Genomic DNA, 140,065 nt, shown 5'->3' on the forward strand with positions numbered 1-140,065 from the left:
AGTGATTTAAATGGTTTATTCAAAGCTGTTGCCATAAAGCACAAGGAAAGGAGAGCTTGAAAATTGGCTTCCTGAGCTTGTCCCTGTGAATTTAGATGAAATAACTAAAGGGGGAGGAGGGTGTTGGTGCCTCACTTGGCATTGTGCCTGCCTAACAAATGGTGCAATGCTTCTGAGTGGAGAAAACGTCCTGTGAATCAAGATTTGAGATGCATACTGGCACCGGGCTGAATTGGAGCAGCAGCGTTGGAGGAACTGCCTTGCTGACGCTATCAGCAGTTGCAGCAGGTGGTGGTGTTTGCCAAGATGTGGCAGCACTGGGAAGGCAGCAAGTGGGCAGCTGTTGGGGAGGGATGTGGGAAGTGAGTTTGTCACATGCCCCCTGTGAAATGGGATGCTTTCAGCTGTTTCTGAAGACAGAAGTAGAAAAACTTTGTGGTTTTTCTATTCTTAACTCCTACTGTTGCATGGAAACTAAAATGAGGAAACGAAGCAGATGGTCCTGGACTTCAGCCTTGCTTTTATTTTGTTAAGGAGGACAGTAAAACCTCAAAGCTCTATAGTTTCTGCTGCCATCCAGGCAACTTACTCTCTGAGCATTGTCAAATCAGTGGCAGATGTGATGTGGAACTTTGAAAGGAAGCAAAGTGTAGGTCAGATCCTATTGCCTGCAGCCACCTGGTCTGTCTAGTAGACATTTGCCTTGCCTTATTCCATTACTTTTCCAGAACTGGAAAACACTGCTGGGCATGACACTGAGGCCCTGTGAGTCTGCATCACAAATGGTGAGTCTTGCTTCAGTCCCTTTCCCTGGAGTATCTTGTCAGTAGTGCAAGTCCTGCCTGAGACTTGTAATGGGCCTTGTGACACACTAACATAAAGCTCACATTCCAATTCTTGTGAGGAGGGGGAGATGTCCTTATCAATCTTATTAATGTCCTGCTTTGGGCTTTACTTGCACTCCAGGTTCTTCAGGCTGGTACCTGCTGAGATACTGCTCTGCTGTTGTGTATCTGTAATACTTTGCACTCAAAGGTCTTTTGCTACAGATGTAGAGGGGGTTTTGGTGGTTTTATTGGTGGAGCACTGAAGTTGTGTCTGCTACTGTACCCAAGGCCAGTGGCAATGAGTCTTTCGTGCTGGCTTTAGCCTAGGCCGGGCTTTAGCTCTATGTTCCAGCAGTAGGTGGTTTGGCTGTGCTGCCCTGTTTGGGTGAGTGCCAGCATGGCCAAGTGTAAAGATACTGCAGTATCTCAACAGAACTGTGTCTCTTGCTTTCTAGCTGTACTGGTCCATCTGCTCTTCACATGTGCTTTCACTGGTCTCCATAATCACCTCCATCAGCCCCACGAAGTCACCTTCAGCTAAAGAGATGCCAGAGTCATTGGGGGATGGACTCTCAGCTCGTCTTGTCTCTTTTGTAGGGGGAGCATTAGTGCTTCCATTTCCAGTGTCTCTTGTGTTCCTGGAAACCTCTGCTGGATGCTGGTCTGGAGCACTGGCTGCATCTTCTAAACTTAGGCTGCGAGCATCAGGACCCATATTCCCCGTGTGGGACCTCTGCAGCACTGGGGATGTTACAGGAGTGAATGAGAAGCAGAAAGAGGTGCTGCCTCCAGGGGTTTTGTTACTGGGGGTATGAAAATGCTCAGAATTGGGAGTAGGTGATGCTGTGCTCTCCAAGGATAGCCAGGGAGGGTGGGAGGCTTTCAAGCTCTTGAGGCTCTTGAAGCTACCCTGCTTCTCATAGTCTGGGGACTCTGCCAAGAAGGGGAACTTAGGGCTGGCCGATGCTGTGGACTGAGCTCCTGGGCTTCCTGTGGTGGTACCTTCTTTGCCTTTACCGTAAGAGTTGCTCTGTTCTTCTGCTGTTACAAGAAGTGAGTCAGAACCTTTGCTCCGGTCTGTTGGCCAAATAAATGTTTCCTTTGCACCCGAGCCAATGGAGCTTTGGCTCTTATACACATCACTGACTCTGGAAGGGGAGGTACTGACAACATCCCTAAGAGAAGTCGAGCATGCAGCAATGCTGGAGAGTGCAGGAGGCTTTTTGCGGCCTTGGCGTCTAGAAGGGAAAATCATAGGGATAGAGCTGATGGGTGTCTGTGGAGCACTGTAGAAACCAGGTCTCTCGTAGAATGGGGTTGACACGAAGGCATCAAACTCTCTTAGTTTTCCATCTTCGGTGTCCCACTGTTCCTGTGAGCTGGAGTCTCCCCTTGGCTGATTGATGCCGCAAGGGCTTCCAGCCTTGCCCATGTCTTGGTATGTGTAATGGGAGAAAGGGGATGTGGGTTCTCTCCTACGCAGCAGGTTCATCCGGGAAGAGGACCTGGAGAAGCTGGGTGACTGCACGCCGAGAAGGCGGCCCAGGTGCCCCAGTAATGGTGTGGAGTGGTTGGCCTCCTCATTCTCTTTAATTTGCTCCAGGGGCTGGAACTCCATCTCTTCTTTCTGCATGCTGGGGAGAGGCAGAGCAGGCTGTTAAGTTGCCACAAAAAGAGGTGGGGTTTGGGGAGAAGCTGCATGCTGCTGCCAGTGGCAAGCATCTCTTTCCTGTGCTGCCACTAGATATGTGTCAGGCCCCCCACAGTAGGGATGCTCATGGTAGAGGAGAGTGTGGAAAAGAGGTCAGAGACATCCTTGTAAGTGGAGGATGTTGGCTATTGTCTTTGGACAAGCCCTAAAGTCTCTTAGGGTGGAATTTCACAGACTATGGAGGAAAACACTATTGCATGCTCTTACTCCTCTGCACAAGATCTGCTCTAAGGTGTAGATGTGGAATGTTCTGACACCCTGTGGCTGTGCTCACCTGATATCAAAAGTTGAGCCAAGGAATGATGGGCGCTTGTACTCAGCAGTGGCTGCAGTGTAGGGGGGCTGGGGATCAGGCTCATTCCAGTATAGGTCCTTCTCCAGAATGGGTAAATCCTGGTGCATCTCGTCCACGGCCATAAGGGAGACCTGCAGGGGACAGCATAAGTGTCATATGGGGTAAGCAGCATTACACATACAATCATGGAATGATTTGTGTTGGAAGGGGCCTTAAAGCTCACCCAGTTCCAACCCCTGCCACAGGCAGGGACACCTTCCACTAGAACAGTTTGCTCCAAGCCCCTGTGTCCAACCTGGCCTTGAACACTGCCAGGGATGGGGCAGCCACAGCTTCTCTGGGCACCCTGTGCCAGCACCTCAGCACCCTCACAGGGAAAAGCTTTTGCCTAAGAGCTCATCTCAATCTCCCCTCGGGCAGGTTAAAGCCATTCGCCTTGGCCTGTCCCTACAGGCCCTTGTCCAAAGTCCCTCTCCATGTTTCCTGTAGCCCCTTTAGGCACTGAGAGCTGCTCTAAGGTCTCCCCTTAAGGAGCCTTCTCTTCTCCTGCTGAGAGGGAACACCTTCTGAGCTGAGCTGTCCCCCTTCACCCTCATATTTGCTGTGAAGCTTTACACTCTCCTGCTCTTTTTGACATCTCCGTTTGTAAATCCTAGGCCCCTTCTTAACATGCAGCCACCTCAGGAAAGCACAAGGGCCCTGCTTCTCCACCCATTGCAGGCATGGGAAGTGGATGATGAAGGTGTTGCAGAACTTTGCACTGACAGGGCTTGCTGAAGCCTTAGGTGCACTCCTGTCTTGGTGTTCCTCTGCAGGTGAGGCTCATCAGAGGACCCTGCCTTCACTTTACCTGCAGGTTCCTGTCGATGAGCCAGTTGGTTTCAAAGTCATCATCATCCTCTCCAAAAGGGTTGATGAGCTGCTCAGCCACCTGCGTGTGGAGAGAACATAGCAAAGGTCACTATGGTCATCCCTGCCCCTTTCCCCACTGAAAGAAGGCCTGTTGGGCAGAGTCAAGCATGGTATCCCTTGAACAGAGCAATGCTGTTCCTCCCAAAAGGGATGGGTTAAAGCAGAAGGCTGGGTCAGATTCCAGCTCCAGATGTATTTTCTTGTACTTACCTTTAACCAGCCAGCATAGAAGAAGAACTGCAGAAATGTGAAGACAGGCACAAAGAGATCTAGTTCATGGCCAGGGTATGCTTTTTCTGGATCCAGGAACTGCCGCCCGATCAGACAAGCCAGGAAGAAGCTGTAAACAGCCACGGTCACCACCTGGGAAAGATGCCAGAGGAGCTTGAATTCCCAACCTTTCTCTTCAGTTCCACCCCACACATCTCCAAACAGCAACAAGCTGCTGCTGGATCTGTAGCCTTTTGAAAGCCTTGGATTCAGTTATCATAGCATCAGAGTGGTTTGGGTTGGAGGGGACCTTAAAGAGCATCTGCTTATGACAGGCTTCTCCTCTGCTTTCTGCAGGAAGATGCATTTTGACTTTAAATATGCTCTTTGCCCTTTAGCTGTTACGTTGCTATGTAATATGAAATACACGTATGTAACATGAAACACACTGTATTTCATTCCACGCTGTCCCTGGAATGACATCTGCGTAGGCATCACAGAAAGAAAGCAAGTGACATCGTGGATGGAAAGAGCTGAAACGACTGACACATGGCTGCCTGGTTGTTCTGCTGCCAAGGTAAGGGGTGCTGTGAGCTATTTTCATTCCTCTCCTTCCCTCTCTGGAAAGCTATCACGAGCCCCTCATGGCTCAGCCAGTGCTGTCAGGGCTGCTGCTCCTTCCTTCCTGGCCATAATGCTGGACCCTTTGTGTATTCACTTGCCTGCTTGCCCAGATTTCACTGAGCTTTGTGCTTTTCTCTGCAATCACGGGACTGGAAACTTCCCCTTTTCAGATTAAAAGCAGCTGAGGCTCTTGCATGGTCTCTACATGCAATGAGAAAGAGGGCTCAAAACAAAACCACCCAGCATCACAAGACTCTTGAGCTAGCCACAGAGTTCCTTGCAGGGCTGTTTGTGATGGGCAGGATAGAGAGTGCTTGGAATGACAGTGTGGATGAGCACCCATAAAAAGAATGGGTTGTGTACTGCAAAGATGTACTATGATACTGCTTTTTTGCTCCTAATGTGCAGAACAAAGGGCTGTGCAGGAATAGTTTCCCAGCGAGTTCTCTATTAGCCTTCAGCGTCACATAAGTGGAAGCTGTTACCATTTCACTGTGCAGTGCATTAGTGCTATCTGAGCAGCTGGATAGTATCTGACAAAGGAGCCAAAACGTCTGTCTAGGTTGGCATCCAGGGAGCTATTAGACACCTGAGAACACGCACGCAGCGCTCACACATGTGGCACGACTCCATCAGAGCTGCCCTGCCTGCTTGGAGCAGCTTTGCTTGGCAGATGCATCTCAGCTCTGCTGAGTGGGAAGAAACTGATTCAGGGATGTGATCCCTACAGTCTGGTGCAGGGAATGGGTCTGTGTGTATCTGTGGTCTCACATGTGTTCTGGCACACATCATGGTTAGGTACTCCTGGACAGTGGGTTGTTTTAAGTTAGGGAAATAAGGGTTGGGTGTGCGTTGCTGAGGTACATATGTGAGAGCACCAATGTGTGTAGGTGATGGTCCATGTGTGGGTGAGGTATGGGTGTAAATGGGGCATGGGGCAGTGTGTGCAAGCAGGCAGTGGAGCAATGATATGTGATACAGTTTAGTGATGGTCTTGGCAGTCCTGGGGTAATGGCTGGATGTGATGACCTTAAAGGTCTTTTCCAACCTGTTTGATTCTATGATTCTACAATAGGTGTGGGGATCCCTTCTCACCTGAGTGTAGACCAAGGGGATGCTGATCCAGTCATACCCATAGAGTCGCCCGCACTGGCTGCGCAAGGTGTTGAGCTCCTGCAGTGGGGAAAAGGAAGAGCCTGTCAGTATAGCTTTGCATCTGAGCATCTCCAGCCTCACTGCCCTTCATTGCTCCAGCCCATTCCCTCCTGCTGACACCTACTCTGGAAGGTGGGGCTCAGCCTCACCACAGCAGAGCACCAGGAGGGTCTCAGACTTGCCCTGGAGGAATTCGTAGCAGAGATTACCTCCTCCCAAAATGAGCAGCCAACAGGTTAGGCAAAGAATAACTCATGAGCATCCATTTCTCTTTCCTGACTGTACAGTGAGTCTGATTAAATAGCCTAGAGGGAGACATCTCACTCCAGGTAATGGAAAGAATGTGACCTTCTCTGCACATGAATACCAGGCAGGATGAGCTGCTCTGGACTCTTTTTCTCTGCAGCTGCACAGGGATGGTTGCCAGGTCTTGTGGAGCATGCCCTGATTGCCAGGACTATCGAAGAGTTTTCAATAGTGGAGTTTTCAATAGTGAAGTTTTCCAAACAGACCTTGGTTGTTGGGGATGTTTTGACCTCTCCTGGTCTCTCCCAGATACATGTTTCCTTGTGGCTTTCCATCTGTATCCTAGAGACCTCCAGTGTAATATCCCTAGCGGCAGGCTTGGCTCACTGTCCTACCTCACCATTCCTATTCCTTGCCTGACTCCGGAAGTCCCTGTAGTTCCTCACAGAGGCCCAGGCGAGGATCCCAGATAGCTGCCTGTTGGCTGGCACTCACATTCAGGATGCCTTGGAGCAGCACACTGTCCCGGATCCTCCCCTCGTTCCTTGCCTTCACAGCCAGGTTGGAGAACCACACACACGGGATCCAAAACTTGTTGTGTGGGGAATTCAAGCTCTCAAACTTCTTGTGCTCTTCTGGTGTCATGAGGCCTGGGTGGAAAAGAGTAGATGGGAAAAGGATGGCTGTGAAGGGCAGAAAGGAACTGATCTGGTCTGAAACGAAAACATCTAAATCTCAGGTGGTCACCTTGGCCCTCCTTAAAAATAACAAGGGAATACTCAAGCACTCAGCTTTTGGGAGACACATCAAGAGGATGAGTCTTATTAAAACATTGAGTTGTAGAAGTGTGAGGGGCAGGCTTAATCTCATTTAATTTCAAAAGTCTACAGCACATCTGACCAGGTCACAGTCAGCAGGGGGTAAAGTACTGCTGAGGGTGCAATTGCTTGGTGTACATAAATGTTTGTTGAGAATGGGGTAACTTGTGTCCTAAAAGTGCCTGTTTCTCTCTCTGGATTGCAAAGGGAAAACAGCTGAGTAGGGTTCTAATTGACATCTCCCTTTGGGGAGGGAAATGTCATATCTTGAGAAGCATCTTCAGAGAGGATTCAGGGAGCCCAGCACTCGAGGTCTGAGGCTCCAATTCCCACCTGCCCAGTGGAAATCTGTTGCCCTGAGGGAGGACAGACATTCCACTTGGTAAGGTCTGCTTGTGCTCTGCTATAGATCTGTGCACAGGGTCATTTACTACAGAGAACTCTTCCCACTTCCAGAGCAGGGTGAGCAGCTCCTGGTGAAGTTGCTGCACCATGTTATCCTAATCTGACCAGCCGGGGCTACCCTGTGACCTGCAGCATATCTACATTGACAAACAGGATCTTGGCACTCTCCTTTCATATAAAAGCTTGGGTAGAGACACTTCCTATTTCAAACAAACCTTCCAGACACTCTTAGGAACATGCTGTGAAATAGGGAAACATCAACCATTGATGATTTCAGTAGAGCAGAGTGAGCATTACTGCAGACATCAGCTCAGCACAGTGCAGCATTATCCCACCTCCAGTCTGGAGGTCATGAAGCCGTTTCCAAGGCTCTTTGCCCCCAAACCAGCACCAAGGTGATGCTGTGTGGTACAGAAGGCAGTACCAGCACTGACCTGCCCTCACGACGTGCTCCATGCTGGGGAAGCGCTTGTAGACAGCAGTGCTGACTGAGCGCAGGATCAGGACACTGCACAGGTTGCTGTAGCGCATGAGGGTGCGACGCAGGAGCCGCCCGTACTCATCCTCCCCATCCACATTGCAGGAAACCAAGTTCATGATCCTGTCAGGCCATGGGATGCTCTCATACTGAGCCCACCAGCGGGACACCACCAGAGCCACGTAGAAACCTAGAGGTGAGCTGAGCACATTAGCTGTCCTGAAGGGGTGGGAGATGTCAATGCTTGTGTATAGGACGTCTGGTTCTGCTCATACAGGGATGGATGCAGGCATGATGGTGGTGGAACACTGGCACAGGTTACCCAAAGAAGCTGTGGCTGCCCCATCCCTGGCTGTGTTCAGCACCAAGTTGTATGGGGCTTGGAGCAACCTGCTCTAGTGGAAGATGCCCCTGCCTGTGGCAGGGGGTTAGAACTGGATGAGCTTTAAGGTCCTTTCTAACCCAAACCATTCTATGATTCTGTGCAATTCAGATCTCCATGCTGAAGTTAGAGTCTGGATTTCATGGTTTATTTGGTGCTACTTGGTGCCTGCCCTCCTGGCAGAGCCTGGAGGATGTCAGCACATCTGGCCAGTGCAAGCTGTGTACTGGGAGTATACCTCATAGCTGTGACATGAAATGATGCTTGGGGAGGTTTGCAAAGGCAAAGGGAGAGATCTGCTGAGTGAATCTTGCCTGCCTGCAGAGCTATAGCAAACCAGGGAGAAGAAATGCTGCCTCTTTCCCCTCCCTGTGTGTTCCCAGACAGAGCTCCTTACCCAGCACAAAGGACACAGGGATTAGCTCAGCATAGCTGTTGCAGTAGAGCGCCAGCTTCTCAAACATCAGCCTTTGGCTCTCATTCAGGATTAGCCTAAAAGGAAGAAACAGAAGCATCAGCCTCAAAGAAGAGTCTGTGCCTTGTTGGGTCTGCTGAGGTATAGGAGTCTGGCAAAGGAAGCCAGGGATGTGTAGTCAGAACACTGCCATGACATGAGGATGCTGTGAGTGAATGCTGCTCATGAGCCCACCTCCCAGAATACCCTGCTGACCAGTCCAAAGGAGCCAAAATGGTCACTGACAGAGAGAGTAAGTGATGCAAGTTGATGCCAGGGACTACCACTGTTTTCGTACTCAGTGCTGTATGGTACCAAGGGTTTGACGCAGAGCTTGGATGTGCACTGCAGTTCACTTAATACCCCACAAAATGTGAGCCCAAGCTCTGCTCTTACGTGAGTTGCTGCCTCTTTCTTAGATCCACTTCCCTGCTTCTGTGCTGCATCTGTGGTCAGCACAGAGCCAGCACAAAGCTCCCTCTTTCCTCACCAGATTTTCTTTTACAAGGGCCTGTAGGGACAGGCCAAGGGGAATGGCTTGAACCTGCCAGAGGGAAGACTGAGATGAGCTCTTAGGCAGAAGCTCTTCCCTGTGAGGGTGCTGAGGCGCTGGCACAGGGTGCCCAGAGAAGCTGTGGCTGCCCCATCCCTGGCAGTGTTCAAGGCCAGGTTTGACACAGGGGCTTGGAGCAAGCTGCTCCAGTGGAAGGTGTCCCTGCCCATGGCAGGGGTTGGAACTGGATGAGCTTTAAGGTCCCTTCCAACACAACCCAGGCTGGGATTCTATGAAAATCAGAGTGGCCACAGTTGCCTCATTACAGATCTGTGGTCCCAGGGCTGATGTCAGCTCTCAGAAATGTACCCAAGGCATTGCCTGTTGTGTAACAAGGGAAATTCTTGCCTAAAGCTCCTGGCTGTGGGCCATCTCCAGGACCAGTTCAGTCATGGTCTCCACTGATCTACACATTCTCATTCTATAGGTAACCATTAAATGCACCTCTTAATCCCAGAGAAGAGAAACTGTGTTACTTCCCAGGACAGGAAAAAGAAGATTTATCAGCTGCTAAGCAGCATTGAAGCCATGAGGAAGGACCTTTCCTCTTGTACACAGAGGTTGGTGAGTGGCTGGCCAGCTCTTCTTCAGCAGGATCACTATCCCAACCCTGCACTGCTCAGTTGTCCTGCTCCAGGACAAGCTGAGAATAAGGGACTGTGTTAGTGTTAATGTACAAGGATGCTTACCTGTAGATAAGACTGATGGTGAAGTAGAGAGAGATGAAGATAAGGAACTCTGAATAGAGCAGTTTGTAGATACTTCCTTTCCATTGGAGCAGGAGCTGTGAGAAGGTCCCTAGGCGGGCGTCAGCCACACGGTTGGTGTATGTCACTGTCATCACAGATCCTAGTGGACACAGAGTGAGCAGATGATGAAGCTGCCAGCAAGCTTGCATAAAGGGAGGAGACAGGGACACTGGCAAGCAAGCCAGATGGAAGAAAGGAAGAAACAAGTTAGGATCAAAAGACAGGTAAGATAGTCAGTGACATAGGGAACCAGGAGGAAATTTATGGTATGTAATGGATTTGATGAGCTTGCCATCATTTTCCCTGTCTTTGAGCTGCATGTGAGCTGGATATAGTGAAGGAGAATACACTTTCTTGTGGAGCTTGGTTCCTAGTGTTTGATGGTCAGCATTCAAGTAGGGGTGGGAGGTTGAAGGGGACAAAGCCCAAATGTAACTCCCTCCCACAGATCCCACTCCCACAGTTGTTTAGGATTAATTCTCAGCATCACAAACTCCAAAGTTTCTTACCCCATTTATTTATTTTTCTTATAGTATTTGCTTCAAATACGTTGTTTCTGTAACTCTACTTGCTGGGGAAAAAATTACCCCAGAAAAACACCGAATTAAAGCAAAAAATCCATAAAGGAGAGATTTCTTGGTACTGCTCCAGATAAATGTACCCCTGGAGATCTGATAGGTTTTGTAGTTCTTGCCCAACAAGTATAGCTGCTAAATATAGGCTGAGGACCATACCTGGACTATGCTGGTCCCATTCCCACAGGCAGAACAGCTCTCCCTGTTAGAGAGCGGACAGATGGAGTTTGGCCACAGATTCCAGGAACTCCACTCCCCCTTTCCTTCAGCTGTCCTTTGCGCAGTAAATCACAGTGGATGAAAAAAAGTGTTCAGACTTGTGAAATGCTTCCCAATCCCCATTGCAGCATCCCCATTTCACTTCTAGTTTAACCTTAGATAAACAGAATAGAGTCATAGAATCAACTAGGCTGGAAAACAGCTTTAAGATCAAGTCCAACCATTACACCAAGAGAGTAACCAAATAATTCTTTATCAGCAATTAATAATCAGACCAGTTAATATAAATCACCAGTTTAATCCATGCCAGGCAGGGAGGTGAATGATCCCTTGGTTTAGAAAATTATCCAGTGTGAGACTATTGGTATTTCTGCATCTTAATAGGTTACCAGGATGTTACATAGACATTGCTATTTAACAGAGGCAATAATGTTAATAGTTATGGGGCCTGAATGGTGGAGACAAAGAAGCAATACAAGGGACAAACCAGACCTTACTGCTCTGTAGGAACAGTTGAAGGCATGTAAGTTTGTGTCCTTGCTCCTTGTTTAAGCATCTTAGTGAAAGACCTACACTTAGCAGGGGGAAAACTCAGGTGCCAGTGAGTTGGTGCTGTGAAATAAACCAGCAAAACCTATATCAAATAGCATCTTTGTCCTGGCTTTGGCTTTTTGGTGCTGTTCCTCCTTTGGGATTCCCTGTCTTAACTCCCCCCAAGTCCCATCTCATGGTTATATCGGAAGAGTAGAGCTGGTACCTGCCCTGCCCTGTTTCCATACGTATTTCTGGCCAGTGCATGGGACTTAGACCTAGAGATTGCACATATGTATATGCTTAAAGAAAGCTGGCTCTTCATCAACACTTTGGGTCTTGGAAGTGCTCAGGGAGACTCTTCATTGCGTAAGTCAAATACAGATTCACTTTTTACCAAACATGGAAAACTTCAGCGCCTGTCCATGTAAATAATGGATGTCACTCACCTCTCTGCCGTTCTGCTCCAGTATGGGATATGGGGCTTTTCCCAGTGCTTTTTCCTTCTGCTCTGAATGGTTAAGGCACTTCCCTGCCTGCCTGCCTCTGTGGGACTGCCCTGGAATGCCACTGCCACACTCAAAGCACCATTTGGGGTTGAGGTACGTGATGGGATGTGACTCACTGCAGTACCAGCACTGCCACACCAGCAAGCTACAGGGAGGAAGAACCATCAAGAGCCATCTCCTGTGTGGTACCAGTGCCCCAGGGAGCTGCTGCCTGCCACTGCCTGATCTGTCTGGACTAACCACTGCTCCTGAAGGTCAACTGACACTAATTAGACTATGGGAATCCTTCAACAACAAGCCTACATCAGGTGCGTTACCCATCACATAAGACGGCAAATAGATATGAGCAGAGATGGGGAACAAGCAGATGAAGTGAGAGGAGGTCATGGACAGGCAGAAGGATAGATCTCGAAGGAATCTACCTGCTCTCGGAAGGACAAGATACTCACAGTCATAGGCTCCTGAGCTGCACCGGAGGCTGTGGAGGTTTGGTCCCAAACATGTCCTCGCTGGGTCCTTTGTGGCCCACACCACATCCCACCTCCTCATGCCCCTTGGCTCATGGAGGGGGATTGAACCTGACAGACACGGTGTGTTAAGGAGCCTGAAACCCACTTGGGAGCTGCAGCCGGTCACTTGATGCCGTAATCCTTCCTCGTTACAAAAGAGACTCTGTTGTCTTTTGCCCTGTTCCTTTCTAATCTTCTGAGTAAGCTCTGAGTGTTTATAGAGGCGGCAGGAGCAGGGGGAGGCAGGGCTGGCTGCTCCGAGCCGCTGCTGCTAACTCCTGGCACAGCCATGGGGGCTGCCAAAAGAGAGGCATTTTCCCTCTAATTCTTTCCTGTTTGGTCCCTTTCCCCATGCCACAACCTTACAGGAGCCCCAGGAGATTAAGAAGGGATGGAATTTTCCACAAAGGCCATAAAATGTGTGGCTCTTGGGGGCTGCACAGCTCTCTCTTCCTTAGGGAAGCTCCTAGCTCCTTAGGTCCGTGAAACTCCTGGTCCATACTCTGCCTGGCTGCCAGTGGATGTTTCTCTGTAGCTCCTCACTGTCCCTGGATGAGTTTGCCATCTCTTCCAGCTGTGGCTTGGATGCTGGGGCCTTCCACCCTGCCACTGGCTCCCTGAGACTCTTCCCATGTGTTCACTTGGTTTTCCACTTGCTTTTCCAGCAGTGCTGGGGAGATGTCACTGCTCTTTCCTGCATGCCATCCTGGAAAACACTGCTCCTTGCCTTTGTCTTTAAGCATCCACCAAGCCAGGGAACTCCTTGCCTCTGTCTCTATCAGGTCTCAGTCCCTTTTCTCCTTCCAAGTCGCTGCTCTGAGCCTGAATCATGGAATGGTTTGTGTTGGAAGGGGCCTTAAAGCTCGCCTAGTTCCAACCCCTGCCATGGGCAGGGACCCCTTCCACTGGAGCAGTTTGCTCCAAGCCCCTGCGTCCAACCTGGCCTTGAGCACTGCCAGGGATGGGGCAGCCACAGCTTCTCTGGGCACCCTGTGCCAGCACCTCAGCACCCTCATAGGTAAAAGCCTCTCAGAGCTCATCTAAACCTGTTAGCTTAAGGTAAGCCGTGGCCCTGTCTCACCACCCAGACCTAACTTCATAAGCGTGGTCCTGACCCCCATCCCTTAGCCAGCTGTGGGACACTGTGGAGAGGGAGCTCAGGTCTGATCCATGCAGGTAAGACTCAGGCTCCTTTGAGAGGCTCTGTGGGCTTTAATCACATCTCTTTCCAGCAAGCAGGCAGCGAAGTCTCCAATGAAATTAGATGACGAGCTAGGTCTTGTAATAGCCAGCTTTCCCTTGTGCTAGTCTACATGCCTGTATCTTTGATGCTTGCTTCGCATCAGCAGCAGAGATCAGTTTGTTCAAACCATAGGTTTCTCCTCTCTGTGTGGCTGAGTGTAGAAAAGGGGAGGGTCTTGTTTCACTGCCTGGCATCTGTCTAATGTGGGTTTTCTGGTGCTGTCCTTGGAATTGCTGTCAGTGGTGGGGGAGATCTTTGTTTAAAATGTGGGACTCAGTTTTAGAGCGAGAGGAGGTCACAGCAGTGACATCCAGTTTTAACTCTGATGTAGTCTCTGGTATGTTGGCCTTCCTCTAGTCCTGATTCCTTTCTGACAAAAGGACCTATGGAGATCTGAATTCTGCTAGTCTCTGGGTAGAAGCTGCTCTGTATTGCATCCCATGATATGCAGAAGGACATGGGCACATATCTGGTGGGAGTAAGCTATCACATCTGGCCATGCAACTGGGAGGTTGCCACACTATGTGTTAGGAGAATGGGTATAACTGCAAGGGGGAAGGATGGCCCTAGAGCACTTGGCCTTATCAAGATCCTTCCTGCAGGAAACCCCTTCATCCCTGGATGTGCTGCAGCTCCCTGGCCTTGGAGTCCCCTGCCACAGGTGACTTGCTCTGGGTGGATAGGATCGCAAAGCAGAAAGGGCAGCATGATGGTTATATAGCATGAGATCCAGACCCAGTATGAGAAGCATCAGCACCTCATGAGAGAGCTCAGTGCCTGAGCCCTCATCTCTACACATAGCAGGGGAAAAAAACGGTCCAGGTGAGACATTTGCTGTTGGGAACAGTTTGGGTGTTCCTGAGGACTCCAATATGAACCAACGAAACCTCATGTCTTGCTCTTTATGGCAGGATGTGCTGGCATCTGGGGACTCTGCTGCCCTCCTCTGAGAGCAGCTCAGCTGGCAGTTTGTGTGGTTCAGAACTGCCCTGAGGACAACATGAAGTATTTGTGGAATTTAATAAAAAGTGAACAACTGAGGGGCTTGGATCTCTTTTCACATCCTCTGTGGCCTCAGTCCTTGAGGAAGATGCTGGTCTGAAAGCCTGCCTTGTGCAGAAGCAGGGGAGGAAGCAAGGAGGTGCTGACATCCCTCCTTAGACTCACAGCCCTGGAACTATTCTCATTTTCTCCATTTTCCAGATGAGCAGGGACGCTGGCACCAGTGGCGTCTTTCAAACTGACATTCCACCCTGGAATCTGGTGTAATTTAAAAGAAAAGTGGGAAATATCTGAGGAGGGGCTGTTTGCCACAGACAGGATTTACTGAGCTTTGAGCTGGCCATGAATGTTTGAAGAGGATGCAGTGTAGTCATTTCTTTCTTCAAGCACTATGTACTGTTCTGACACGAGGAGGGGATAACTTGCTGCTCTAGTGGAAGAAGCCACGTCCCTTCCAGCCTCACTGCTTTTTACAAGTGTCTTTGGGGTATTTTTCCAGCTCTGTGGCTAATCTACAGCCGTCTGGTAGCACTGGGCTCCTTGCTCCTGTGAGGCGGAGTTGGCATAATCATGTATAAGCAGCCATGTGGGATGGCACAGACCAAGCTGTGGGATGCCTGGAAATCCTGGACAAACCACTCAGTACACAGACAGCCTGACTGTACCTCATAGCCTTTTATTTGCCATCACTCCTTGACACATCTAGGTATGTCTTTGCCCAGGAGAGATCAGTATATGAGCATGACACCCCTCTAGTGCTCTGAAGTTTCGGTGCCAAGCTCTGTATCTCCCTGCAAATCCAAGTCAGGGACCAATCAGGGGCCTGAAGGGTGATAAATCTCTCCCTTTACCTCTAACGTTGCATAGTTCAGTTTGTAAGACATGAAAAGAAGGAAGGAATGCTTAGCAAGGTCCCCCTTTTCTTGCCTTAGCCACTGTGGTGGGTATTAGGTTGCAGTTGTGTTGGTCCTGGGTGTTACTTCTAGGGACTGCCTGCTACCTCCTTGCTGATGCTGTGGAAAAGATACAGGACTGAGAAGTTTCTGGCTGGCTAAATCAGCCAGCAGAAGGGAAGACCCTCCTAAAGAGTGGAGGGGCAGTCCTCCTTTTGCTTTGAGCTTCCCAGCTGCTCTTCTTCCTTTTCCATCTGGTGTCTTTTCCCCTGGGTTCAGGCTGAGCCCTTCCTTCAAAGGATGCTGCTGAGCATGAGATTGCTCTTTGTTAGCTCTGTGCAGCTGAGGAGCAGCAGTGGGTCTGCTCAGGGCCATGATGTGGCTGCCCTTAGCAGCATCTGAGGAATACAGGACCCCTCTGCCCTGCTCTTCTGGCTTTGTTACAAGCTGAGCATTCTGCTTTTTCCATCTTTTCTTTCCACCCTGTTTCCTGGAACAGGGGCTGCACATTGCTGGGGGATCAAGGCAGATCCATGAAATCGGAGATCTTAGACCCAGAGATCCCAGAGGACCTTTGCTGAAGCCCTTCCAGGCAGTGGAGCAAACACGCTGCACAGCTGAGGCAGGCAAGAGGGAGGGGAGAGAGTGGGTGGATGAAGCCTGGAGCTTTAGGCCATTTGTTTTCATTCCCATTTTCATGGCAATAACATCCGGACTGGGTTTGCTGGGTCAGGGGTGTAGCCCTGTTTTCCAAGTCTGAGATAATCCCTGTTTCTCTTTCCCTTCCCATCCTGGGTCTGGTTTTCCCTTTATTCCTCCCTTTTTTTGTTAATTTTATGTAGTAGAATCTGAATCCATAAGCAGACAAGGCAGCCCTGAGGAAGCCTGAACACTCTCCCGTGACTGGGAAGCATATGTGTTGGGCAGGGTGTCCTAGCCAAGAGCTGCTTCTGCTCCTCAGGGTGGTCTCTCACCTTGTTTGAACCAAACTCTGGACTTTAAGTCTTGCTTTTCATTTATGACTCATTCAGAGGAAGATGTGGGCACTCTGGGAGACAATATGAAGGATCAGGATGATGTGGAGGCAGAGAGGTTGCTGTCCACAGGAGGCAATTAGGACACCAGAAACAGAGCCCACCAAATGGGAGTCTCTGCTTTGCTTTGAGGGTTCCCTGATTGCTCAGGCCATGTGTCTGCCTCCACATTGCCTGTGCTGAGAGGAATAATGTGGGGGGATTCCAGCAGTGATAGGGGTCTATCACTGCTCATGGTGCTAGAGGAGATGCAGAGCTGGGTCTGAGGACCCAGTGGGGTGCCACAAGCATATCCCTGCATCTGAGAAACCCAGAGGAAGGACTTGGGGGGATACTTTTCTGCATGGAAAAGCTGTGGAGAATAAAGGACTGGACCAGACCTGACTCTTAAGAAGACACAGAAAGCATTAACAAGATCCTTCTTTGGCTGGAGGAGATGGGCGGATGAGGAATGAAAAGTGAAGAGTCAGGGAGGTGGGTAGCTTGGCTAGGTCGATGGTGGATCTGCAGGAGGGATGTGAGAGGAGTGGGGGGTGAGTGGGTACAAGTGATGGAGTGAAGATAATGGAAATGGGGAAGGTATGGGGGGGGGAAAGGATGGCTAAAAATGCCTGTGGAAGTGGGGAGGTACTATGTCAGGGCTTTCACAACAGGTATGTGCCATGCTGGGAGACTTGCAGGAGGCAAAGTGGATTTCATGAGACTTTACTACACACAGCAATTTGTTCAGCTTCCATTAAATGTAACTGGAAAATGATGTGGGTACATCCATGGTGTGAGATGAGGGTGCTGGGTTAGAGCTTCCAACTGCACTGAGACTTGAAGGTTGTCTGGTGGCTTGTTATCTCTTGGAAGCAGAGGTGAGAGATGGGTCTGTGTCTCACCAGTTGCTGGAATGGACACTTTGGGATGCTTTGCAACACAGCCAGCCTTGTGCAGAGAGCATGGAGAAGGCAGCAGCTTTTCCTGCCTCCAGGCAGCTTGCATGATAACCCTCAGCTCAGGTTCTGCTCTGCAGGGGCCAGCCCATTCATCTGGTTATGGAGAACTCTCCTGTCTGTTCAGGCTTCCTCAGGAGCTCTGCCTGTCCTTTTGGGCTGGGAGTGAGGGGGAGCAGATCTGCTTTCACCTTTTGACAAGTTATTTTTGCCAGTAGCTGGGATTCAGCATCTCCAGCACATCCCCTCTTCATGCTTCCCATCTGCACTATCACTTCTGGTTCTTCCTGCCTTTGTTGGATCCTGGAAGCAGTTCTACCTTTCAAATCTGAGGACCGTCCGTCCCTGCCAGCCAGGCCTTGGGAGTTAATCATTACAAAGATTAATTACTTCTGGTGCTGTCTTGCAAAGCTGAAGATCTTTCCCCTCCTCCCAAAAGTTCCCTGAAGATAACAAAGGTTACAGCCATTGACACAAACCTCTGAAACATTTCGTTCAGAGCATGGGGTTGGCCTCTGTTGCCACCATGGATTGTGACCACAAGGCACGGCAGGGCTGTAGATGACATGGACACCCAGGAGAAGCTGGGACAGGGAATTGCTCCTCGTGTCATATCTACAGTGGTTGTCTGGAATAGATACAAGGACCTCCATGTCTAACTTGCCTGCCTTTGGCAGTGAGGCAGAGGATGGAGTAGCTGATACCAGGCTGGGAGCTGCCCCTGTGTGTGAAGGCTTGGAGGAGATACCTGGAGGAAAGCCCAAGGCAATGGCAAGGTAGGACACAATGGGAAACATGGGGAAGGACCAGTCAAACATATTCCATGTGTGGCTTGTATGGGACCAGTTTTTGGTCCCATATTGCAGTGAATCCAGAGGTGGCTGTGGGATCCACTGTGGGACTGGGGTAAGAGCAGGAGTGTTTTGCCTGGTTTGTTCCCAGCAGGCAGACATGCCCTGGAGCATGTGCTGGGGAGGTGGGAACCACTCAGTGCTGCAAGGGGCAGTTGTCTTTCTGCCTGTAGGTAATGCCCTAGGTGAACTACCTAGAGCTGCAGCTCCTCTTGATTTCAGCAACAGGCTGTAGAATGGATCAGTCATTTCCAAATGCCCCAGGAATCACCTGGAGCTGAGCCTTTTTGTCCCTCTGTGCTAGCGGAGCAGGGCAAGTGAGGAAAAAGATTTTGGGATGAGTGTGCCCTGGGCAATGAGGCTCCTCCATGCACAGCTGGTGATGCAGGGGGTAAAATGGGTGGGCAGGGAACGGTGTGCTCCCACTGCTTTGCAGAAAGCATGTAAATCAGTGCAGACACATGACTGCTCTCGTCTGCTGGGAGAGCTGCCCTGCTCCCTCAGCCTCCTGGAAGGACGAGCCACCTAAAAATCAGAGCTGCAGTATCCAGTGTTCAAAGCTCAGTAACAAGGAGACTGAGTTGTCTCATTCACACCAGGTTATGGGAAGCCCAGTGCTTTCCATGAATGGGGACTTTAAAAATCCTGGTCCAGTCCTGCTGCTGTCCATCACTAACAAGCCTTTATCCTCTTGGCCAGGTTTCTCCCATCCTTTCACCTTCCTGTGTATTATCACTTCTTTACAACACAGATTCCCTCACTGCGTTGGGTTTGAGGGGCAGTGATGCTGGTAGCACCTCTGGGATAACATAGTTAAGAAGTGGGGGTGAAGTTGCACAAAGCAATTGCAATGGGAGAGGAGAGTATGTGAGAGAAACAACTCTGCAGGCATCAAGGTCAGAGTAGAAGGAGGGAAGGGGGTGCTCCAGGTGCCAGAGCAGAGATTCCCCTGCAGCCTATGGTGCAGACCATGGTGAGGTGGGCCATGGAGGTTCACAGGGAAGCAGATCATGGAGGACTCTCCATGGGGATGGAGGTGGATGTCCAAAGAAGGCTGTGACCCTGTGGGAAGCCCACACTGGAGCAGGTTTGCTGGCAGGACTTGTGAGGTGGTGAAGAACTGTGGGTGCTTGGCACCTGTGGGAAGGATTCATGTTGGAGCAGTCCACGGAAAACTGTCTCCTGTGGAAGGGACCCAATGTTTTAACAGTGGAAGAGTATGAGGAGTGCTCCCCCGAGGAGGAAGAAGCAGCAGAAGCAGAGAGTGTGATGGACTGACCGCAACCCTCATCCCCTTGTGCTGCTCTGGAGGAGAAGGCAGAGAAAATCAGGAGTGAAGTTGAACCTGGGAAGAAGGGAAAGATGGGGGAAAGGTCTTTTAGGATTCAGTTTTTATTTCCCATTACTGTTCTCTGATTTGATTGGTAATAAATTAAGCTCCCTTCCCAAAGCTGAGGCTGTATTGCCCATGACAGTAACCGCTGAGTGTTCTTGTCCTTGACCCAACAGCCTTTCATTATGCTTCTTACCCTTGTCCTGCCACCCACTGAGCCCATTGAGCTGTTTCAGCAGGAGCGAGAGGGCACGCTCCGTGATGGGGAGGGATGAAGTGTGCCAGGGAGGGATGGTGTGTTCATGGGAGCTGGCTCAGTCTGAACCGCTGGCTGAGCACACACCTCCATCCACTTGCATACAGCTGCTTCAGCATCGCAACGAGGGTGTCTCTCTGTAGTGACAGCACAAGGAGTAATGGGTTAAAACTGAAACAGGGGAGATTTAGGTTGGATATAAAGAAGCTCTTCTCTGTGAGGGTGCTGAGGCGCCGGCACAGGGTGCCCAGAGAAGCTGTGGCTGCCCCATCCCTGGCAGTGTTCAAGGCCAGGCTGGACACAGGGGCTTGGAGCAAGCTGCTCCAGTGGAAGGGGTCCCTGCCTGTCTGTGGCAGGGGTTGGAGCCGGGCGAGCTTTAAGCCCCCTTCCAACCCGAACCATCCCACCCCTCCACGTCCCCTCCCGGCCCCCCCCCCCCGCTCCTCCCTCCTGGGCTCGCCGGGCAGCACTGCGCAGGCGCAGCTCGATCCCGGTTCCCCCCCTCCCGGGAGCGCGTCCTTCAGGCGGTGCTTGAGCGCCGGGGCCGGCTCCGGGCATGGGGGGGCCGGCGGCGGCAGCAGCTCCTCCGCCCTGAGCGGCAGGGGCGGTGGCGGGACCCAGCATGCGGTGAGGGTAGGTCCGGAGCCGGGTTGCGAGCGGAGGGTGGAGGGGCGGCCGTTAGCGGTGGAGCCTGAGGGGAGGCGGTTGGGCGCTGCGGGCCTGCGGTGTGTGGTAGCCGGGCCTACGGCCCCCCGAGCGGGGTAAGGGGGGAGCCGGTGGTTCCGCGGGGCCGGGCTGGCCTGCGCGCGGCTGTTGGGACTGGGGTGTCTGAGGGTCCCCTCGGGCTTCCATTGGGTTTGCTGTGGTGGTTGCTAGCGCTTCATGTGCTTGCAGCCCTAAACCTGACGGCTTCTCCCGTCTCGGGGCTCTGCAGCTGTGGAAGTCAAGAAGGGAGACTGGCTGCCCCATTCCTCGCAGTGTTCGAGGCCAGGCTGGACAGAGCAGCCTGCTCTAGTGGAAGGTGTCCCTGCCCGTGGCAGGGGGTTGGGACTGGATGAGCTTTGAGGTCCCTCCCCACAATAACCAGTCTGGGATTCTGTGACAGAATAAGGACATATCGTATCCATCAGCAGCCCTCAGGTGGAAGGACGCAGTGGGTGATTGCTGAGGCAGATATAAGAAATAGAAGTTATGTGTTAAGGTAAAATAAAATGCTACCATATGCTTTTCCTAAAGCTCCTGAGAGGCCCCTTACCGAGCTCTTAGTGGGGTGGTGAGAGATGCTGGTGCAGGGTGGCAGCAATCAGGGGTCTGTCCCATCTGGATGGAGCACTCAGGGCCTCTTTGCAATCTGGAGGGCAAGAGTTTAACCTGGAGAGACTCACGGGGCTGTTTGTAAGGGAAATAACCCTGTCGGATCAGCATTGCAGGAACATGTGGGGCCCACTGGAAAAAGTGCAGATCCTGCACATTTTTTTGCTTTTTTCTACAGAAACCAACTTTAGAAGGTTGTTGGGATTGTTTTAGGATTTTTTTTTTTTTTTGCATTTTGCATTTTTTGCATTCAAGTTTGCATTTCTTGTGTCGATGTGGGACATTTAGGATATAATACATTTTTCCATGAAAGACAGCCGATAGAGCAGCAGTAGCAAGAGTATGCCTGTACACGGTGGTCCCTTGGTCTCTGGAGGTTTGTAATTCAAAGCCCCAGCTGGGTACTGGAGATGGGGCTTGGCTGGGCAGGAGCCAGCATAGCCAAGGCGCTTGTGGGGATTCTGTTGGCAGAGAATGCACTATTCCATCATAGAAATGATTTTTCAGGATAGGTTTTTAGGTCCCTTGGCATTACAGAGTGTGGGTGGGACTGTTTCATTCCTCAGTATTCTCCAGTTTTCTTCCACAGTGCATGGAAATACACTGGAATACCTGTCTCCCAAGACAAACAACTTTTATCTGAGAACTTGAGAGTCATAATGAAACAACGGGTTTTTTTTTCTTCCTGTTATGTATGAGTTAGTTTGGCTGTCTTAGTGTTTAGTGGAGTGTTGAAATGTCCCTTTTTCTTGCTGCTTGGTTTTGCATCTGGCTTTTCCTCCATGCTCTGATTGTTGCTTCCTTTGATCACAGAAGCTGGAGGTGCTGGGACTGGCTGGGTCCCTTCTGGTGTGTTCCCTTCTAATGCAGGAGTACCTGGAGGGATGTGTTCTCTGCAGCTTGCTCTGAATAATCTCAAAAGTCCACAGCAGTGAGAGCTTCCACTGTGCCACCTGAGAGATGGTTTAAGTGTTGAACAGGCCTCTCTGCTTGCCATGCTTCCCATGCCCCATGGCAGATCCACTTCATGAATTGGTCTCATTAAATCTCCATGTTCCTGTAGTGTGTTTCAGTCCTTCCTTTGGGTCATTCTTTTACTTATTCCCTCCCGTTTCCTAGTGTTTGGAGCCTTTGGAGACCTCCTCATCCTGTTAGCGATGTCACTGTTTAGGTAAGTAATGCGTGTTAATTAATCTTGACCTTTCTAAGCCATTTCATTTCTTCTGTGCAGTTCTACTTTTCCTCTGATTAACCAGATGTGCCAACAGAACAGCCTATCTGGATGGAGCAGGCACTGCATGCCCTGGACACCATGTAGTTCTCACTTCTGTGCTCTCTTGCACCTCAGACTGTAAATGCCTGCCCAGTTTGGGAGTTCCCGTTGGTCATGGCTTGCTCAGTCAGCCTTATCCCTCCATGTTTGTGCATATCACTTTTTATCAAGCAGTGCCAGCATGCTGAGTAGCTCAAGGTGAACTTTGCTTGGAGGAGCTGTCTGTTCTTTTTCCTCTGGCCAAAAGCAATTTTATTTTCTTGCCTTTTCCCCAATACACCCTTTCATGTTATCTTCCAAAGTTAGTAGTATCACCAGGATGAGCCTCCTTTTCCGGATCTTCACAATGAATGTTCAGTGAAACCAGGTGAGGTCAATGGGACATTAGTTAGTTTCTGTCCTCTCCTATGTTCTTAACATTGCTGCATGACCATCCTTCTGGTGCACCAGTTGGCATTACACTGCAGCAGGGATCTTGTGCTCTTTGTCTTCCAAGGGGTCAAATAGTGTTCCATGTGTGCTTTTCTGCATGCTTTCCTGTGGCACCTGCTGCTTTTTCTTTCCTTCTTTGGAAGATGACTGTGGACAGCTTGCTTATGGACAGCTTTGGGAAATAAGAAAGGGAAATAAGGGAAAACAAGGCCCTTCTGAGCTTCCCATGGCCAAGCAGATAAGCCCAGTGTGGGGCTGGAGTCAGAGTGAGGAGGAAGAGGGAGACCTGGCTGGAGTACAAGAGGTAGGGCAAGTTTAGGAGAGGAAAACAGATTGGGAAGAGGGGCAAGTGAACCTAACTGAAGGAAGGTGATAGCTTCTCTGCAAGAGAAGGTAGTGGAGAAGAAGCGGTAGCCAGAAGGAGTGTGCAGCAGGAGGGGTTGGTGCTGTACATGGAAGAGGATAGCACCACAGGTCAGCTAAGGCTTGTGACCCAGAGATAACCAGCAGCAGGTTAATCTGTAGTGCAGTGTGTGGGTCAAGCTGAGTGGCTGGACATGATAGAAAGCTTCCATGTGTGCAAGACTTGATTGCTGACTTCAAATGACAAGGGGCTGCATGAGGACATTTCGGTGCATGAAGAAGGGGTGATGCACATGCTTTAGACAACACTAAGATTGCAGTGCCCTGTCATGCAGGAAATAAAGCCTATATTTTCTTCTCATAAGACTCCATCAACTACAAAGCCTACTAAATTCATCAAGCTTCTTCCAGAGTCTGTTAGTCTGACAGTTGGCAAAGTCCTACTGAGCACTGGGGAAAAAGGTGTCCTGAGTGACTCTTCTGGTTTCTTCTTTCTAGGACATTTCTACTTGCCAGCCACTGAAACTAAAAAAACAGGGCTTCATCTCAGCTCAGTCTCAATGGAAATACACTGGTTTAGAGAGCTCTGTGGAGGACTCTGATGTTAAACCAATGGTTAAAAATAGATCCTTCGGCAAAACAGGGGCAGGAGGGAGAAGGTCGGTTTGTAGTGGGGGGGATTAAGATCTGTACATTGATAGGGAATGGGAGAGTTGTACTCACTTTTCCTTAATACTCCGCTTCAGAGTGTCTCTGAACTTAGGTCTACTGAGTGTATACTGGCATCCTAAACAAGCCAGCTGCAGAGGGTTGCTCTCCAAAGCAGGTGAGAATGGGATTCCTGGAGCAGCTGTCTTTACTTCTGCTTTATCCGGAGTTAATAGTATCTGAGACATGCTGGTTGAGAAGGATTATGCCAGGAGTTACTAATAGCATTGTGTTGCCTGCTAAGTTTTGTGCATGCAGTATGACTTGTGAGGGAGTATTCACTGTTGAGAAACCAGCCCTCTTAAAAGGAGTGCAGGCTGGGCATCTCAAACTAGATTTGGTGTGTTTCTTGAAGATCCCAGGCTAGGAATGGAGGTTGCCCCCAAAGTCTTTATTTTAGGTCATTTCTTCTGTTGCCAGGCAGGAAGCAATCCATGCCAAAAGGGTAAAAAACTGGTGCAGCTGCTGCTGCCTTCTTCATCCACCATCACCTTCCCTGCCTCACCTGAGTGCCTGTGAGAGGCTGGAGGTGTGGAGACTGATGTTGAGTGTTAGAGGATGGCTATGAATCACCCCCATATAAAGTTTCACTGTGTTGGTAACCCACAGCCAAGCTAATTTTGAGGAAGACAGCCAGAAGCAACCAGCTATTGGACACTGGAAACCCCTAATGCCGTCCAAAGGGAACAAGGAGGAGCCAGAGACTGGATGCCAGGATGCTGGAGGTGTGGATGAGACCCAGTCCACTGAGCAGCTCAACGTGTCACGTCTACGCAGCTCTTCAGTGGAAATCCGTGAAAAAGGGTCTGAATTCCTGAAGGAAGAGCTGCACAAAGCACAAAAGGTAAGGCCCAGAGTTTGTGAGAATACTGAGGATGATGGCATAGATTTGAGCGGTGGGGATGTTCCTAGAGGTGATGCTGAGGGGAACAGGGTCTGAATGTGGCTGTGCCACAGTCTGGAGCAGGCAGAAAAGGACAGAGATTATGCTGAGGTGGCCATAAAGTGCTTTGGAGCAAGGTCATGAGTTGCATGACCCAAAGCCTCTGTGCCAACATCCATATTTCCTCCTGGAAATCTGCTGCAGAAAGCAGTTAGAGGCAGGTAGTCCTTACTATGGAGCTTCTCTGCTTATGGCAAATAAGCAATTCCAGCCTGAAAAGCCAGCTAGAACTTGGGGAGGGACACAGAGTGGGGTACACAGGAGTCTTAGACCAGGGATCCATGCTGTGGTGGAAGGAAAGGTTATGATTGACAAGTAGGGGCAGGCAGGCACAGCACTGCTGGGGCCTGCTATGAGCTCATGTGTCTCTCTCCATTTCCTCAACAGGAGCTGAAGCTGAAGGACAAAGAATGTGAGAGGTTATCAAAAGTCAGAGAACAACTGGAGCAGGAACTAGAGGAGTTAACAGCTAGCCTATTTGAGGTCCCACCCTCTTCCTTTTCCCATAATTTCTTAAACTAAGCTTCTATCTAACTCCTTTAAGACAGGCTTTCCCTGAACTTCCAGCCATCTCCTCCCACAGCTTCCTCCTTTCTCCTGTTTTTCTTTTCCCACTTGAAGAAGTGGAGCTGGCAGTGCTGCGGGCACAGCCTCAGAGCAGGTGCTTGTAACTTCTCCTGGGGAGTATTTACATGCATTTCTTTCCCCTTCTAGCAGCTGTGGGGTGGCATAAAGAGCACATTAGTTATGGGTCTCCATCTGGTAGCAAAACCAGATGTGGGGATGGTTATAGCTGGAGCTAAGCATAGCTCTCTGCCCCTCTCCTGTGTGTGCTCTGAGTCTGGACAGCAGCTGCTGTGTAATAGAGATGATTCCCTGGCTCGTGTCAGCCCTTGCTTGGGGTGGGAACAAGCTGAATGTCCTCATATACTCTGCTCCAGTGATTGTTCAGAAGGCCTGTTGGTTGGGTATTTCTTGTAACATGATTCTTACCAAGCTCTTTCCTGGCAAGATCCCATTTACCAGCAGCTCTAATGTCTGCATTTGACTGAGCAGCAGGGAAAAAGCCAGAGCCCGTCTGTACCTTTGAAACATAGGCTGGTGCTGAGTGTGAGGGCCAGGAGAGCATCCCCTTCCTGGAGGTTTGGTTTCCTGGGCTCAGGGTGAGCATAGAAGTAATGTAGCTGAGGGCTGTTCACTTCCTTTGGTGGCCTTGGACAGCAGGGAGGCTCCAGCTGGGATTCACACCACTCCCCTCATCCTGTGAGAGATGCTTTTAAGCTGCCACTGCCATTTGGTCTCCACCTGAGCTACAGCTTCTACTGTATTGCAGCCATGCCCAGAGCAGTCAGGGGCTGGCCTGTCTGCAAGGGAAATGGGAGCAAAGTGCAGTAACAAGCAAGAGCAGCGACCTCACCAGTGAGGAGCCAAGATGTGGAGCCTCAAGTCTGGATCAGGATTAGTGCCACAGACAGAAACCAAGGTCATAAAACAGTCCAGTGATCAGCCAGCAAGTCTGCTATGACTGCAGTGACAGCACAGGCCTGAGGTTGAGTCAGGAAGCCAAGCTGAGTCAAGTTCAGAGGTGTTGGACTGGGTGCAGACCCAACTGCTCCACAGCAGTGATGTAGCATAGGTGGGTGCTAATGTTAAAGCCTCAGCTTTAAAGCAGTTCCCAAGGGCAAGGAGGGGCAGGCACTTGTTTCTCCCTTCCTTCATAGCACCTCATCTTGGTGAAAGAGATGACCTTGGATTTGGCCAGCTAAACTCTTTAGTTAAGTCAGCTATGCACTCCAGACTGGCACTCAGAGCTTTCTCTGCAAAATTCTAGGAGAAGGCTCTTCACAGATAGCAGAGTAAAACCCTTGTATGTGGCAGTGATGTCTGTTCCCCTGCTTGCTTGCCCTGAGCATGTGATACAGCAGAGCTTTGGCCTGGCCTGGTGGCTTTGAGCTGGGGCTGCAACAAGCTGACTCAAATTCTCTCTGGTCCAGGAAGCACACAAGATGGTGAGGGAAGCGAACACTAAACAGGCGGCATCAGAGAAACAGCTGAGGGAGGCACGGGGGAAGGTAAGAATTCCACTCCATGTCTTGATCTCTGTGCTAGGTTGGCACCATCCCTGCCCAGCCTGGCCATGATGATGTTTGGCTGGAGGAGAGTAAAGTCTCTCTGGGATGCTTCATTTGCTCTGTTCCCTCTCCAGCAGCTCATTGAGGGGGCTAGAGGCATCATTGCAGCCTGCCGCTGATCCAGCTCCCCTTTGAGAGATGGATCAGGGGACTGTAGCTGGATCCCTGTAGCTTTAGTGTTTGGTGGGGTGCAGCAAGCTCAAGCTCAGGAGGTGCTGAAGGTGCTGACTCTTGTCTTGTTTCCTCAGATTGACATGCTGCAGGCAGAGGTAACAGCTCTGAAGACATTGGTCATCACATCAACACCTTCCTCTCCAAACCGGGAGCTGCACCCTCAGCTCCAGAGCCCTTCTAAAGCTGGCTTCAGGAAGGGCCATGGGCGAAACAAAAGCACCAGCAGTGCAATGGTCTCAGCTGCCAGCCAGAATGTGACTCCAGAGCCTGTCAGCCGTGAGTGCAAAGAGGTGGGTGAGGGCCATTCACTGCACTGGCCTTGGAGGCACTGTTGTCACTGTGCACAGGGAGCTGTGTGGCTTTTGCCTTGGGCTTCCTGGAGAGCTCTGTGGTTTCAGTGTTGGGAGAAGCTTGTGCAGTAATGTGGCTTGTTCCCTAAATTTGTGCTGAGGCAAGCTCTGGAGGGTTTCCATTTGTGGGGATTTCCTCTTCTGAGAAGCATGTTGAAGGCTGCGTCAGGACAACTGCTGGAGGAAGCAGCCAGGAGATCCCTGGAGGGCATGGATGCTTTCAGGAGTTACCAGTACTGAGAGTGGATGTGTCAGGAGTTGCTGGGCAGAAGACAGTTGCTTGCTGCACCTTGGCAGTTGAGTCCACTGCCTGTTCTGGTGTGATTTGCTGTTGTTTCTTCTGTCTGCCTATTTTGGATTGGACACCAGGACACCTCCATCAACTTTTAGTCTCTGTCACTTGCTCTTTCCTTGGGCATTTCACTGTTCTTACTCTTCTTTGCAGAGCATAGTGGAATTATATTCAGTTCCTTCCTCAGTGGAAGGAACTGGGCAGGGAAGTATACAGAGCATTTGTGAATATCTTTCAAACAAACCCTATTTAATTCCCTTTGGTGATCCTTTAATAGTCCCCCACCTGCTGTGACCATAGGTGTAAGTAATGCTTCTTCCTGCTAGCAGGACCTTTCCACCTGGGAACTTTCCACTAGCCAGATGTATTCACAGCTGTCCTGGGGAGCAAGAAATAAAATGAATGAGAAGGTGGTGGGGGAATATATCTCCCTAGTGACTTTTTGGATGCTGCAGCCTGAAAAATTGTTGAGGGAACACAAAGGCACCCAGTCACTTGGTTTGCATGAGAGCATATGCAGAATGGCCACTTGTGAAATGAATACTCTCACCAGACAGGACTGTGCTGGCAGCACTGGTTAACGTCTGCTTTTGGCAGTGGATTCAGTGAATGTGCCTTGTCAGCTTCTGCACAGTGCTCTTGGTAGAGTTTGGCTGAAATGCTTCAGACAACATTTGCTATAGCCATTGTCCTGAGACAGCAAAAGCCATGAGAAATGAAGATCCTTTAACTATTCACAGGCAGAGAGGAGCAAAGGTTATATGAGAAAGAAAGCCAAAGGAAAATGAGTTTGATAACTGTGAAGGCCTGGTTTCTAGTGGTCAGACATGGAACAGTCCAGGTATGCTGGAAGCTGCAGTCAAATGCAGTCAGTTAGAAGCTGCTTTGAGGGATGGGATGAAAAAGGTTTTAATATTTTTAAGGACCTGTGAGCTCTCCCAGTGCTACCCATTTCTCCAGTCAGAACAGATTTGGGCCTGTCATTTGTGTAGGCAACTTCCACATGGTGCAGATAGCCTGAGCTTTAAAATGCCAGTTCCAAAGTGACTACTAATTTTATGTATGCAGGATGGGGTGCATGTTTTTTTTTTTTTGGTTACCTTGTTAATTTCTGTCTCTCAAACTCCTTAATGGCTTATGTGAGAGGCGATAAAAGGGAACCTGACATTCAGAGAGTTGCTGCTCTGTGGAAAGCACATGCTGTATCTTAAACTGAGCCTAAAAATGTCAGAATTTGTTCTGGTTTTGCACCTCAAGCTGAAGACAAAAGGTGAGGCTTGTGACCCTGTGATTTCTTAAGCAGTGTGCTTAGTTCCCTGGAAGGGAGGACTTGAGCCTTTCTTTGTATCTTCTGGTTTGTCTCATGTTTGTTACTTCCCTTTCTTGCCTGTCTCTCTAAACCTTTCCCTTCACTGTCTGTCTCTTCCTCTGCCCTCGAAGTCTGGGTTACCTGCTCTCCTCTCTCTGCTCCTCTGTTTCATCCCCGGGAAGGCAATCCACATCACCTATGAACCAAGCTGGCAGGCCTTGGGGGCAGATGCTTCCTCGTCCTTGCAGCAGGTAACCTTTCTGGTCAGCACTGGCGATGGGTGGGATGCATCTACCTCTCAAACTTCCAGCCTTTCAGTTCCAGCTTCCTTTTATGCTAACCTCCATATTTTGTTTTCTTTTTGTTTTTCTCCATTTGTTTTTCCATCTTGTGGCTCTGAAGCTGTCTCCTGGTGCCAGGTGAGCAGTGTCCATAGCATAGAATGAATGTGCTAGAACCCAGACCTGTTTTCAGCTTTCTTCACTCATGTTCTTCATGTTGCTCAGCAGGGTTTCTTTAGTTTTGTTTTTCCTTTCACCAGCTTTAACAGGATTTGCTGGCCTTTTAAGGAGAAGCCCTGTCAGTCAGGTTGGTGGTTTGGCTGCTGATCCATCTGGGATTTAAATGCCAGGTCCCAGAGACTCTCTCCATCCGGAGAGAGATGGAGGAAACAACTTTCATGCTGGCACAGGGGATGGGAGCAAGCTCTGTCCTGGATCTCATGTCACTGAGCAGTGATAATGTTTGCAAGCCCAAGGCAATGAGCAGATATTAGAATGAGGAAAGCTGTTCCTGTTCTTTGAGTTCCCTTTGAGAGAGCTCTTTTCCTACACTCAGCTTGCCTCTGCAAGCCTGTATGACTTCCCAGTGTTCCCATTACTTCTGCAACTCCACAAACACCAGAGTTCTGGGCTTGAAGTGGTCTTTAAAGGGCTGGCATAGCCTGTGAGCTCAGTCTTGGGCTCACTGAATGTAGTCCTGCTGATGGCTGTTTATTCAGAGCTTTTTCCAATTCATCCTTTTCTGTAGCAATCCTTCCATTACAGAAGGGTTCTGCCTCCTGAGTCCTGGGTGCCACTATGCTTTGTCATTCAGTTGCTCTCATCATTCCTGCCATGGGCTGAGTGAGCACTTGGTCTGTTTGCTGGTTGTGTTGTGCCTTTCTTGTAGCAGAGGTGCTGCCTCATCCTGGAGAAAGATGGGATAGAGAGGTGCCTGCAGGTTCCTGGCAGAATAAGCCCACTATGGCTGTGTCAGTCTGGCACAGAACTCCTGATGGGTGGGAGATGAAATATGGTTGGAGTAAACCAGCTTCCCCTTAGACACTTCTGTGGTGTCTGACCCTTTCTAGCTGCCAAAGCAGATGCTTTGTAGTTAGGTTACCTGCATAGTAAAAGAAACCTTTTGATATTGTATCTCTCCACTCACTTTCCCTCTTCCCACTCCTCTTGGACACTTGCTGCAGGTCGACTCCATTTTATTTGCTGAGTTCCAGGCCTGGAAGGAATCTCCAACCTTGGATAAATCCTGCTCCTTCTTGGACAGAATTTATCGGGAAGATGTAGGACCTTGTCTGGACTTTACTAAGCAGGAGGTGAGTGCTGGAAAAGGAGGACAAAAACCGCACAGCATCGAAGTTACACCTTTATGCAGGTGACCTTTGCACATTCCTATCTGCTTTCTCTTTGTCACAGCTGTCGGAGCTGGTGCGAGTGGCTGTGGAGCAGAATACACTCACCATTGAGCCAGTTGCTTCTCAGACACTGCCTGCGGTGAAGGTGTCAGCAGAAGAGTGTGGTGGCCCAAAGTAAGGAACTGTGTTTATGCTCTCTTGTCCTCTCTGCTACTCGTCTCTTTGTACCATCTAGTGGAGTTTGGCCAGGCCTTGCTCATTCAGTTGAGCTGAACAGTTCAAAGGGCTCAGCTGAGTGTTCTAGCCTATGACCAGTGGTAGTTCAGCTCCATGAGAATGGGAATTAGCTCAGTTGATGTACTGTAGATGACTGTTTTGGGAGATAACCTAGTGATGTGTTAATGCCTTTCGCTTGGGAGAGGTTTGGATTTTTTCCCCTTAAGGTAGCAACTTGTTTAATGTTCCCTAAAGGTGTGTTTGTGCATAACTTAGGGTGAAAGAATTAAGTCAGAGCCACAGAGTGCTGAGGCACTGGCAAAGGGTGCCCAGGGAAGCTGTGGCTGCCCCATCCCTGGCAGTGTTCAAGGCCAGGTTGGACACAGGGGCTTGGAGCAACCTGCTCTAGTGGAAGGTGTCCCTGCCTGTGGCAGGGGTTGGAACTGGATGAGCTGTAAGGTCCCTTCCAACACAAACCAGTCTGGGATTCTACGATTATCTCATGTTCTTGCATCCTGTGAGGTTCGAACTCACCTTGTGCTCTTGACCTTGCTGGTGCACCAGGTGGGTTTGAGTCTAGGTCGGAAGATAATCTCCTCTTGCTGGATATCATCTTTCCCACCTTACCATCAGAACTGGGGCTATGGCTGCTTCAGAGCTTGTGTGACTGTATCTGATATGATAGACAACTTGAGATTTACTCAAAGAGGGGGAGCTTTAGCAGATACGATATGATATTCCGTATGAAGATAGGTGATTTTATTCAGCTACTGAAGTTAAGTTCAGTCAGGGCTCTCTCTCTTTGTTCTTCCCTCCCTTACCTTCAAGCATGTTCTAAGCTAAGGTGTTTCTGTAGCAGTAAATGCTGCATGCAGGTTTCCTACTACTCTCCTCTGCATTTTCTGTCATCTCTAGGCAAACCGTTCCATGAGTATGTGTCAGGCCTGTTCCAAGAACAACCCATCCTGTGTTTGTCCTTATTGGTTTCCTTTGATTTCTTTTTTTATGTCTTCACAGTGGGTTCCGGTCACAAATTGTAACGTAAGTGAAGTATTTATTTTTCAGTGAGTGATCAAAGATCTCTAATCCATTAACAAGTTACTAATGTAGTGCCATTTAGAAGCTTTGAGGCTGGAGCTGAACTAAGCTAACTTTTTAACCCTGTTTAATTTCCACCTAGACACGGGCCAGTAAGGAATCTTGCTATTGGCAATAAATGCCCAAAAGGAATTTCTTCCCCTTTGTTTCCCAGTTGCAAAACACTGATTTTTATGGCAATTTGGACATGCTGTGGACCAGCATGAAGATGATCCAGGGGGCTGGGGCACCTTCCATATGAAGACAGGCTGAGAACATTGGGGCTGTTCAGCCCGGAGAAGAGAAGCTGCGTGGAGACCTCAGAACAGCTTCCAGTGTCTGAAGGGGGCTACAAGGATGCTGGAGAAGGACTCTTCGTCAGGGACTGTAGTGATAGGACAAGGGGTAACGGGTTCAAACTGAAACAGGGGAAGTTCAGGTTGGATATAAGGAAGAAGTTCATTAGTGTGAGGGTGGCTTACAGCCCATGCTTCCACTCTTAGCTAAATATTTGCCGCGCTAGCAGCGGAAAGCAAGCACAGAGATGTGCTCGGAAGCTCTCTGAAACATCTGTCCCTGTGTTTTGTCCTCTTCCATGGCCCACAGAGCAATTTTTTGCAGCTGGAGAGTGATGTCCCACTTCTGGTAGGACCACTAAGTCTCTGAGGAGCATGGTGATGACTGCAGCAGAGTGTTCTGCTTTAGTGCTTTAAGTAGTGATGAAGGAAGGGCAACTGGCTGGTGCTGGGAACCATTTGACTTTAAGAGAATGAAATGGCAGGAAAATAGAGGTGTGCTGCAACCTTGGTGATTACATCTCTTGGTGGTCTCCCTGGGAGCTGAGTGGTCTTGAAAAGACTTTTGTTTGCTGTCTGAAATATCCTTACAGTTGTGAAGCCAAGCTTCTTCCCCGTCTGTGCAAGAAGGGATTGCTTGTTCATAGGAACTACAAGCCTCAGTGAAAGTCTCCATGAAGTCAGTAGAAAGTCACTTTATGTGGCTTCAACTAGAGCAGGTTCAAATCAGGCCCAAGTTAGTAAAGAGGAGTCTGGCGTGCAAGTCTGTAGCTTGTTTTGAGCAATTTCTGCTCAAATGCTGGATTTACCTGTTTTGGGACTAGGTTTGGTCCTCCGCCAGCATGTTTGTGCCCCGTCAGGAAAGCTGAAGCACCTGAGTGGAACTCCTTCAGCAAAAGCCTTGCCTGGAACACAGAGATGTGCAGAGACTGGAGGACACTTGTTATACTCTGCTCCAGCTTCATCTCTTTAATGTTTTCTGTGGTTTTGTCTTGGGCTGTCTGCCAGGGAAAGGATACAGCCTTTGTTTGGGTGTGGAATGATTCATGATTCCAGATATTTAGCCTAAGGCCTCCTAAACTTGCCATTTATGGAATCTTTCTAGGAGCCAAAGGCTTGTATCAACCATGGGATTTTATTTCTTCAGTTGGCTGACACAGATCTGGCTTCTGAGTTCCCACTTCCTCCTCTTGTGGATAGTCTTGAGGCTGTTGAATTGCTTTGCAGTGGATTGGTGAAGGCTGAAGTGTTTCTTCCTTTGCTTGCAGGAAATGTGCTCTGAGTGGCCTCCCCAGGACCTGCAAGCACCGCATCATGCTGGGGGATTCTGGGAATTACTACTACATTTCACCATCCTGCAGGGCCAGGGTAAGTCCTTCACATTCCCAGTGTGCCTGCCCAGTGTTCCAAGCCTTGACATGGGAGATGCTCTTGAGGGTCAGCCCTCAAACTGACAGAGACGTGTGGAACTTGAGTTTGTTCCTGAAGTTGAGGTGGCTCTTGATGTATGACAAGGATGCAGGTCTCCAGCCCTGCCTCACGCTCTGGTGCTCTGCCTTATGTTCCTTCAGGCAACCTATTTTCAGTGTGTTCACTTTCCATGGTTTGATTCAGTACAGGGCTTTGATTGTTTTGCTTTATTATTATGTTTTAATTCTCCTTTATAAAACACAGTAATCTTTTGCTCTTTAAATGCTGGCCCTTGTTACTGTTCCGGTACAGATCAGTGACTCAGATAGTTGGGAGAACAAGCTGTCCTTTCTTTGGAGGGTAGGGAGAAGATGAATGGTTTTTTAATATTATCGTTGAGGCTCTGATTCAATGGTGCATTTTGGAAGTTTATTCTTTCCTCAGTTACATATCAGAGATCCTGCAATGTGATTATTTCTGAGTCAAAAAGTTGGGTTTGTGCATGGACTTAAGTTGAATGATTTTTGTCACTTGCACTAAAGTGACTAGCAGTCATAGAATCATAAAATCATGGAATGGTTTGGATTGGAAAGGGTCTTAAAGCTCATCCAGTTCCAACTCACTGCCATGGTCAGGAACACCTTCCGCTAGAGCAGGTTGCTCCAATCCCATCTTACCTGGCCTTGAACACTTAAGGGATGGGACATCCACAGTTTCCTTGGGCAGCCTGTACCAGTGCCTCCCATAAAGTGTCACTAATGTCCTTACCTCCCTGCACAAACCTTTAGCTCCAAAAATTTTCCTTCAGTCAGATAAGTCCTCTCTGAAGGAAGGTCATGGACTTTGCTGCCACATTTAGTGGTTACTGATGTTTTACATCAGTAGTAGTTTGGAGTTCTTCCACAGTGTGTCTCGTGGATAGTGTAATATCTTGGCATGGGGTTGCAGATGCCCAGAATTTTGATTTTTGGTTTGTTTAAAACCAGCTCTCTTCCTATCTCTTGCCATCTGGTGGTACGTAGTACTATTTTTCAGGTGCTCAAAACTAAGAGCTCTCCTGCTATAGCTGACTCTTCTTTCCTTCCTCTCCCTTCTCTTCCTCAGATCACAGCAGTGTGCAACTTCTTCACATACATTCGCTATATCCAGCAGGGCTTGGTGAGGCAAGATGGTAAGAAGGAATAGTAGCTGGCTATGGTGGGGATGCCCTCTGTGGGCCATTGGGAAGAATTGAGTCCTATTATTAAGTGGTCCTGTTCAGTGTGACAGGAACTGGGGCCACTTGGGGTACCCTGAACTGTATTTGGAAATGGTTAAATGATAAAAGCATGAGTGAGAATAGATTCACCTATTCATCGCTCATCAACTTGTTGGAAACTTTGGCCTGGGGTGGAGCTGGTGGGGGGTGACCTGATGGGCCTGTGCTGCTGGGTGTTTGCTTCCCTCACTCTGGGGATGAGCCTGCCTGGGCTGCACTGTGAGCACAGTATAACATGAGCTGGTGTCCAGCTGTGCATTGCTTACTGATGTTTGGTGTTGATTTTTCCTTCTCTTCCCCACACCCTTTTTGCTTTGCAGTGGAGCTGATGTACTGGGAGGTCACGCGGCTCCGGAGGGAGATGTCTCTGGCCAAACTTGGGTTTTATCCCAGTGAGATGTAAGCAGAAGCCTAAGCATGAAAGAAAACTGGTCCTTTATGAACAGCTTGTCAAACGTAGTCTGTCAAACAGATGAATGCAGTGCCTCTCCTGCAATGGGCCTTACTTGCTCCCCGCCTTTCTCTGCATGAAGCTGATCAAGGAGCAAGAAGCACAAGTTCCACCTTCAGCTGTCCCACATCTCCAACTGTGAGCAGACTGCAGCTGCCATTCTACCCTCTCAGAGCTGGGCTGGGCCTGGCTGCTCTGGGGTGGCTGCCTATAGACTGTCCTCTATGGAGTCTCCTATATGCAGTGTATATCCATATGTTTGTTTTAAACTTTTGTTTTTATATGCAAGCTGCTTTGGCATAACCCGAGGCCAGCCCTGGGCAAGGCAAGAGTCCTGGACCTTCTTTGTAAGCAAGTCTTTCAGGACAGATGCTGGCTGTCTGTCCATCTGATCCACTCATTCTTTGGGGTGGAGGGTGCTGTGCTCAGCCATACACTTAGGTCCTGCTGACCACTTACTCCCCTAATGGCCTTGTAAATGCCAGCAGCACACAATAATCTTAGGGAGAGCCATGAACAGCCTGTTTCCAAGTACTTCCTGGCTCCTTTTAAAGGGGCTTGCGAGAGAAGCTTTCTGCCAACTGAGTCACAAAGAGGGATTTGTTTCTGGTTTTAGCTTGCGATTTGGCATGGGGTGATCCAGGTTCGGGAACAGACAGAGCAGGGGTCAGAGCTGTGCACCTGAGGCCTTCAGCAGAAGAAAGTGAGCTGGGAAAGCCATAACTCTCAGCTTGGCTGCAGTCGGTGCAGGATGTTTTCTCCTGCTCTGAAAATCTGCTGCAGTTGCCACAGGCTGATGCAGACCTTGACGTGTTGGTGTCAGTCCTTGGTGCAGAAGTACCCATGTGGTGCTCTTAGAAACCTCACTCACAAAGATGTCTTTGAGGTGTTCCGTTCTGAAGGAGCTTTGGGCAGTGTTGTTCCCACTGTTTAGATAAAACCTGTGGTCCCAGTCTGGGTTCTTCATGTCTCCAGAAGTAGCATGCCCAGGCTGGGCAGTCCTGAGGCCTCCCTTGTATGGAATTATACCTAGACATGCATGTCCACTGAAAAACCCATCTCCTGGGCTCCCATCCCCAATGAGGAAATCTGAGACATCTTTGTGTGCACGTGAGGGATGTGGCTGTGGTTCTTGTGTACCTCAAAATGTTTTGGGAGGGATGTCATTAAAGCTGTTGGAGGCCCGCTACAGCTTGAGCTCAGACCCAGGCTTGTCTGTACAGGGATGTGCTAAAGCCATGACAATATTTTGTAGCCAACTTAGCCTTTTTTTGTCAGTGACTCTGGAATCTGCTCAGCTACCACCTACCCTGGAGTTTTCGTCTCATGTGGCATTTCCGCAGTCTTGACTGTCCCTCTGCCATCATCATAACTCTCATCTTAGCAAGTTGGTGTCCAGAACCACATCACCATCCTCAGCTCCAGTCAGTTTCATCCTCTCCTGAGAGATGCTACAGTAGGAACTCTGTATCGTCAGTGGAAAAAAACTGAGCTGCCATGTTTCTGTTCAGTAGAGGGAGGAATACATAGGGAAGGTGAAAGTTCTGGTTTGGAATCTAATACAAGGACAGCTTCACAGCAGAGCTGAGAAAACCTTCCTGTAGAAGACCCCCATAAGCACAAGCTTTGCTGTCGCTGAGCACACTCCAGGATGTTGCTGGGTTGTTCCTTGGCTGGCTATACTGGCATATGGTTTTGCTTGCCAAGGTTTAGTAGCCATGTGAAACTTGAGTTGACATTCCCAGAGCTGGGAGGACACATTACTGACAATACATGAGTATAGAATCCACCTCCTTCAGCTCGGAAAGGGCTGACCTCCAAGACTGAGTTGTGAACATCTCAGTTCTGCTTTTGCTTCCCATAGCTGAGTGCCCTGACTCATGCCGCTCACCTTAGCTAGATGAGTGCATACATCTGCTACTCTTCACCAAAGGAGTACATTTATAATGTGGAGTAAAAGCCTGGAGAATACATCTTTGGGTAAGAGTCTGGCTGGGTCTTGAGCTAGTGTAAGCCTGCATCTTTTGGTGGTGTCTGCAGACCTGTAGCACTTTTAACATCAGCTTTTCCAGAGGAGAAAATAGAAGTATCCTTCCCCAGCTGCAGATTCCAGCTCAGGTAAATCCTATCCCTGGCAGTTTTCTCCTTGTATCTGCTCCCCCTGGTCGGATCTCTACATGTCCTGTGCCATTCGCTGCTGCATTGTACAACAGACGTGGCTGCATTGCAGAACTGGGAATGAGATGATATTTCTGTGTAGGTGTTTTGGTTTGAGGGCTATTCCCCCTGCCTCGGTGTCACTTTGTAAAGCACTTTGAGATGAAAGGAGTTGAAGAAAAGCATTGTATAAGGTTGTCTTCCATTTGAAACAAATCAGAGCAATTTGTAGATTAATACGAAGTCACTCCGTTAACAGCGGGATGGTTGCACCCTGCTCTTTATTACAGGAAAATAAACTTTTGCTATTAACCTCTTTAAAAGTCTGGTTGTAGTTCTAGGGTTGGGTTGGGTTGGTTGGGGCACCTGTGTTTGGTAGCCGAGAGAAGAATCAGGTTTGCTGGCGTTGTGCTCTGTGGTTCTCCTCATTTGATGGGACTGGGGTTTTAATGCTTCTCTTCATCAGTTTGCCCCTTTGGTAGCTGGTTGCTCCCTGACTTCACCCAGGGTCTGACTGTTTTGGTAGTGAGCAGAGTTCTTCCATGGGTATTTCTACGTAGAATCATGGAATTGTGCAGGTTCGAAGCGACCTTAAAGCTCATCCAGCTCCAACCCCCTACCATGAGCAGGGACACCTTCCACTAGAGCAGCTTGCTCCAAGCCCATGTGTCCAACCTGGCCTTGAGCACTGCCAGGTATGGGGCAGCCAAGTCATCCAGACATGAAGGAGGAAACCAACTGGTGATTGCAGAGCAGGGACAGCTCTGGTGGTGTCTGCCCATCCCGCCTGTGAGCAGAGCAGAGCCACCAGGAGGCCCTGAGCACCTGGGATGGATGAGGAGCTTCAGGGAGGAGGTGGTAGCCACCAGGACCAGCAGCTGATAGGATGTGGTTATTAGAAGGACTGTCCTGCCAAACTCAGAGCTGTGTCTGCACATCCCTTCCCTGATGGGTCTAGAATGGGCTGTTGCCTGTGCTCCGGTAACTGTAAAGTTGCTCTGTGCTTTCTGACTCCTGCGCTGGACTGTGTTAAGCAGCTGGGTTGTGAATTGGGAGCTGTGTCCAGAAATGGATGTATTATATATTATTATTGGTTTTATTTTTACTTTTTTTCTTTATAGATTTTATTTTGTTTTTATTTTATTTTAATCCTACAGAGTCCATTAACAAGTAATACAAGAATCTCCAGGATAAATTCCCTCACTACTCTGATGAGGAAGAACTGAGGAAAGCTACGTAACTCCACCTTTGGTAATCATGAATGGATACAGGGGGACCTCTGATGCTTCAAATAGCTGTTGCTAGAGAAACATCGTTCACTGATGGTAGCATAGATGTTTACGGTGTTTAAGAAATGATTCATTTGAGGGTGCTGAGGCACTGGCACAGGGTGTCCAGAGAAGCTGTGGCTGCCCCGTCTCTGGCAGTGTTCAAGGCCAGGTTGGACGGGGCTTGGAGCAACCTGCTCTAGTGGAAGATGTCCCTGCCCGTGGCAGGGGGTTGGAGCTGGGCGAGCTTTTAGCTCCCTTTCAGCACAAACCCGTCTGGGATTCTCTGATCCTTTACGAAGGAGAGCAGCCTCTCTGGTTTGGTCCTAACCCTGTGCAGCGTGGCCAGACAGCCACAAGAGGGCGCAGGCAGACCAGGCTGTCCTTCCTCCCTATCCACCCTGCAAGAATGGAGCATCTTCATGGCCCTGCTTCGCTTCTGCTCCTCCTTCTGTGGAGGCATCAGACCCACTGACCTGTGTTCTGCAGCCTCTTAATATGTGTATTTCTACAGCCTGCCACTACTGCTGGCAATCGAAACTGGTCTTAGACGGGTGCTGTTCTCCTTAGGTAACTGGAGAATGTGTCTGTGATGTGGAAAGAAAGGATTTGGATTTCTTTAATGGATTTTTGGATAAGACAGAGGAACATTAAAAAGCAATGGCCAGGTAAGAGACTGTGAATTGTTTTGCTCCCTGGGTCTTCAGGTGTAATGTCCTCACTGGAGTCAGTCGGGATTGCTGTAGGGAAACTTTCCTGTGGCTGGGAGCTGAACCATGAGGTTGGCCCCTAAGCTTCTATGGTCTAAGCAGGCATCAGCCTGTCCCATATCCCTACCTGCCCACCTCTTCCACCAGAGCCTCCCTGCTGTTTTACCTCTCAGAAATAAATCATGGTCCACTTGCCAGACCCTCTCCATGTTCATTGAACAGAGCCTTTGGGTCCTTCTGTATGTGCTGCTGTACAAACAGCTTTCTTCCTTGTGCCTGTTTCCCTCACAGTGTAGGGCCTGCCAGCCTGTCCTGGGCCAAAAAGAGCTTCAAAGAGTTTCAAACAACATTGTAATGTGTTTGACTTGCTTGGAACACAATGAGCAAAACCTTTTGAGAAGATTTTCTTCCCTTTCTCTCTCCTTCCTATATCCTTTTCTCTACCGTAAAGTCTAAAGGTGATTTTACATCATGTCTGGAGTTCTGTGCCCATAAACCAGCCATTGTGCAATCCCCCTTGCGTTCTCAGGCTCTGAAAGCATAAAAGCCTCTGTATATGACCTTGACCTCCTTTTGGAGCTGATAAGGGAAAGGGCAAATGAGAGCAGAGTGCCTGTTTGCCCTGGAGATGCCCTAGTAACTGCTAACTGTAAGACCAGGCAAGGCTGTGCTGTCTAGGACAGTGGTCCTCAGTCATCCCTGTGACAAATCATGCAGAGAGGCTTGGCCAACTTGAGAAACGATGATTTGCAGTAGTACTATAGATGCACCAGGACAAATGTACATATAGCTTGATAGTATATCCATTGTGCCACCAGCATCTTCATGAGCAGCTTCTTCTGCTTGTTAGTATTGTCAGTAACCAAATTTGCAGGATGTGAGGCATTTTGGCTTGGCACCAAAACAGAAATAGCCTGTCAGTTACAGCAAAAGGAACAGAGATCTTCCTGTGGCTATTTCCTGCACCAGTTTTAGTGTAGATTATCCTGATGGGTGCCAGTTCAGCTGCCTGTCTTGGAGCTTCAATTCTCCTATCCATTAAACTGGGAGATGATTAGTTTCCACCATGAGATGGATATCTGGGGCCCACCACTTCTATCTTGAGCTCTAGTAGGACTGAAAAGGTGTGTGTGTACTTGATATATTTGTTTTACCTGTATGTGGGGCTCTGAGCATTTGTGAGTGTATTCATAGCTGGGACAATAAGGGTCTGGAGGTCCAGGATGAGGCGTGTTAACCTGGACTGCAAAGGAGTTTGCATTTGGAAGATAAAAGGGACATTTTATGTCTCTGATGGAGGTTAGTATTGTGCACAATGAGGTGCTTTTAGATACTTAGATGTTAATACACACTTAATATAGAATCTAGGAGAGTTTTGAAAGCAAGAAGAGAGAAACCAGCATAAGGGACATAGAGATTCGGTTGCTCATGGCAATTCATGGGTCTGCTGGTCCTGTCCTTTACCCTGCCCTCAAAGTTACTCCAGGTTTGCACAGGGCTGTAAATCAGGCTGTCGTTGCACAGTCGGTCAGGCTGTTCCCACATGCACAGAGAGATGGATGTTTCCAGGAATCAAGAAGTGGAACATTTCTGTTTGCTTCAGGTGCAGTCAGGGAGAAGGTAAAACGTGAGCAGATGGCTTCAAAAGAATCAGCTATTTCAAAGGTTTCATGATAACTAATAACCTTCCTTTATGGTGAATCAACGAAACCAGGGAGGATTACTGCAGCTCTGTGTCAGCTATGGGGAAATTCCATTCATTTTGGACATTCAGGGAACGTGGCCCTACCAGGAAGAAGTCAATGTCCTGGCACAACTGTAAACGTGCACATGGCACTGAGGGCTGGTCAGCCCTGCCAAGGCAGACATTCCTTATAGGAGCAATCCCTGTGGTACCACCAGTGCTGGAAGCCAAGAGGTCAGTTTTGCTATTTATCATGTCAATATGTCCATGTTTGTGCAAGGGTTATGGGGCTAAGATGGAAGGTTGACCTTAGCCAACCTGTTAAGGCAGATGGACTTTGTGCTGGTTTGCATAACATCTGCAGGACTGTCAGAAGCCAGAACAAGTCCCCAGTGGGGGTAATTCCTATTTGTGAGAGAGAAATTGGATAGCAAGATGCCTTCCTGCATGCTCTGTGGGTGGAATTGAATCCAGTTCAGCAGTGTTAGGGGAGAAGCTGCTGCCCAAGCTTTCCATTTAGTTCCAGATGTCCCTGCTCATTGCAGGGGGGTTGGACTAGAAAGTCCCTTCCAACCCAAACTATTCCATGATTCAAGAAAGAAATCCCTGAGCAATTATACCCTTATACACGCATCCCTCAAGCATATTTTTACTCCAACAGTGATTTTTTTGTCTGGGATCTTCTAACCCCTTCTTGGATTCTTTCTGTGTCTTCATACAGGCAGGCTGTTATCTGTTCTTACCACATTGAGATGTAGCTTCTGCTGATGGCTGTAGCTTTCTTAGATTCTGGTTTGTGCTTCTTGTGCACAAGCTTATCACCAGAGCACGGGACACTAAAGTCTTAGACCTAGGAGAAACATGACTTAGCAACAACTGAAACATCAGTGTGTTAACAACATTCTTCTCCCACTGAAGACAAACCACAGCACTGCAGCAGCTTATAGGAAAATTACTATGAAAACTAACTCTATTCCAGCCAAAAGCATGTCTGAGTGAAAGTCAGCTTAGGGCCTAAGGCTTCAGTAGATTTAGCTGCTTATTCCAAGCAAGTAAAGCTGAGCAAACAGTACATTATACTGTAACTCTAAGTGACTCAAACTATTTAAACCTACTTATTTAAGCTGAATAACAAATATCTCTCAACAAACAGTGAAATAGAATCATTTAAGTTAGAAAAGACTTTCAAGAACACCAAGTCCAGCTATAAACCTAACATTGCCAAGGCCACCTCTAAGCCATGTCCCTAAGTGCCACATCTACATGTCTTTTACAGACCTCCAGGATTGTGACTCCACCACTTCCCAGGGCAGCCTGTTCCAGTGCTTGATAACCAATGCTACAGCTACTGTTTGGCCTAGCCTCTGCTGCTGGGGTGACTAGGTCAAGCAGAAGGTTCCAGTGTGCCATTACTGACTTTGTGGTGAGGTTGACAGGGCTCAGTGGACAGTGAGGTCCCATACAGAAGGGCTGATATATGCCACAGGGACACGTGGTAAAGCAGCTGCAAAGCCTGTGCACTGTGGAGCTTGGAAAGCAGAAAAGGATCTTCAGCATCCTCTTCACTGCAAGTGTACAAAGAGATCAACCCCTCCTTACTTATCGAGTAACAGTATATTCTATGTGTGAAATTATTCCTCTTGTAGGTGAAGATATGGGACTGAGCTGCACAGGAAATGCTGATTCTTTGATATGTATCTGGTTCCTGAAGTTACTTGTAGGATGGAAGTGGTTCACAGCAATTTGTGCAGGAGTAGTAGTAAGCCCTAAAACAGATTTTTAGGTGTGACTCTTTCAGAGGAGGGAGCTGTGAAAAGAAAGCTGAAATAGAGCTGGAGGTGGTCCCTAGAAAGCTTGGCAGTGAGAACTCAAGCACTTGTTCCTGTGTTCCTTAGAGAGCTTTCAATGATCTCCATGTGGGCACACAGAACCTCATGAGCTTTTTAACTCAATGTACAGCACCAGAGACTTTGTTAATCTTTCCTATTTATGCTTCCACTTGAGTTCTGGGCCTGCAGGTTTTCCTCTGGCAGATGTAGACATGGTATTTACTTAAGGACAGCTCTTTGCCCTTAATTCCCCTGGCTCACTGTGCTAATTCTGCTCTGTTAATCACCTTAGTGGCCATTTAAGGTGCTTCATGCCAACAGACACGTAAGTTAGTCACGGTTGAAAGACACCTTTGCTCTTTCTGCATCAGAATTGCAGCTGGGGCTGGAAGAGGTGAATTGTCCATTGCTTTTGATGACCTTACCCTTTGTCAGGCCACCTCCTAAATGTCAGTGGGTGAAGATGATAAGGAATGAGGCATTAATCCAACTTTCAATGAAACTGATGATGGTGCAGTGAGCTTGACACATGTTTCAGGGGCAATTGCAGCAGAACCCACTGGTCCCAGAAGCGGATAACAGGAGTGCTTTTGGACAGGTGAAGTGTTGGGACTACCCAAAAATCTTGACAGCTCTGGCTTACATAGAACGGTTTGGGTTGGAAAGGACCTTAAGATCATCCAGTTCCAACCCCCTGCCATGGGTAGGGACACCTCACAACTAGACCATGTCACCCAAGGCTCTGTCCAGTCTGGCCTTGAACACTGCCAGGGATGGAGCATTTACAGAAGCTTTGGGCAACCGGTTCCACTGCCTCATCACCCTCACAGTAAAGAACTTCTTCATTAAGTTAGCATCAAGCCTAAAGACTCTTCTACACTAGGAAAACTAACAGAAAGGACATGATGACCAAATCTGTTCAATAACACTGGAATGATATACATGGGCCTGAGAGAAGACATGATGTTTACTGGTTAGGTTGTCTTTCCAGCCCACCTGTTCTTCTGACCAGACCATTGTATATCCATGGGTTTAGTGATACTTCACTCCTGGTTTGCAAAGGGATTTCTGATGTGACAACTAATTTATATGTATCAGACACTACTACGAGCTCTTTAAACCCTCAGTGTCTCTGTGAAGTCATGGAAGTTTCCCTGTGGCTCAAAGTCCTCTGGTTGTTTTGGCTTGGGTTAGTGCTGCTGGGTCCATGACTGAGCGATGAGATAAAGCTTCCCTCCTTGCAGCAGATGGTTCTTTCATTTCACATGCGATGCAAACATCACAGGGTGTTTGCACAGAGGGAAGAAAACTCCAGAGGTAATTGAGTCCTGCTCGTCGCTGGGTTACACTCGTGTTAGTTAGGTCAGGCTAGTCAATGCTTTATCCAATTGAGGTTTAAAAACCTAGGAGTAATGTTGATGTTGCCAGAGGCACTGTCACTACCTTCTCTTCATTATGCTGATTTTAAAGGCCTGGCTTTACACATTGAAAATGCACACATATCTTCAACCCTCTTTCTGCAGCATGTGCACTACCATGCTGTGATTTATCTTAGCACATCTGTGGGAACCTTTCTGAGGTGCGTTTACAAAATATTTAATAGATACCTTAAAACTGTCCTTTTCTGTTTAGAGATGGTTCCAGAAACACTGAAGAAAGGAAATTGCTTCTTAATCTCTATCCATTTGTATGGATATTTATGTGTGATTCATTTGTGCATCACGGAGCAGACTGATGCAGCGTCTCTTTGCATCTTATTTATGGATAGAGACAGAAATGTTCATAGAGCCATAGAATGGTTTGGCTTGGAAGAGTCCTTTAAAGATCATCTAGTTCCTGACTTGCCCAAGGTAAGAGACAGAATCTCATTCAAGCCCATACATTTTGTTATGAGGCAAATTACTGATTTTTTGCAGAGATGTGGAAGAAGTCATGGAGCTGGAATGCTGCAATGAACATTGGAGCTCTAAAGTCATCTTTTCCCTCTAGTGATGTTGGATTGCATTTCAGTTACATACCTTTACCAAATCAGATGTTTAATTATAGCATGTTGTGAGCTTCAGCGTTTGTATCGTCTCTCTCTCATCAGGAGACAAAAATGAGCAAGGGATTGGGATTGGGAGCAGCACCTTTATTTCTGTTCACATTTTATTCCCCCTCCCCAGATGATAGTGAAGAATAGGCTTTGCTGCTTAGGTTCATTTAGGATCATGAGTATGTCCTAAAGGTCTGTTGGCTTAAAGGGTGATCATATCAACTCAGAGTGATTTATCTGGAGACGCTTATAGGACCAGCCAGAAGAAACCACCTGAGATGCTGTTGGTTTCTCCAGCTGAAAAATGAACAGCATTTTCTGCAGATTCAAAAAACAAATTTTCAGGTTCATCAGGCATCTTCATGCAAGGACTATTATTTTTATATATACAGTTTTCCTATACTAATCCTAATGGTATTATCAGTATAACTACTCTGCTAAGCACGTTCTGGTCTCAGCTGACACTTTTACATCTCCATGAGTAGTGTCTCCCCAGATCACTCGCAGATCTCTTCACCAGAGGTGCTTTCCTGATCTGGGATGATATTTGGCACAGAAAGGACCTGAAACAATTTCAGAAGCTGCTATAGAAGACTTCTGTCAGAAGGGTGATGAAATGGCACAGACAAGGGCAGACATGAAACCCATGGAGGCTCTCAGTGAAGTAGGGTGATTTGGACTGGACCCAAAGACTATCAAGCATTCTTTCTAATTAGAACCATGCACGTTGGCTTTGGCTTTGTGCTGGTTGCTACAGAAATAAGGTGAGGGGGGGGAATCACAGAAGAGAAAGTGCAGTCTGGTTCCTATGTTTTATATAAAGCAGGTCACTGCTTAATGCAACGAAGCTGAAGATGAAGTGAATCAAATGAATGAGACAAGTCAAGTAGCCTCACCCATTTCAACTGGGCTGTGTGCAATCACAAGCAATTACTGAGATTCATCTTCTCATTGTCATTTACTAATCCAGCACCTGGCCAGTAAGTTGCATAGCTGTCTAATTATGCTAAAGAACTGATGCTTCAGGCAAGGGTGGTTTTTCCATGGGAGGGTCCTTCTCATTGACATTTTCCACTCATTTCCTGAGAGCCTTGAACTTCTTTGGCTTGTTTGAGTAGCCTGTGCTTGACATTCAAGCATCAGTTGTTAGCAGTGGGTGGAAGAGCTCTGTTACAAAACCCAGGGTATTTAGGAAAACAGTCATCATTTGCAGTAGTGGAGCTCAGTTGCAACCAGGCAACTTCCAGAGAGGTTAGAAAGCGTCCTGAACACTGGATGCCTTCATCTTTTGGTGGCTTGAAGGTAGCCCAACGCTATAAAACCCCACTTTCCTCCAAACTGACTGGCTAATTCTGATCAAGAAAAGCAGCAGAAGTTATTGTAAGCTCCTTGCAAGTATTTCTCCAACAAAACTGGGCCTCCCACCAGATAGCTGGAGCTGGGAACACGTGCTGTCTAATTCTGCAGCATGACGGATGGTTTGTCTCCCTGGGGTGCTAGGAAAGGCATTTTGATAGAGAGAAAAGCATTTTGATAGAGAGAAAAGCTGTAGTCCAGGACTTGTTCAGCAGCTAAAGAAGGCTTTGAGTCTAATGCCTGTTTGCCTTCTCTCACAGAGACTAGAAAAAGCATTAACTGAAGGTAAAAAGTATGAACATATTAATCTTATGGTTTGATTTTTTTATAGCTGTCAACACATAGCCCTTATTACCATGAAAGTCAATTTGTCATCAATAACCCATAATCCATTTGCACCATGTTATTGCAGGAAACAACCTTAGCTTTGCATGCATGTCACAAGTTGGCCTGCATATCATAGAATAGGATCTCAGATACAAGGCTTGTCTGCATTTCTTCTTGCTGGTCACAGCTGGGTGTTTGCGGTTTGCTTTCGCTGGAATGCATTTTAGGAGCTGTTTCCCTTGCCAACAGGCTTTCCGTCCCTGTTCCCATTGCCAGTAGTTCATTTCACTGCTCAGAGCCAGTAGTCCTAACCCTAGTTCTTAGCAAAGGGCTGAATGTTCCTCTGTGAGCTGGAGTGGCTTTATCAAGAGAACTCTGAACAAAACGCACTGTTTGATAATGAACTGCTCACAATCAGGTTTTTGTTTGTTAATATAATCGATATGCCATAGCAATAATCATTGTGCTGACACTTTGCATTATATTTGTAGGGAAAAGAGAAATAGATGGTGAATATATTGAAGCTGCTCTCGTGGATCAGTGAACTTTTGGATTATTATCACTGCATTTTCCCACAAACTCACATCAAAATGGATTTATGCCTATTTCGCAAGACCTCACTTGGAGTACTTTGTACAGTTCTGGTGTCATCAACATAAGAAGGACATGGAACTGTTGGAGCAAGTCCAGAGGAGGCCATGAGGATGATCAGGGGACTGGAGCACCTCCCGTATGAAGACAGGCTGAGGAAGTTGAAGCTGTTCAACATGGAGAAGCTGCATGGAGACCTCGGAGCAGCTTCTAGTATCTGAAGGGGGTTACAAGGATGCTGGAGAGGGACTCTTCATCAGGGACTGTAGTAATAGAACAAGGGGTAACGGGTTCAAACTAAACCCAGGACACAGGGGAAGTTCAGGTTAGATATAAAGAAGAAGTTCTTTATTGTGAGGGTGGTGAGACACTGGAATGGGTTGCCCAAGGAAGCTGTGAATGCTCCATCCCTGGCAGTGTTCAAGGCCAGGTTGGGCAGAGCCTTGGGTGACATGGGCTAGTGGACGGTGTCCCTGCCCATGCCAGGGGGGTTGGAACTGGGTGATCTTTAAGGTCCTTTCTAACCCAAACCATTCTATGATTCTATTATTCTATATCTTTATTGAGGATTGCAGAAGACTGGTTTTAGATTAAACCTTTTATATGAATCAGATTATCAGTGCACTGCCATTGCTCAAAGAAACAAGGTGAATTTAGGCATTTCATGGACCAGTCCATAATCCATGGAGAAAAGATTCCTTTGTTGAAAAGATAAATCCCCTACACTGCAACCTCAGTGGCATAGTTATGCTCAGACTCAGTAGAATCCTCACTCTGAATCAAGAACTAAATGAGTTTATCCTGTAGCTCTCATTGGAGTAATGGTTTTCACGTTGCTTTGAGTCAGTGTTTAGGAAATAAAGCCCACATCTGTCCTAATTCTGTCAGCAAATGAAATGTGAAAATTATGACTTCTGTACACAAAAGAGACCTTTTCATAATCATCTCCTCTTCCCTGTCTCATTTATCAGCAAAAGGTTGAGCAGCATCATAAACTTCATAATCTTTGAAATTGAAATCTTTCTTACCACCTTTCTGAATGGGCTCTGTAATGTCCTTCTCTTCTTTCCCCTCTCTTCTTCCCATCTCTTCTTTCCCCCTTCTTGTCTTCCTTTTGATAATGGTATAGTAAGAATCCCATAAAACATTCTTCATGTGTCTTGTTTGACATTCCTGGCTGAGCTCCAGGCTTTGATGGTGACTCCCTCCAGCTGAATCACTGGATTCTTGTCCTGGGGATGGTGGGGCTTCTAAAAACACACACTTTCAGTAGAAAGTGGCTGCAGGTTGTCAACCAGCTGATGTATCTGGGGGTCATGGAGGATCTTAACATCTTCTTTCCTGGATTCAGACCTTACTATGCTTGAACGGTGAAATTTCCATGATGCTGGAAGTGTTGTGCTGTGTTTCTTTCCACCCCTGTGTTTAATAGACAGTGCTAGGGTTGCTGTGGGGAAATGATTCACCTCCTGGCTTGCTTTTGAATTCTGGAATTCCATATTATTCCCTTTATACTATTTATACCACTGTTTTCAAGCAGATGATGACTCTGTGTCTGGAAATGTGAATGGAATATTTGCTTTACAAGAGGCTCACACCTTCACCCATGCCCTACCACGTAGAAACTGCAGGAGAGAGGGACAGTATAAGCAGGATGCACTACGGAAATGTTTCTCTATTGTATTTGGGGAATTCAGACTGATTTTTGAAGCTGCCCAATAAATATATATGATATTAGAGCACAAATACTGAGCTAAAAACTGAGTTTGCAGGAAGGGAGCTCTGTGACAATGTATTCTTACACTATCTAGGTAAAAACTGCATGCGTGATCGCCGTGAACATGTTTCTTATCACATTGGTGCCACATACTACTTATGCTGTGAAACATACAGTTTCCCAAGACAACTGGAATTGGTCCATTGCAGGGTAAGTAAAACAGATGGGCTTCTTAAATCAATATTGCTCATGGATGAAGGCTTCTTTATAGATCTTGCCAATCGTAAATCTCTATTTTTTAGGCCATTAACTAGCTTAAAATAGAGTCGGAACTGATCAGCTCAATGCCTGGCATATAAGTATTTAATATAAGAATATTTGGTGCATTTTATGTTGATTTCATGCCTTAGATTCTTTGCTATATATCCATTTCTTTTCTTACATTCCTAGCATCCGTGTGCTAATTTCAAGGGAGGGAAGTAATTGAAAAGGCTTCATTTCAATTAGCCTGTAGAAAGTTGCTCCTTGCTCCCCTTCAAGCCATGACAACTTGGGATGCTCAGAGGTTCTGGGAAGAGTTGTACTTCCAGGGAAGGAAGCCAGATGATATATCAGGTTATAACAGCTGATTTTTGTATAACAGTTCCCTGTGTTTGTATTAGTGGAATGTATTTAGTCTGGGATCAAATGAAAGACCTCATAATGGGGTCAGATAGGGTCATTTTCTGTTGAGTTCTATGACTTCTCATCGCATGCTTTTGGTGCAGGATGAGTTTATCTATGAAGCAATTAATGTGTACTCTGGGAAACTGTAGTATTGATTTAAATGACAGATAAGCACAGCCTGGCCTTTCCCCAGCTATCATTCTGTCTCGTGACCTAGGAGAGCCTCCGTGCTTCCTACTCACAGCCTCGCTCCGTTGTTGTGTGCTCCCCCGATGATACTGTTCAAATGGGTTTATTTGCAAGAACGATCAGTCTCCCACTTGTGTTAAAGCCTTTGGGCTGACCTCTAAAGCCCTCTGGTGCTGTTGACCTAAAGCTCATTGATGCTGTTGACCTGAAGTCCATCGGTGATGTTGACCTGAAGCCCACTGATATTGTTGACCTAAAGCTGGCTGAAGCATTGGATTAAGTTGTTGGTTAGAAAACCTGCTTACCAAACCTCTGATAGAGGTAGGAATTGACAGAAAATTGAGTTTTAGACAAATTGTAAGAGGTTTCTATGGAAGGTTTCATACCAGTTTTGTTCTCAGTTGCCTCCCCAAATGGCCAGAAGACTGAGTGTGAATGGCTGAGCAGATCTTTTTATTACTGGGAAAATCTCCTTTCCTTTAGTGCTTGTTGATGCAAGATGAGGGTAAACAGTGTTATTGCTCCTGGGCTGTTTGAAGGCTGATACAGAAATCTATCTGTGCTATAAAAGTCAGTGTTATAAAAGTAGTATCATTAATTTCACCCTGTGAAGCAGAAAAAGGACTTTCCACAATCACTGACTGACAGCTCCTCAATAAAAAACCCAGTTAGGAAACCAAAGGAAACCACAATCAGCAAATCTGATCCCAAATCCTTTTCTAGAGATTGCTTCCATAGTTTCTTATAGTTCTTGGTCTGGGATCTGATTTTGAACTGATTAGTACAGCAATTATAAGACTAAAGCTGAAACTCAGACTTGAATCACTCTTTATGCCAAATTGTACCTTGACCCTTTAAGAATTCTGAATTTGATCATAGTATCTTGATCTCAGGGCAAGCCTGTATGGTGACAAACACCCCAGAGGTGTCCTAGCTAGCTTAGTTGGCTTCTCCATGCTACCTTCTAGTGGGTTTATATTGCAAAAGGTGCTCCAAAAAGAAACAGATTCTTAAAGCACTACAGTGACTGGATGTGACTGGAAAAAACACATAAATAATTTTTATGGTCACCAAATAGTTATGATTTTATTGAGCAGTAGAATATACAAGAAAAACAAATGTTCTTTTTGAGTTACTGATTTATTTCTTTTTAAGAATTAAATAATTAGGAGCTTTCCAATAAGGAATGTGGGGCTGACGTTTTAACAACTCATAGAACACATTTGAAATGTTAGGGCTTTGTTAGGAAGGCTTCCTTGGGAAAGCATCTACTAGAAGAGTCCATGGCTAGGACATTGCAGCTTGTTACAGAAAGAAAACTATGTCTTTGCCCTTAATGATGACCCAAAATTCAGCCGGTGTGATCAGTCCCTGTAGATAGGAGTGATGGTGCCTGGAGGTACGTCCTGATGAAGCTCTGCTGGTGCTCAGAGCCTCCCAAGCCCTGTTTCAGAAGCAGCTGGGATCTCAGACTCTTCAAATCCACGCTTAAAGGAAATAAATTCAGTGCAAGTCCCCTCGTTCCCATTGCGCCTCCGCCTGGAAACATGGGGCTAGATTCCTTGTTAGCTCACAAAGCTGGCACAGACTCACTGCTGAAAGTCAGGGCCATAGCTTTGATCTACCTCAGCCAGAGTGCAGGAAAGCACGTGCTCTGTGGAGGGCTGAAACCATTTATTGAAGGGCACTGTATGTGTTACCCTCATCGAGGGTGAGCTCAATGCAAGATCCAGCTCACAACAAGGTGTCTAGTGATGTTGCCAGCCTCTGGCAGCTCCTTTGAGCCTGTGCTCTGTCTTGCTTGCCTTGTCTCTAGCACAAGCTGTTATCCAGGCAGATACTGGTGATGAATGGGAGAATATGGGACACCTGATTCCTTTTTCTTCTCTCTCCAACCCCTTGATATTTTTACTCCCACTCTGTCGTGCATCCCTCCCCAGCCTGTTCCCTTCGCATATCTGCATCTCTGTACTTTTTCCCCAAACACACGCCTATTTCTGTGCTTCCCAAAGCCTCTCTCGCCTTTACTGCACTTGCTTCAGTTAATGCCTTTCTCTTCCAACTCTCTTTGACCATCCTGGTCCTCCACCTTCTGCTCCAGTCCCCACTAACAAGAAGCAACGCCAGTTCTTTCCTGCCTGTTGTTTTATTATCTGCCCTGAAAAAAGCTCTGTGTTTCCAGCTCACGGCCTCTCTCCATTTCCAAGTGCTCCTGTAGCCAAGGATTTGGTTAAATAAAACCTGGCAGGCTCCCAGCATGATTTCCAGCTTATTAGTTTGTTGTTTGTGTCTTATTACTGTGCAAATGAATGACGTTTATCAAGAGAGAAAGGGTACAAGATTTCACCTTGTTATTTTCATGGAAATTAGTCAGTTATGGTCCTCAGAGAGTTGGGCAAAACTGGACTGAAATAGCTGTGTTTAAATAATTTTGATGGCTAACTGTAACCTGTAAAGGAACCTCATGTGTGATGGATTGCTGTATATTGCCCACATTAGGGACAAAGACAAGCAAGGTCATGGAACTTTATATCCACCTAAGTCTGCAGTTTTACTGACACTTCTGGAACATCTCCTGTAAGCCTAATGTCACTTTGGTGCTACTTCAATACAACAAAGCAGATCAGCGCTCTTTGTCAGGGATCTGTTGGACTGGCTCCAGTTGAAGGATGGAGACTTGCACATCAAGGCACCTATGAAACAGCTCAAATTCCAAGATAGAGGCTGGGATATTCTGAAGGGAAGAAACTATCAAACCAGAGAGACTTTGCCTGAAAACGTAACCAGCATCTTCCATTTTCACCAGGCAAACTTTCTGCACATTGAAGTTCAATGAGTAAGAAAAAGACATGGGTAGTTACAAAGGGTTGGTGACCTGTTCTTTGCAGAACAGACCTTTTTCCCTTGCAATAGCAAAGACACTGTGTGACACTTGGAAATCAGTTCTGATCATTACATTGTACAGCTTTTATTTTTGGATTTGAGCAACTGAACATTTTTCATGGAAAAGAATTCTTCAAGAGTCTGAAAGAAGCAAATAGCTGGGGGGAAGTTAATACCAAGATCTTTCCTGTCCCCCCTTTCTTCCCTTTGGAACCTTCTGCTAAGGTCTTGGGAAAAAATGCCCATTTGAGAGCTGGTCTTTCCTTCTGCAGATACTTGCAGCATGGTTGCTCTCCGTGAAGGTTTCAAGTTCTTCCAGCCATCATCAGTAGCAGTTGCTATCTTCTATTAGGCCAGGCTGTTGTACTGGGAGTTCTTCTGGGTTTATAGCAGAAAACCAGTCCTTACAGAAGACTGGTCAGCGGCAAGCAGCAAAGCCAAGCTGCTAAAGCAGGACTCTTTACCCAGGCTGAGCTACCAGTTTCACTAGGTATAAAAAGCAGTTTCCCATGAAGAAAGGTAAGAGAAGAGGGGACAGTGCTAAGGAAGAGGCATCTGTATTAAGAAATAAGAACTGGAGGGGTGAAAAAGTAAGAACTGGAGGGGTGAAAAAGTATGAACTGTCAGAAAAATAAGCTGAATATTTAAAAGATTGCATGCTGATGCTACTGTGTGCTTGTGGTCATCCTTGCTGGAGCAGAGACAGGGAGATACATTCAAGGAGTCAGAAAGAGATGCACGTATCAAGGCAGTCTTCATGTTAGCCACAATTCCAGGCTAGCTTGTTATTGCTTGTCTGGGATATCACAGCATCCAGAAGGATGTTATTGTTTATGATATTAGAAATCAATTCTGTAATTTGCTCAAAGTCAGTTTGAGCTTCAGACACCCCAGGGAGAGTAGCTTTTCATCCTAAGCATTCCTAGTCACCTTCAGGTATTGCCAGCTTAGGGGTGGGTGAGAACACCAGAACAAGCCCTCTACAAACCTTAAGTATTACTTGTTAGCTGAAGTTGCAGTCCTGCCTATGAATTTCTCATCTATAAGAAAAGATAAAATTTCCTCATTTCCAAAGAGGACAGGGGGGAATCCATTTACTGTTTGAATTGGCTGGCTCCAGTCTTGGGAGTTGTCTCTCTTCAAGAAGCATCTTGCTGATTCTGTGGGACTCTGTTAGCATTCAAGGATTTAATAGAGAAGATCCAGTTTCAGAGCTGAGCAAAGCAATGAGGCGTGCAAACTCCTAACTTGAGTATCCCTATTGTGTGTTTTGAGTGAGCAAGGGGGCAGCTGTTGGAACTGGAGATTGCTTTTGAAACCATGGTCCTTTAGCATGAGCTAATGGGTATGTGTATTCTGTTGTATTACAGCTGAGTCTAAAGCCCTTGATTTACTTGGGATCAGGTTGCCTGTTAGAGAAGCACCTGGAAGCTGTTAAACCGTATCTCCTGATAAGCCATGAATGGGTTTTGGTAGTTAGGGGTTGGGTAGAAAACAGAGTTTTAGTGTGTTAGAGGGTTCTCCAGAAGGTTTCATACTGCCAGCACAGCCTGGCCAGTTCTGGTTTCAGAAGGGCCAGGTCAAAGGGTTGGGCAGCAGCTCCCTTTGAAGGGAGAACTCCTTTTCTTGGCTGATTGTTCCCAAGAGAGGGGTAAACAAGTGCCACTGCTGCTGGCCTCTGACAAGCAGAAACAGGCTTGGTCTGTGCCAGGCATGTGCAGGAAGGCGGAACCGTGGGGTTCTGCAGCACGCTGAACTGCTCTGGTGTGAAAAGACCATTTGTGGTTACACTGGAGACATCACCAGCAATTAGTAAGTTTTCCTCTTATGACTTACATTGGTCTTTTGTGTAATTTATTGACAGCCATAATACTATGCCAGAGCTGGTGCTCATTAAAGAGACAATGTCTCCTAAAAGAGACATTTTGCTGTTTAAGCCCCAAGATCTTCTGTGGACCCCTAGAAACAGGGCCTGGTTGTAAAAATACAGCTATATTAACCCTGCTGAGAGGTGGTTAGACATTAGTTGTGCAGGGCCAGTATCACAGCTTTTACTAAAGTGATTAGAGAAAGGAAGGAGGGAGAGAAAGGAGGAAGCTGGGCTCTGGGCAGGGCTTATGGGCATCACAGCCCACCTCAGCTCCCTGTTGTGACGGTGAGCATGGACCCTTCATAACAAAATGAAACTCTTGGCTGAGGAATTCTTATACACAAAAGTGGGAAGGAAGAAAGAGGCAGAAGCTGACTGGGGTGTCCTTGGATTGCAAATGCACACTGAAGCCTAACAACACTCATAAGAGTGTCTGAATCAGGGGCTTGTGTGATTTAGGTAGAATTAGAATGAATTTTATGAACAGAAGCTGAAGGTTGGATATTAATGCCCCTTTTTTAAATACTTCTTCTCTCCATCCTCTCCCAGCCTTCCATTTTGTGCAACACTGGCATCACATTTCCTCTTCTGAAGCACATTTTAGATCTGTCTGGATTAAACTGGTTGCCTGAGCCCGTCCCCAGTAGCAGCTGCCAAGACAGGAAACTCCCCTCCAACTGTGCACGTAGATATAGACTGAGATCTGAGAGTAAAAGACATGTGTGATTTCAACCCCATACACCCCCCATCCCTCCCTGTCACTCACACCTCCCCATTAAGATTCATGTTCATTTATGGAGGTAGGCATCCAGCCATAGATCTCCAGATTTCTTTAGGGACCTGTGGAAAGAAAATGAAGAAAGGTTTTTTTGGTGTCTGAATTTTGCCTCTGTCCTTTTTTCCCTACAAAGAACCCTGTAACTGAACTTGAATATGAGCCTATAAGACACCAAATGTCTTTCCCCAGTATAGAAAGAAGAGCCAAAGTGAGCAAGAACTTCATCTGATGCTCACTCTGCTATTCATAGTCCCTCTGGCCCTGAATAAACAGCAGAGCAGAATTGCCTGTGCTTACCATGTTGTACCTCTGAAGGTGTTTCCCTGCTTCCCTCTGGGAATTCTCATACAGAATTTCCCATCTGCATCAGCTCTGCAGGTATTATGTGACAGATCTGAGCTGATTTGTCCCCAAAAGTCATAGAATCATAGAATGGTTTGTGTTGGAAGGGACCTTAAAGCTCCTCCAGTTCCAATCGACTGCCATGGGCAGGGACACCTTGCACTAGAGCAGGTTGCTCCAAGCCCCGTCCAACCTGGCCTTGAACATTTCCACTCTGACAAAAGCCTTCAATCAGGGCAAGTAATTGCTGAGATGGTTTGTGAGAACTCTTGCAGGGATGTGGGCACTATATGGGGGGATGCTGTACATCACCCCGCTGGGTCCCAGCATTGCATCCATTGTCCTGTGCTAACTGGATGAGAAGAGCAAAGGAGGTTTTGAACCAGTTTTCAGCTCTTCTAAATGGTGGGGCCAATCAGCTTTAATGTGTGTTTGCTCAGAATGGTTTGCAAGTGGAGATCTGGACTGCAGAACACTTTCTCATGTTCCCTATCCTGAATTATTCTTTTTTGAGTAACTGAGACAGAAACATTAACATACAGTCTGCCTAGCAAGGGCTATTAGGTTAGTCTTCAGCTGTGCCTATAGGGAATAGACCGTTGCTGCCGCAGGGCTCAGATGGGAAGCAGCGTGGTCTGTAATGAAACTCATTCCCCTTTGATTCATCTCATTTTGCAGCCTGAAGATATGCTGCCAGGTCCTAAAAGCGAGAGTCACCAGGTGTCAGAAGAGCATTTACAAAGAGTCTCTATTAGATGAGGTTAGCACTTACCTAAACACTAAGTATTCGGTACTTTGATAATAGTACTTTGGCTACAGAAGCTGCTCTAGGGGACAGTTTCTTCCCCCATCACCTATTGAAGCAGATTCCCTTCTGCTGTCACCTGATGTTAGTCCACTAAGTGGAGCTCTGTCATCTCTGCTGTGGGTCAACACTGCTGTGGCTGTTCCTTGGACTAGGATCCGAAGGTCAGTAACCTCATGACACTAGATTACAGCATATTGACATGGTATTTCTGAAGATTCTATAGTGTCCTGAATTCTCTGATCTAGAAAATACAGGATGTCCATGGAACAATGAATTACAAGCTGCAGATGATACTTAAAGGACCTTACCCAACGATGTCTACAAATGCTTTTCCAAGAGGCTTCTCCTCATACTGGACTCCATACTTGGCACATAATGACTTCACCAAAGGTTTTACCTTCCAGAAATTGTGCCGTGGCATTGTTGGGAACAGGCTTGAACAGAGAAAAGAGAAAACAAACCTGAGACCGAACTCAAGGGATGGGCACCTCTGGCTGCCTCCTCATAGAGGCTAATTATTGATGCCTTCTCCTTAAGCTGTATAAGCAAACAAGAGAGGTGCAGAGAGATACCCACACTTTACAGTCCTCTGTTTTTAAGGAGGCTTCTGAAAACTGAATGCTTTGATTCTCCTGCCATGCCTCAGAACAAAGCTGTGCTTAAGAAAGACAATGAAAGACAGTTTGTGCTGGAAGGGACACTCCAAGTGCAATACAGGGGAAGCAGGAGTGAGGAAACAGCCTCAGGCTCCTGGGATCCTGCCCATTTCCTTTGGGAAATACTAGATGTTTGTAGCTGAATTGAATTCCCAATGACATCCTTTCCCACCTCTGGAATCTCATGAAGCAGAGAAGCAGGTAAAGAAGGATTTGGGATCACCTTGCCCTGTGCTGTTCAATGCCCTTTTGCATTCAATGTTGTCACTAGCAACAGACTGTCCCTGTGGCCCTGGTTTTAATCTCTCTTCTGGAACCTGGTATCCAACAGCATGTGCACTCCCACACAGATGCCAGGTGCTGTAAAACACTGAAGTGCTTTAGGGGAGAGGAAGTTGGATATTCAAATTCCAGCAGTTAGCTTAGAATTTGAGTCCATACCATTGTAACTGGTAGATGTGTACCACTGACTCTCATTTAAACCCCAAATTGAAAGCGTGAAAGCTGAAGTATTTGGTAGCAGGAAAAGATGCCATGTCTGTAGTAGAAGCAGACTATGACCCCCAGTATTCTTGGCCTCTCTTTCCTTGGCATATGTTAGCACTCCAAAGATCCTGCCCCATCCCAGATGTGTGTCTTTAGCAGACTTTCACTACCCTCATGTCCTGTCTTGTGACAACCTGGTAGTGGCCAAATGATCCTGGGTCCATACTCACTGGTGCTCAATTTGGAAATTCAGGTGCCCGGTGAACCAGTCATTGAAGAAGGACTGCTCGATATTGCAGGTGGCTGCCATCTGGGAAAGCAAGAAAGCAGCCGTGAAGAGTAGTGAAGTCTCACCCTAAAATCAGGACAAGCTCCTCTTTGCCTGTGGCAGGGGCTGATCTGGGTCTTACTGCGCTACCGAGGTGTCAGAGTGCACAAGACTGCTGCTGTGAGGTAGCTGGTTGCAGCAAAGGGAGCTTTAATTCTCTTTTCAGGGCTTACTGACAACTGCTGGGCTGACCATGGTAAAAGAGACAATATCAGGAGCCACTTTATGGACATTTGGTGACAAGTAATTTAGCAGCCCAAGTATAGACTTATAAATCTCAGCCCCTTCCCTTTGAAAATCAGATGGTTAACAACAGTACCAAGGTGGAAAACGGGAGGAAAGTACACGGACACAGAAAGCTGCTTTCCAAATCCCATCTAGTTATTACCCACTTTGCCTTAAGTACAAGGTCTGAATATTCTGGAAATCTTAACTACTCTTGCTATTAATGATGGTAAAATCAGGTAGTCTTGCTTAAAATCCTCTTTTACTCAGAGTGGCTAAGCTGTGATTTCTACATCATAACCATAGGAGATGTATGCTCCTCACCCTTCCCAAGATGCATCTTAAAACCATATCAAAGAGGCTTATCTCCCTCTATCACAAGCACATTTTATCTTTCTTTCCCCATTTCTCTTTCTTTTATAAGCTCCCTCTCATTCTCACAACCTCTTTACCTACAAATTCCGGTTGCATAAGGTGCTTAAGCAAAAGCTTAAGGTGAACATCTGAATGCACCCAAGCCTTCAGTGAATCTATTCACATGCTTAATTTAAAATAAATGTGTAGGTGCTTTCCTAAACAGCGCTTTTAGCACCCTTTTCTGTGTGTGTGTTTTAGCATATTTAGCGCAAGGGAGAGCAACTGACTTTGAAACTTGACCTTCAAGGCCCTGTTAACAACTACAAATAGTAATTATATACTAGCTAAGAAAGATGATTTCTTCTCTCAACTCAGTTATACCAAATTCCTACTGCCAGTGCCAAAGTTGCTCTCATTATCGTCTAGGTCTGAATAGGACTTGGGGCACTGTAAATAAGAGGTATCCTTTCAGCAGGGTGGATTTACCTGCCCCTGAGGCATTAAAATGAGGTAGAAAGCAGCTGGTTTTCATTTCAATCCTTATTGCTGAAATATAAACTTGAGGAATATATTGAGCTCCCCTTCAGCTTTGATTTTCGTTGGGGCTCTTCTGTTTGCTCGTATGTATCTGCTGAAATACACCACACAGGAAAGCCAGGTCATGCTTCTTGAACCTGGTACTGCCTCAAATCTAAAGTAACCTTTTGATTGTCAATTTAATTACAGAATTTTAGATTTCAATGTCTTGATCAGTATTGCAGGCTTTGAGAGAACATCTTTCTGGTATGCAACATGGACAGAGACCATACACTAGTACCTGGCGGAAAGGTAACACATAGAATCATAGAATAGTTACGGTTGGAAAGGACCTTAAGATTATCAAGTTCCAGCCCCCCTGCCTTGGGCAGGGACACCTCTCACTAAACCATGTCACCCAAGGCTTCATCCAACCTGGCCTTGAACACCGCCAGGGATGGAGCACTCACAACCTCCCTGGGCAACCCATTCCAGTGCCTCACCACCCTAACAGGAAAGAATTTCCTCCTTATATCCAATCTAAACTTCCCCTGTTTAAGTTTTAACCCATTAGTCCAGCGCAGAGCCACAAAGATGATTAAGGGAGTGGAACATCTCCCTTATGAGGAGAGGCTGAGGGAGCTGGGTCTCTTTAGCTTGGAGAAGAGGAGACTGAGGGGTGACCTCATCAATGTTTACAAATATGTAAAGGGTAGGTGTCAGGATGATGGAGCTAGGCTTTTTTCAGTGATATCCAGTGATAGGACAAGGGGCAATGGGTGTAAACTGGAGCATAGGAAGTTCCACGTTAACATCAGGAAGAACTTCTTTACTGTAAGAGTGACAGAGCACTGGAACAGGTTGCCCAGGGGGGTTGTGGAGTCACCCACACTGGAGATATTCAAGGCCCGCCTGGACAAGTTCCTGTGTGATGTACTGTAGGTTACCCTGCTCTTGCGGGGGGGTTGGACTAGATGATCTTTTAGGTCCCTTCCAACCCTTGGGATTCTGTGATTCTGTGATTACCCCTTGTCCTGTCACTACAGTCCCTGACAAAGAGTCCCTCCCCAGCATCCCTATAGGCCCCCTTCAGGTACTGGAAGGCTGCTATGAGGTCTCCACGCAGCCTTCTCTTCTCCAGGCTGAACAGCCCCAACTTCCTCAGCCTGTCTTCATACGGGAGGTGCTCCAGCCCCTGATCATCCTCGTGGCCCTCCTCTGGACTTGTTCCAGCAGTTCCATGTCCTTTTTATGTTGAGGACACCAGAACTGCACACAATGCTCCAGGTGAGGTCTCACAAGAGCAGAGTAGTGGGGCAGGATCACCTCCTTTGACCTGCTGGTCACGCTCCTTTTGATGCAGCCCAGGATACGGCTTTCTGGGCTGTGAGCGCACACTGAAGCTGGCTCATATTAAGCTTCTCGTCTGCTCTCTATATGAATCTCTAATCCATTTTGGGGTGAATCAGGGTATCCTTTCCCTTCCCAATTACCTGAGAGCTAAGCCAGTCTCTGTGCTTTTCGGAATCAATTTCCATTGGAATGTGATTCATCTGCGTGACCCACACAAACCAGTGACTCTCCAGAAACCTTCCAAACAAACAGGCAAGAAAGCAGAACAATTTATATTGCAGATGGGGATAAGAGGTAAATAGAGTGGGCTTAACAGGAAGAATTTCTCTGAGGTATTGAAGTAGATACCTCTCTTTATGTGCCAACCAGAGTGAATCGCTTCTGTGATGGGTTTCCCAGAACCTGGAATTCTCTGAACTCTCTTCATCTTTCCCATTGCTTGATGGATATACAGTCACTTCAAAATCCACCTGCCCATTGGTGTTGGCTTTCTGAGTGTTAAGGTCAGCACACTGGAGCTCCCAGCTTCCCTTTGCTTTCTCAATACCTACAGTGTTAAGTCTTAACTTTGCCCTGGCCTGGCTACCACCTTAGAGCACTTGTTTATTGCTTATGGTATATAATTGCATTTTTAGCATCTGTATAGTCTACAGAAATGCCCTTTGTTCGCTTTATCTAAAGCAGTTTCTCTATGCTGAGAATTAAATTTATGCTGACAAAGTAGTTGTCCAGAAGCATCCTTGTTCTAGTCTTTAGGCTTGTTTCTGAAAGAGCATTTGATCTGAATTTGCAATTTTGCCTCTTGTACTTTTAGCAAAAGCATAGAAGTTTGGGGAATAATGGGTCAGTTGTAAGTTTTTTAGCTTGATTTCAGACTGAAAAGGTTGGCTGGGCACTTCATGTGTGTCTTTTCAATCTCTTTTCCTTAGTTCCAGAGCGTTTTGAAACTGTGAAAACTGAAGCTACAGACATTAGACCTTGTGAAGGCAGAAGTTCTAATATTGTGAAGGGTTTTTGTACATTTGTTGTAATTTCTTTTACTCAAAAAAGGTACTTTAAATTTTGGCTCGAGAAAATGTTTTTCACTGTGATCAAATGTTTCCCTTAAAACTAGTGCTGACTGTGGGACTAAATGCTATCCCTTAGTACTAGCCAGTGTACAGGCCATGCAGTCTTCCACAATGGGAGAAGCAGTGAGCATTTCTTTTGCAGGGGAAGCACATGCAGTGCTCAGGAGGGCTCTTGAATCACCTTCCCAGTAAGCTGGGAAGAAAGTGGCCTGAGGCACTCTGGAAGGGTCCAAATTTGACCAAAGTGGAAAAAAATGCATACGTGTGTTGGGATCAGGCAGCATGTGAGAATAGGGAACAGGGAAAGAAGGGAGAATCCTGGCTGGATCATCACAAGGGAGGAGATACAGGCAGGGAAAGATGCTGAGCACCAAAACCAGCTCTGCTGCAGGGAGGTAGAACTGGGAGATGATAAGAGGAAAGTGAAGCAGTGGGAATAGCAAGATAACACACAGTGAGGTCAATGACTGCAAAGAACCTAAAATGCCTGTGGGGTACAGCAGAGCTGAGCCAGTTCATCTGGCACTGGAAGGAGGGGACAGCAGCAGGGATGCCCTTTATCTCCTACCTGACAAAAGTGAGGAGAAACAGGGATCCCAGAACGCCATAGAATGGGATGTATGTGATGAAGTAGCGTATGTAGTAGCTGATGGCCCAGGCTAGGTCCTAGGGGAAGAGAGAAGACATTAGGCATCATTTTGCCTATCTCATATAACATGTCCTTGTTGGTGATGTTAGGGACACTGGGTGACTAATGCACCAGAGTGTGATTCCTGCCCACTGGCCTCCCTCCCTACTCGAGTGTGATTTCTTACGAGCCAACCAGACCCCATGAAGATCTAAGGCACATTTCACTCACCGCCCAGAACCTGCGCTTGATCATGGTCGAGATGATTTGGATTTGGAAATACACAGGGATGAGCAGGGGTGGGAAGACTGCAAAGCAAAAGGAAAGGTTTTGGCCATCAGAGGGGTGGAAAAGTGTGTGACGTGAGTGAGCAGTGATATAGGACTGGCTCTAGGGAAACCTAGGATTTCCTAGGGTTAGGAACTGGTTCTGGTTCTGCCTTGCACTGGTGAGAGCAGTGACGTGGTTGCCTTTCTGTGAAGAAAGGAGGCTCTGCTGCACACCCATTCATCTTGACTTATCAAAGAGCAATGGCAACATGCATTTTTCCCATGGAGCTTCTCACACAGAAGTTATTTCCCAGTCTTAGCTGGGAATTGCCATGCTGGCAATGTTCAAGGTGCTTGGTTATCACTGAAGAATACACTAAACTGATTTTGGGACCTGCTCAGGGTATAGTGGTGCTGAGGATGAGTTGAGACTTTAGGAGTTGCTCTGCTAACACAATAGGGGCTGGAAAGGTCCACTGGAATTCAGGGAAAAAGGAAGAGTGCAGGGCAGATACTCACTGAGGAAAAAGTACTCATGCTGGTGATTGTAAGGCAGGTACTTCAGCTTCTTCTTGCCATACTGCAGAACACAGAGGAGAAAGCTCAGGCTTGGATTGTGACACATGAAAGAGAAGATTCTCTGCAATACTTCTTTAGTTATTGAGTGGAGAGTTTTGCCTAAATTCCCACCACCATGTGTTTTTGTATGGTTTAAATACATCAAGTTTGTAATTGTGATAGGTGTAAATCCCTTTAAAAAGTCTTTTAGCTTTATATGAATATAATTTCTATTGTATTTTTGCAGGTTCCCATTTCTTTTCAGCACCCAGTCTCCTAACCTCATCTCTATAGTGAAATATCTGCAGCTATATGTATGTGTCTGTTTTGAGCTGCAGGAGTGATCACACAAGGAGCTAATGCATGGAGAATCTGGATTTCTTTGAACCTGCATTTTTGCTTCCAGCGTAACAACTTCTCCATCAAGGAAAGTCTTATAGCACCAAGACATCAGGCACATCATTCACTCTGGTCTGGGCTCTGAAATGCTGTCTTTTTAGCATCATCTGGAAAAGGGTTATATGCAAGTATGAAGGAGCATTGGGATAGACTGATGCTGGCCTAATTTTTCATGTATTTTATAGGAAGAAGATCCAGTTTTCCTTGTCATAAATGTTCATATCCTTAGATTTTCCTGTAAGTGCTGCAACCATGGTCTGCTTTAAAACCCAGTTAGCAGGCACAAGATTTACCAATGGGCTGTAACCACACATTTAAGATTGAGATACTGATTTACATCTTCCTGATAGGGGGCTTTTTTACACCCCAGGAGAAGGCTTTCATTTTAGTCACATAGAAGAGCCCTTCTGCCTCTTGAATATTCTGTGTGCAAGACATTCTCTATACATGTCCATATACCAGTGTCTATGCCCCTACATGTTTCTGGAGTTACTTTCTCAACAGTACAAAAGCTGGCTGAGAAACCCTTTTTATGTTGTCTTTGCTGCAAATGTTTCTGTGTTTTGTGTTCTTTGGTTTGTTTGTTGTTTTTAAAACCAGAGATCTTTATTCCATTGCAAAAAAGACCATGGATGATACATGGTTTAAGTGCTTTGTGTAGGTTTTTATACAGTAGATGATAGTAAATATTTCAGCTCTAGAAGGACAGATGGAGTTAAAATCCCTTAATACAGCCTGTTACTCCATGTGCACCATGTCAGTATGTAGTTAATGTAAGAAAGAAAGAAGTTACTGCTAATGCAAGCAACATCCTCTTAACTGCATGGCAAAGGCTTTAGTGGAGAGGACCTTGTACAGATTGTTGGGGGCAGAGCAGGGTTGACTAATATTGGAAGATATTTTCTGTGGAAATGGAAGATCAGTTTTGGAATGTTGTTGATGAAGTACTGAGGAACACAATATTTTCCTCTCATGTTGGTATTTCAAGCCAACGGGATGAAGTTGTCTTTAACGGTTTTCTACTTTCTTTCCGATCCCACCTTACTGCTTTTCCCAAGCTAACCCAAAACACTTCCTCCTGTGGTTAGTATAGGCAATGGATAGGGAATGATACAGTCAATCTTGCTCTTCAGCCCAAGGACTGGGAGGGTGTGATGGCAAGCACCTATCAGACAACATTTCATCAGACAGACAAAATCCCTGGATGAAGCATTTCCCTTTCCAGTATTCCTGTAAGTCTTGACTGTAAGTCATGCCTACCAACACTAGCCAGCTCCTGGTTTTGCACAAGCATTCTCTGAAGCCCTTTAGAACAACGGTTTTCCACGGTTTACCCCCTTTCCCTTACCTCAACAGGCTGTGTATCTCCAAGGACAAAAATATGCAGCATGTTCACATCTGGGTCCTTCTTGAATATGTTGGGCTTGGCGTGGTGTTGGAAGTGACGATGGTTCCACCAGTTTGCAGAGGCACCCTGGGCAGATACAAGACCATAGGAAACTACAGTTTCTCTAATGGTAGGATTACCCGTTCATTAATATAAACTACAGTGGTGCAACTCAGATTATGGGCAAGCTCTTATACGGTTTTGAGACAGCAATAAGCAGTAAGTGGCCAAGATGTCAGTTGCTGTGAGACTCCTGGATTCAGAGGGCTGCTTTACCTTAACTAGGGATCATCCAGATTGAAAGAACAGGGAATAAATACACTCTGAGTTGCATGTCACCATATCTTCCCACATATGATGTTGCTATTAATAGCTGTTATTAGTTGTTATTAGTATTCATGGAATTATAGAATCATTTAAGTTGGAAAAGACCTTTAAGATCATCAAGTCCAACCATTAAACTAACACTACCAAATCCACCATTAAACCCTCTTGCTGTCTTACTAATTATTGTACTGGTTTCTCTACTGGTTACTCTACTGGAACCAGACAAGATGAAGTGAGTTTGAGAGAAGGGGCAAAGCTGTGTCCCCCCTCTGCAAGCTCCTCCTGAAGGCAGATGCTGAAAAGCCCAGAATGAGGGTAGAAGCTGATAGAAGTTCTGAAGACATCTTGAATGGATGGTGGAGAGCATGGTGAAAACATGACAGGATGTTAAAACACGGTTTTATGCAATGTAAATAAGCTTTGTCCCCAGATGCCATAAAATGGTGCAGTTCCACTGAACCCTGTGGAACTGCTGTGTTCTGGAACAGCTATGATTAGGATCCCTTATCTCTTCTGCACAACAGCCCCATGTGCAGTGGTCACTAACTTCTCCACTGTGCACCTATAGAAAGACTTAGAGCTGCAGTTTCCTACTTTAATGTAGTCAAAGTGACTACATAGTTGTTTCCACAGTGAGCTGGGTCCATGAAGTCCTTTACCTTCAGGTGTCCAATGACAAATTTGTGGACGATGTGGTTCCACGAAGACTTCTTAAAGACAGAGAGGTGTCCAAAATCATGTTGCAGCCACCCTGCCTGGGCCTAGGATGAAGGGAAATCAAATGTTTGAAATCAGAGTTAAGCACAAAAGGAAACTGAGATAGAAGACTAATTTTGAGTGTAAGGAAGAGAGGGAAATAACTGAAGCGAGAAGGTGAAGATCTCAGTTTTCATTCTGGAGGAGAACATAGAACCATAGAATCATTGTTTGGAAAAGACCCTTAAGATTGTTGTGTCCAACCATAAGCCTAACACTACCAAGTCCACTAACATGTGGAAGGAAAGGCCAAAGAGCTGAGAAAAATGTGTGAGCAACCATCATCAGCGGGTAGGGGTGGCCAGATGCCACTGGCACCACAGTGGCAGGTATGTTGGGAATGGTTTTCACTGGTATGAATGTTCTGCTCTAGTAACTGGCCTTTTCTGAATGATTTGAGGAGCCAATATGCTCTGTGCCCACTATTTCTCACCTGGCAAGTTGTAAGGATGCAGGAGAGGATGAGAGTTGTGATCCAGCCATTACCAAAGTATGAAACCATTAACCAAGCCAACACTTCCATTACAATAATATGGCCCAAGTAAAGAGAGAAGAACAAAGGACTTGCTCTGAACAAGTCCATGTCCTCTACCGTCTTCCTCAGGGTCCGGAAATCCTCCACCAGCTGGGACTGCAAATAGACATGGAAGACACAGTGTGAAGCTTATAAGTAAATCTGAATGAGCCTAAGGAAGCCGAAGGCTAAACTCCATGCTAAGCATCCTGGCTGCTTTTTGTGTTGGTTGGCTTCTCCAGAAGTAAGGAAGAACCTGCCTCCATATTCACCCTGTATTCTAGCTTTTCATAGCACTGCCCTATGAATAAACATCCTGGCTGGTCTGAGCCCACATCCTGACCTTTTGCACCTTGAGCTAAGAGAGTAATTCAAGCCTTCTGCTGTGAATCAGCAGCACTACCTGGCTGTCTTGAGAGTTACATCAGCTGATGACTCTCATCTGAATGAGCTTTACAAGTACTAAAGAGATGGCTGGAGAAAGAGATAATGTGGTCCTATTACTTATGCATAATTCCAGAGCTCTGATGATTAGCACTCAATATCAGAGCACCTGTTATCTATTTAATATGTGGGTCAGGTACTATGCAATCATTCAAGAAGAGCATTCCTGGGTTAATGCACCATTGTCTCTTCTACTGTGAGTGATACAGATATATCATAATCATGGCTAGTCACAAACAAGGGGACAGGATTGAGTTTCACGGCAACAGCTAATCATGCCATGCTCTGTGCCTGAATAATGCATGAACAGACTGTCTGGGAGGGATACAGAGCTGCCCTGAGGATGCTGAGTGTGAAAAAAAGGTACTTGCTGCTTTGCTGCTCCTTAAGCACAGCCACCAAAATGAGACATTGCTTCTCCTAACCCATAGGTGTCTACTGCTCATGCCATGCATAGCACAAATGTGGCCGCTCTCCAGAGCTTTGCTGGTACTGGTCTCAGCAGGATAAGCCAGTTTGAGTCTCAAATACGTGTTTTCCTAAGCTAATCTGTCAAGGGAGCTGCAGAGTGAACAGTGAAGAGATTTGAGTTGTGTTGAGGTGCTGAGCAATTTTTCTGGAAGTCTTTTCAGATTTCGCTGCCTACTCCTCTCCTTTCCCCATAACAAGCAAGTGGTGATAAGTGTTTTAGAGCTCGGTCACCAGGGAGGGAACAGCAGAAGGGACACCAAGAGGTGATGCGCATTTCCCAGTCTACATGTCTCAGTTCCCATTTCCCTTCAGTATGAGATCAAGCCAGCCTGGATTCCTGGATTGGGCTACTAGAAAGGGAGAGGAAAGGCTTGTACAGCCAGTCTGAATGTGTCACTTCCCTTCCACACGCTTTTAATCCGTACTGGGATGTGCACATTGCTACATGGAGATGTTCAGTCATGGACCACTTTTCTCCCTCTCTGGAGCTTTATAATCTGCCTCTGACCTGGAGGACTTCCCAAAAGGAACAAAACAGGGAACATGCCCATCAGAACCCCCAGCTCAGAAACAAATACTCACGTTTTTATCTCGGTCCTGGCTAGGTTCCCCTGGAGCAAGCTCTCCAATAAGTAATGGCTTGAGAAACTTCTGCACCAAGGTTGGATTGATGTGGAAAGCCTGGAATGCATCCTGGAGTGGGAATAGGAGTAATTGTGTGAGATTCAGGAGTAAGCTGTTGCTTCCTACTTTCGTCATTCCCATCCATATCCAGCACTGTCCTTCTCTGCAATCATTCCCACTATGTTACTGTGAAAGAGGTGTGTCAGAGTGGCTTTCACCTCTGTTATCATTGTCAGTGCAGTACTTCTACTAAACGCTGATGAATTTGCCTATCTAATAGCAAGCAAATGGTGAGACCTGGGATGTTACCTAGCCATACTGTGAAAAGCACCACAAGAAATGTTTTCTAAGCAACTAAATACCTAAATCCTGTTAATTCCCTTAGAAGGTGGTAGGCAGAGAGGAATTCATGCAAATCCCCACAAGAATATAAATACCTTTTCAAAGTCTGCCTGGAGGAGGCAATTCAAGAGAGGGGGTGACTGAACCTGGACATGACTGCAGATACATAAAGTATCGCTGGACGGTTTGGCCAGATCTGCAGAGGCACTAACATAGCTAAGAAAAAAGTGGTGACTCCTCATTTTAGAGACTGCCTTTCTCCTTTTGTTCTCTAAGATGAGTAACCAAATGCTACCTTTCTTTATTCTAGAACCATATTCTAGATATACAGGCAATTCCACTTCCATGCAAGTCCGAGTAAAATGTCTTAGAAAGGAATCAATACAAAAACTCTGTTGTATACCAAAGCTTTAAAACAATTGCTTTAAAGTGCTTGTTACCAAGCTTTGCAGTGGCTAGGACCACATTCAAAAAGAGACCTACACCATAAAGCAACTTTACTCACACTGTGAATAATGCTAAGCAGGTTGAAGAGATTACAGTTATCAATACATATTATAAGACTTCTTGTCATTTCTACTGTGCTGTGGTATATGGCTGCTTGTCCCTAGAAGAGGCTCATTAATCTTTTGCAAGGCTGCTTCTATATTTTCTATTCAGTGCATGTCTTGAATATTGGGTACATTTTACTGAAGCCCCTCCAACATGTGATAAGGGATGTAAATAATGTGTTGAGTTTCAGCAACAGAATCTAATTGGGGGATGAAACTCAAGGTTGAGGAAACCTGTGAAATAAATCCTGTGCCCATACAATCCTGAGACTGAAAGAGCAGGAAACACAGATGGAATATTATTTTCCTTACTTATTTTCAAGACTTCTAACAGGAAAGGACAACATTTTGGTTGTAGCGTTTTTTGGATCTTGGCATTCATGAGTTTGCCTGGCTCTTCTTTTTCTGTACTCCTTCCCCTTTCCACACGTTTTCTGCCTACCTATGTCCTGCAGATGCCTGATGGAAGCATTTATTTGATGCATCTGCTGCTAGTAGTGAGGTCTTGCCTACCTTCCTTTCACATGGCTTGAATTCTAGTCCCAAATACAGTGGTAGGAACAGAAAGTTGACCAAGATCAGAAACTATTACTCCATCCACATCCTTTTCTTAACTACACAGAACTGGAGTTAACTCCAGAAATTCACCTAGGAAATGTATAAAGATGTAATTCCATGTAGTGCTAAGACTGGAACGTCAAAATCAGTCAAAACCAGAAGTAAGGAGTACCATTCTTCAGCCTTTCCACCATTGTCTCATTGCCTAACAGCTGTAGAGACCAACCGAAATCTCATTTCTGGTTCTAAACACAAACTGGTCAGTATTCAGTGTTTCCACCTTACCCTTCTGAGAGTTGACCTAGATCAAAAGTCTGGCTCTGGTGTTCAAAAATACCAGTCAACAACCTCGGTCCCAAAGTCCACCAAAATCAACAGGAACTTTCACCTCATTCCAAGACTATGGATTGAGCTTTGGAATAATACCCTGACCATAAAAGTTTTGCTGTGGGAGGTATATAAGGAGGGAGAGTGAAAGCTGATCTCAGCCATTTAACTTTAAGTTAAAGAAATGATATACGAGAAGTTACAGCTGCAGCATTGGCAGGGGGGTGAGGGGAGAGAAGAGCTACTACAGGTGCAGGACAGAAATAAAACCCTGGGGAATGGTTTAAAGATTAAAAAAGCCATAAAATGCCAGAGTCTGGGGGAAGAAAGAAGGGGGGGAATGTCATTTCAATGGCAGAGGCAAATTGAAATACCAGAAATGAAACTGAAGTGCACTTTTTCTGTAAAGCACCAGATTTTCCTCATGCCAGTACCCAAACTATCCCCTTTGAGAACCAATTTAACAGACAAAGTGATCCCTGCTGCCACAGAGAAAGGTTTGGGTCAATGTGTCCATGTTCTCTCATGAGGAGTGCATCACTGGTAAAACTTAGCCTGGCACAAGTGAGACTTTTTGACTTCATTGGGTTAGCCTCTGGTGTTACTTTATTGGTGCCAAAATGAATGAGCAAAGCTGTTTCCAGAGCTGCAGACAACTGGAATTTCCCATCCAAAGAAATACTTGTCCCAAGTCACCATATTTCTTCTCTACTTTGAGGAACCCAACTTGCTTTACCATGATTTATGCATACTTTCCCCTCTCTGGTGCTACTATCACAGCCCATCTGAGGTTAAGGAACACCATCCTCTCCCTTCTACAGAGGTAATAATACACTAAAGGCCTGACTTGCACAAAGTTACAACTGGTAGCAGACCAGTCTTGAGCCTTTTTCACTAGTCCTTCAGTTACTCCAGCATTTTCAGCTCTGGAACCCATAAATGCCACTGAAATGTGTGAGCAGAAAGAGTTGGGAAGAGCTAACTGTACCTGCTGCAAGGTTTTGCAATTTGGGGCAAAAAAAGGGAAAAAAATGGGAAAGAGGGAGAGGGTGAACACATGAGAAGCATTACAGAATGTTGATTCAGTATTATTTAAACTAAAGAAAAAGCCTTTGGAGGTCTGACCAGGTATTGCCTGGAGATCTCACTGATTCATGTTGTATAAATTGGGGTTGACTCAGAACAGCAGCTTCTGCCTGACCACCTAGAAGGTACGTTTGTCTACCTGGGGCCTCCCTGTCAGTACCCATCTGTTTTCTAAACATGTTTATAAATGCTCTGACATGACTTTCCCAGGGAGAGTTCTGCCTCTGAACTCAATACCCTCACTTTTTATGGATGGGATGAAAAGTAAAGGTTGGAACTGGTCAGAAATGCCATCATGCACATCAAAACACAGTTGTTACTCAAAACTACACTACTATCTTCCACTTCCATCACAAGCCTACACCATGGAGGAAATGCTGGCAGCAGGGAAGTTTTACCTTCACTGACAAGTAGTACACACGTATGTCATTGATATATGTAGGGAATGGGCTTTTCCAATATAGCCTCCAAGCAGGAGAAAAACATCACCTGAATACTCTTACCATCATCACACAGGATTGCTTTTTATTAGCTATATCTCATACATCTCCTTCACTAATAGGTCCCGAATATAAGATACTACCTGAATTTTGGAATTGTCCTCAGTTCTGTTCTAAAGAGCAAAAGGCATAACATAGTCTTTGGGAAATACCATATGATATTTACATCTGACCTCCCAACTTTGTGGTCTACTGGCTAATAAGCTTTGTATTATTGAGGTATGAACTGTACGTGAGCTTTTGAAGTGCTTAGTGCAATCAGTACAAGGATGTTCTTTCACATCCTTGAACATCTCTGGAACAGAGAGACTGCAAGGTGCCTTTGCACACTCTTGCCTTCATTTTCTGAAGGCAACTGTGCATGATGTGATACCAGGACAGGTTGTCCCACAGTAGTATGCTGTCTCAGTGTGTTAAAAGTATGGCTGAAAATGAATGAACGCTCAGTGTTGTTAGTATGTGCAGGGGAAATTTATGCATAAGCTAGCATGGAAACCCCTAACCTGAGCTGTGCATACAGAACATGACAGCTATCCTGGAAGCTTCTCAGCTTGTCCTGTGAGCATGCTGAGATGAATTAGCTCATGTATCACCAAGCAAGATAGAGTGGCCAGGCACAGGTATAGAGCTCAGTGAGTGTTTCAGTGGGCAGCTTGTAGTAAATGGATACACCCTATCCTCTCGAAGACTGGTAAATGGACAAGATGCTGAGGTTTTACCCTCCAATACCTAAAGGGAACCTACAAGAAAGCTGGAGAAAGGCTTTTTACAAAGGCATGTAGGGACATGACAAGGGGGAAGGGCTTTAACCTGAAGAGCTTAGATATTAGGAAGAAATTCTTCAATATGAGGGTGCTGAGGCTCTGGCACAGGGTGTCCAGAGAAGCTGTGGCTGCCCCATCCCTGGCAGTGCTCAAGGCCAGGTTGGACACAGGGGCTTGGAGCAACCTGCTCTAGTGGAAGGTGTCTCTGCCTGTGGCAGGGGGCTGGAACTGAGTGAGCTTTAAGGCCCCTTCCAAACCATTCTATGGTTCTGTGTTTGCTGGACTAGAGGTCCTAACTGCACGTGATGCTGAGGAGAATCTGAGAAAGATGGGAGCCACGTACAAACTAGGAACATAAACACGTTCAACTGAAGTTTTGTCATTGCTTTTTCCTCCTCCTAAACTCTTCCAGTCGTGGTATCTTGCAACACAGAATGAAACTTGTTAGTTAAGCCTTGACAGGTTCAAGGCCAAGGCTTTCTCACCCTGAATGAGAGTTTACTTTTTGGCAGTAAACTGTTACTCACCACAGGGAAGCTGGAAAACAGATGCCAACTCGGTTTTAGCACTCAGAGCTGAGATTAACAATTTCAGAGTATTCTTAAGACTATGCCTTCATAGAGCGTGCTCTGAGTATAGTGGGATGCAACCTGCAATGGGAGGGTGGGTCTGTTGAGGGCCAGCAGTAAGTAGAATCCTTGCCTGGTAAGATCCTGTGATCCTTGCCTGGTAAGGACTGGAGACAAATGCAATAGCAGATGCTTTTTGGTTTCAAGTGGAGATACTGGAGTTAAATTCCTGGGGACAGGAGTCAAACTCCTCTGGTTTCAGCAAGGCTGCATTTAAATAGCTGAAAGTAAAACCTGGCCTATCTTTTTGAGGGAGAAAGCTATTCATTCACAGGATTTACTGGAAGGTGGACAGGAATACCAAAAGGCATCTCAGGAAATGAATGCTTCAAGGAAACTAACGGAAAATAGCCACAGACAACAGGCAAATGGAGATGGATGGAAAGGAAAGGTTAGTAAATCTTGCCAATTAATTCTGCCACACACAGAGCCTCCTCCTTGCTAAGGTGTTAAGAGCAGTGGGGGATGAATGGTTAATGCTGCAGCTTGGCCTCTCCTGCCCTTACACAGGTATTGGAACAGCTCCCAGGCAGTAGGCATTTTATTAACTAGGGGCTAATAACGCCCTGGGGAGAGAAGACGTTCCCGGATGCACTTCTGAACCGGGTGCAGACAACAACCTGAGGCAATTTGCTCCTTTGTCAAGGGGTTCTGTTTGGATGGGTTTGTTTGTTGGGGTTTTGAAGCTGCTGAAACGTGAGAGGCGGCTGAACTCAGCTAGGAAGAGCATTAGCAAAAGGCTGGGATTTTTTGCCCTTTTCTGTAGAAACCTGGAGCTAAATTCTCCAGAGGATTCTCTCCTGGGGTAAAAAAAAAAAAAAAAAAAAAAAATAGCTAAAAAGCTCCTTGTTTTAAACCTCAAGCTCACCGTCCTCACAGAAACAACTTCGAAACACAGCCTGGCCTCTCCTTAACCCTTTCTTGTGCTTGTCTGCTGTGCATCTGCATGTCGTAAGCTACACACTGAAGAAGGGGAGATTTGGGATGCTCCGCTCCTGAATTTAGAGCTCCAGATACAGCACAAACAAGAGACAAAGACAAAACAGCGAGGCTTAAAGCAGAGCCGAGCAATCTCTACCGACCAGGTCTTGCAGATGCTGCGAATCGCCATGGCTCAAGCCAAGGAGCTGCACCCATTTGGACCAACCTTTGCTCTCCTAAAAGCAGCGAGGGAGCTGAGCTGGGTGTACAGCGAGTGTTAGAGAGGTTGGGGGGGGCAGAGAAGCAGGCGGCTGGCTCGCTCCTTGGGGAGCACAGGGAAGGCGGTGCCCTGGCAGGGGGGATGCTGCTGAGAGCCGGGATGCAGCCGCGGGAATGTCCGTGCGTTGGGTCCTTACCGTGGCATCTTCGCCGGCCCAGTGGCTGATCACTCGCTGACCCCCCGGGTGTCTGTTTGCCCACTTGGTGACATTATAAACCTTTCGCTCTATCACCAGCCACTTGTCCGTCCTCAGGTTGTGCTTCTGGATCTCCTCCCAGGTGTAGAAGCGGAGCTGCGCCTCCGGCTCCCCCGACACCCCTCCTTTCTCCCCACCTTTCCCCATGGAGCCACTTGCTGCTTTGTCTTCTCGCTCAGAAAGGCCGTAGAGTGGACACAGGCAACCTGTCCCTGGCTCTCCGCAGGAACGCGTTTGCTACGTGGTTTAACTCAGCTGATCCCCTGCTCTCTCCCTTCGCTCATGTCCTCCCTCCTCTTTGTCTGTCGCTTTCCCGGCCCCCGCCGTGTCCCCGCTCCACCGCCCCCTCGGAAGTGCCCCCTACGCTGCTCCTCCCGCACTGATGCACTTTCTCCTCGCACATAGCCCCGTTTAGTGGGAAGCTCGGCCCCTTCCCCCCCTTCCCCCCCCCCCACCCCCCCCCCCCGGCATTCCCCCGGGCACCCCCCCCCCCCCCGCCCCGCTCGGTCCCGCCGGGGTTCCGCCGGGATCAGCAGAGCCCCGCCGCCAATCCCGCCGCTCCCGTCGCCGCGCCCGGCCCGGCCATTGGCCCGGACCGATCTGTCGAAGGGTTCGCACCGGGGAGGGGGGGGGGGGGGCGGGCACCCCTCTGCTGCTGCTCCTCCTCCTCCTCCTCCTCCTCCTCCTCAGCTTCTTGGCCTCGGGATTTTGGCTCCTGCTTTGAAAAGCTTCCCCCCGCTTTTGTTTGTTGTTTTTTGTTTTGTTGGGGTTTTTTTTTTCTTTCTCTACCCCATCCCCCCCAAACCCCCGTCTTCCCGTTTTTTTCGGGGTTTTTTTCTTTTAATTTTCTTCCCTTTTTCTCCCCCTTTTTTTTCCCTTTCCCCGCCTTCTCCTCCTTTTTCCCCCTTTCTCTTCCTTTCACCCCTCTCATTTCCCTTTCCTTTTTTCTCCCGTTTTCCTCCTTTTCCCGTTTTTTCCCTTTTTCTCTTCTTCCCCCCTTCTTCTCACTTTTCCTCCCTTTCCCTCTTTTTTCGTTCCCCCTTTTCCCCCGTTTCCTCTTTTCCCCTCCCTTCCCCCTTTTTTCCCTTCCCCCCTTTTCACCCTTTTTCCATTCTGCCTTTTTTCCCTTTTATTCTTATATTTTTTCCCTTTTTCCCCTTTTCCCTGTATTCTTTTTTCCTTTTTCCCTTTTTTTCCCCCTTTTTTTTTTCCCTTTCTCTCTTTCCCTTTTCTCTCAAAACCCCCCCCCCCCCCTTTTTTTTTCTCCCAGAACTGTCACCTCACCTCTTGCTATTGACCTTAGAAAGCAGATTCTTGCTACTCCGCCTGGAATTAGCGCTGTTTTGCTCTGTTTTGTCATGCTGAATTACCCACCGGATGGCTGTCAGACCTGACAGCTTGCTTTTGTCCCAGGGAGAGCAGCTCGACAGCAGGCGAAGCTCGAGAGCTCCTGCTTAGGGCGATGCTCTCATTACCAGGTGGGACTGTGCCGTCTTTTCCTTGCCTTTGGGGCATCTTTATTATAAACCAGTCTCTGTCATTAAGTTACACAAGGTGTTGTGGTGCAAGGGCAGAAACAATGGCACAGGATCTCCACTGCTGCCTTTTTTATGCCTGAAAGTACCTGTAATTGCTCTCCAGGGCAAGGCAGTTGTGACCCAGAGCTCTCCTTGTCATAGGTGTCTTTTCTTGTGACCATTTGGCATTAATAAGTGGAGTTTTTATTAATCCTTTCTGCAATGGCCCTGGCTGAGTCTAAACAAATTTAATATACAAGATGTTAAAACGTTTTGGGGTACTGACTGCATTCCCTAAGAGCATTCTGTTATATGATCAAACCTTAGGATAGGAGCAACACTGCCTTCCGGTAGCTCAGACTTTCATTTATCTCATCTTTCAACAGCACTATGTTCTGACCTGGAATGAAAATGCAGGGGAAGGAATTCACATAGTTAAGGATCCACTGTTTTAATTCACACTGTTTATTTGCTCTCTAGCCCACTATCACATCTTGTTGCTGAAGGACAGCATAGGATAAGAGACCACCTCCTTCAGTAAAACCAGAAGTGCCTCCAGTCCTGGTGCTGCCGTGCTTCTGTCCAGCCCCAGCCATAAACAGTCTTTTCCTGTGGCGCGGGGGTGAGGAGAGTCAGAAATGAAAGGAATGTTTTCCTAAGACTTGCTAGTTTTATTTAGCTTGGTTCAAAATAGACCTCCAACAAGGACAACAATAAATGTCAGCAAGACACTACATTAAGGGGGACCTGAAGCTCATTGCTTGTGATGTGGGAAAAGTTTACCTGGAAAGTTTTTGTCCTGAGTTCTTTGAATTCTAGGATTTTAATCTTGTAGGAGATTTTGCACAGCATGTTGGATGCTTTAACCTTTGTAATGCTAAACATCTTCCCTCTGTAGCTTGCTTTTCTCTTGTAACCACACACCTGGACCAAGTTTTCCTCAGGGCCTTGCACAGATGCATTTGGATGTGGTTTTCTGTCTTGTTACTCCTAAAAAATGATAACTATGGGTAAGAGAAACATCCTTTCTTACACTGTATTTTTACCCTTTGCTTCATAGCTTTTAGAACTTTAGAACATGCTTGATAATACAATAGATAAACAACTTACATATCCAATATCATGTGTAGGTTACATGTGCATGGAGCATGCAATTTCTGCCCCTTACGAAGTGTGCTCCAGTCAGTGTTAGCATCATCTCAGTAATGAGTTTAAGTGGGTTTGGATAAAAAATGTATTGTTACTACTGGAAAACTGCTCTGTGGATTCCCTGCTCCACTGTAGAGAACATCCAGAAGACAACAGTTTTCTGGAAGACCCCATTGCTTCTGTTCCTGGCTGGGCACCGGGAAGATGGTTTTCCTTCTCCCTCATCTTCTCTCCTTGTTTTGGCTGTGGTTGTGTTTTGTTTCTGTTTGGTTTTACTTGATTGTGTTTTTTCATTGGGGTTGGGTTTTTTGATTGTTCTCCCCCTTCTTAAAATAGCTTTGAGGCCCCTGTATGCCATGAATTCTGGATTCAGATATATATATATATATATATATATATCTTCAGAGCAGTCCTGCAGAGAAGGACTTGGGGGTGCTGGTTGATGAGAAAATGAACACGAGCCGGCTTCAGTGTGCGCTCGCAGCCCAGAAAGCCAACCGTATCCTGGGCTGCATCAAAAGGAGTGTGACCAGCAGGTCTAAGGAGGTGATCCTGCCCCTCTGCTCTGCTCTCGTGAGACCTCACCTGGAGCATTGTGTGCAGTTCTGGTGTCCTCAACATAAAAAGGACATGGAACTGTTGGAACAAGTCCAGAGGAGGCCACGAGGATGATCAGGGGCTGGAGCACCTCCCGTATGAAGACAGGCTGAGGAAGTTGGGGCTGTTCAGCCTGGAGAAGAGAAGCTGCATGGAGACCTCATAGCAGGCTTCTAGTATCTGAAGGGGGGCCTATAGGGATGCTGGGGAGGGACTCTTTGTCAGGGACTGTAGTGACAGGACAAGGGGTAATGGGTTAAAACTTAAACAGGGGAAGTTTAGATTGGATATAAGGAAGAAGTTCTTTCCTGTAAGGGTGGTGAGGCACTGGAATGGGTTGCCCAGGGAAGCTGTGAGTGCTCCATCCCTGGCGGTATTCAAGGCCAGGTTGGACAGAGCCTTGGGTGACATGGTTTAGTGTGAGGTGTCCCTGCCCATGGCAGGGGACTTGGAACTGGATGATCTTAAGATCCTTTCCAACCCTAACTATGCTATGATTCTATATATGTATATATATATAGTTGTCTTAGAGAGAGATGTGTTTAGTGAATTTAAACAACTGTGCTGTAGATATATTTCTCAGTCATCTTTGTGGAACCCCTATGCAGTGGCTTATGGACTCCGAGCAGTTTGCAGGCCTTTGGTTGAGAATCAGTGCAGATAAAGATGTATCACTGTTTTTTTTCCAGCTGTAATTTATAGCATATCTATTGGATGATGTGAATTACTTTAATATTTCCACTTCTGGCAGCATTTCAAACAAAGCAACATCTCTTGCTCTGTTGTTCCTGCAAAGTAAAATCATGTACATTTGTAAACTGGTGAATCCTGATGATTTTCCTGCTAAAGGCAGCTGGTTCTCTGGTTTCTGGGACTATGCTGAGAGGGACCACAGCTCTTCTTTGAGCCAGGAGGTTATACTTGTTGAGTTGCAGTGCTCTGGAGGTCCCTTGCAAGCTATATGATTTTATAATCCCATATAGAATAAGACTGCAAAACTGAGGAATGTAGAGATGTTTAAGAAGATGGAGAGGGCCACTGGGCAACATAGAGAAAGCAGTAAGAAAACATATAACTGATTATTTTAGGCTGCATTTCTTCAAGCTTCACTTATGGTATTTTACTGTATGAAAGTAGGGAGGATCCACTGCAAAGCCAGATTTTTGGGAAGAAAATTAACTTGCAAATTCATGAACTAGTTTTATTTGTTCAATGTCCTCATTAAAGGTTGTGTCCTCTATGTCCACAGCTAGATTCAAAGCCATGACTTCTTTTAACTAGTAGAGATAATGATACGTGTGATTGGTAACTCACAGTGTTGTCTGATGGTCGTAGTCCACCAGGTGACCGCTCCACAAGAGCAATGTAACAGTGTTATTGAAATTGGCACCTATTTTGTATACAACAAGCTTTATCAATCAGTCCATGGAAGTTCATACTTCAGAGCTGGTTACTTTAGCCATGGATAATCTATACATGGCTGGCTACGTGTGGAAACACTGGGCTTGAGCAGTCTATTTGCCCGAGCAAATCCTCCCTCTTGAGAAATGAGTATGGAGATGGGTATATTTTGGAATTGGCTCATGTTAGACGGACACAGGTGTAAAATCTGCATACAGAACTCCCCATCTGGACATTTCACATTGATAACTGTGTAATAACTTAATGCCAAGTCATCAAAAGGTGCTTATCAACCCCACCACCACCACCACCCCCCCCGCTATCATCTTCTTGCAGCACAGCCTGTAATGCTGTCAAGGCTTTCTGCAGCACTTGTTCCAGGTTTTGTTTGGCTCTGGGGACACAAACCAGCCAAGGCAATGAGAGGAGAACAGACTCTCTTCTGTAGCCAAGTAGGTGAAAGGCTGCATTTGTTGCATGGTGTAGCTTTAACAGCACAAAGAGCTTGTGTAAGGGACATAAAAGCCCTGAGTTTCATAGAGTAGTCAAGAGATGGCAGGGAAAGAAGGTGAGAAACATAACAGGAAAGAAAGTGTGGAAAAGAGGATATAGAGAAGTGTGAAGTGGAAGGATTTCTGTATTGGGCACACATAGGAGGGGTATGTCTGCCTTCCAGGTTAATGTAGAAATACATAAGCTAGTGAGTAAGCAAAGGACATAGAATCATAGAATCATAGAATCATAGAATAGTTAGGGTTGGAAAGGGCCTTAGGATCATCCAGTTCCAAGCCCCCTGCAATGAGCAGGGACACCTCACACTAAACCATGTCACCCAAGGCTCTGCCCAACCTGGCCTTGAACACTGCCAGGGATGGAGTATTCACAGCTTCCCTGGGCAACCGATTCCAGTGCCTCACCACCCTAACAGGAAAGAACTTCCTCCTTATATCCAATCTAAACTTCCCCCATTTAAGTTTGAACCCGTTACCCCTTGTCCTGTCACTACAGTCCCTGACAAAGAGTCCCTCCCCAGCATCCCTATAGGCCCCCTTCAGGTACTGGAAGGCTGCTATGAGGTCCCCACGCAGCCTTCTCTTCTCCTGGCTGAACAGCCCCAACTTCCTCAGCCTGTCTTCATACGGGAGGTGCTCCAGTCCCCTGATCATCCTCGTGGCCTCCTCTGGACTTGTTCCAACAGTTCCATGTCCTTTTTATGTTGAGGACACCAGAACTGCACACAATGCTCCAGGTGAGGTCTCACGAGAGCAGAATAGAGGGGCAGGATCACCTCCTTCGACCTGCTGGTCACGCTCCTTTTGATGCAGACATCTTCCTGGTTAGTCTGGAATGGGCAAATTGGTATCTTTACATCGTGTAATGCATTGATTCATTAATGTAAAAGTAACTGAGACTCTGAGGAAAGTGTTTAAAAATATAGTAGAAATCACAGTTTTTGTGTTTGTCATCTTACCCTTTTATTGAGTTTTATGTACAAATTGGTAAGACCACATAAGATTCTTTTCATCTTCTAGAAGGGATTAGTCTCCATTAACACCTAGAGGACGACTTTGATAGCAGCACCAGCCCATCACCAGTGCATGGAAATGCACTACAGCTGTGCAGTAATCTGTATGGATACAGGGTAAATCATCCTTTTTCTCCACTTTAAAAAGCATGAGATCCATCACTGCCCACTTGGTAAGGCCCAGTGGTTCCATGGCAAGTGGTGGGACGACGAGGCAGCCGGAGAGACCAGTGAGCAAGGGGTACATGGGAGGGATGTGGAGTAGGTATGTGAAGGGGAAAAGAGATGGGCTAAGGAAGAAAGTGGGAACTGAGGATATTGGGAGAAAAATAGAGTGAAGATCAGATTTAGCTGCATATTTAGTTTTTTAGCTACCTTTAGTTACTCTGCCAAGGAAAAATATACTTAAGTAGAGAAAGGACCCCCACTTTCCCTTCGTATCACTAGAAGGAAAGACTGAGGAGCTCTGAATCTGGGTTGAGGTGGGTGAATAAAATCAAACCTAGTAGGAGACAACAAAATGACATCCTGACTGGGCTGGAGAAAGGGATGCTAGAGCATGGAGGTGGGGGAACACAATGGTTAGGAAGGGATGCTATTGCAGCATCATTTTAACAGAAGTAAACTTCTTCCCCATCCCTTCAGGACAAACTCCTCCTTCCATCTCTCCCCTGAAGCAGATTTCTAGTGCTTGAGATGCAACCAGTTAATGGCTCTGAGAAGGAAACATTCTTGCTCATCACCGTATGGAGCAGATGGGTGCATGAAGGATGATGCAGTTCTGCATATCATCAGGATATATGACTCTGTGCCAGAGGAAGCTGATTCAAGCAGAAAGACACCCAAGGTGCTGAAGTAATGAGCACTAATTTACCCAAAGGTAAGCAATAACTACTGTGTTTTTCACTGGATGAAGACTGGCTTGGGCTTTCAGGATGGGGTATTCTTCCTCTGAAGAAAAACCAATTATCAGTTCCATGAGGGTATCATGGCTCTTCAAAAGAAGAAACTGCACCTTCTTTGAGCATCTCAAAATGTATGTGTGCCCAAAAGGAAAACTCCATTTGCCTTTTTCAAGAGAAGGGAAAGACCTTTTCCCTCATGTTAATATTTAAAACTGGGTTCCCAGGCTACAATAAAATATCTTGATCTCCTTTCTATGTGGAAAGTAGTGTGGGAATTGTGCTTCCATTTCAAAATGATTTAGGCATCTTAAACTACATTGTTTTCAGGTCAATATGAAGCCCTCAAGAAGGCTGGCTTGTTAATAATACTGTTTCTGAGTGACAGTGCTCTCAGTCTGGAGTTTAAATGTCCCTTCATAATACATATGACTCCTATTGTCTTCTCATTGCCTTTTGTTCTGCCAGCCAGCAAGAAAGCTACTTAGGAGCAGATATTTACACAGCACTTGGTAAAACAGGGCTGTGACCAAGGCTTTAAGGTATTAAAATATGAAATGAATAATTAGATAGGAGAGTGATAGTTTCATACAAACTTAATCAACACCCTTAGAGTGCTGCTGCGCTTCCACATCAGTCCTGGTAAAACCATTTTATTGCCATTTGGGTCCTTGAGATTCCTTACTGGACAAAATGTCATTTGTATAAACAGACTCCCACTGTTTATCAACACGTGCTGAGTCTATCTGCAACTTTCAGGATACAGAAAGAAAAATCAGGAAATCACTTGTTTCTGGACAGCAAGTACTCGTGTACAGAGGAAATACCAGAACCAATTGATTTTCAGTCTAGGAGAGACCTGCAAAACAAAAACCGGTAAATACTTTCTAAGTCAAACCCAGACAAATTAAACTCTAAGACTCGAAATTTCTCTAGTTAAGCAGAATAAATGCTAAAATTAATGCAGACCCTTGGGAGACAAGGTCTATTGTGAGACATCCCTGCCCACGGCAGGGGGTTGGAACTGGATGACCTTAAGGTCCTTTCCAATCCAAACCATTCTATGATTCTAGGATTATGTTCAAGTCAAGGCTACATCCTTTTCTGAAGCACGTTTCAATCAAACACTGCTTACCCTGGTAAATGAATTATTCTCCTTTTCTTATCTTATGGAACATTAAACCATTAAAAGCCCCCTGACCTTTACAAATCTGTTAAAAGAAACATGAATGTCTTAGAGTTGCTGTTCAATCTTTACATTTCAATTGCATTAGAATGTAACAATGATCAGAAATATGTCTATTGAAAAACATAGTTTTTGATATAATTATGTTTTCATATATTCTGCATAGTATTGGTAATTTTTCTTCCTTTGCTCTGATAGATAGCTTATGATTATGTATACTAGAGTTGGCTAATGAAGCTGATACATTTAAAACAAAGACAAAAATGCTATCAGGGATGTGTTTGATGGTTTTTTACTCAGACATATTCTATGATCTAGGAGAGTGGCTGAGAGCTGGCTTAACTTCCCAAGGCAGCCAACCAACAAGCAAACAGAAATTCCCATTGTACTTCCATGGCTAGAATGAGTTTCACATTCTGTAGTGGATCTTGTGTTGGCTGTGTGGGATTATCAGGCTCAAGGCACATATTGGTCTGGATGCCAAGGAAGCAGAGTACATTATCACACTTGTTTAGTATAGAAAGCAGCAGGCATTGCAAGTACCCATCAGGACAATAAGAAGTGCTCTGTTCTTAATGCTGCCTTGACAGTGTAATCTCATTTATAATGAAAAGTGCATTGTACTGATGTTCTCCTGTTATCACCAGCTTCTTTCCTTTTTGCTTTAGATTTTGCTTTCATACATGAAAACCTCTAAACAATTACTGCTTTATTCCCTCAGTTAATAATCTGAATTTACATCTTTTAGGGGACAAAAAAATACACTTCTTTTTACCTCAGCAACCAAATCCCTTACATCTGGTGATTTTTGGTTGCTTTTTCTGGCAGGATGTAAACTCCTCTCAAATCACAATCTTCCTCTGGTTGTCCGCACTATAATGTATTCATTCTTTCCCTCTATCACGTATATTTTTTTGCAGCTAAATGTTAACAATCAGTTGTTAGGGATGAGTACCAGAGCAAATACTCCATGCAGATAATAGAGGCTGAAGAAATACGGTTTATATCCCAAACCTTATTGTCAGTATCAAGTGTTAGTAATCCAAACCACTAGTTCAGGGATAACACTAACTCATTTAGTCCAAATTATTCAGCTATTACAGCTCATTCCCAAGAATGGAACAGTGGCCAAGAAGACAGGAAATATTTCTGGTATCCACCCCTTTTTTGGTGTTATGCTAATCCTTCCAATGTGTGTGTGGATCCTAAGCCTAATGTTGGAGTAGTGTTACAGTGAGATACCAAGAGTTTCCAGCTCCTCCCTGCAAGGAGTATGATGCTAAAATTGGTGTTTTCCTCCTACATTGGCTTCATCAGTGGTGTTGTTTTAATTGCACTGGGGACAGCCTGCATCTTGTAAATCTTCACACTGTAATTCCCATGCACCCTGCATCTTAAGCTTTTCTTAGGCTGGGCAAAAGCCAAGAACTGATTCTTCTTTTAGACTTTGCTATTTTAAACTGGTTTTCAGTATTCGCTGGTTTTCCTTGAACATATCCTATTTTCTATGGGTTCCTTCCTCCACTATTCTAACTCATTCTCCCCTGCTCAAGAAGGTAAAATAAAGATTGCCATCCTTTCAGTCCCCCTCCTCTATTTCTCTGTATTACTGGTTTGGTCCCCAGATGTCCAGGGACTTAGTGATCCCTCATCCCTCAGGTCACTCAGGTATTTTAAAGTATGTTACAGGCAAATCATGGTAGTGACATAAAGAGCTTTAATATATTTTCATTGTCTTTTGGTGATCCCAGGTCATCTATGATTGTAAGAATGAACTGCAGCTTAGATCAGAAGACTGAATCAAAAAGCATCTCGTATCTCCCCTTGGATTTTCAGTGACCCTTGATAGCTTAGGAAGCTGGGTCACAGCTGGATTGGCAGTAAGGAGAAATGGAGATGGGAGTAGTGGAGGTAAAACAAGAACACTGAAAAGAAGAAATGTCATTGGAAAAGCAAGGATTGACTCTGTTAATTCCAAGAGTCACAGCTGGAGGCAGGATGCTAGTGAGTGTATAATGGCAGCTGGGTTCCCCCCGTGTCTTTGTTACAAAGATCTCATTCTTGCCTCTGTGAGACACAGTGAGATCCTGAACATTGCAAGTGCAGGAGAACCAACCAGTGTTGTCAACTGGCAGCTTGGAGCAGGAGACAAAAAACTTCACTGCTTAGAGCTGGATGATTCAAGTAGCCTCCATGATGTCTTCTCTTGGGCTGAATGATCTACTGAAGGGAAAAGAAACAGAGCCACAGATTTTATGTCAGAAGAAGCTTTGAACATAATTCCAAGGGTTATTGTATAATTTAAGGGAAGATCCGTTAATAAGGTGTTAACAACCCTTCTAGCTTCTGGTCCTGCTGAAATCAGAGGAAGTATATGAGAACAAGACTGCAACTTGTTCTTGTTTGTACTTGTTTGGAACAAGACTTGCAGACAAGACTCAGTGGTGCTTTTGGCTATTGTTAAGATCCCTTACAGCAAGTTTCCAAAGGTTTAACTTGTTTAGGAAGATAGAGTTTCGTGGTTTTCAATGTGGCATATAAGAAAATGAAAACTGACCAGTGCCCCCCGTATTCATGATGAAAAGTCAAAATGAAAATATCAATTAGATTTAGGACAACGATTCTTTTGTGTGATAGATAACAAAAGTGCTAGAAAATGAAATTATTACTGCACCATTCTGAATATAATGGTTAAATTTTAAATGATGCTAAATATTAATGTTCTCCATAGTGGTGTTTGTTAGGTGGTCAGCAGTCGACACACAAAGCAACTTCATTTTTGCTGAGATGGGGAGAGAACCTTTTCTTTCAAGGATGACAGTGCAAGTGTGTAGAAGCAGGGAACCCTCACTGGATTCATTAACTGTGCCATTGCCAAAGGGAGGGAAATATAAGATGTTTTGCAGGCATAGAATTCCAAGCTAGAAAGAGGTGATGTAGCGATCAGGTGATGTTCAGGACAAGAAGGGATGCAGTGTGGTGGTTCTTCGTTTCTATGGTTACATTCAACTGGAATTGCTGTAACTAGGTCAAATCGGAAGGTGTGAATGAAAACAAAGACATTTGGAATCAGTAATGAGAGTTCAGGGAGAAGACTGTGGCTACTAGGGAAAGCAAGAAGGGAGCAGAATGTGGAGGGAGGCTCTTTAATGTACATTTGTAATATATATGGAGGAAGTTCCACAAGAATGGATCTATTTTAGCATCATTCACTCTTCTAGGATTATTCAGTACTCTGTTGTATGAAGAATCATCTGCAAAGCACCATCAAGCAAGTGTATTATGTGATATACCTGTGGTGACATTTTTCCTCCTTCTGGCTGCAAATGGAGCTGCTGTAGGAACAGAAGCAACCCTGGCAGATGAAAGGGAGAGGTAGGACAGCTGGAAGAGTGTGTGTGAGGGAGATTCGCTGGAAAAAGGAAATGAAACCAAGTGCAGGGAAGATGAGGCATCCTCAGCCCAGAAGTAAGGAGAAACAGGTTGTGGAAGTGGTCTAAAAAGAAGCAGATTCAGCATGAATTGTGCTGCAGAGTCTATGCATTGTTCCTCTGTTGCTGGATCCAGTCCTTGGCTTTTCTCCTTGCCCCAAATCCTATATTGGGTTCATGATAGAATTTTCCAGGCTGTGTGTCCTGGGTCTTCACCTGCCATGTAACATTGACCACCAAGCCTCTGTCCTTTCCAACAATGAAGTTATCAAGGACCAGCGACTTGGTATTTTGGTCCCTTTTCCACATTTCTTACCTTCTTATTTCTTGTATTAAACTACTTGATGTTCCTGTCAGCCTGCCCATCTTTCTTACCCTCCAGCACTTCCCTGCCCCTGTTTGACACAATCAGCAAATGTATATAAAGGTGCATTTATCCCATTTCCTTGGTTGGAAGTGAAGGCATTGCAACAGCCCTGGTATCAGCTTAAACACCCTTAGGAATGTGTCTTGTAATGGGCTACTTTTTGAGGAAGAGAAGATGATGTCTATAGGGTGTCCTCAGGTTGACTCAAATCCTTCCCTCCAGTACCTACAGCTGCATCAATGGTGTATTACAGCCTGTAACTATAGAATTATAGCATGGCTTGGGTTGGAAAGGACCTTAAGATCACACACTTCCAACCCCCCTGCCTTCCCCTAGAGCAGGTTGCTTTGAACACTGCCAGGGATGGAGCAGCCCCAGCTTCTCTGGGCACCCTGTGCCAGGGCCTCAGCACCCTCACAGGGGAGAAATTCTTCCTTATCTCCAACCTAAATCTCCCCTGTTTCAGTCCGAACCCATCACCCCTTGCCCTATCCAGTTCCCGATATCCAGCCTCCAGCATCCTTATAGACACCCCTGGGACACTGGAAGGCTGCAGACTGACAGCCGGGCAGCCGCCTGTTGCAAGGGCCGAAGTTTCCTCCTTTTCCGAGGTTTCCACCACCAAGCCCCCCACTGCCTCCACCTCCGGTCGCTGCCACTTCGCAGCACCGCGGGGCTGCCTCGGGGGCCCTGCCGTCACAGCCCACCCCAGCCAGGGGGGCGGGCACAAGGCGAGCGGGGCCCAATGGGAGCCGGCGAATCGAGGGGAGGCGGGGATTGAGGGGTTGTGGAGCCAATGGGAGGCGGGCCAGCGGGCCGGTGTTCTAGAGGAGGTTGGGAGGCAGCGCGGAGGGGGGACTCGGGTGGTGCTGTCGGGGCCGAACCGGGCCGAGCGGAGCCGAGCCCGCTACAGGCATGGAGGAGCCCGCAGCGGCGCCGGCTTTGCGGCGCTTCACCTGGGAGGAGATCGGGGAGCGGAACGGCCGCGGGCAGGCGCCGCAAGAGCGATGGCTGGTGATCGAGAGGAAGGTGTACGACATCAGCCGCTTCTGCCGGAGGCACCCGGGGGGCTCCCGGGTCATCAGCCATTACGCCGGGCAGGACGCCACGGTGAGGGCCGGGGGTGGGGGACCAGAGCTGCGCGGCGTGTCCGTGCTCTGGCACTTGCAGGGCATCCCGGGGAGGGAGGAGGAAGAGGAAGGGGCAGAAGTGCCTCTGCCGTGCTGCGAGGGACACGCGTGGCGGAGCGTCGGGATCGAAATCCAGTGGTGGAGCCGGGCCAGCGGTTGGTCTGTGGCTACCAGGGCATGGTCCGTAGTAGCCACCCATAGGTCCGGTGTGCGGACCTCCGTACCGCACCGTTTCTGACTGGTTTTACACGGTAACGTTGTTGAAGAGAGTAACTAAACCTTGCACGAATACGGTGTCTGCAGCCTTCTGAGGGGGGGAACCTAATAGTTTTTGCATACTTATAGTAAATAACAGTACTGTGGTTTTATACACGTCCAGCCACAGCCCGGGGCGGAACAGAAACACCCGAGGTGTCTCTTACGGTGTCGCTCATGGTGACACTGTGGTGTGCAAGGATGGAGCTGTTTGCAAGTGTACGAGCGTGTTCAGCCTCCCCTTAACTTAAAAAGCCCAGCGTAGTGTCTCCAAGAGATGGCACTAGTGCAAAATGTGACTGAAAGTATTTCAGCCTTTAAAACGAATCATTCCTGTCTGAACACCAGTGAGTATTGTGAAGGGAGGAAGCGGCGGTGGAATTGGCAGTGCTGATTTGTCAGTGTATTTCCTTCCTTTGTCTGCTTCTCTCTTTCACCAAAGAACATGCATTTCTCCAACTGGAACCAAAGGCGGGTATGGGATATGAAGCTACCTCTGCAGTGGTTTTGATGGGCTGTGGTTCAGTCCAGTGTTGTCCCTGACCAGAAAGGATGGAACTTGAGATGTAGTGCTTTCCTTTGCTGTGTATCATTTAAAGCCAAGGGTAATAAGGGAATTTGAGCATACTTTCATGAGGTCAGGGTGGGCCACAGTGGCCACCACACGGTCCTGAATGAACCCAGTTAGATGGTTGGATTGCAGCCAGCTGCATTCTTTAGGCGTTATGGTCTGTGTCGCTGCTGGGTGCAATTGAACTGCTGACCGGTGAGGAATCTGAGCCAAGTGAATTCCAAATTTTCCAATAGTTTTGTCTTGGAAATGAATAAAATCAGGTTTATAAAAAAAAAAAAAAAAAAAGGAAAAAAAAAGAGAAAATTAAACACAGCCCAAAGCACACTTTTAGTTTGCTAACTGTCACAGGGGTGTTCTGATTTCTGGAAGGTGCATCAGGTCCCTAACCTCCCGTTGGGAACGCGCTGCCAGGTTTTACAGCCTGCATGGAAAGGATTGGTCTAAACGTGTGGTACCATCCTCCTCTGATCTGCCCACATACTCCTCCCCAGTTTTTTTCACTCTTCCATTGAGAAAATGCAAATGTAGTTCCCCTCTCCTCTTTCCCTCCTTTATTCACATAAGCCTGAGCAGAGAGGATGCTACATCTGAAATGCAACAGGGCTGACCCAGAGCTGGCAGCATCAGCCACTTTTTAACCTTTTTCTTGACCAGAAATCTTTTAAAAGGACGATTTATTGTAGGATCATGCAGTGGTGACATAGTAATTAATAATGCTGAGCAGTGCATGTTGCAGGAAGCTTGCAGACTGATGCACAGTGGGCAAATACTGCCTTAGGGAAGAAAAGCATCCATTCGGCTGAGATTGTAAAATGTATGCTAGTTTGGACACTGGGAGAGGAACGTGCGAAAGGGAGGTTTCAATAGAAGTAGATGTCAAACTGCCATGTGTTGATTCGGAGAAAACTCCAGGAACAAACTTGCCAACAAAGTTTTCAAGCTGGCCAGCAGGTATTCTTTATTGCGGCGCCGGGAGACACGGCGGATAGCTCCTCCTAACGTGTGTCTCTCTTGTTGCTACACAAGCCGTCCTTATATAGTCCCTGGGCATACATACGTTACGTCATTTTCCAGACAGTTCCTCGCATGCGTACAGAATTGTGGTGGTGGTCTCTGAGGGTCATTTACTTCTTCCAACGATCTTCATCACTTCTGGCAGCCTTTGGAGCACGCGCAGTAGATGCTCATACCAGTTTAATTGGTTCATTAGCACCAGCGACATAATAATCCTCCTATCCTCCTACTTACCAGTTAGTTTACCTGTAGCCCATCCTGGACACCTGCCGTTCCCAGATACTCCTTATCCCTGTGTCCTGTTCTGCTAGACTGTTTTTCTTAAAACTGTGTCAACTGTAACGATTTATCTTGTACAAGAATGCTCAGTGTGTTCTCTAGCTGCACTCTGGTTTTTTTTTCCTATGTATCATGCACCTCAGTAATTTTCCATTGCTACTGTTACAAAGCCATCAAACTTAACATCACTTAAAACTGATTCTAAAGGTTTATATATTCCATTTTGTAATTTTGTGCCCCCCTTGTCTCAGTGTGCTCAGGGGATTTCTAATCTAAATGTAGTGATAGAATCTATAGTGATAACAATCACTCATGAGTTTTTTCTTCACATGGCTGCCTGGTTGAGGTTGACGTCACATTTAAATGGTAAAAGTAACTGATTTCCCTAAGAGGGTCTTTTGAGTGGTAAGGATGAGAATGGCCTTTTCATGGGGCATTTCAGAAACGTGAAGGGAACCAGATGAGGAAGAGGAGGCAGGTAGCAAGAAAACAAATCTTTTCTAGGAAGATGTGGCAGAGTGGGCATTGGACATTGCCAAGAAAGTGTGTTTGGAACAACATGGGGCTTTTGAGAAATTGGTGTGGGTCACCATCACCTGTATGTGTCCTGCTTGTCCTGTTATTTTCCCTGTTCGGCTGCCTGATCCAGTTTTTGTGCTAACATCTTGCCAACATCTCACCCTTCTTCCTAGTCACACTTCCATTTCAGGATACGGGACTTGAGGGAAACTAAGATGGAAACTAAAGACAAAATAGAGGTAGAGGAATATGTTATTGAGATGATACATCCTGAAGTTCAACAGGATATGAGATTTTCAGATTTAGAAGTAATAGGGGTGTGATCCTGTATTTCTTAGTGACATGTACTTAACAGCACCCAGTTAGAAAATGGTAACAGAGAATTCAGCTTTGTACAATCATTTATGGTGTGAAGAAACAGTAAGGTTTGTGACAGTAAAACCTGGTTCAGCCAGCTCCATTAGTTAGGTTGCTTTCTGATGAGTTCAGGGTATCTTTGGTGCCACTGGAATGATTGCTTTTCTTCACCCTTTTCCTCTGTCTGTATTTCAGGATCCTTTCACAGCATTTCATCTTGACAAGGCACTAGTACGAAAGTACATGCGCCCACTCTTGATTGGGGAACTGGCACCAGATCAACCCAGCTTTGAGCCCAGCAAGAATGTAAGTAACTTAAAAACTTAGTGTTTGGGTTGAAATGCTGTTATTTAACTTCTCTTTCTGGCAGCCAGAATTCCCTGTACATAAACCAATAGTATTTCCTGGATTCATGTGTTGGTATGAAGCTTCCTCTTTATGTTACTATTTGTAGTGTTAGTGAAGGTTTGTCTTCAGGCAACCCTGAGCTTTTCCCTATTGCCGCAATAGCTCCTTGAGGAGGGCAAACTGAGCTCCTCTTTGCGTTCCTGAGGCATTTTCAGGCCACCAGATACTCTTGGGTCTCCCCACAGAAACAGCTGGTAGAAGATTTCCGTGAGCTCCGTGCAACTGTTGAGAAGATGGGGCTTCTCAAACCCAACCACATGTTTTTCATCCTGTATCTCTGCCACATCTTGGCGTTGGATGTTGCAGCTTGGCTCACCATCTGGTATTTTGGAGCATCCACAGTGCCTTTCCTCTTCTCTGCAGTGCTTCTAGGCACTGTCCAGGTAAGCAGCTAGGTAAAAAGAAGCCCCAGAAGGAGCAAAAGCCAACCCTTTGAGACTTTAGTGCTCATTGGCATAAGCACAGGAGAAATCTTTGTGGACTTCCCAAAATCCTGGTTCTCCCTGAAGGGGCAAAATTACAGTGACACAAGATGTTTCTTCGTTAGAGCAGGCTTTACCCTGCTTTTTCCTTCCTGTAGTCCATCAAAGCCCTCCTTATTCCCAGCCTTCTTCATACAATGAAAGCCACGCTACGCTTCTGAGGTCCCTTGTGCCCAGAGCTCCAAGGCACTGTGTCAGGGCCAAGCCACAGTGTTCCCATGGGAACTTAGTGTGAGTTAGAGGAGAAGGCAGAGCAGCTCTCAAAGCCCCAGCTATTTCTCCAGTGGCCAGCTGATCCCCTTGGAATTACAAGTACCGGGAGGAGACAGCAGCAAACTGTGCCTTAAAGGAGACTTTGTTGCTGATTTCAGTGCAGTTTTGTAAGAGAATAAATGCTGTTTCTCGGCTCCATGTCTTTTTATTTTGCTGTTTTTCCATGATATTTTCCCTTCCTCATGAAAACAACTATCTGGGACTAAAAGTCATCAGACAAAGTTTGGACTGCACTGATATATAGTAAAAGAGAAGTGTTTGGATTGGGTCCTAGAAGTGGAAATGCTCTCGCTATCCAGGGGTATGTTGCAAGGAGCGTGGGAGCGGGAGAAGAGAAAGCCCTTTTCGGATGCAGAGGCTTCTGACTCTTCTTTTCCCTCAGCAGCACTGTTTGTTTTGTTGTTGGTTTCGAATTCCAGGCCCAGGCTGGCTGGCTGCAGCATGATTTTGGACACCTTTCAGTCTTTAGCAAGTCCAGATGGAATCACTGGGTGCACAAGTTTGTGATCGGCCATCTGAAGGTGGGCATTCAGTGCTGAGAGGGACTGTTAGAGCCTGGCGGTCAAAACTAATCTCAGTATAAGAAGAAAGCAGATGCAAATGGGGAGGGAGGACTAAGAGCAGAAGATACAACTTTACAGCACTCTCTTCTCAACCCTTCCTACAGGGAGCACCAGCGAGCTGGTGGAATCATCTCCACTTCCAACACCACGCTAAACCCAACTGCTTCCGAAAGGACCCTGATGTTAACATGCACCCCTTATTTTTTGCTTTGGGAAAAACACTCTCTGTAGAGGTGAGACCTGATGCAAGCTGGGGCGTTACAGGGTTACAATTCCAATTTGGAAAGCTGCAGAGAGCTTGGGGACTAGTGGCCAGTTGGCTTGGTCTCCATAACTGAGGTGCAGCTTGGCATTAATGGCCTTTGAAAAACAAGACATTAAAAGATCCTGGTGCATCTCTAGCTTCCATAACATAATTAATGTTGCAACTGGGTTTTTTTGTTTTTGTCTTTTTCCCTAATGCAACCTTGCTATGGGTTGAAATCTTCCAGATATATTCTGAAGGTTAAAAGAAATCATCAGAACTGCTTCTGTAAAATGAGAAGTACATCCAAAGTACATCCAGAAAATTGTTGGAGTTGCCCTCCTCTTTCATGTGGTATTTCTTTGCCTTCCACTAGTCCCTAATATCCCTTGATACTTCTTCAGTACCTCTGAGATTTTTATACTCTTAGAAATAGAAGTTGTTTTTGCTATGTTTTAAAATAAGAATGAAATATTTGTCACAATTACAAGTTCGTACTTCTCTGATGAGAGACTTGCAGCTGTATGAAGATGAGATTGCATATAGTTCTCTATATCAAGATCAGCTTGACTAATTGTAGTGTTTTGGGAAATGAAGCAGGGGATGACAAGCAAGGACTAGTCTCAGTCTGACAGTGGGTGTCAGACTGGATCCCATGTGGAGTCCAACTCTATTTCTGGTACAGCTCTAAAGTTGACTGAATGGCTTCAGTGTTTGCCAGTCCTTAAAAGAACTGGTTACATGAATTCATGGTGTCACCTGCCTTAAATGCTCTGATTTGCACTGAAATTAAGGGTGGGCTGCTGTTTGGAGTTGGTTTGGACATGTACAGGGGTGCAATGGAATTCATCAAGGAAGTCAGTGACATGATCTGTTACGTTTCTACAGTGAGCACTGAAAAATTAGCAGTCTCAAAGGGAGGATAATGTATCCACCGCTGTTCCTGTGGACACAGTTTAATTGTCTAGATGCTAATTTCTGTGCTTTAGAGATTAATTGCAAGTAGGTGTGAGTTCTACACATGGTCATGGTTCATCTTTATAAATAATAGCATAGATTTTTCTTCTTTTATGAAGCTTTATATTGGCAGCAAACTGGTCCCAGGGCCTCATGTGGTTTTCTATTTAAGCATTGTTAGACAACTGTGCCCTCTGTAGGGAAAGAGCTTCCAGTGCATGTTAGTGTCTGTGGTACAAGGGGATACCCAGCCTCTTGTGCATCTGAGGCAGGGATGGAAAATCATCATAGACTGAAGTTCCAGGGGATGATGAAGGCAGTGGCATGGTTTGATAGGACATCTCCTTTAAAGCTTAGGAAGTATCTAAGCATGCATTGCTTCATAAGCATAGATAGAATTGTATGCACAGAAGTCTTTAGCTGTCTTCACAGCCCAATTTGCTTATTTTAACAGCTTGGTGTACAAAAGAAGAAATTCATGCCTTATAACCACCAGCACAAGTACTTCTTCATCAGTGAGTAACCCTACCCTTTCACAGTTCTGTGGACAGCATTTACTCCACCCCTTCCATTTCCAGTCCGTTTCACTGGGATAAAAGGGCACAGTTAATGTCTGCAATCCATTTCTCCACTCTAGTTGGTCCCCCAGCTCTGGTGCCTCTCTATTTCCAGTGGTACATATTCTACTTTGTGGTGCAGCGGAAACAGTGGGTGGTAAGTTAGCTCCACGTTGCAAATGGTGCCTTTTCCTTGTTTTGTAGATACATTTCAGTGCAAGAAATTTGCCATTCTTCTTTGTTTTCCCAAACCAATACAATAAAAACATATGGGCACATTAAAAAGGGAAAAGTAGCAGATATCAGGGATAGGGTGCAGGAGGATTCAGTGCAAAATGATCTATTAAAAATCAAGTAGCTTTCAGGTAGCCTAAAACTGAATCCTCACAGTTCAGTGTGAAGTGGAATAGGGGATGTGTAGTAGACTTTCAGAGCTGTTAGGGAGATAGTTGGTTAGGGGGAAATGTAGGACTTTGAGGAATAACATGGGTTTTAGAGACTGGTAACAAATGCAGGAAAAAGATGTCTCTTCTCTGAGATGTGGGGGTTAGAGACAAGGCATCTTGCCTGGGAGGTGGGATGGTCAGGAGAAAATGACCATGAAGGTAATAAGAGATTCCAAGACATATGAAGAGCAACAAAAAAGGATGAGACCTCTTTATTCTTTTAATTGTTGCATTTTGGTTTTCTCAGTTCTTGCATCCTCTTTAGATTCAGAGGAAAATATGATGCTTTAGAGCATGCCCTCTCTAGTATTTGCCCTGACCAGGATAATTCCCAAGCACAGGGATGTCCTGGGGATGGGGGTGGTGGCTGTGTGTCAGATTGTTTTGTGATGAGGTCAGGGGGTGGGGGGAGAGAAATCTTATCAGGAGAAGGTGTTATGGAAGGTTTTAAAGGGAAAAAGTAAGTCTTCCTCTTAATGAAGTTTTATCTGTTCCCTACGCTACAGGACCTGGCCTGGATGCTGACTTTCTACATCCGATTCTTTCTCACCTACTTTCCCTTGCTGGGGGTGAAGGGTATCCTGGGGCTTCATCTGTTAGTCAGGTATCATTCAACTTCTGATTCCTTCATTTTCTTTATCTGGTTTATATTGATCTTTTGTGTCAGCTTTTCTTCAGCCTCCTGCTTATCTCTGCTCATTGGCTCTACTCTGTCTCTTTATGCCCTTTAGCACAAGGAGGTTGTTGTCTGTCAAGCACGTGTCTTTCAAAGGTGTGTGCAGGTCTGATCTGCTGATCAGATATTTGGGGTTCCTGGTGTTAATCTTGTCAAGCATTGACTAGCTTGTATGTGTACAAGTGTTTTGTACTGACTTGGTACAGCATAGGTGTGAGATCAGTAGTGGTTTTGTGTGTGTTTGTATGCACAGGTTTATAGAGAGCAACTGGTTTGTCTGGATTACACAAATGAATCACATCCCGATGCACATCGATTATGATAAGAATGTGGACTGGTTCTCTACCCAGGTAAGACCTTTCCAGAGATCTGTGTCTTCAAAGGTGAGGGTTTATAGTTCTGGGTATATAATGCCCAAGATCACAGAAATGATGGGAACTGAGAGAGGAAAACATGAGCAGCTTGTCCTCACCGTGTGAAGTGAATGATTAGTGCAAAGAAAGAAGGTGCAGAGGTAGGATGGAGGCTTCAAATGCTGAGCACAGAAGCCTCATGGAAAATAATTAGAGATGCTATAATGCTCTTCAGATAGAGAGCTTTCCATGCATGAAGGATCCACATCTCTCTGTACTCTGTTTTATTATAGTTCTGAAGCCATTGCAGAGGGGTTTTTAAGTGAGAAGGGTGAAAGTCAGGGTTGTTATGGTTTATCTCACTGGCGAGGTCAAGGCTGTTCTCCCAGATTATGTCCTTAACAATAATATATCCTGTTGACTGGAGATAGATTTTGGAGTTGCTGTATTCAGCCAGAAGGCATGTGATAATGAGGAACTTGTGCCTGTTTACCATTTCTTGGCACATGTAAGAGAAGGGACATTCCCAAAACAAGACTTAAATGTTAACTGTAATTTTTCTTTTCAGCTCCAGGCAACCTGCAATGTTCATCAGTCCCTATTCAACGACTGGTTTAGCGGACATCTGAACTTCCAAATCGAGCACCAGTGAGTTGAAGCATGGGTTGGGGATGTGAGGGGATTTCAAGGAGTGCTAGTTCCACTAGATCTGAAAAGCCTATAAGGGTCCTGTGTCTCTATCAGCTAATACAAGAACAGAAGATAATGTGGGTAAATACTGGGCTCTTTATGCGGGGATGGAATGGGAACTCCAAGTGATGGGTCAGAATATTTTTGGATCACCAGTTAGCACCAACACTACTTCAGATATGAGTAGCATGGCACAGGAGTGAGAATTACCAGCCTCCCAGGTAGTGCAGGTACTGCAGTGACATGAGAGGGACCACTGCAGAGCACTGATGGCTGTGGGCACAAGGGGAGGTTGAAGCAATCCCAGGCTGAGGCACAGAAGAAGAACAGGAATTCTGTGGGATGATGATGGATGCCGTTGGATCACCATATTCTTTTCCCACAGCCTTTTTCCAACAATGCCTCGACACAACTACTGGAAGGTGGCTCCTCTGGTGAAGTCCCTGTGTGCCAAACATGGTATTGAATACAAGTGCAAGCCATTGCTCACCGCCTTTGCAGACATAGTATAGTATGTATCAACCCACTGCATTCCCTATGGAAGGGTTTTCCAGTATTCCAGAGTGAATAAGGGAGGGACATGGGAAGAGGAGGGGCAGCCAGCTTGGATCACAGAAGTTCTGTGAAGAGCTGTATACAGTATGACTATGAAAGGGCTGGGAAACTCTTCAGCTGTGGTGCTGCTTCCAGTAGCCGCAGATGGAAGGTGTCAGTAGGAATTACCTAATGGAGAGTTCCTTTTCTTCGGTTCTGAAGAGTCAGGGATCAATAGGATGCCAGGTCTGGTGCCTCTGTCTCTGAGTGTGCTCCAGGGTAAAGAGGTGTTTTCATAAAGATGAGTTTGAATATTCATTCATTCGTTCTTCTTTTATTCCTTTGTTCCCCTCCTTGCCTCCCAGATATTTCTTACTTCTTTGGAAAGTCATCTGCCTCTCTTCTGCCATGCTCACTCCTTTTATTTTCATTCTCGTTGTTTGCTTCAGCCTTCCGGTCTTTGATGAAGCCCCAGTGCTTTAGTTCTTCATCTTTCCAAGGAGCTGTAGTCTACATTGCCTTGCTGTGAAGATCTCTGAGCAACCTGATCTGGTTGTCCCTGCTCATTGCAGGAGGGTTGGACTAAATGACCTTTAAAGGTCCCTTCCAACCCAAACCATTCTATGGTTCTGTGAACTCCTTTGCTTAATCTGTAGGTGGGAATACTTCCCACAAGGCTCTGTTCTCTGGATGCTGTATTTCATTACCTCTTTCTAAGGAAATGTGGTTCTCTCTTGGCAGCTCTTTGAAAGATTCAGGGGAGCTCTGGCTTGATGCCTATCTACATAAATAAGAAGCAGTGTATCCCTGCAGAGGAATTCCCCTGCCCTGTTGCTTCCTGTGGTGGTCACCATGAAGATACTGAGCAGAGGAGAGAGAACTGGCTAAGCCAGAGGTGGGGAGGTGGCACTGCTTAATTCCATTGATGAATGTGATTAATATGATTTTTTAAAATACGTGGTTTTAATTCTTCTTGTGCTTCTTTCATTCCTCTTCTCTGGTGCTGAATTAGGGGGCAAAAACTGAATGGAGGAGGTTACGTTCCACCAAGCTGGAGGCAGCTTTGGGACTGGGAACAGATTCCTTTTGGTTCGCTGATACTTCATTTGCTGAGTGTATAGGAGGGATGTTTCTTATCTAACATAGGCTTTTGTGAGGTGGTTCTCATTATGAATGTAGTAGGAAAGTTGAGACAGGATAAAATCAAAGAACATGGGAGTTAGTGAAGTGTGGAAGCCATAAGGAATGGTGTAGGTACACTATTTTTGAATACCTGTGTGTAATTTAATAATGGCAATAGAAGCGCCAAAACCAAGGGGCAGTGGGGAGCATGTGAGAGGCCAAACCAATTTGTATGTGTATGGGTGAGGAGGAAAAGGTGTGGGCAGCAGTTCTTTAGGAATAAGCATGAGGAAAAAGAGGTAATTAGAGCCCAAATTGAGGTAGAGAAATGGGAAAGTGGAGGTTATTCCACAGGCATGTTGATATGCGAGCTCAGCATGCCACATCCTGTGGGAATGCTGCCCTCTGCATCTCTTCTGTGGTGAAAGCACACCTGGGTTATTTGCCCATTGCTGACCTCCCATGGTGTCTTTGCAAGTGGTTTCCACAGTGCCATACTTCTGAGTGGTATTGAACCCTTTACTGGAAGTCAGAAGAGACAGAACTATGGCATGTCACTACAAGGGTGACTGAGGAAGAGAAGGGGTAACCAGTGTGTGGTCATCTGAAGCTTCACTCTTTTGAACCTCTGAACTGATGAGTGGTTTAAGTGGAGAGAACTCATGACTGCCCATGGAACACGATGTGTTCCTGTGAGCTGCAGGCAAATTTAATGAAGTTGTGAAAGTGCTGGGGCTTGGGGTAGTGTTTAAATGTGTTTTTCAGTCACAGAAGTGAGCTGTGTACCCATAGGCACACAATAAGCCAATACATGGCTGGTGTTTCTCTTTTGGATGATGTGCCATCAAAGCCCTGGCAGTGTTCAAGACCAGGTTGGACAGAGTCTTGGGTGACATGGTTTAGTGTGTGGTGTCCCTGCTATGGCAGCGGTTTGGAACTGGATGATCTTAAGGTCCTTTCCAACCGTAACTATTCTATGATTCTGAGACATACCCCAAGAGGGAATGTGCTGTGTGATTTATTGGAATGTGAATTAGCTTTACTGCATTTCCTGGTGTCTTCTCCTTTACTACACCAATGTTAGCAATGCCAACCCAGGATATAGCACTAGTGCAAACAGCTCCATCACCCTGTTGCCTCAGTAATAGGTGGCTTAGACTCCAGAAGGGGTGGGTTGATTTTGATGAAGATATGGTACCTTTTTCTGATTGTCATGGTTTGAACATCTAAAAAGAGAATGGCCTGTGAGGGAATGGAAGAAATGCATTTTCCCAGGCCTAGAGTGTTAAGCACAGAATAAAATTGTACCGGAAATAGTAAAATAATCATTAAATCATTGATAACTCTTGATAAAAACCGTAATGAAAATGGGCCTAAGTTACTGTTTTACCTTGGTTTTTTCCTGCTCTGTTTCTTTCCCACTTATTATTATTGATGGAGGAAACATCTAATAATAAAATTCATTATCTTACCAATTGTTGCTGTCATCAGAGTGCAATATGTCTGTGTAAAGAGTCTGTGCTGTCCAAATCATGGAACAAATGCCTGTCCACAGCTGCAGAGAGAGAACTGTTGTAAACCTCATGTTTGGTGAAATAAAGAGCTGTTCTCTAAGGTCTTAAATTCAACAGGCAGTCGGCACTCAGGTGAAGCTTCAGTGGACTGCCAAGCATTCTCTCTAACCTTGGAGTGTTGACCCTCAGGCACAAAGGGCAGCAAGACTTGTTATGCTAGTCAGGATTGCTATTTAACATCTCAGCTCCATAGGGAGATCCAGTCCCACAGGCTAGGCTCTTTAGGTGTATGGAGAAAGCTGTGCAAGTGGGGAGCTGTCTAAGCTAGGCAAGAGAAAACACTGAAGACAAGATCTTCAAAAATCCTCTGGAGACATTCTACCTCCTAACCCATGTTTCCCAACTCTGGATAAAACCACACAGACTGTCCTGGTAGCAAGAATGCTTCCATATCGTGTTGTGGCCGAAATTGCCAGTGTTGCGATAAAGTTTAGTCCTTTCTGGGGCTTGGAGAGCCTTTAATTTGGACATGCAAATAGAATGGTTTCACCGGGCAAGGAAGGTGCTCTCTTTGTCAGAACAGGTTTTCAGTTGTCTGGTAAGAGGGAACAGTCTACACTGCTTGGTTGCTGGATGCTAGTGCTGTAGCCATGAAGTGACTATAAAAGTAGAAGTGTTTCCAGTGTGTTTTGAACAGAGACAGCAAGACTTCAGCTCTGTTCGTGAGGCTTTGAACATACTTACCAGATGGATTGTGGCAAATGAGGTAAGTAGAAAAAGCACTGCTTGTAGTTTAGGTAGGCCATGAGTTTTAGCAATGCTGAAGTGCTTGGTGTTGCCCAGCAAGTGGCTTTGTTTTGAATGCCCAGAGTCAGAACATTCAGTATCTGGATGTTTGATTTTGAAAAGTCAAGTGAATTTGAGGTACCTCCAGGGCTAGGATGATTTAAGAGTTAAGTTTGGAAGAGAATAATGTGTCTTAAGTTCCACTTTAGTGCCTAAGACTTCAGAGACTTGTGTTTTCTCTTCTGCAAGGAAGAGAAAGCATCCATAATACGATAAACCAATTGCATGACTAACAAAGAAAAATAACACATATGAGCCAATCCATAGTCCTAAAGGATAAGACCAAAAGGGGACCTGAATCAACATAAGCAGATCTGCATATGCTGAGGGTGCCAGAAGTTCTCCAGATATATGACAGCTTGAGAGGAGAAATAAGCTGTATGCCAACTTCTGCAGTTACTGAGAGTGCTCTGGGCTGTTTGTAGTGGCAGATTATCCTGAGACTTCTAATACTGAAGTTTTACAATTATCACAGAATTATCGAATATTTAGGGTTGGACAGGACCTTAAGATCATCCAGTTCCAACCCCCCTGCCATGGGCAGGGACACCTCACACTAAACCATCTCACCCAAGGCTCTGTCCTACTTGGCCTTGAACACCACCAGGGATGGAGCATTCACCACTTCCTTGGGCAACCCATTCCAGTGCCTCACCACCTTCACAGTATCTTTCTGGAGCAACACCAGCCCCAAATTTGGCATTTAGTGGAAGCCAGTTGGCTTCACAGTTCAGCCTTAAGACATGGGACCTGAACATAGAAATAGCCACAAGGTGGCAGTCAGGAGTTGGAAGGGAAGGAGATCATCCAGCCTCACTGGAAACTAAAGTGTGAGTGTTTAAAGGCGTCAGCCTTGCTATTAATCCTATTTTTCTATTCACTTAAAGAAAGTAAATACGAAATGAATGTATAGCTTAAAGTGACTTTTGGCTGATGTGAGAATGGAGCTCCTACAACTCACTAGCCTAAGTTACATCATCATCTTACCCTCTGTAATAGGTAAAACTCTATTAAAATAACCTTTGCCTGTAAGCAGGAATAACTTGTTGGGCCTTTTGCTTTTGGGTCTCTATTTTAGTTCAGCCTAAGCACTAGGAAATGAAAGGAGTGATAAGACAGCCTGAGACAGTTGGGGCTGCTCTGCCTGGAGAAGAGAAGCTGCGTGGAGACCTCAGAGCAGCTTCCAGTGTGTGAAGGTTACAAGGATGCAGGAGAGGGACTCCTCATCAGGGGCTGTAGCAATAGCACAAGGGGTGATGGGTTCAAATGGAAACAGGGGAAGTTAAGGTTGGAAATAAGGAAGAAGTTCCTTACTGTGGGGGTGGTGAGGTGCTGGCACAGGGTGCCCAGAGAAGTGGTAAATGCTCCATCCCTGGTGGTGGTCAAGGCCAGGTTGGACAGAGCCTTGGGTGACATGGTTTAGTGTGAGGCATCCCTGCCCAGGGCAGGGGGTTGGACCTGGGTGATCTTAAGTTCCTCTCCAACTGAAAACATTCTATGATTCTATATTTAGTACAGCTTTAATAAACATAAAAGTTCCTTCTCTCCGAAGATCTCCGTGGTCGATCGGATCATGAGGTAAGTGAGACTCATTCATCTTCTGCTATTGGTCACTATTCAAAGCCAAGTGTCTGCTAAGGTGGTGGTTCTGAGGTTTTGTGTGTTGTGCTCACATACCCTCTGTTTACACACCACAGTTGTGGCAGGTTAGGCAATGAAATGTTTGAATTGCATGGTGTAATGAGAGATGTAATGAATAGGATAATTGTTAAAAAACCAAAAACAACTAGCACTGTAGCAAAGCTTATTTAGGGATGGTGACAGAACATTTACACTCAAGCTGAAGCCTGTTACCCTTCAGCCTCTCCATGATTTGGATGCTGGGAGAGGATACCATTCCCAAAGATGGTCAAAGGAAAATGAATTAATAAGGCATTTGCATGGGGTCTTAAAAATGCAGTCTGAGGTTCATAAAGCTTTGAAGATTATTGAGTTAAGAGGAGCATCGTTGCCCCAAAAAGTGGCTCCAGCCCAGAAAAAATTACTTTTTTCAACTCAGGGAGAAACATTTTCAGCACTGGAATAGCTGGAATCTTAAAAACATTTGGGTGATGTTAGAAGTGAAGGGTGATGGGCAACTGTAAAAGTAAAATGCTGTATTTTTTCCCCGTCCTAACACCTGCTCATATGGTGTTAATGATCTTGCAATCCTTGCCCAATCCACGTGTGTGTTTTCTTCCATTATCCTGAGTTTCCAAAGAGGTGAACTGTGTGGTTTACAGAACTTCCTCCCTATTTAGAAAATGGAGAAATTAAGGTGAACGTAGATCCATATAGTATAGATAATGGATGCAGCTGAGTAACAGGATGAATTTGTTGCTTCCCAAGATAGGTTCTTTTATAAGGAATGTAAAGAGATTTCTTAACAGGTCAGGTATAGAAGACTGATGTATTAATGCAACACTACTGATGGGTGGGGAAAGAAGGAGGATTGCATTACACTGGAAGAGAGTTCATTGGCATGAACGTGGTTTCTATGTAATTTACATCTGTCCCTGCCCTTGGCAGGGGGTTGGAACTGAATGATCTTGAGGTCCTTTCTAGACCAAACCATTCTATGATTCTGTGCTTATAAGAAAGGCTGATAATGCTGGTGTCCTTTAGGCAAAATAGTTTGCTTCTGTGAGAAGTAGCAGTTGTAGAGTTGGAGGATCAAATGATACAATGCATTTTTCAGGAAAATCAGCTTATAAATATACTGCAATAAATAAAATACCTAATGGTGCAAATTTAATATTTTAAATGCTTGTCTAAGGACAAGAGTCTCTAGAATATCAAATTTATGTTTGATCCTCAGATGCAAAGAAAGGTGAAGTGGAATCAATACATAGAGGAAGCTGTTAGGCCATTTCCAAAGGTCTGACTGATCCATAGTTGTCTGCCTCATCTTTGGTCAGAAGAGCTAGCTTGGCTTTTTGGATGTATTTAAGTAGACTCGTAACTTGTCCAGTGCTCCAAAACCTACTTGAAGCATTTGCCTCCCTCTACAGTCACTGGAAATAAAAGGAACTGTTCCAGATGCTCTTTTAATTAAAAATCTAAGAGAAATAGAGTGAATTGCCTCTAGAGATTCTTGCTGCTGTTCAGGCTCTGTAGGAAGAACATACTCATCTAGTTCAGATTAGACGCTTCACTTTGTATTAAACTGTTTAGATTACCATTACTGTCAGAACTCAGTTCTCTAGGAGGAAGATCATTTTCACTAATATATGTTTCTTGGTGTGTAAGAAACTCCTACAGCCACTGAAGGTGGTCTGTGGACAGCCCAAATATGTCCTGTATGGATGCCAAAGGCAGTGTCTTTCTGGGCAGACAACAGGGCCTCAGGACCTTCAAATCACACGATCATTCAGGTTAAAAAGGATGTCATATATTTGTATGTCATATATCAGGATCGTATGTTCTGACCTGTATGTACTAAGGTTAAAAAGGAGCATGTTTTATTCAGGTGTGGTGTCTGCAATACAAAATTATTATTGAAGATACAGGGCAGAGATGCAGGAAAAGCTAAAGGTTTAGGAAAGTTCCTTATTGTGAAAGAATAAAATTGTCGGAGCGCCTTGAGCCCAAAGAAAGAAGAGGCAAAGGGTGATGGGTTCAGACTTAAACAGGGGAAGTTCAGGCTGGATATAAGGAAGAAGTTTTTTACTGTGAGGGTGTTGAGGCACTGAAACAGGCTGCTCAAAGAAGTGGTGAATGCTCTATCCCTGGCAGTGTTCAAGACCAGGTTGGGCACAGTCTTGGGGGACAAGATCTAGTTGTGAGGTGTTCCTGCCCATGGCACGGAGTTGGAACTGGAAGATCTTAAGGTCCTTTCCAACCCAAACAATTCTAGGATTCTACGCAGAATGTACAAATTCGTAGTACCAAGGTTCATTAATATTCGATACAGCAGCATGAGTGATAGATTGTCCACAAAGGGAAATGACAAAATTCAAGGATAACTGAATTTTCTAGTAGACAATCCCTTGTAAATTGTAGCTGTTGTTTGCTTTGACTCAGAAAGAGATCAGGACAGTCTTGTGGGCAGTATTATCATAATTAGGTCACCTCCTGCATAACAGACCTTTGGGATGAACGTGAGTGCTTCTAAAGCAATCATTTAGATACACAGCCAGATAGAATGACAACTACTGCTGGCAAAAAAAGATGCAAATATCCTAACAAGTGAGTCTGAATTCCTTTCCAGGATCATCTCACAATCAGTTATGAAAAAGAAACAAGATGAAGTAATAAATTCTGGGTGTAGTCCAAGTAAAAGAAGAGGTGAATGAAGATGCTGCCAATGAGCTCAGGTTATGTCTTGGTCATTTTGAGGTTCTGTTTATTTTATTCGCTCTTCTCCCGTCATTGAAGAGGAAGATCAGAAACATGTAACTTCATTTGAAACTACTGTTTGCAGTTCTGGTGTCATCAACACAAGAAGGACATGGAGCTGTTGGAGTAAGTCCAGAGGAGGCCACAAGGATGATCAGGGGACTGGAGCACCTCCCGTATGAAGACAGGCTGAGGAAGTTGGGGCTGTTCAGCCTGGAGAAGAGAAGGCTGCGTGGAGACCTCACAGCAGCCTTCCAGTATCTGAAGGGGCCTATCAGGATGCTGGAGAGGGACTCTTCATGAGGGACTGGAGTGATAGGACAAGGGGTGATGGGTTCCATCTGAAACAGTGGAAGTTCAGGTTAGATAGAAGGAAGAAGTTCTTTACTGTGAGAGTGGTGAGGCCCTGGCACAGGCTGCCCAAAGAAGTGGTAAATACTCCATTCCTGATAGTGTTCAAGGCCAGTTTGCATGGAGTCTTGGGTGACATGGTCTAGTGTGAGGCATCACTGCCCATGGCAGGGGTTTGGAACTGGATGACCTTAAGAACCTTTCCAAACCAAACCATTCCATGATTCTGTGAAATATTTCTGTCTTGAGCAAGTATTCCAAAGTTACCAGAATAGAGAAAAAAATAAAGGAAAAAAGGCCTGCTGGAATCTAATTCAGATTCCAGGCCAGATATTAGCTGGTTCATGTTATGCTCTCTGTCTGATAAACAATTTAATTATGAGTTGTCTATATATATATATATATAATAATAATTCTTGAAGAAAACTTTTCTTCTGAAAGAACAACATCAGCTCAGCAAAGGCAGTCACCACCCATAACTGCTGTGAGACAGAACATGTCAAGGCAGAGATAAACTGGGATAAATTCCTAAACTTGGTGTCATCAGATGCAAGACTGGAGGCATAACATCAAAAATTATTTTTCTTGAAAATAAAAAAGAATTTTCAAAATTGCCAAAGTCAGATTTAAGCAATAGAACTCATCAGGTTTAGCTTCTGTCTTAGTTTGTTGAAGTTTGTTCAAGAACTGAAGCCATAGTGTACTCCACAGAATCATAGAATAGTTAGGGTTGGAAAGGACCTTAAGATCATCCAGTTCCAACCCCCTGCCATGGGCAGGGACACCTCACAATAAACCATGTCACCCAAGGCTCTGTCCAACCTGGCCTTGAACACCGCCAGGGATGGAGCATTCACAGCTTCCTTGGGCAACCCATTCCAGTGCCTCACCACTGTCACAGTAAAGAACGTCTTCCTTATATCCAATCTAAACTTCCCCTGTTTAAGTTTTAACCCATCACCGCTTGTCCTATCACTACAGTCCCTAATGAAGAGCCCATCCCCAGCATCCTTATAGGCCCCCTTCAGATACTGGAAGGTATCTCCAAATACCTTCAGCCTGCTGTACCTGGCAATGAAGAACCTGTTAGAGAGAAACAGAATGGTGTGTAGCCCAGGAGCAGGAATTGAAACTTCTTGTAACAGGGGTTGGAAGTAGATGATCTGAAGGTCCTTTCCAACCCTAACTATTCTATGATAAAATGGGTTGTCCAGGGAAGTTGTGAATGCTCCATCCCTGGCGGTCTTCAAGGCCAGGTTGGATCGAGCCTTTGGTGACATCATTTGGTGGGAGGTGTCCCTGCCCATGGCACATGGGTTGGAACTGGATCATCTTAAGGTCCTTTCCAACCCTAACTATTCTATGATTCAATGATTATATGGAAGGAAAGGAGGATTGCCATAGGAATGCCTGTCCTCAGAGGCTATCCGAGTTGGGTAAAACTCTTACTGAGGCTTTTGAAGCATGAGTAAGACTCATGCTGGCTCAGATCATTTGTAGAGATAGCTGTACTTGGAAAGATGACTACCTGACAGAGGGATGTTCTAGTCTCAGACTTAAATTGGGATGCAGCATGATGCCTTCTTGATTAAAGTGGATAGTGGCTGAACTTCTTATCATAAGAGAGAGATCTAGACATACTGTATGAGAATCTAAAAAGCCACACACCTACTCCATTCTACCTCAAATTTTAGGGTAGCAAAAAAGCCTTAGTTTCTCCAGGGATGAAGAGGTTTGGACAGTGATGTTCACTGAACATGGCATGTTACCCCAGGACACTGCATACTTCATGGGAAATCTGTATGGAGCAACTGGAAATAGATTGACATTGGACATGATCCTCCACCAGAGATAAAAGAACTGGCAGTTAGGATTCTATGTGCATGCAAATCAGAGCTACGTGTCCCAGCTTAGCTACTCTGGACTCAAGCTGCTGCTTTTGTTTAAGAGCAAGGTCTGATGAAAGAAGCTCATCATTGCAATCAGTGAGAGTAAGAAGCTCTCACATGATCTGGAGGAGACTTAGACTATAAGAATTTTATAAGACTTAAGCTAGGAGGGAGAAACAAACGCTGGACATAATTATGGATTGGTAAGGAACTATTTGTGAGGCAGATTGGGAATCAAAGAACAGTGAAAGGTCATGGAAGAGCAAGTAGGGACTACTAAAGTGTCTTCAGCCATATAAATGAAAAATATCATAAGGGACTCTAGTAATAGGACAAGGAGCAATGGGTTTAAACTCAAATAGAGGAGGTTTAGGTTGGATATTAGGAACAAATTTATTACTGTGAAAGTTGTGAGGCACTGGCACAGGCTGCCCAAGGAAGCTGTGAATGTTCCATCCCTGGCAGTGTTCAAGGCCAGGTTGGACACAGGGGCTTGGAGCAACCTGCTCTAGTGGAAAGTGTCCCTGCCTGTGGCAGGGGACTGGAACTGGATGAGCTTTAAGGTGCTTTCCAACCTAAACCAGTCTGTGATTCTACGACTATGACTGACCTTGTAGAGAGGGGAAGCTGTAGAAGTTTAAGGTTGATGCACATCTCGAAATGCGTATGTTGCTCTGCTAAGAATTTGCACCACAATATGTGTCTGAGGAAAGACTGTAGAAGGTAGTGATGAAGGCCAGGGAGCTAAATGATGGTTGAACAGTGCAGGAGGCAAGTTGTTGCAGAATTCCTGTGCCATATGTTGCATAAGCTGGGAGGTGACCCAAGACTCAGAGGAAGAACAGGCAAAGGAAGGTGCTCTGCGCGTAGGCTGTAGAACCACTGAGGGTGTTTTAATCCTCCTAATGCCACATTGTTTCTAATTGGTGTTGCACAAGCCATATATTAAAAATGTCTCTTTCAAGCATGGACACCTTTTGTAGAGTTCTTCTGTGGATGCATGATTTCAGATAGCAAGAGCATTCAGAAGGGTATCTGTGCTGGCTGATGAGAAACTGAACGTGAGCCGGGAGTGTGCGCTCACAGCCCAGAAAGCCAACCGTATCCTGGGCTACATCAAAAGGAGCGTGACCAGCAGGTCGAAGGAGGTGATCCTGCCCCTCTACTCTGCTCTTGTGACACCTAAATTGGAGCATTGTGTGCAGTCCTGGTGTCCTCAACATGGAAAGGACATGGAACTGTTGGAACAAGCCCAGAGGAGGCCACGAGGATGATCAGGGACTGGAGCACTTGCTGTATGAAGACAGGCTGAGAAAGTTGTGGCTGTTCAGCCTGGAGAAGAGAAGGCTGCGTGGGGACCTCATAGCAGCCTTCCAGTATCTGAAGTGGGGCTACAAGCATGCTGGAGAGGGACTCTTCATCAGGGACTGGAGTGGTAGGACAAGGCTGATGGGTTCAGTCTGAAACAGGGGAAGTTCAGGTTAGATAGAAGGAAGAATTTCTTTACCATGAGGACTGGTCACAAAAGAGGTGATGTAGAATAGCTCCGTGCACATGTTCTTGCTCCCAGATGCACGTGACATGGGTTTTGGCAGGTGTGTGGGTAGTTGTTGCAGAACATTGCCTATGTTGTAAATTCAATCGAACTGCTTTCTCAGCAGTTTCTCTGGATAAGCAGAACTGTGGCTTTCATTACCTACATGGGCATTTCAAGGTGGCTTTGACCTTTGTTTGGAGACCTGGGTAATACAGACAGAGACAGGTTCTGCTTTCAAACTGGGAAAGGACTTGTGTGATTTGATTCTAATGTAATGGGTATTACAGGACCCTATGGATGGGACCTCATGGTAAATAAATTCAGACATTAAATAGTATGCATAAGGCTAATATGGAGGATAACTATCTTTGTGTTCCTAAACTCAATTCATCTGAGTAACAACAGTGGTTTGGATGATACTGGCATCCACAGTGTGTTAACTGAGAAAGTCATGATTTGACTGTGTGTGTACAGGCAGGGACATCTCATATTCGACAGGGCAAGAGGTAATGCCTTCAAGCTAAAAGAGGGGAGACTGAGATGAGCTATTAGGCAGAAGTTCTTCCCTGTGAGGGTGCTGAGGCGCTGGCACAGGGTGCCCAGAGAAGCTGTGGCTGCCCCATCCCTGGCAGTGTTCGAGGCCAGGTTGGACACAGGGGCTTGGAGCAAGCTGCTCCAGTGGAAGGGGTCCCTGCCCGTGGCAGGGGGCTGGAACCAGGTGAGCTTTAAGGTCCCTTTCCACCCAAACCCGTCTGGGATTCTATGGTTTGACTGACTCCTAAACTGAATTTAGTAGCATATGCTCTGAAGACAATTTTCTCCCTGAAAGAACCCACATGCTTTCTTGGAAGAACCAACTACCACTTGAAAACACACATAGATGTGTGTCAAAGTGTCTAGTGTGAACATGGCAGAGGAGTGAGCTATGGAAAGATACGTTTGGGCAAGAGGAGCCAACAAGCCCGGAAGCACAGGGAGTGGCTTGGAGAGGGACTTTATAGCGGGCAGGCTGAGATGGTTCACTCTTAGCCTGGACACAGTGCTGCAAAACTTAGACTAGTGCACCTCAGCACCAGCTGCGCATCTACCAGTACAGATGGCTCCACAGACAGGCTCCACCGGAAAGGAGACACGACCTGTTTCAGCCTTTTTGCAGCTTTTCACTTGGGAAGAGATCAGGATCCACAATGGCCATGGGCAAGGACAGGAGCAATGGCTGGTGATTGACAGGAAAGTGTATGATGTCAGCAAGTTTTCCAAACGACATCCTGGAGGCAGCCGAGTTATAAGACACTATGCTGGGCAAGATGCTACGGTAAGGTCTGGAAGGACAGAGGAAGAAGGCTGTGCCATTGTCAGGTTAGGAGGATATGGTGGGATATCAGTGGAGAGTTTGGTAGCTGATGCTGTGCTTGGGGCATGGATTTGACTAAAGCCAGGATTCAGGATTTTTTCCCAAGTGCTGTTGACTACTCTAGAGCTCATAATTGTGTGTATGTGGTGAGAATTAGCTTCCTCTGGAGTTCAGCATCTGGTGTTTAGTCTCATATCCTTTCTTAACCCTTTTGTTTGTGTCTTTCTCAGGATGCCTTTATAGCATTTCATAATGATAAGTCCCTGGCAGAAAAATATTTGAAATCGCTGCTGATTGGGGAGTTGGCACCGGATCAGCCTGGCTTTGAGTCTAATAAAGATGTGAGTGTCTCTAATAAAAAAGTGAGTGTCCTAGAATCCAGCAGTGGGAATGGCCTGTGGTTTGGTAAGGGCGGAGAAGGAAAACAAGAGAGGTAGCAGCATGCCTGACATTGTGCCATAGGCATGGAAGCACGCACTGTCCCAGAATCACTAAATCCACACCCGGGTGTGAAGAGCGAGCCCCAGAGCCCCAGATTCTGCTCGGTTCTTCCCACTGCAATGTGTCAGTATCAAAGCTTGTCAGTAACTTGTTTTCCAGTGTCAAAGCAAAACCAAGATCTGTTGATCTGACGCTCATCTTAACACAGAGGACCCTCTGAGAGAGTGTCTCCTGTGACTTCCATGTCAACTTTGGGATTCTTGGGTCTGCCGTGTTTCATTTTCAATGTAGTCAGTGCATTAATACTCACTTTTCCCACAGAAAGCACTTTTAGAGGATTTTCGTGAGCTGCGCTGCTCTGTTGAGAAGATGGGACTTCTGAGGCCAAATTACACCTTTTTCTTCCTGATTTTCCTTCACTTCCTGGTACTGGACGTTGCATCCTGGCTCGTGATCTGGCACTTTGGAATATCCTTTGTGCCTTTCGTGGTTGGTGTAGTGTTGTTCGCCACTGCTCAGGTAAACTGCTGACAGCCATTCAACACTGCAGACCTGTTTGGCTCTCCTGGGTAGAAGATAACGAGATGCTGATATCCCAGTCGTTGCTTTACTTCCTCATCTTAGATCCTGTTGTCTGGCTGAAAACAAGCATGTTCTACAGCACAGTTCTGGTTGCCTCCAGCAAAACCCATTTTGCTGACCAGCTCCTTGCCAGGGTTGGTGGGGTGCTGTGTTGCTGGCATTTCATAAGATGGGATGAGCTGATCTCGTCACTTACCAAACCAATAGAGGGAATATTTCATGCTCAACTCCACTGTTGAATGTTTGATAGCTCTGGTGCTTGTTGGATCCTTTAGGAGCCAGTTACACTCAGCAGTCCTGAATAATAGAAGGATATGATACATGTCAGGGTTGGTGGAGGGAAGGAGGGAATAGGGTCTTTTTGATCCTTAGGTGGGAAACATTGTCTGCCCAGGGGGGTTGTGGAGTCTCCTACACTGGAGATATTCAAGGCCCGCCTGGACAAGTTCCTGTGTGATGTACTGTAGGTTACCCTGCTCTTGCAGGGGGGTTGGACTAGATGATCTTTTGAGGTCCCTTCCAACCCTTGGGATTCTGTGATTCTGTGATTCTGTGATTCTGTGATTCTGTGAAGGAAGGAAGAAAGCAAGATTTTCTTAGAGGCACTGAAACCTTGGGTTTGTTCAGACATGTATGGACAAAGTGTGAAGTAACTCGTCTTTTTTAAACCATCTGTTCTATTTGCCCAGTATCTGCTAAGGCAGATACTCCTCAGAGGGCATTCTTGTATTTCCATAGGAAAAATTGAATGTAATCAAATTGTGGGTTTGGAAATGCTTCCATTATCTAGCCAGTTACTTGGAAATCATCAATTTGCAATGGGAGCAAAAGACTTCCATGCTGTAACAAAGTAATTACATTGCAAATTAAATGTAATGCTATTTTGCTACTTTCCCCTCAGCTACTACAATAAAATCAGTATCTGGTATCTGAAGAGTTGGACCAGATGATCCTTGTGGTCTTTTCCAACCTGGTATTCTATGTATTCCATGGTGTTCTATGATGTTGAGCATCTTTAGGACAGTAGCCTGGAAGGAAGCTCTCAGCATCTAAGACAACAGGTGGGGTTTCTTCCCCAAACAGGAGGGAGATGCACCCATACTCCGTACTCTGAAGTTACAGAGACTCCCAAGGCAAATGTGTGCAATGCCACTGTGTCTCTTCTTCGCCAGTGATCGTTTTGTCTTCCAGATCCAGATGGCCTTCTTCCAACATGATCTGGGGCACTGCTCTGTCTTCAAGAAGCCTAAATGGAGTCGACTTCTGCAGATTGTGGTTATGAATGTTCTGAAGGTAGTTGCCTCATGGTGGGAATATTCTGCGTGTTTAATGTGGATTAAGCAATGAATGGGAATGTCCATTCAGATAATATTGCTTGTGAGGGAAGTGTAGTGCAGCTGTGAATAAGAGGTGGATAAATAGTAATTGTTGATATTGTTCTGGTTTAAAACCCTGGTCTTCATGTTTTTGTGCAGGGGTTACCAGCCAGCTGGTGGAATCACCTACACAACCAGCACCATGCCAAACCCAACTGCTTTCGCAAAGACCCTGACCTCAACATGCACCCTCTCCTCTTCAGCTTGGGAAAGACACTCTCTGTGGAGGTGAGCATGAGGATGTTTGAAGAAACAAAGATTTTAATGACAGGAAGCTATTGAGTGAGAAATAATATTGATTTCTGGGTATTTTTGTATCCTGCCGTAAGTTTTGGATCACTCTTAAAAAAAGGCTTTGTTCTGACATTGACATTACACTGATATCTAGATACAGAGGCTGAAACGATATCTGCTTCTCTCTTGTGCTTTGGAACTTCAGTACCTGCTTTTCAAGAGAGGTTGAATTAGAGAAATTAAGAGGTAGTTCTCACATTAGACAGGAGTAAAAAATACCTCATGAAGGCTCTCAGGTCTTCAGCTGGCCCATTGCAATGTCTTTTCATTTTTCAGCTTGGAAAAAAGAAGAAGAAGTTCATGCCTTACAATTATCAACATATGTATTTCATCTGTGAGTGTTTCATCCTTACTTCTTTGCAGTGCTGTAGAACTCCTCCTAAATATCCGTCTCCTTCCCAAAATAAAGGTTTTAAAGATATTCCTGTTTAAGTCACAGCTCTCAGAAGTTCCCTTCACACCAAAGAAGGTTCACATGAGAAGTTACTGCCCCTTATGTCTCTCTTAGGATTATGTGGCATTAGGCACCATATAGGGGTGAATCAAGTACATGGATGAAATGGTTGGGAAAGAAACGAAGTGGGGACGTGAAATGAAGAAGAGAATATGCTGCCTTGTGAAAGCTGGTGTAAATGGAACACAGCACTTTCATTTCCACTCGAAAGCGAATCTTTCTTCTTACAGAAGAATATTCTGGAAGATTTATGATGCAGTGAATTGATAAATCTCTCTCTGGTTTCATTCTCTCCTTCAGTATTGGCCCCACTTGCAATTGTACCCATCTTCCAGCTGTCTATATTCTACTTTGCAATCAAAAGGAAAAAGTGGTTGGTAAGCACTATTTAAAATGTCTAGAGAGAAGATTCAAAACCTGCCTGCACTCTGTGGCTATATTAACCTTAACCTAAAGTGATTGGGGGACTTAAGACAGAAAAGGCTGATTCTAGGCTTGCTGCAGCAGGAATGCAGCCAATGGGACTGGGAAGAATTTTCTAGAAGCTATTTAGCCTGTTAATAGCTGAATAAAAGTTAACAGAAGACTATCAGAGCTAGTCCCAAAACAGGGCTGTTTGTTTGTGGGTCTTTAGTTACTGAAGGTAAAGTGAGTGCTGTGGGGATGTTTCAGGGATACAGTCAACTTGAGAGAGAATGATGGTGTGGAGCCTCCCCTTGATAAATGAGAGACCAGTAACTAAGAACATTTTTACTGCTGGAGTTCAAGTAAAGGGGAGAGGAGGGAGCAGAAAGGGTTCATCAACAAAGCCTTATTTTCATCTTGTTTTGTTTTACAGGACCTCCTATCAATTGTGGCTTTCAACATTCGAGTCTGTCTCATGTATATTCCTTTAATGGGATTTAGCAATTTTGGGATGTACTTCTGGCTGTCCAGGTAACACACAGCATATCCAGAGTCCCCATGACTAATATTTGGAAAGAGCATTGAGTTTCAGTGGAAATGAATGCAAAATAATAGTACTCGTTACTATTTTCTTAAATTTATTTTCTAATTGACAGCCCAGAAGAAACAGTGAAATTCAGGGGAGGGGTGGTGGCTGCTCAGGGACATCTGCAGCTACAAATTGAGTGGTTCTCAAAAGAAACTCCAAAATGTAGGAAGCAAAGGGGTGATATAGAAAATCCTGAATTGTGTAAAAGTGATCTTTCACTAAAGATGAGATTCAGGAGGTGTTTTAATGGTAAATTTGGATGGGATTAGAGCTATGGTAAGTGTTTCTGTGTGTATCTGTGCAGGTGCTTGGAGAGTACCTGGTTTATTTGGGTGTCACAGATGAATCACATTCCAATGCACATTGATTATGATACGAACAAAGACTGGGTATCTACTCAGGTGAGAATCTCTTTTTTCTCGAAAGGGTCTGCAGTTCTGAATTGCACGACAAAGGCAATGTTGTTAGTCTCATAGCTGTAATGCTGTGTTAATGATGTTTGCCCCTGCTGTTTGTTAAATAGGCATTTCTGTAGTAGTAAAACCACTTAAAACTTTAGTTGTAACAAAGGACATCTAGAGTAAAAACATCCTACATTTTCACTGAAGTGTTTTCATGTATTTTTCACAATGCTTTTCCCTTCCTATTATGAAAAAAGATGATCCAACAGACAATCTCCTTTTTAGGCCAACTGAAGAGAAGCAAAATGGGACTGTGTTCCTTTAATTTTTACCCTACACGTTACAGCTGTAGTGTAGATAAAAATTTAGGTCTGATAAAGTGAGTATGTTGATATAACTTTACTCCCATCTTTGCTGCCTCCAGCAGTATAATCCCATTCACTGGAGAGAAAGAGCCATTTCTAGAGCACGATTGACCTTACTCTGAAAGCAGATCAGATGAATGGCTCCTGGTTTTCTCCAATGACTGTAAGGTGATGAGCTCAGATGCGGATTTCAGACTAAAGGTGTCTAAGTTTTGTGAGATAAAACCTATGTACACAAACCTTTCCCTCATACTTTTGCATCTGACTCCACTTGTACTAGTTGGAGGAGGCCTGAAGAATGGTTTTTGTTTCTCAACTGCGCATCTTTTCTTTCCATTCTTTCCATTCTTTCCATCCAAGTGAAAGATGTGAGAACCTCTCTAAGGAATCACAGTTGGGGTTGTGTGCATGACAGTCAAGTTGTTATTTCTGAACAAAGAGCTATTTAAATTGACCTATAGAATCATAGAATCATAGAATAGTTAGGGTTGGAAAGGACCTCAAGATCATCTAGTTCCAAGCCCCCTGCCATGGACAGGGACACCTCACACTAAACCATCCCACACAAGGCTTCATCCAACCTGGCCTTGAACACCGCCAGGGATGGAGCACTCACAACCTCCCTGGGCAACCAATTCCAGTGTCTCACCACCCTAACAGGAAAGAATTTCCTCCTTATATCCAATTTAAACTTCCCCTGTTTAAGTTTTAACCCGTTACCCCTTGTCCTGTCAAGGACATATTCTAACAACCCATCTAAATCTAGACTTTGATTAATTCTTCAGTGTAATCATGGCTATAATCCCTGACTCTTGACTTGCCCTTTATGATAGACAGGGGTGGGTAATGATTGCTGGGGTTCAGTTATCAGGCTAGCAGAAAAATTAAATCTGAATCATGCATTTCTTTGGTGTCTTTTTCTCCCAGCTCCATGCAACGTGCAACGTGAAACAATCTTTGTTCAATGACTGGTTCACTGGGCACCTCAACTTCCAAATTGAGCACCAGTGAGTATGATTATGGGAATGGGAGTGGGGATGATGTGTGGAACTTAAAAGACAGCAAGGCCATGTAGTCTCACATTGAACCATCCCAGGAGACCCTTTGCTCTCCTTCTGGGAGAGGGCAGGGAATTACTTTGGACAGAGGGAACAGAGAATGATGCAAGCCAAGACTTACACTAACTCCCTCTCCTTCAATTCCACAGCCTTTTCCCCACAATGCCTCGCCACAACTACAGCAAAGTAGCTCCACTGGTGAAAGCCCTTTGTGATAAGCATGGCATTGAGTATAAAAACAAGACTTTACTGACAGCATTTTCAGATATTTTGCTGTAAGTATCACTTAGCAAGATAGTTTTCTGTTGTAATTGCTTGCAAGGAAGAGACATAGGCAACCATTTCAAATCTATTTGCATGGAGAGATCAAACATAGAGTTTTTTTAAGTTTTTCTAAAGGCACTTTAATTTTCTAATTTGTTTTCTCTTGTTAAATCCTCTCGACTCATTCCCTTTAGACAGACTTTGCTATCCAGTTTTTAATCCATTTTTTCCATTTACTTATTTTTAATTCTGAATTCCTATAAAGTTGAATATTGTCTCCTCATAAGTGATTTTTTTTCATTCTATTCTCTCAGTTCACTAAAGGATTCTGGAGAGCACTGGCTTGAAGCTTATCTGCATGGATAGAAACTGGCAACTCTCAACTGGAAACTCTTCACCCGGCAACAGCTGCAGAGTCAGCACAGACCAGCAGTGTGTGTGTGTCTTCTGGCGTAGAAACTTGGGAGCTGGGCAAAGCTGATTTCGGTAGCAATGGGTGGGAAAGTAGCTTCACGGGACTTTTTTTTTTCTTGTTCTCAACCATCAACCTCTATTCTTCCTGTTCTCAGTCTAAGAACTTGGAGCCATGATGAACTGGGCATTTAAACCGGGGAGAAGTGGCTCTTGAATCAGCTTGGTCAGTTGACTACAGTGAGGTGTCAGCTCCTTGCTTATGGAAATGTTTGATAGGAAATACTTCAGAGAATTATAGTATGGTTTGGGTTGGAAGGGACCTTTAAAGATAATTTTTAAACGTTTTGAAAGGACCTTTAAAGATAATTTTTAAACGTTTTGAAAGGAGCTTAAAATCATCCAGTTCCAACCCCCCTGCCATGGGCAGGGATACCTCACACTAGCCCATGTCACCCAAGGCTCTGCCCAACCTGTCCTTGAGCACCGTCAGGGATGGAGCATTCACAGCTTCCTTGGGCAGCCCATTCCAGTGCCTCACCACCCTTATAGCAAAGAATTTCTTCCTTATATCCAATCTAAACTTCCCCTGTTTAAGTTTGAACCCATCGCCCCTTGTCCTATCGCTACAGTCGCTAGTGAAGAGTCCCTCCCCAGCTTCCTTATAGGCCCCCTTCAGATACTGGAAGATACTCCAGATACCTTCAGCCTGCTGTACCTGGCAATGAAGAACCTGTTAGAGAGAAACAGAATGATGTCTGGCCCAGGAGTAGGAGGAATTGGAACTTGTAACAGGGGTTGGAAGTAGATGATCTGAAGGTCCTTTCCAACCCTAACTATTCTATGATAAAATGGGTTGTCCAGGGAAGTTGTGAATGCTCCATCCCTGGCGGTCTTCAAGGCCAGGTTGGATCGAGCCTTTGGTGACATCGTTTAGTGGGAGGTGTCCCTGCCCGTAGCACGTGAGTTGGAACTGGATCATGTTAAGGTCCTTTCCAACCCTAACTATTCTATGATTCAATGATTATATGGAAGGAAAGGAGGATTGCCATAGGAATGCCTGTCCTCAGAGGCTATCCGAGTTGGGTAAAACTCTTACTGAGGCTTTTGAAGCATGAGTAAGACTCATGCTGGCTCAGATCATTTGTAGAGATAGCTGTACTTGGAAAGATGACTACCTGACAGAGGGATGTTCTAGTCTCAGACTTAAATTGGGATGCAGCATGATGCCTTCTTGATTAAAGTGGATAGTGGCTGAACTTCTTATCATAAGAGAGATCTACACATACTGTATGAGAATCTAAAAAGCCACACACCTACTCCATTCTACCTCAAATTTTAGGGTAGCAAAAAAGCCTTAGTTTCTCCAGGGACGAAGAGGTTTGGACAGTGTCGTGGTTTAAGCCACTCTCGCTCACTCCCCCTCCTTTCTGTCCACCCGGCTCCCGGAGGGATGGGAAGGAGAATCGGAAAAACGTTAACTACCGCGGATTGAGATAAGCACAGTCCAGTAACTAAGGTATAGCACAAACCGCTACTGCTACCACCAATAATAATAATGATAAGGGAAATGAGAGAATACAACCTCTTACCAGCCGCCAAACAATACCCAGCCCGACCAAGCAGTGGTCTATCCCTTCCGGGTAACTGCCCCCAGTTCTACATCCTGATCATGAAGTGCTGTGGTATGGAATACCTCTTTGGCTAGTTTGGGTCAGGTGTCCTGTCTCTGCTTCCTCACTGCTTCCCCTCCCCCCTGGCAGAGCATGAGGCTCAGAAAGTCCTTGGTCCGAATAAACATTCTGAGCAGCAACTAAAACCATCATTGTTATCAGTGCTGTTCCCAGGCTGAAAGTCAAAACCACAACACTGCACCAGCTACTAAGAAGGAGAAAAATGACTGCTACTGCTGAACCCAGGATAGTATCCACCCCTTATTCCACACCATTCACATCATGTCAGATCCCACATTTTCAATATACCATCCCTCTTATCTCATATGTGATTGACTGATTGATTGAGTGATGGCTTGGCTTCGTGAGCGAAGATTTGGGAAGGGCTTTTACATATATATACATCCACACACAGAGAGAGAGAGAGAGAGAGAGATCATTACTTAGTGCATGGACCAATGCCTATAAAGTTACTGAGTCCGTCCGGTCCATGATGTCGGGCTCCATCTCTTGTAACAGTCTTTCAGAGCGGGAGATGCTATGTGCAGTGTTCACACTCATGAATAACCTGGGCAACAGTGTCCATTGCTAAGTCCACCCCTTGATCATGAGTCCATTTATATGTTGCATCTCTGCCCTGGTGGCCTAAGGTGTCATGTGTGGGGAGTGAAGGCGAACAGTTTGGGAATGAGCTCTGAGGCCTTGGTGCTTGACAAGCCCTGGGGCTATGAGTTGGAACGTTGAAAGACAGGGAAGGCAAATAAGCAAGCCTTGGGAGGATGGGCCAGGATGTAGTTGCGGCGGGAATCTCAATTGGAGGCCAGAGGATGTGGGGGTTGTGAGAGGGTCTGTAACACTGTGATTGGACTATTTACCTGGAGAGTTTCACAGTGGCCAATGAGACTGAACGTTGTATGTGTGTACAGGTTGGGAAAGTACCGAATGAGGGGATAAAAAGGGCTTGGTGGTAATAAGCGAGGATTTGAGTCTGTGCATCAACTTGAGTCTGTGTCGTGAAATGCCACATTGTGGACCCACCAGGTGCAAAATAATTCACCCTCTCCTTCAACAGGTTCTGCAACTTGTCTTTGGGGACTCCATACAGCTGCCTTCCACATCCGATGCTTCCAAAGCACTGGAGGGGCCCAGTGGATGGGATACTTGCCCATACTGTCCCACACACCCTGCCACTCATGACTGTCTAGCCTCAGGGAAAATCTCTTGGTCCTTTTATATTGTTGTCTAATCCTAGGCAAGACCCAAACCCGACTGCACTTAACTTTGGAGATCAGACAAAATGGTCATCGGTAAAACACACTCTGTGCCAACGAGCTGATCCCCATGACAATCAGCAGGCAAGTCTCAAGGATACCCAAAGGCCATTCAAAACCTTCAGAACTCTCAAGTGATGCTGCTGTACTTGTCACTGGGGCTGGTGTAGCTGCTGTGCTTGGAGCTGGAGTAGCTGTGCTGTCTGATGTGATCAGAGTTTGAGTAGCTGCTGTACTTGTCGCTGGGGTTGGTGTAGCTTCTGTGCTTGGAGTTGGAGTAGCTGCATTATCTGTTGTAGTCAGAGTCTGAGTAGCTGCTGTACTTGTCACTAGGGTGTGTGGGAATGTCTCACTCATAGGCTGACCACCCAAGGAGGGGAAAAAAAAATGTGTAATTGCTATATATACCTATTATATACCTCCCAACATATAGAGGTGGTGACCACACTGGGAACGCAAGCCAGATCAGTTTCATGATCAATGAATCTATTGTATTACAAGTCATTACCATAAAATACAATGAAACAAAAACTTTAGCTCAAGCCCCTCAGCCAATAAACAGCAACGCAGCAAATACTGGCTGTAAGTAAGGTACGACATGCTGAAACTGTGAGATCAAGAGCAACAACTTTGAAAGCCAATAAATCAACATTGTGATAAGTGACTATTAATCCAAAAAAATAAATGCTTATCACAAATACGATTAGACACACTCCAGTCAGATCTGTCGTTATCTCAACCCTTCGAGCCCCACACTGGGCACCGAAAAGAACTGTCATAGTTTAAGCCACTCTTGCTCACTCCCCCTCCTTTCTCCCCCCCCATCTCCCAGAGGGATGGGGAAGAGAGTCAAAAAAACGTAACTCCCAAGGACTGAGATAAGAGCAGTTCAGTAACTAAGGTATAACACAAAAGAACTGTTCTGTTTTAAGCCCAGTGGGCAACTCAGCCACGCAGCCCGCTCTCTCACTCCCCCCGCCCTTTCCTTCTCCCCGGGCTCCTGGAGGGATGGGGAGGAGAATCGAAAGAGCGCAACTCCCGTGAGTTGAGATAAGCACAGTCTAGTAACTAAGGTATAACACAAACCACTACTGCTACCACCAATAATAATAATGATAAGGGGAATAACAAGGGGAGAGAATACAACCGCTCACCACCCACTGAACGATACCCAGCCCAACCAAGCAGTGATCTATCCCTTCTGGGTAACTGTCCCCAGTTCTACATCCAGATCATGACGTGCTGTGGTATGGAATACCTCTTTGGCTAGTTTGGGTCAGGTGTCCTGTCTCTGCTTCCTCCCAGCTTCGCCTCCTCCCTGACAGAGCATGAGGCTCAGGAAGTCCTTGGTCAGAGTAAACATTCTGACCAGCAACTAAAACCATCAGTTTTATCAGCGCTGTTCCCAGGCTGAAAGTCAAAACCACTATACTGCACAAGCTAGTAAGAAGGAGAAAAATAACTGCTACTGCTGAACCCAGAACAGACAGTGATGTTCGCTGAACATGGCATGTTACCCCAGGACACTGCATACTTCATGGGAAATCTGAATGGAGCAACTGGAAATAGATTGACATTGGACATCCTCCACCAGAGAGAAAAGAACTGACAGTTAGGATTCTATGTGCATGCAAATCGGAGATACGTGTCCCAGCTTAGCTACACTGGACTCAAGCTGCTGCTTTTGTTTAAGAGCAAGGTCTGATGAAAGAAGCTCATCATTGCAATCAGTGAGAGTAAGAAGCTCTCACATGATCTGGAGGAGACTTAGACTATAAGAATTTTATAAGACTTAAGCTAGGAGGGAGAAACAAACGCTGGACATAATTATGGATTGGTAAGGAACTATTTGTGAGGCAGATTGGGAATCAAAGAACAGTGAAAGGTCATGGAAGAGCAAGTAGGGACTACTAAAGTGTCTTCAGCCATATAAATGAAAAATATCATAAGGGACTCTAGTAATAGGACAAGGAGCAATGGGTTTAAACTCAAATAGAGGAGGTTTAGGTTGTATTAGGAAGAAATTCATTACTGTGAAAGTTGTGAGGCACTGGCACAGGCTGCCCAAGGAAGCTGTGAATGTTCCATCCCTGGCAGTGTTCAAGGCCAGGTTGGACACAGGGGCTTGGAGCAACCTGCTCTAGTGGAAGGTGTCCCTGCCTGTGGCAGGGGACTGGAACTGGATGAGCTTTAAGGTGCTTTCCAACCTAAACCAGTCTGTGATTCTACGACTATGACTGACCTTGTAGAGAGGGGAAGCTGTAGAAGTTTAAGGTTGATGCACATCTCGAAATGCGTATGTTGCTCTGCTAAGAATTTGCACCACAATATGTGTCTGAGGAAAGACTGTAGAAGGTAGTGATGAAGGCCAGGGAGCTAAATGATGGTTGAACAGTGCAGGAGGCAAGTTGTTGCAGAATCCCTGTGTCATATATTGCATAAGCTGGGAGGTGACCCAAGACTCAGAGGAAGAACAGGCAAAGGAAGGTGCTCTGCGCGTAGGCTGTAGAACCACTGAGGGTGTTTTAATCCTCCTAATGCCACATTGTTTCTAATTGGTGTTGCACAAGCCATATATTAAAAATGTCTCTTTCAAGCATGGACACCTTTTGTAGAGTTCTTCTGTGGATGCATGATTTCAGATAGCAAGAGCATTCAGAAGGGTATCTGTGCTGGTTGATGAGAAACTGAACGTGAGCCGGGAGTGTGCGCTCACAGCCCAGAAAGCCAACCGTATCCTGGGCTACATCAAAAGGAGCGTGACCAGCAGGGCGAAGGAGGTGATCCTGCCCCTCTACTCTGCTCTTGTGTCACCTCACTTGGAGCATTGTGTGCAGTTCTGGTGTCCTCAACATGGAAAGGACATGGAACTGGTGGAACAAGCCCAGAGGAGGCCACGAGGATGATCAGGGGACTGGAGCACTTGCTGTATGAAGACAGGCTGAGAAAGTAGTGGCTGTTCAGCCTGGAGAAGAGAAGGCTGCGTGGGGACCTCACAGCAGCCTTCCAGTACCTGAAGTGGGGCTACAAGGATGCTGGAGAGGGACTCTTCATGAGGGACTGGAGTGATAGGACAAGGCTGATGGGTTCAGTCTGAAACAGGGGAAGTTCAGGTTAGATAGAAGGAAGAAGTTCTTTACCATGAGGGTGGTGAGGCACAGGTTGCCCAAAGAAGTGGTAAATACTCCATCCCTGGTAGTGTTCAAGGGCAGTCTGGTTGGAATCTTGGGTGACACAGTCTTGTATGAGGTGTCCCTGCCCATGGCAGGGGTTTGGAACTGGGTGATCTTAAAGTCCTTTCTAACCCAAACCATTCTATGTTTCTATGAATCAGTGGGTGCACTGCACTGAACACATAAAATGCCGTTATAATGCTGACTTCTCTGAAAAAACTCAACCCCAATCAAAATGGGTTTGTTTTCCTTGTTAAATGGGCATTTATCTTGAATCAGGCTGTGTCTTATTTCCTCTTTGTAACAATATATAATGCTACTTGTGTGCTTGAGAGAGGGACTTTTTAACAGTTGTTATTATCATTTTAGATCCATTAAATATAGACCTTAAGCCGCAGAAGAGCTGCTGGGGTTCTCACTTCTGGCGAGTTGGAGAATGTGAAGGGTGTATTTGATAAGAATTGCTTAAATTCATAAGAATTATCTTAAACGAGATACAGAAAACAGATTTCATTTTACCTTGTTTTGCTTCTCTTTCCTGAAAGTAGAGGAAATTCCTGAAGAACAGTCCCATCTGAGATAGAGGGTAGTGTCTCTTTAGTTCACAATATCTAAAAACAGGAAAACCTGTTCTTTTCTCCTCCTAACTGACCTGGTGACTTTCACTGTTCTAATAGAGCAAGTAGTTGATACTGTTTTTTCTTCCAAAACGTTTCTTCAAAACGATGCTTTGAGTCTGCAAAAGTGATTGTCCCTTGCAATGATTGAGGCGATGTTTCAGAATGTTGCCTTGTCCTGAATTATGGATTCCCAATAAAGTTTTCTGCCAGAGAGAAAGTAATCTGAATTATTTCAGTTTCCTTGCTGTGTTTGGAAAGAGGTAGGTCGCAGTTACAGAAGAGAGAGTCTTGAATGAGGTCCCATGAAATCCATGGAGGAACACGGGCTCTACCTACAGGAGTAGGAGCAGACAGATGCAAGTCATCTCCCTGCCACAGAGCAGAATATCCATATGCCCTCCATAAAGGTAAGATGCTTTTCCAGCATGGGTACAGACCAACCAAAGCAGGGCAGAGAGACTCAGGTCTGCCTACATAGATAACTGCAGCTGTAACTCTAGATGCTTACCTCCAAGGTCATGCTTGACAAACTCTCTGCACTCTTGATATCTAACTCTGGAGACACATACAACCCATAGCTGTCTGTCTTTCTACATCTGAGTTCTCCTAGGTGAGACTGTACACCTTGTAAAGTAAATGTTCTTCATCTAGTCTTGCCCAGGAGTCTTACTTGGTAGGTGTTCTCACAGCATGTTTGACAGGTTCCATGCTAAATTTAGGTTCTGTAGAAAAGGTGGTCAAAAGATGATGATCTTTAAGGTCCCTTCCAACAAAAACCTTTCTATGATTCTAAAAGAAACATAGGTGGCATCATGTATGACTTACAAAATTACTCAGAACTTCAAGGATTTGTCTGAAATATGAGGTTTTCCTAGAAACAAGCAGCTTAAGTGTATATTAATACTGGATTTTCTCGGAATACTGGGCTGGGACAGTGTATCTCCAGTGGATTATGTGTAAACCTCAAACAAGTACATGATGGGGGATAAAAATGTTGCAATAACTGTGAGCTCAGCAGTCACATCACTGGCATCCTGGAAATCTGAGCAAACAATGTCAAGTGTCTGTGCAAGGAGACTCTTGGTCACAAAAGAGGTGATGTAGAATAGCTCCGTGCACATGTTCTTGCTCCCAGATGCACGTGACATGGGTTTTGGCAGGTGTGTGGGTAGTTGTTGCAGAACATTGCCTATGTTGTAAATTCAGTTGAACTGATTCCTCAACAGTTTCTCTGGATAAGCAGAACTGTGGCTTTCATTACCTACATGGGCATTTCAAGGTGGCTTTGACCTTTGTTTGGAGACCTGGGTAATACAGACAGAGACAGGTTCTGCTTTCAAACTGGGAAAGGACTTGTGTGATTTGATTCTAATGTAATGGGTATTACAGGACCCTATGGATGGGACCTCATGGTAAATAAATTCAGACATTGAATGCTATACACAAGGCTAATATGGAGGATAACTATCTTTGTTTTCCTAAACTCAATTCATCTGAGTAACAACAGTGGTTTGGATGATACTGGCATCCACAGTGCGTGTAAACTGAGAAAGTCATGATTTGACTGTGTGTGTACAGGCAGGGACATCTCATATTCGACAGGGCAAGAGGTAATGCCTTCAAGCTAAAAGGGGGGAGATTGAGATGAGCTCTTAGGCAGAAGTTCTTCCCTGTGAGGGTGCTGAGGCGCTGGCACAGGGTGCCCAGAGAAGCTGTGGCTGCCCCATCCCTGGCAGTGTTCAAGGCCAGGTTGGACACAGGGGCTTGGAGCAAGCTGCTCCAGTGGAAGGGGTCCCTGCCTGTGGCAGGGGGTTGGAACCAGATGAGCTTTAAGGTCTCTTTCCACCCAAACCCATCTGGGATTCTATGATTTGACTGACTCCTAAACTGAATTTAGTAACATATGCCCTGAAGACAGTTTTCTGAAAGAACCCACATGCTTTCTTGGAAGAACCAACTACCACTTGAAAACACACATAGATGTGTGTCAAAGTGTCTAGTGTGAACATGGAAGAGGAGGGCAGCTATGGAAAGATACGTTTGGGCAAGAGGAGCCAACAAGCCCGGAAGCACAGGGAGTGGCTTGGAGAGGGACTTCATAACAGGGAAGCTGAGATGGCTCATTCTCAGCCTGGACACAGTGCTGCAAAACTTAGACTAGTGCGCCTCAGCACCAGCTGCACATCTACCAGTACAGATGGCTCCACAGACAGGCTCCACCAGAAAGGAAACACGACCTGTTTCAGCCTTTCTGCAGCTTTTCAACTGGGAAGAGATCAGGATCCACAATGGCCATGGGCAAGGACAGGAGCAATGGCTGGTGATTGACAGGAAAGTGTATGATGTCAGCAAGTTTTCCAAACGACATCCTGGAGGCAGCCGAGTTATAAGCCACTATGCTGGGCAAGATGCTACGGTAAGGTCTGGAAGGACAGTGGAAGAAGGCTGTGCCATTGTCAGGTTAGGAGGATATGGTGGGACACTTCCCAAGTGCTGTTGACTACTCTAGAGCTCATAATTGTGTGTATGTGGTGAGAATTAGCTTCCTCTGGAGTTCAGCATCTGGTGTTTAGTCTCATATCCTTTCTTAACCCTTTTGTTTGTGTCTTTCTCAGGATGCCTTTATAGCATTTCATAATGATAAGTCCTTGGCGGAAAGATATTTGAAATCGCTGCTGATTGGGGAGCTGGCACCAGATCAGCCTGGCTTTGAGTCTAATAAAGATGTGAGTGTCTCTAATAAAAAAGTGAGTGTCCTAGAATCCGGCAGTGGGAATGGCCTGGGGTTTGGTAAGGGCGGAGAAGGGAAAACAAGAGAGGTAGCAGCATGCCTGACATTGTGCCATAGGCATGGAAGCACGCACTGTCCCAGAATCACTAAATCCACACCCGGGTGTGAAGAGCGAGCCCCAGAGCCCCAGATTCTGCTCGGTTCTTCCCACTGCAATGTGTCAGTATCAAAGCTTGTCAGTAACTTGTTTTCCAGTGTCAAAGCAAAACCAAGATCTGTTGATCTGACGCTCATCTTAACACAGAGGACCCTCTGAGAGAGTGTCTCCTGTGACTTCCATGTCAACTTTGGGATTCTTGGGTCTGCCGTGTTTCATTTTCAATGTAGTCAGTGCATTAATACTCACTTTTCCCACAGAAAGCACTTTTAGAGGATTTTCGCGAGCTGCGCTGCTCTGTTGAGAAGATGGGACTTCTGAGGCCAAATTACACCTTTTTCTTCCTGATTTTCCTTCACCTCCTGGTACTGGATGTTGCATCCTGGCTTGTGGTCTGGCACTTTGGAATATCCTTTGTGCCTTTCGTGGCTGGCATGGCGTTCTTCACCACGGCCCAGGTAAACTGCTGACAGCCATTCAACACTGCAGACCTGTTTGGCTCTCCTGGGTAGAAGATAACAAGATGCTGATATCCCAGTCGTTGCTTTACTTCCTCATCTTAGATCCTGTTGTCTGGCTGAGAACAAGCATGCTCTACAGCACAGTTCTGGTTGCCTCCAGCAAAACCCATTTTGCTGACCAGCTCCTCGCCAGGGTTGGTGGGTGCTGTGAAGCTGGCATTTCATAAGATGGGATGAGCTGATCTCGTCACTTACCAAACCAATAGAGGGAATATTTCATGCTCAACTCCACTGTTGAATGTTTGATAGCTCTGGTGCTTGTTGGATCCTTTAGGAGCCAGTTACACTCAGCAGTCCTGAATAATAGAAGGATATGATACATGTCAGGGTTGGTGGAGGGAAGGAGGGAATAGGGACTTTGTGACCCTTAGATGGGAAACATTGGAGGGTGAAGGAAGGAAGAAAGCAAGATTTTCTTAGAGGCACTGAAACCTTGGGTTTGTTCAGACATGTATGGACAAAGTGTGAAGTAACTCATCTTTTTTAAACCATCTGTTCTATTTGCCCAATATCTGCTAGGGCAGATACTCCTCAGAGGGCATTCTTGTATTTCCATAGGAAAAATTGAATGCAATCAAGTTGTGGATTTGGAAATGCCTGCATTATCTAGCCAGTTACTTGGAAATCATCAGTTTGCAATGGGAGCAAAAGACTTCCATGCCTTAACAGTCAACTTGATTGTAGTGCTATTTTGCTACTTTCCCCTCAGCTGCTACAATAAAATCAGTTATCTGGTATCTGAAAAGTTGGACCAGATGATCCTTGTGGTCTTTTCCAACCTGGTATTCTATGATTCCATGGTGTTCTATGATGTTGAGCATCTTTAGGACAGTAGCCTGGAAGGAAGCTCTTAGCATCTAAGACAATAGGTGTGGTTTCTTCCCCAAACAGGTGGGGTTTCTTCCCCAAACCAGGAGGGAGATGCACTCATACTCTGAAGTTACAGAGAATCTGAAGGCAAATGAATGCAATGCCACTGTGTCTCTTCTTCCACAGTGAATGCCTATTCAGCCTGGAGAAGAGAAGGCTGCGTGGAGACATCATAGCAGCCTTCCAGTATCTGAAGGGGGGCTATAGGGATGCTGGGGAGGGACTCTTCATTATGGACTGTAGTGATAGGACAAGGGGTAACGGGTTCAAACTTAAACAGGATAAGTTTAGATTGATTATAAGGTGACATGGTTAAGTTTGAGGTGTCCCTCTCCATGGCAGGGGGGTTGGAACTGGATGATCTTAAGGTCTTTTCCAACCCTAACTATTCTATGATTCTGTGATTTTATGAGTTGAATATTTTCTCCTCATAAGTGACTTTTTACTTTCTATTCGTTCATTTCACTGAAGGATTCTGGACAGCACTGGCTTGAAGCTTATCTGCATGGATAGAAACTGGCAACTCTCAACTGGATCCTCTTCACCAGGCAACAGCTGCAGAGTCAGCATAGACCAGCAGTGTGTGTGTGTCTTCTGGCATAGAAACTTAGGATCTGGGCAAAGCTAATTTTAGTAACAATGGGTAGGAAAGTAGCTTCACAAGACATTTTTCTTCTTGTTCTCAACCATGAACCTCTATTCTTCCTGTTCTCAGTCTCAGAATTTAAAGCCATGAGGTACTGGGCCTTTAAACTGGGGAGAAGTGGCTCTGGAATCAGCTCGATCAGTTGACTTCATTGAGGTGTCAGCTCCTTGCTTATGGAAATGTTTGATAGGAAATACTTCAAAGAATCATAGTATGGTTTGGGTTGGAAAGGACCTTTAAAGATCATCTTATCCAACCTCCTGCCACAGGCAGGGACACCTTCCACTAGAGCAGCTTGCTCCAAGCCCCTGTGTCCAACCTGGCCTTGAGCACTGCCAGGGATGGGGCAGCCACAGCTTCTCTGGGCACCCTGTGCCAGCGCCTCAGCACCCTCCCAGGGAAGAGCTTCTGCCTGAGAGCTCATCTCAGTCTCCCCTTTGGCAGGTTGAAACCATTTCCCCTTGTCCTGTTACTACAAGCCCTGGTAAAAAGTCTCTCTCCAGCTTTCTTACAAACCCTATTTCAGCATTGAAAGGCAAAATAAGTTGTCCTTAGTGGTTTTGGCTTTGTGGATGGGTGAAATTGGGATAGTAAAAGCAAAGTGCAAGAGGTCAGGACACATTAGGACTGGGGGAGGTTCTTTAAGGGATAGAATCATAGAATCATAGAATAGTTAGGGTTGGAAAGGACCTTAAGATCATCAAGTTCCAACCACCCTGACATGAGAAGGGACTCCTCACACAAAACCATGACACCCGTGGCTTTGTCCAACCTGGCCTTGAACACTGCCAGGGATGGAGTATTCACAGCTTCCCTGGGCAACCGATTCCAGTGCCTCACCACCCTAACAGTAAAGAACTTCTTCCTTATATCCAAACTAAACCTCCCCTGTTTAAGTTTTAATCCCTTACTCGTTGTCCTGTCACTACAGTCCCTAATGAAGAGTCCCTCCCCAGCATCCCTATAGGCCCCCTTCAGATACTGGAAGGCTGCTAAGAGGTCTCTCTCTTCTGTCAAGATTTTTCTAGAATAGATAAGTGTGCAAAGAGCAATATGACTTGGTGGATGTTCCTGTAGCCACTGATCACAGGTACACTGCTTGCTTTACTGCTTAGATGTTATAACTAGTATTGGTCATAGAGAGGCAGACAACTAGATGCTAAGTTTTACACAGGTAATACTGGATGGTTTGAATACAGTCCAAAGAGCCTGTATGGCATGTATTATTTATATATATGCATAAATACATGTATATAGTTTAACTGTGTGGTGACTGTCCTGTCTGATTTGCTTTTTGATGTAGACCAGCGCTGTTTCCCCAACCAAGAAGAAAAGAAGAGTAATTGTGGTGGGTGACTCCCTTCTGAGGGGAACAGAAGGGCCCATTTGTCGACCGGATCCACCCCACAGGGAGGTCTGCTGCCTGCCTGGGGCTCGGATTAGAGATGTTAAAAAGAAGCTCTCTGAACTGGTGCAGCCGTCTGACTACTACCCACTGCTGGTTTTTCAGGTTGGCAGTGACGAAATTATTACGAGGAACGTAAGGGCAATGAAGGGAGACTACAGGGCCCTGGGACGGCTGGTTAAAGGGTCTGGAGCGCAAGTGGTGTTTGCCTCCGTACCTGTTACAAGCGAGGGTGAAGGGATATATAAGAAGACTCTGCAGGTTAATGTATGGCTACGTGACTGGTGCCAAAGGCAGGGGTTTGGGTTTTTCAGTCACGGGCTGCTGTATGGGACACCTGGTTTGCTGGTGACAGGCGGGATACACCAGTCCCAGAGAAGAAAAAGGGTTTTGGGGCAGGAGTTAGCAGGGCTTATTGACAGGGCTTTAAACTAGTTAGGAAGGGGGGAGGGGATTTAACTGGGCCTGTTGGGGACAAGCCCAAGAGGAACATGCTAGGGATTGAAGGATGGCGGGCTAAGGAGGACTATCAATCTCTTGTTTCATTTGTGGGAAAGGATAGCTCTTTAGACCCTGTCCCGCAGGGGAAAAAGGGTACTAGGACTGGCTCCCTGAAATGCCTGTACACCAATGCACGCAGCATGGGGAATAAACAGGAGGAGTTAGAAGTCTGTGTGCGGGCTAAAGGTTATGATCTAGTGGCGATTACAGAGACATGGTGGGACAGTTCACATGACTGGAATGTGGTCATGGATGGCTATGTCCTTTTTAGGAAAGATAGGTCAGCGAAGCGAGGTGGTGGAGTTGCTCTTTACGCGAGAGAGCAGCTAGAATGTATTGAGTTCTGTCCGGGGTCGGATGAGGAGCAAGTGGAATGTCTGTGGGTACGAATCAAGGGGCTGACTGGCACGGGTGATACAGTTGTGGGGGTCTATTACAGACCTCCTGATCAGGACGAAGGAGTTGATGAGGCTTTCTACAGGCAACTGGAAGTAGCCTCGCGACTGCATGCCTTAGTCGTCGTGGGGGACTTTAACTACCCCGATATTTGCTGGAAGACTCACACAGCCAGTCATTCACAGTCTAGGAGGTTCCTCGAGTGCATTGATGATAATTTCTTAATGCAAATGGTGGACGTACCAACTAGGGGAGCAGCGCTGCTAGATTTAGTACTCGCCAACAAGGAGGGTTTGGTCGAAGTGGTGACGGTCAATGGCAGCCTTGGCTGCAGTGACCTTGAGATGGTGGAGTTTAGGATCCTGTGTGGGAGGAATAGAATACCTAGCAAAGCCACAGTTCTGGATTTCCGAAGGGCCAACTTTGGCCTCTTCAGTCAACTGCTAAGGGAAGTCTCATGGGAAAGTGTACTAGGCGGTAAAGGGGCTCAAGATAGTTGGTTAGCATTCAAGGACCGCTTCTTCCAAGCTCAGGATCGGAGCGTCCCAATGAGTAGGAAGTCAAGTAAGGGATCTAGGAGACCGGCGTGGTTAAACAAGGAGCTGCTGGGCAAACTCAAGTGGAAAAGGAGAATCTATGGATTATGGAAGGAGGGGCTGGCCGCTTGGGAGGAATATAGGACAGTTGTTAGAGGATGTAGGGAGGCAATTAGGACAGCTAAGGCCTCCTTGGAACTCAATCTTGCTAGTCGGGTTAAAGACAATAGAAAGGGCTTCTTCAAACACATAGCAAATAAAACTAAAACAAGAGGCAATATAGGCCCACTGCTGAACGAAGTGGGTACCCTGGAGACAGAGGATATAAAGAAGGCAGAGGTGCTAAATGCCTTCTTTGCCTCTGTCTTTACTCCTGCAGACTCTCCCCGAGGGCCCCGGATTTCTATAGCCCCAGAAGGAGTCAGGACAAAGGAGGAGTTTGCTTTGGTAGATGAGGATTGGGTTAGGGATCAGCTATGCAAACTGGACATCTGTAAATCGATGGGTCCGGATGGAATGCACCCACGGGTGCTGAGGGAGCTGGCGGAGGTCATTGCTAGGCCACTTTCCATCATCTTTGGTAAGTCGTGGGAAACGGGCGAGGTGCCTGAGGATTGGCGGATGGCAAAGGTCACACCAATCTATAAGAAGGGCAAGAAGGAGGACCCGGGTAATTATAGACCGGTCAGCCTTACCTCCATCCCTGGAAAGGTGATGGAACAACTTATTCTTTACTCCATCACTAGGCATATCAAGGATGAGGGGGTCATTAAGAACAGCCAACATGGTTTTATGAGGGGGAAGTCATGTATGACCAACCTTATAGCCTTCTATGAGGAAGTGACTAGGTGGAGGGATGATGGTAGAGCGGTAGATGTAGTTTTTCTTGATTTCAGTAAGGCATTTGATACTGTCACCCACAGCATCCTCATAGATAAGCTAAGGAAGTGTGGGCTTGACGATCAAGTAGTGAGGTGGATCGAGAACTGGTTGAAAGGAAGAAGGCAGAGAGTTGTGGTCAATGGCGCAGAATCTGGCTGGAGGTCTGTGACTAGTGGAGTTCCTCAGGGGTCGGTGCTGGGACCGGTGCTGTTTAATATTTTCATCAATGACCTGGATGAGGGAACTGAGTGCACCCTCAGCAAGTTTGCTGATGACACAAAACTGGGAGGAGTGGCTGACACACCAGAGGACTGTGCTGCCATTCAGCGAGACCTGGACAGGCTGGAGAGTTGGGCGGGGAGAAACTTGATGAAATTTAACAAGGGCAAGTGTAGAGTCTTGCATCTGGGGAAGAACAACCCCATGTACCAGTACAGGTTGGGGGTTGACCTGCTGGAAAGTAGTGAAGGGGAAAGGGACCTGGGGGTCCTGGTGGATAGGAGGATGACCATGAGCCAGCAATGTGCTCTTGTGGCCAAGAAGGCAAATGGCATCTTAGGGTGCATTAGAAAGGGAGTGGTTAGTAGGTCAAGAGAGGTTCTCCTCCCCCTCTACTCAGCCTTGGTGAGGCCACATCTGGAATATTGCGTCCAGTTCTGGGCCCCTCTGTTCAAGAAGGACAGGGAATTGCTTGAAGGAGTCCAGCGCAGAGCCACAAAGATGATTAAGGGAGTGGAACATCTCCCTTATGAGGAGAGGCTGAGGGAGCTGGGTCTCTTTAGCTTGGAGAAGAGGAGACTGAGGGGTGACCTCATCAATGTTTACAAATATGTAAAGGGTAGGTGTCAGGATGATGGAGCTAGGCTTTTTTCAGTGATATCCAGTGATAGGACAAGGGGCAATGGGTGTAAACTGGAACATAGGAAGTTCCACGTTAACATCAGGAAGAACTTCTTTACTGTAAGAGTGACAGAGCACTGGAACAGGTTGCCCAGGGGGGTTGTGGAGTCTCCTACACTGGAGATATTCAAGGCCCGCCTGGACAAGTTCCTGTGTGATGTACTGTAGGTTACCCTGCTCTTGCAGGGGGGTTGGACTAGATGATCTTTTGAGGTCCCTTCCAACCCTTGGGATTCTGTGATTCTGTGAATAACACTGAGAAGCCTGGGCACTGAAAGTATGTCCAGGTTGCAAGGGCATTTAGACTCGTCTTGCTTTTATCCCTGGCAGTGTTCGTGGCCAGGTTGGATGAAGCCTTGGGTGGGATGGTTTAGTGTGAGGTGTCCCTGCCCATGTCAGGGTGGTTGGAACTAGATGATCTTGAGGTCCTTTCCAACCCTAACTATTCTATGATTTTATATATATATATATATATATATATATATTTATATCTAAATGCTTACTTCCTGGTGAGTCCAAGGACCTGTGGGCATCTACACTGGTTATTAGGCATTGAAGTACATTTGCCCTCTGTTTCTGTATCCAGAAAAGGAATGAAATTTACCTAATTCTGTCATACCATATGGGCCTCTTTGGGCCTTGCAAATTTTTCTCCTCCCCAAGAACCAGATTAGATATTAGATTAGAAATTAGGAGTAAATTCTAACCTGTGAGTGTGGAGAGACACCAGAACTCACTCTTAGCAGCTCTGTACCTGACATGTAGTTGTTTGGCTCCAAGAAGGACCTGGCCTCTCCATGCCTATGGTCAAGGACAGCTTCTGCTAGTGGAAAGCGTCATGGTCGCCTCAGTGGAGGCACAGTAGCTCTCCAATAATGTTGTTGGTTTTGAGAGAGCCAGTCAAATGAAGAAGGTAGGAGTGGGAAAGGTAAACTGCAAATGAGGAGATATGAATGTTGAATTACAGACAAAAGAAACAGAGGATGTGTGAAAGACCAAGATGTACGGGTATCAGTTGATAACAGCGGAAACAGAAAGTAATGATAACAGAGATACAGGAAAAACAGAAATGAAAAGAATATCAATAAAGCTCCTCTTTGTGATTTTTAGAGTAACAGTCATAGTGACTTGTTTTAGAAAGAACGCGTGACCTCTGATGAATCTTCCTGATTTTGCAGGGGCCCACATACTGCTGTATGTTAGTAACCTTTTTGGCTTAGTCATGAGGCAAGACTCCCTCCTGAGCAAGGTTCTGCAGGCTGAATATTTCTCCATATGGAAACAGGAGAATTCAAGCACACAGGAATCTGAAGTACTGACTACAGTTTTGGTAGGAGGCTTGCCAGACTGGTCAAGGAGGCTTTAAACTAGATGTGTTGGGGGAGGGGGGCATCATTCCATCCCAACACACCCAGTCAGTTGCCACCACCTATAATAAATGCTCAGAGCAACGTAGATACATTCCAGCCGCTCCAGCCAACGAGCCGGCTTCATTTGGATCTCGGTTCAGATGCCTCTATACAAACACCCGTAGCATGGGGAACAAACAAGAAGACTTAGAGATGTGTGCACATCTACAAGCATATGACATAATAGGCATCACAGAAACAGGGTGGGATGGCTCCTATGACTGGAGTGTTGGAATGGAAGGTTACAGGCTCTTTAGAAAAGACAGGCCCAGCAGGCAGGGAGGGGGAGTTGCCCTTTATGTTAGGGATAGGCTGGAGAGTATGGAACTCTGTCTGGGGACAGGTGAGCAGTTTACAGAGAGTTTGTGGGTCAGGGTTAAAGGGAAAACAGCTATGGGAGACATTACTGTGGGGATCTGTTACAGACCGCCTGATCAAGGAGAACCTGCGGATGAAGCACTCTACAGACAGATAGGAAAAGCATCACGCTCACAGGCCTTGTTCTCATGGGTGACTTCAGCCACCCTGACGTCTGTTGGAACGACAGTACTGCCCGGCACAAGCAATCCAGGAGGTTCCTCGACTGTGTGGAAGACAACTTCCTTCTGCAAGTAATAGAGGAGCCGACAAGGAGAGGTGCCATGCTTGACCTTGTGCTCACCAACAGGGAAGGGCTCGTTGAGAATGTGGTGCCCCTGGAGGGCAGCCTTGGATGCAGCGATCACGAGATGGTCAAATTTGAGATCCCCAGGACAGTGAGAAGAGCGTGTAGCAAGCTCACTGCCCTGGACTTCAAAAGAGCAGACTTTGGCCTCTCCAGGAGCCTGCTTAGTAAGGTTCCATGGGATACAGCCCTGGAGGGCATGGGGGCCCGAGACTCTTGGTTGATATTCAAGGATCACCTGCTACAAGCTCAGGAGTGCTGCATCCCAACTAGAAGGAAGTGCAGCAGGAGGGCCAGGAGACCTCCTTGGATGGATAAGGAGCTGCTGAGGAAAATTCAAAGGAAAAAAGAGGCTTATAAAAAGTGGAAGCAAGGAAAGGTGGCCTGGGAAGAGTACAGGGATGTTGTCCGGGAAGCTAGGGACCAGGTTAGGAGGGCTAAGGCCCAGTTAGAATTAAACTTGGCTAGGGATGTTAAGGATAACAGGAAGGGATTCTACAGGTACGTAGCAAACAAAAAACAGACTAGGGACAACATAGACTCCCTGAGGAAGCTCTCAGGAGAGCTGGCTACACAGGATTTGGAGAAGGCTGAGGTTCTGAATGACTTCTTTGCCTCAGTCTTCACTGGTAAAGGCTCTGACCTCTGGCAGCATCACTCTTCGTCAGGGACTGTAGTGACAGGACAAGGGGTAATGTGTTAAAACTTAAACAGGGGAAGTTTAGATTGGATATAAGGAGGAAATTCTTTCCTGTGAGGGTTGTGAGGCACTGGAATGGGTTGCCCAGGGAGATTGTGAGTGCTCCATCCCTGGCGGTGTTCAAGGCCAGGTTGGATGGAATGGTTTAGTGTGAGGTGTCCCTGCCTATGGCAGTGGAGTTGGAACTAGACGATCTTGAGGTGCTTTCCAACCCTAACTATTCCATGGTTCTATGATTCTATTTATTCCCCTTTAGTTTAGCACCACTTGTTGGTTCCCTTGCCATGCAAAATCCCAGTGGTGAAAGTAGGTTTTAGTTTGCCAGAACCAAACAAATTCATTTACTTCTTATGACTGTTTAGATAATTTTCCAAGTTCACACTGAAGGGCTGAGGAAATAAAAGCTTCCTACGCTTGCAGCTCTTAAAGAGAGCCTATCACTTTATCTTTAGTTCTGGTTGTAGTTACATACATTAAACACAGACATTACACCGTTCTCATGGAAGTGTATTTAGCAATTCCCCTGTACACATTTTCAGTACAATAGCAATGCCAGTTCTGAAGGAGTGTCTACATTGCATGGCATAACATGTTAACATAGAAACACCACACTGGCCTCTTTCCCATTTTATCCCTTGTGTGTAGGCAACCACAGCACTCTGTTAAAGAGCCCATTCCTGGCTCTTGGAGATGCTGCAAGGCAAAGTTGGCACATTCAGCACCAAACACATCATTGAGAAGCAGGGAATTAGCTCGTTGGCTTCATTCGGACTCTAACTTGTACCTGCAGAGCCCAACTTGTAGCTGCGGAGCCCAACTTGTAGCTGACTCTACAAGCACTGTGTAATAGAGGACATCATACACCATAATAGATGCTTCCAACTAGCTCTTGCAACAGCGTTATAAAAGTTACCACGTCATATTGCACACAACTGTTCTTCCTCTCATGTATTCAAGGCATGCTGTTGTTTTATTCTCTGTGCAGTAATGAGTGCAGAAATGGGGAAAGGAGAGGCACTATCCTGATTTTAAACTGCTTCTTCCCTGTACTAGAGACCCACCATGGTGCATCTCAGATTGCAGTGTGTGCCTGGGGCATGTCCTTTGATAGCAATCCATCAAAAAGGAGATGGAAAACCAGCATAAAGTTACCTTAGATAAACTAAATGGTCCCGTTTTCCTGATGCAAAGGCCTGTCACACTTTGCACAAGTCCAAGTAGATGACGTCAACTGCTTTGCCCCTCTCCATCAGTTCCTTAGCCCCATCATTGAAGGCCACCACATTGGTCAGGCAGGATTTGCACTTAGTGAAGCCATGGCGGCTGCCCCCAGCCACCTTCTGGTCTGTAGTTTCCTAGTATTACTCTTTAAGATCATACTATTGAGGCTTCGGTATCCGTGCAAGTGCAAAAGTGGCTTACCAATTTCTCACCAGGACCTACCCTGATACCCTGAATGTTGTGAACCACTTTAGAATTCGATAAAAGTAAACCACCTCAATTGTAATAGCATTTATGAAATAGATAAAGAAATGAATATTCACACAGAGCCTGTTGAATCAGTTAAAGGGACAGAAATCATTTTCATTCAAATGAGGTTTCAATTATTACATTCACATGAGTCGAATGACAAGTACATGTAACAAATAATCAGTCTGGTTTGTGAGACTGACACCAGAAAGAACCATTTTGTGTCAGTCTTGTATTTACAGGATTTCAGTGGGACTCAGGATTTAATAGCACAGCTTTCAAGTCTCACCAGTAAAAAAAGTATGAATCCTTAATCTTCACCAAGACTTCTATTTAGGAATGTCTTCAGGTATTCCCAAACACAGCATGCAGTGAAATCCATGCATTAGTACGTAAGATAGTACTATCACTCAAACACTCAAATATGCATAAGATGTTGGTGCTGTTGCTCATAATTGTGGATAACACCATTGTAACCACCCTTGGATGTGGGAACACAGAATTGTTCCGGATACTGGTTAGAAGGGATTTTCAAATTGCATTCAAAGCAGTTTTTTAATAACTACTTTTTAAATCAGGATCTTCTTCAAGGACATCTATTATTAGGAAATAACCAGAACAGTGTTGTGAGTACCTGCACCTACACACAAACCAATATAAAAAGAAAGAATAAATTGAGGTGTTCTTAAAAAAACACGGGCGAAACTGAAAAGTCCGCATTCCTCCTGCTTTGTGCGTTGGGCTTTATAAAAGAAGGCTGCTGTTGTCTGTAGTTCATAATATATTTAAGTTGCTCAACAGATTGCAGGTGGGTCTTGTTGTTCACTTTTCAAACTCTTCTTTGTTGTTCATACATTTCCATAAGCAATGAGCTGACACCTCCAATGAAGTCAACTGAGCGAGCTGATTCCAGAGCCACTTCTCCCCAGTTTAAAGGCCCAGTTCATCATGGCTCTAAATTCTGATTTTGAGAACAGGAAAAACAGAGGTCCATGGTTGAGAACAAGAAAAAATGTCTCTTGAAACCACTTTACCACTCATTCTTACTGCAGTTAGCTTTGTCCAGCTCCCAAGTTTCTATGCCAGAAGACACACACACTGCTGGTCTGCGCTGACTCTGCAGCAGTTCCCTGGTGAAGAGGTTCTCTTTGAGAGTTGCCAGTTTCTATCCATGCAGATAAGCTTCAAGCCAGTGCTCTCCGGAATCCTTCAGTGAGCTGCAGGAAAAGAAAGTAAAAAATCGCTTGTGAGGAGACAGTATTCAACTCATGGGATGCAATTTAGAAAGAAAATTAAGTAAATGGAAAAAATGGATTAAAGCCTGCATGGATGTCTCATAGCAGTCTTCGTAAAGCAAATGTGTTGAGAAGATTAAATAAGAAAAAACAAATCTTTAAAACTTCGTAAGTTTTTAAAAATTAATTAATTAATTAAAAATTAATTTATTTAAAACAAGTCTGAAAATTTAAGTGCCTTCAGAAAAACTGAAATAAACTCTAGGTTTGATCTCTCCATGGAAATAGATTTGAAATGGTTGCCTATGTCTCTTCCTTGCAAGCAATTATAATGCAAAACTATCTTGCTAAGTGATACTTACTGCAAAATATCTGAAAATGCTGTCAGTAGAGTCTTGCTTTTATACTCAATGCCATGCTTATCACAAAGGGCTTTCACCAGTGGAGCTACTTTGCAGTAGTTGTGTCGAGGCATTGTGGGGAAAAGGCTGCAGAATTGAAGGAGAGGGAGTTAGTGTAAGTCTTGGCTTGCATCATTCTCTGTTCCCTCTGTCCAAAGTAATTCCCTGCCCTCTCCCAGAAGGAGAGCAAAGGGTCTCCTGGGATGGTTCAATGTGAGACTACATGGCCTTGCTGTCTTTTAAGTTCCACACATCATCCCCACTCCCATTCCCATAATCATACTCACTGGTGCTCAATTTGGAAGTTGAGGTGCCCAGTGAACCAGTCATTGAACAAAGATTGTTTCACGTTGCACGTTGCATGGAGCTGGGAGAAAAAGACACCAAAGAAATGCATGATTTAGATTTAATTTTAAGTCTAGATTTAAATAGGTTGTCAGGATATAGGTCAATTTAAATAGCTCTTTGTTCAGAAATAACAACTTGACTGTCATGCACACAACCCCAACTGTGATTCTTTTAAGAGGTTCTCACATATTTCACTTGGATGGAAAGAATGGAAAGAAAAGATGCCCAGTTGAGAAACAAAAACCATTCTTCTGGCCTCCTCCAACTAGTACAAGTGGAGTCAGATGCAGAAGTATGAGGGAAAGGTTTGTGTACATAGGTTTTATCTCACCAAACTTAGACACCTTTAGTCTGAAATCTGCATCTGAGCTCATCACCTTACAGTCAATGTCGAACACCAGTTGCCATTCATCTGACCTGCTTTAGATGTGTATTTTAGAATAAGGTGAATCATGCTCTAGAAATGGCTCTTTCACTTCAATGAATGTAGCAGTTGTTCAGATACAGACTTCCAAATTTGGTCAGAAGAATACCAAGTTCCTTTGGGTTTTTTTCCCTTAATGTAAGAAAAAATGCATATCACCCCTATGTGGGATAATACCGCTGGAGGCAGCAGACGTGTGAGTAAAGTTGAGTTGCATTTACATATTAGTTTTAACCAGACCTAAATATTGTCAGATTTATCTCATCTACAGTAAATCTGTAACATGTAGGGTAAAACTTAAAGGTATCCTGTCACATTTTACTTCTTTTTAGTTGGTCTAAAAAGGAGATCAACTGTTATATCATCAGTACTTTTTCATAATAAGAAGGGGAAAGCGTTGCAAAAAATGCATGAAAATATTTCAACGAAAAAGTAGATTTTTTTTACCCTAGATGTCCTTTGTTACAACTAAAGTTTTATGAGTTTTACTACTACAGAAATGCCTATTTAACAAAAAGCAAGGACAAACCTCATTAACGCAGCATTACAGCTATGAGAATAAGCATGCTGTCCTACAATTCAGAATTGCAGACCCTTTCGAGAAAAAAGAGATTCTCACCTGAGTAGATACCCAGTCTTTGTTCGTATCATAATCAATGTGCATTGGAATGTGATTCATCTGTGACACCCAAATAAACCAGGTACTCTCCAGGTACCTGCACAGATAAACACAGAAACACTTACCATAGCTCTAATCCCATGCAAATTTACCATTAAAACATCTTCCTGAATCTCATCTTTAGTGAAAGAGCACTTTTACGTAATTCAGGACTTCCTATGTCACCCCTTTGCTTCCTACATTTTGTAGTTTCTTTTGAGAACAGCTCAGATATTGCAGATGTCCCTGAGCAGCCACTACCCCTACCCTGAATTTTTTCTTCTTGGCTGACTAGTTATTTCTGAGAATACTGTAATGAATATGACTAGTTTTCATTTCTTTTCACTGAAACTCAGTATTGTTTCCAAGTATTAGTCATGGGG

General features: G+C 45.8%; 6 protein-coding genes and 1 long non-coding RNA gene across 21 annotated transcripts in view; 4 read left to right on the plus strand and 3 right to left on the minus strand.

Annotated features, from left to right (window-relative positions):
• Window positions 1-503: 503 nt before the first annotated feature.
• LOC136017877 (bestrophin-1-like) lies at window positions 504-12,281 on the minus strand. Of its 4 annotated transcripts, none has more exons than XM_065686568.1 (10): window positions 12,103-12,281; window positions 9,760-9,919; window positions 8,461-8,555; window positions 7,638-7,871; window positions 6,476-6,630; window positions 5,675-5,752; window positions 3,956-4,108; window positions 3,684-3,764; window positions 2,813-2,964; window positions 504-2,461 (listed from the first exon to the last, which is right to left on the minus strand). In XM_065686568.1, the coding sequence occupies exons 2-10, from the start codon at window positions 9,909-9,911 to the stop codon at window positions 1,279-1,281; spliced, it is 2,283 nt and encodes a 760-aa protein (XP_065542640.1). In that variant the 5' UTR covers window positions 9,912-9,919; window positions 12,103-12,281; the 3' UTR covers window positions 504-1,278. The 4 variants fall into 4 exon arrangements, with proteins under 4 accessions (XP_065542640.1, XP_065542639.1, XP_065542641.1 ...); XM_065686567.1 differs by lacking the exon at window positions 12,103-12,281 and adding an exon at window positions 10,554-10,732; XM_065686569.1 differs by lacking the exon at window positions 12,103-12,281 and adding an exon at window positions 10,329-10,413.
• Window positions 4,319-37,823, plus strand: RAB3IL1 (RAB3A interacting protein like 1). Of its 11 annotated transcripts, none has more exons than XM_065686574.1 (12): window positions 4,319-4,532; window positions 22,146-22,197; window positions 24,412-24,646; window positions 25,133-25,228; window positions 26,740-26,817; window positions 27,126-27,341; window positions 30,468-30,596; window positions 30,697-30,809; window positions 31,869-31,892; window positions 33,493-33,592; window positions 34,739-34,805; window positions 35,213-37,823. In XM_065686574.1, exons 1-12 carry the CDS (start codon window positions 4,505-4,507, stop codon window positions 35,293-35,295), a joined length of 1,221 nt encoding a protein of 406 aa, XP_065542646.1. In that variant the 5' UTR covers window positions 4,319-4,504; the 3' UTR covers window positions 35,296-37,823. The 11 variants fall into 11 exon arrangements, with proteins under 11 accessions (XP_065542646.1, XP_065542654.1, XP_065542645.1 ...); XM_065686582.1 differs by lacking the exons at window positions 4,319-4,532; window positions 22,146-22,197 and adding exons at window positions 9,952-10,043; window positions 17,950-18,048; XM_065686573.1 differs by lacking the exons at window positions 4,319-4,532; window positions 22,146-22,197 and adding exons at window positions 11,835-11,961; window positions 17,950-18,048.
• A 14,988-nt stretch (window positions 37,824-52,811) lies between these two features.
• Window positions 52,812-74,475, minus strand: LOC136017880 (acyl-CoA 6-desaturase-like). The gene is made up of 12 exons (XM_065686583.1): window positions 74,016-74,475; window positions 67,880-67,990; window positions 66,302-66,499; window positions 65,772-65,873; window positions 64,747-64,872; window positions 62,961-63,021; window positions 62,404-62,480; window positions 62,113-62,210; window positions 60,615-60,711; window positions 57,926-58,005; window positions 56,862-56,987; window positions 52,812-55,465 (listed from the first exon to the last, which is right to left on the minus strand). Exons 1-12 carry the CDS (start codon window positions 74,220-74,222, stop codon window positions 55,414-55,416), a joined length of 1,335 nt encoding a protein of 444 aa, XP_065542655.1. The 5' UTR covers window positions 74,223-74,475; the 3' UTR covers window positions 52,812-55,413.
• Window positions 72,841-86,084, plus strand: LOC136017883 (uncharacterized). 2 transcript variants are annotated; one of them, XR_010614131.1, is made up of 5 exons: window positions 72,841-73,069; window positions 76,491-76,602; window positions 80,272-80,381; window positions 80,910-81,144; window positions 84,104-86,084. It is a non-coding gene; the product is annotated as an uncharacterized LOC136017883 (long non-coding RNA). The 2 variants fall into 2 exon arrangements; XR_010614132.1 differs by lacking the exon at window positions 72,841-73,069 and adding an exon at window positions 74,607-74,685.
• An 892-nt stretch (window positions 86,085-86,976) lies between these two features.
• On the plus strand, window positions 86,977-97,428 carry LOC136017881 (acyl-CoA (8-3)-desaturase-like). Its single transcript, XM_065686584.1, has 12 exons — window positions 86,977-87,260; window positions 90,474-90,584; window positions 90,872-91,069; window positions 91,861-91,962; window positions 92,109-92,237; window positions 93,660-93,720; window positions 93,843-93,919; window positions 94,715-94,812; window positions 95,138-95,234; window positions 95,806-95,885; window positions 96,313-96,438; window positions 97,203-97,428. The coding sequence occupies exons 1-12, from the start codon at window positions 87,066-87,068 to the stop codon at window positions 97,252-97,254; spliced, it is 1,326 nt and encodes a 441-aa protein (XP_065542656.1). The 5' UTR covers window positions 86,977-87,065; the 3' UTR covers window positions 97,255-97,428.
• Window positions 97,429-109,193: 11,765 nt separating this feature from the next.
• On the plus strand, window positions 109,194-116,388 carry LOC136016571 (acyl-CoA (8-3)-desaturase-like). Its single transcript, XM_065683958.1, has 12 exons — window positions 109,194-109,412; window positions 109,682-109,792; window positions 110,214-110,411; window positions 111,666-111,767; window positions 111,950-112,078; window positions 112,421-112,478; window positions 112,899-112,975; window positions 113,437-113,534; window positions 113,897-113,993; window positions 115,286-115,365; window positions 115,566-115,691; window positions 115,995-116,388. The coding sequence occupies exons 1-12, from the start codon at window positions 109,194-109,196 to the stop codon at window positions 116,044-116,046; spliced, it is 1,347 nt and encodes a 448-aa protein (XP_065540030.1). The 3' UTR covers window positions 116,047-116,388.
• Window positions 116,389-136,960: 20,572 nt separating this feature from the next.
• Window positions 136,961-140,065, minus strand: part of LOC136016943 (acyl-CoA (8-3)-desaturase-like) — an 11,163-nt gene continuing 8,058 nt past the window's right edge. Inside the window, exons 9-12 of the mRNA XM_065684729.1 lie at window positions 139,644-139,740; window positions 138,540-138,619; window positions 138,214-138,339; window positions 136,961-137,833 (exon numbers count right to left, since the gene is read on the minus strand). Of these exons, the coding sequence (XP_065540801.1) occupies window positions 137,782-137,833; window positions 138,214-138,339; window positions 138,540-138,619; window positions 139,644-139,740 (355 nt within the window). The 3' untranslated portion in view covers window positions 136,961-137,781. The remainder of the gene's footprint in view (window positions 137,834-138,213; window positions 138,340-138,539; window positions 138,620-139,643; window positions 139,741-140,065) is intronic.

The sequence above is a fragment of the Lathamus discolor genome, chromosome 6 (assembly GCF_037157495.1).
Source record: "Lathamus discolor isolate bLatDis1 chromosome 6, bLatDis1.hap1, whole genome shotgun sequence".
In the NCBI taxonomy this organism is placed as follows: domain Eukaryota; kingdom Metazoa; phylum Chordata; class Aves; order Psittaciformes; family Psittacidae; genus Lathamus; species Lathamus discolor.

Bases quoted from the DNA above. Each gene is read 5' to 3' on its own strand.
- LOC136016571 (XM_065683958.1), top strand. From the start codon at position 109,194: ATGGCTCCACAGACAGGCTCCACCGGAAAGGAGACACGACCTGTTTCA. The intron at 109,413-109,681 runs GTAAGGTCTGGA...TGTCTTTCTCAG, and splicing joins ATGCTGGGCAAGATGCTACG to GATGCCTTTATAGCATTTCA. The intron at 112,976-113,436 runs GTAAGCACTATT...TTTGTTTTACAG, and splicing joins TCAAAAGGAAAAAGTGGTTG to GACCTCCTATCAATTGTGGC.
- LOC136017881 (XM_065686584.1), top strand. From the start codon at position 87,066: ATGGAGGAGCCCGCAGCGGCGCCGGCTTTGCGGCGCTTCACCTGGGAG. The intron at 92,238-93,659 runs GTGAGACCTGAT...TTATTTTAACAG, and splicing joins GAAAAACACTCTCTGTAGAG to CTTGGTGTACAAAAGAAGAA. The intron at 93,920-94,714 runs GTAAGTTAGCTC...CCTACGCTACAG, and splicing joins TGCAGCGGAAACAGTGGGTG to GACCTGGCCTGGATGCTGAC.
- RAB3IL1 (XM_065686572.1), top strand. From the start codon at position 17,834: ATGACATGGACACCCAGGAGAAGCTGGGACAGGGAATTGCTCCTCGTG. The intron at 24,647-25,132 runs GTAAGGCCCAGA...TTTCCTCAACAG, and splicing joins AGCTGCACAAAGCACAAAAG to GAGCTGAAGCTGAAGGACAA. The intron at 25,229-26,739 runs GTCCCACCCTCT...TCTCTGGTCCAG, and splicing joins TAACAGCTAGCCTATTTGAG to GAAGCACACAAGATGGTGAG.
- LOC136017877 (XM_065686568.1), bottom strand. From the start codon at position 9,911: ATGACAGTGACATACACCAACCGTGTGGCTGACGCCCGCCTAGGGACC. The intron at 8,556-9,759 runs GTAAGCATCCTT...TCTTCCTTTTAG, and splicing joins ACCATCAGTCTTATCTACAG to GCTAATCCTGAATGAGAGCC. The intron at 7,872-8,460 runs GTAAGGAGCTCT...GCTCACCTCTAG, and splicing joins CCCTGTGTCCTTTGTGCTGG to GTTTCTACGTGGCTCTGGTG.
- LOC136017880 (XM_065686583.1), bottom strand. From the start codon at position 74,222: ATGGGGAAAGGTGGGGAGAAAGGAGGGGTGTCGGGGGAGCCGGAGGCG. The intron at 64,873-65,771 runs GTAAAGGACTTC...GTATCTGCCCAG, and splicing joins TTGTCATTGGACACCTGAAG to GGTGCCTCTGCAAACTGGTG. The intron at 62,211-62,403 runs GTGAGTGAAATG...CTCTTCCCCTAG, and splicing joins TCAAGCGCAGGTTCTGGGCG to GACCTAGCCTGGGCCATCAG.